Source organism: Manacus vitellinus, unplaced genomic scaffold (assembly GCF_001715985.3).
Source record: "Manacus vitellinus isolate BGI_N305 unplaced genomic scaffold, ASM171598v3 scaffold_24_pilon, whole genome shotgun sequence".
In the NCBI taxonomy this organism is placed as follows: Eukaryota; Metazoa; Chordata; class Aves; order Passeriformes; family Pipridae; genus Manacus; species Manacus vitellinus.
Genome location: NW_021939798.1, coordinates 4,905,435 through 5,045,847, shown reverse-complemented (window position 1 = coordinate 5,045,847; position 140,413 = coordinate 4,905,435). Strand labels below are relative to the sequence as shown.

General features: G+C 50.4%; 2 protein-coding genes across 3 annotated transcripts in view; both read left to right on the top strand.

Moving 5' to 3' along the window:
* MFSD11 (major facilitator superfamily domain containing 11) overlaps positions 1-10,903 on the top strand; it is a 17,710-nt gene extending 6,807 nt beyond the window's left edge. The window contains exons 8-14 of the mRNA XM_008927876.4: positions 461-602; positions 1,422-1,462; positions 2,551-2,616; positions 4,237-4,362; positions 5,320-5,494; positions 6,454-6,589; positions 7,091-10,903. Coding sequence (XP_008926124.3) covers positions 461-602; positions 1,422-1,462; positions 2,551-2,616; positions 4,237-4,362; positions 5,320-5,494; positions 6,454-6,589; positions 7,091-7,258 — 854 coding nt within the window. The 3' untranslated portion in view covers positions 7,259-10,903. The remainder of the gene's footprint in view (positions 1-460; positions 603-1,421; positions 1,463-2,550; positions 2,617-4,236; positions 4,363-5,319; positions 5,495-6,453; positions 6,590-7,090) is intronic.
* A 22,859-nt stretch (positions 10,904-33,762) lies between these two features.
* On the top strand, positions 33,763-95,795 carry MGAT5B (alpha-1,6-mannosylglycoprotein 6-beta-N-acetylglucosaminyltransferase B). Of its 2 annotated transcripts, XM_018073400.2 has the most exons (18): positions 33,763-33,875; positions 40,208-40,320; positions 55,607-55,751; positions 66,317-66,429; positions 67,398-67,471; positions 68,927-69,097; positions 69,915-70,079; positions 70,736-70,905; positions 80,005-80,136; positions 81,026-81,159; positions 81,862-81,992; positions 82,615-82,620; positions 84,228-84,383; positions 85,024-85,170; positions 86,698-86,814; positions 93,250-93,324; positions 93,768-94,042; positions 95,174-95,795. In XM_018073400.2, exons 1-18 carry the CDS (start codon positions 33,808-33,810, stop codon positions 95,370-95,372), a joined length of 2,391 nt encoding a protein of 796 aa, XP_017928889.1. In that variant the 5' UTR covers positions 33,763-33,807; the 3' UTR covers positions 95,373-95,795. The 2 variants fall into 2 exon arrangements, with proteins under 2 accessions (XP_017928889.1, XP_017928890.1); XM_018073401.2 differs by lacking the exon at positions 82,615-82,620.
* The last annotated feature ends 44,618 nt before the right edge of the window (positions 95,796-140,413 follow it).

Sequence of the window (140,413 nt, the reverse complement as noted above, 5' to 3'; positions counted from 1 at the left end):
TGCTGAGGTTTTGGTGGCTTTAAGGCCTTTGTAGTTTCAAAGCCCACCAGTTTATGATATCACGGGGCTGCTATTTCTGATGCTGGTAAAGAGCTTTTTTTGAGAGATCTGAAGGGCTTTAAGGTTGTTTATGTCCACTCTGAATGATGTAAGTCTTCAAAGACGTGCTTTCTTCTGCTAATAATTGATGCACTTCCTTTAATTGGCTCCTGCCTGGTCGTAGCCTTTGCGTGGCAGAAAATGAGGGACACTTTAATATGCTGATGCTTTATTAGCATCATAAAACTGAGACAGCAATTTGCCAGCAGCTGGGTACCTTTTGCTGCCCGTTGAAGGTGAGTTAGAAAATGGGTGTGTGTTAAACACTGTAGTATGTCTGTGTTAGTTGTTTGAAGGTAGCTGAATTGGTTTGATTTGCTTTCTGCACATCTGGTTACGACTCCTGTTTGTTTCCCCACAGAGAGCGATCGCAGAACTGTCTTCATTGCTCTGACTGTTATCAGTCTTGTGGGCACAGTTCTGTTCTTTCTGATTAGGAAACAAGAGGACACAAAAGCTCCAGGGGATGAAGATTCTACTAATGAAATCCTGGGGGAGAGCTCGTAAGTGCTTACGGCAATAACATGTTGTCACAGCTCCTTGTCTGTGCTCCTGCTCCGCAGTGGGACGCTGTGCAATGACTTCCCCCTCTGTGCTGGAGACATGAATGTTATCCACAACCTGTAGAATGTACAGATTTATTAGAAAAGTGTCTGTTCTTTAACAAGTCAGAATTATTTTTCTTTAGATGGCATATTCTCAAGGGTGGAGTGCAGTACTGCACGTTAAGTTTTTCCTTTAATAAGTAAGTGCCTTGGGAAAGATACCTTTCACTTCTCAACTGATTATTATTAAACATTTATCTGCCTTTCATAGTTTGTCTTGCCCTCATCAGCCCATTTTAAAGTCTGGAATAAACAGAAATTACTCCTTTTTTAATGGATTCTTTGACAAACTGGAACATGTTTTTCCTGTCTTCTCTAAATATATACATACCACCCTAATAAATGCATTAAAAATGACAAGTACGCAGACAGATCCTGTGGAGTTTTGCCTGAGGCATCAGCTTAAATATTTTGCTTTATTTAAAGAACAAGGCAAAAGTTAGAAAAACATCAGTAAGCATGCCCATGGAAAAAAATGTTGGAAGCTAAAAATGCTCAGAAGGAAGATTCTGTTAAGCAGGCATTCAGTAGTGCAGAAAGCAAATAAATTTTGTGGTTAGTAGTTTAGATCTCAGACACTTTTAAGGATATATTGGTGTATTCCAGTGCTGGGCTAGAAAATGTACAGAAGGTTTAAAAAAATGAAGGTGCCTTCCAGCATAGAAGTACTGTGTGGTTATTCTTTCTCCATTTTGACCAAGTCATTTGTTTACCCAGGTCTGCACAAAACAAAATGATGAGAGCAGTGGCTGCCTTCAGTAAGTACATTTCCACATAAAATACTGGCATCTACTTCCCAGCTGTCCATGGTTCTGCTGATAATGTGGTCATGGACAAATCACTTGGAACAAAAATTTGTGAACAGGTAACGTTTTGAGAGTGGATCTCAGTTATTCTTCTTTGAATATGGACTTTCAGGGATGGTCTGCTTGGAAAAAGGACTTCCAGATGGCAGTGGGTTCCAGCCCAGGGATGACAGGTCACACAGGGACACAGGACTGAGTTCTGAGCCTGACAGAAATTCAGATGTCTCTGTGAGCATCTTGGGAATTTGAACCTATCCAAAATGGAGCTTGGAAGTGGAAAAGCTTGGGAACCACTGAACTAATGTGGGGAAATTAGTGTGGATGTGGGGTTGGTGTGAACTGGCTCCCTGCACTTCAGCAAAGCCTCTTTTCAGGTGACCATGTGACAAACAAAGCAAAAAAAGTGAGGTGACTTCACATCAATCATGTACTGGTATAGTCCAGGAAAGATCTGAAGTATTCCTTTGATGTAGTTTCAGATCCAAACTGCTTTTCAACAGCTTCCTTCTATAGACAAACACAAAAAGAACAGATCACCACAGGGAAAGCCACTGTGTGAAAGATTAAAAAATAAAAACCAACAAACATAACAAGATAAAAAGTTACAGGTTGTTTTATTTTGTCACAGATTGATACCAGTTAACAATTTAGAACTAGAGCATCTGTAGTTTCCTTTGAAGTTTGATGTGTTCTGCCTGTGACTGTTAAGTTTGTTTGGAGAATGTGGGGACGTTCACTGAGGATTTATTTCAGGAGACAATTGCTGTGAGCTGGGAGAGAATACAGAAATACAATGAGCAGAAAATTGCCTGTTAATTGGAAACTGTATCTTCTCTTTAATGTTTCCCCAACTGCATTTCTTACAAAAATGACTTTTGGATGACACATTTCTTCTAGATGGCGTGTCAGAGTTGGTTTATAATGTACAGTTTATATAATTTTAACCTATCTTTGTTTTAAGCAAAGAGCAAAAGAAAGTGTAGATTATCTTAGTAGTATTATCAGAAGTTAATCTAATTTCCATTATTGTTTCTTTACAGAGAAATCTATTACACTGAGCTTCACCAAAGAGATGATGCTTCTCAGTGTCACAACAGCCTACACAGGTATGAAGCTTAGCCATTTTCAGCCATTTTTGTAATTAGTATTTGGTGTGGCAAGGGTCTTCCTTCTTCTTAGCAACTTTTAGTTAAACTTGGTCTGCTGTTATTAGACCAAGGTGTATGAGTTGTAAATGAAAAATGAAGTTATTTTTGCCATAAACTAAAGCAATTCTTCTGCAAAAATGCCATCAAATGTTCAAAAATGTTTCTGAGATCCTTGAATGGATTTTTGTGGCGTTTCTGGCTCCTTATTTGGCTTCAGGTATAGTTTTGTTCACGATCAAATTAAGTTTTTGGAGGAATAAATGTGTTTTCAGAACCTCATCTCTGAGTCACCATTATGAAAGTTGTCAGATCTTGTAGGTGAAAACAAAAACTTAGATGTGAACAAACCAAACAGTGCCCAAACATCTGCTGAAGTTTCCAGTCAGCTCCTGGAGGAGAAATAGCAACAGCAGCTCTGGAGTTGGGTTGCTCCAACCACTAATCTGAGTTACAAGTTACTTCACACAGTTGTGTTAAGCCAGATTAACCCACTGGAATTCCTCTTGGGTGTTTAGTGCAGTGGGAGTGTGGAGCAGGATGACAAAGGAAGGGAGTCAGTCAGGTTTTCCTGGAGTATTCTGCAATTCAATTCTACAGGTGGCATAAAAATAAATCACTCCAGATTGGGAAAAAATGGCTGCTGCCATCTGGTGGCTCAATATTGCCAATATTGCCACTTTTTGTAGCAAAATACAAAATCCCATGAGGCCAACAAAGGCTTTTATTCCAGAATTGATGGTTGGGTTCAGGCTGCTTCAAGCCCACCCGAATTTTGAAGCTGTGCAGTTCATCTGCTGCGTTGGGTGGCCTGGAAATGCAGACCAGGAGGTGCTGGGCCATCATTTTGCTGTAGCAAAAGGCAAAGGAGGTAAATTAGAAACAGTTTTATTTTGAGCTGTTTTGCTCTGTTTAGGCAGAACACTTTGCATTGTTTTAAATACATTTCTTTTATTAAGGAGCTGGTATTTTTATACTGATGGTTGCTTATAGTTGTGTGAGTTGGACTCTGCTGTGTCACCCTCCCTCACATTAATGGCAATAGAAAGAAGAAAGGATTTTAAAACAAATAGCAGTACTTTCTCAGTTTAAATTCATTATGTATGTGTAGAAAAGTCAATTTTAAGAATCACAGCATCTTGTTAGTTTTTAGGGATGCAGGGTCTTTCTTAGGAATATCATAACTTGGGGGGAAAAAAATCTTATACTGAAATTGTGCTTTATCTCTTCAGTTACCTGAAGTGTTATTTCACATGGCACTTCTCATTTGGATGAAATTCCAAAGTTCTTGAAAAGTAGAAATGCAAACTGTTTATAGGGATTGTGTCAACAGCACTGGCTACTGAACCTGAGTGACACCAATTAGTGCAACTGTTTTTTCTAATGTGGTTTTTGTAAACTGGCATTGGAGAATATAATAATCACATAGTTTAAAATTTCCTGTTTGCTTCTATTACACAGACTTCATTTGAGTTTATTATTTGAAAGATACCTGAGGGGAAAAGAGCCTTTAGACATAAAGAATATTTTCATGACTTTCGTAATAGTTCATCTGTCAATTCTGTTTTGTTTCCTTCACAGGTTTGGAATTAACATTCTTTTCTGGAGTGTATGGAACATGCATTGGTGCTGTGAATAGATTTGGCAGTGAACAGAAAAGCCTAATTGGTCTCTCTGGTATTTTTATCGGTGTTGGAGAAATCTTGGGTGAGTCTAAATTTGCCACCTTTTGACAAAAAAAAAAAGATTAGAGTGATGTAATTGTTCAAAATGGGTTTTTTGTATTTAACTGAATAGTGTATTTCAAGCTTCCAGCAATGATTATGTGAACAAAAAATGAAATAGGAGAAATGTAATTGGCAATGTGGTTCCTTATTGCACTGTGAATTATACCTTGCACTGTGTAAAGTGGGTGTAGAGCAGCATGTGAAATACTGCTGCCTATGAATCCTAACATTCTGCATTCTGTTTGGATTGGTGTGGAGAAATACACAAGACTCAAAATGCAAGGAACAATAGGCTGCAGTGTTATTAGGGAGCTGACACCATTTTGCTATTTAAATGTTGTTTTTAAATAGTATTATGTTTACATTTTTATTACTTGAGCGATGTAGTAACTTCTAATTTTTTTTAATAAATTGCTGCACTAAGGATTTCTTTGTTTTAAAAAAATGAACTTGTGTTTAATAAGATGTGATATTTAAATAAAATTGGATACAGGGAAGGTTCATCAAGTAAAGATTTCTCTTTTTTTCTGTAAATTCAAGAACTATGGTGTTTAACAAAAAACCCACTGCCTGTTCATCAGCAGCTTAGGTCCATAGAGTTGCAGGCTTTTGCAATTAGGAGCTGAGCACAAGGTTGTCCATTTTCACTTAGTACTGTTGCAGTACTGGAGTAAAGTACTTGTTAAAAGGTGAAGTGTTCTCATCAGCAACCATCTGATAAATCTCCTGCCCCCATTTCTCAGACACCTGTAACAACCCTGAGCTCATCTCATGTGGCAAACAGGGCTGGGAGATCCTTGGGGCCGTTTTCATGTTTGATCTTTCAGTTATCCAGTATGGGCATATTTATAATTCCAGCTGTGAGTATTTAAGGTTTTGCTCTGTTCTTTAAATCTTCAGTTCTGATTCAGTTATCCAATCTTTTCTGCCCCTGCAGGTGGAGGAATCTTTGGTTTGCTGAGCAAGAACAGTCGCTTTGGCAGGAACCCAGTGGTGATGCTGGGCATCCTTGTCCACTTCATAGCCTTTTATTTAATTTTTTTCAACACGCCAAATGATGCCCCCATTGCTCCCATGGAAGGAACAGATCAAGTTGCTTATATGATTCCAAGGTATGTGAGCTTTCTCCTTTGGCTGGTTGTATATAAACAGCTTGTTTCTCCACAGAAAATCCCTTGAAGTTGTTTTTCCGTGTGGTGACTAACTCCACAGAAGAAGCTTTCAGGAAATTGGCTTTTATTAAAGATAGGCATTCTACCAGTCTGCACCCAATTTAGGAACTTAAATAGCATAAGAATAAAAAGCCTGAGGATGATTGGCAGCAGTTCTGTCACTTGACAGCTGATGTTTGAGGTGTAGCACAATAGTGAGACCAGCAACTATTGTAGTAGGTGTTAAGAAGTCAGTCTATCTTGGGCTCAGTTCTTCTACATCAGGGAGCTCCAGCCTTGCACTGTTGCACCCATTTCCAAAGTCTTTCAATGCTTATTACCAAATTCTTATTGAACTAACTGAAGCCATCTATGCCTGTCTCTTATAATAATTGGGGAAGAATATGGGGAACTTTATTATCTCAGCTGTCTTTTGGGGGTTATTCTTGCCAATTTGTGTGAAAATACGTTTTCAGTTTGTGCAGACCCAGTGACTAACTTGGAATTCTAAGCATTTGTGCCTGTGCAGATGACTGGTCTTAACTGGGGTATTTTTCTGCAAAATGAATTGGTATTTCTCTAATATTCCTGCAGCTCAAGAATTCACCATGTGTCTCAGCTTTTAATCACTGCTCTGTGGGGTTTGTGGCTCCAAGCACCAAAATCAGTTCTTTTCCTGATTCTCATTCAGGGTGAATTGACTTTAGGTAACAGTAACAGAAGTCTTAGCATTCCAGAAAGTAAAAGCTGATGAAACTATTCTTTTTGCCAAGCCAGGCATTCCCAGTTCTTTTCCGGTGAAATTAAAAGTTTGATACCTTTCCATTCTCAAGTTCCAAAAAAATCTGCCAAAAATAGTTTATAGATGTGTGAGCTGTTTGAACAAATGGCTTTTAAACTGGATTCACTTTCTCCTTCAGCAAAGAGGTGGCCATGCTCTGCAGCTTCCTGCTGGGGCTGGGGGACAGCTGCTTCAACACCCAGCTCCTCAGTATTTTAGGATTCCTGTATTCAGAAGACAGTGCTCCTGCCTTTGCCATCTTTAAGTTTGTTCAGGTAATAATTAACAATCTTTCGAAATGTTTTGAACTGTTGGGATGTTACTGAAATTCTGGGTTGGCCTTTTTAACGAGCTGAGAAAAATGATGTTTCTGCAAATTATTTCATCCTGAATTTTGGTGTAAAGTAGTTTGTGATGCTGGAAACAGTTTCCTGGACTGTGATCTTAAAGCTTTGGCTATGTTGTTTCTAGACAAACTGGTTTGAAATACCAGAGAGCTGCACTTGCAATGCTCCAAGCACTTTTGAGTTTGGTGTTCACTTTCTACAGTGAACACTGTTTAAATAACAAGTGAAAACTAAATCTGTTGTGTATCACATCAAGACATATGTTGAGGTATAATGAAGCCTTAAGATTGCCTATCTCCTACAGCAGGCTTCTACTGAGAGCTGCATATTAAACTCCTGTCAGTTTGATAATCCTCGTGTAGTAACATCAGCCTGGAAATCTCCACTGATAATCTTTTTTACTTTGTGTTTTTTTTTTTTTTCTCTCAGTCCATCTGTGCTGCAGTTGCCTATTTCTACAGCAACTACTTCCTTCTGCAGTGGCAGCTCCTGATCATGGTGATGGTGGGATTCTTTGGAACAATTACCTTCTTCGCAGTGGAGTGGGAAGCAGCAGCAGCCCTGGCTGCCCGTGGCTCAGACTACAGCAGCATTTGATCCTGATAACCAGGGCTGGTCTGACTTAAGGAACAGCCACAGGCATGTTTTTTGGGAAGTGATGTGAAAAGGTGGAAAAGGTCAAGCTGCTGCAGAGGTTGAGATGGAGGAAGCTGCTGCTAAATCACCATCAGTCCAACTGGATGTGAAACAGGAGGGGAAAAAATGCCAAATTTGAAAGGCTTTTTTTTTTTTCTTGCTTTACTCAACCAAGCATGGTGTAAATGTTCTTAAAAACCTGATATTAGCATTGGAAGGAGATGTATAGATCTGTGTATTGAACCATTCTGCTCTGAGATGTACCTTTCAGAATGTAATTGCCTTATTTCACTCTACCATGCACTACAGGATTAGTTTTGTTTTTTGCCCCCTAAATTATTTTTCCTATACACTAGTTCTGCAGACACATGAGTTCTGGTATTGAATGAGTGATGTTTTTATAAGGTAGATTATATCACAGATTGTCTGCACAACTGAGAAATCAATTTGGCATTGACTTTTTCAACAATTAGATATGCTCAAGTATTTCCATGGGAAATGTTGCCTTTTTTTGTATCACTCAGCTTCTTGTTTCTCAACAATTTGTTTATTAATCTCTTTCATGTGCCTTAAGTTTTCAGTTCCGTGGAGGTTTTTGTTTGTTTGTTTTTTCTTTTGTTTCATGCTTTTTCGTTTTTGTTTGTTTTTTTTTTTTTTGTAAGAAAATGAATCAGGTTATAGTGTGACATGAAAGATTTTTACAAGAATTTAAAGATGTTATCTTTAGCCATCTTAAGGATGGGATCCCAAGGCCTGTGAATTATTGATAATTGAAAACAGCCTCGTGGCTCAGTATCTCAGAATTGAACTGTGTTGGGAAAGGTGCTGAAACTTCCTCAGGGCTGTGCAATATGAAGGACCACAATCCATGGCTTCCCTCACAGACTCCCAAACAGTTCTTTTGAGTTCAGTGGAGTTTTTATCATAAAATGATGAAAATCTGTGATGGGAGCATTGTCTGAGGTAACTTCAAAAAGTACAAATAGACTCAGAATGTGAATGGTCAGAATAATCTTGCAGTGTTTATTCTACTGCATAGGCTGAAAACACCTGAAATGCTTGTCCTAAGTTGCTTTATTCAGTGTATTTTGGGAAGATTGTACTGTAATCTTACTCCACCAAATATGAAAACAAGGTTACTAGCATAGTAACTAAATTTTAATCCAAATATATGTTTATAGTTAATAAAACAGGCAGTGAATGCAGCTCACCTTGACTTTGTCTGCATGGCTCTGTAGTACTTGCAGTGATGTTTCTGTCTGGTGGGCAATAAGATGCACCTGAGAGCAGGGATGGAACACTGAGAAGGTGTTTTTTAGACACTCCATGTAGCTATTTTTAGAAAAGTACCACTCACCAACCTTTTTTTATGCACAGTCAGGATGTTAATGTCTTTAAAGACAAGTTAAAGTTGACTCATTATGTGTCAGTAGCTCCCCTGTGTCATAACTAGGTAGGTGTACCCAAGGTTAAACTTGGTGAGGGAGAGTGGCATCTCCTGTGACATTTGCTGTCACTTTTGCTCTCAAAGAGCAGTGACACAACTCCTGTGAAGCACAGAGTTGTGAAGCACAGCAAAACAGCCCAGGGGCATCATTTTACAGGGCTGCACAAAGGGATTTTTAAATTCACTGCAGGTTTTTTTGCTGTGAGATCAGTAAGGTGTTAATGGGAGGACGAGAGGGCACCTGAACATCCAGCAAGCAAAAGAAATCTTTGAGGACAGGCAGGAGAGAAAGCCTTTGTGTGTTCCTGGGAGATTTAATGAATGATGTAAAAGAGAATGAGACAGGACACACATTGGAGCGAGGGGTTGCTGAAGCCATTCCAATTTGTCAGGCAAACTGAAAAGGCATTCAGGATTGAATCAATATCTGATTAATGTGACCAGCAGCACAGTGAAGCCTCTCTCTCACCCACTCCTGTTATCCTGTAACTTGAAGAGTACTATTTTTAATATACTGAGCACTATAAAGGTATAGATGATAGGATGCTGCCAGTGATTAAAACTCTCTTGTTGCTACACGTTTATATTTTCTCCAAAGTACCAAACAGGATAAATAGGGTCTTTTTCAGATAGGGAATTACTGACTTTTTTTTTCCCCTCCAAATGCTTTCTGGGACCTGTTTTTCCTTGTATATCAACGAGAGCAGAAAGACTTGAAAGTTCACAAGGGGCAGTTTTGTCTTACAGTGTATTTGGGGAAAAAATGATTCTTGGGTCTTGTGGTGATGAGTAATTAAATGCTTTTAAAATAATGTCATTTAATTGTAAGTAGGTTATGGCTCTCATGAGGTTGCTTTTTGAATTGATTCCTTTTAATTATGAACTTCTGTGATGCTCATTTGCCATATAAATTATATGGACTATTTTATTAGAAATTAAAAAATTGCTAAGTTATTGTGGTTTCAAAAACCATTTTGAAGTCAACTTAAAGGGATAGTAATGAACTAGGAATGTGGGTTTTTAGTACCTTTGTGAATCTGATGCTTTACTTTTTTTTCCCTGTTCCTTTTCTCCTTTCTGGCCTGACTCAGTATCATGCAATGTTGGAAGGCTGCTCAGAACTATTTATTGGGTCATTAAAGGGAAGTATTGTTTTGTGATAAGTTTTACAAGAAATCATGAAATTCTTAAAACTGTATCATGGATAACTATTCTTTTTTACTATTAACTTTATTGCTTTTGACATTTGATCTGAAGAGACAGGTTTCAGTTACTCAAGCTGCTGCTGATGTGACTGCTTTTCACTTATTCATGTTTCTTTGATTTGTCAAGAGGTGAAAAATCCTCTCATATACACAGTTGTTAGTTGGGTTGAAATCTTTGGTGCAGCAATATAAAGAACAGGAATGCTGACATCCATTTATGATTCCATCTCTGAATCTGCTTATCAGCATTTACCAACCATGAGGCTGCACCCCCTTCATTTCACCTCAGTGGCCTTTTAATGTTAATCTGAATTGGGAGCTTACTGTTAAATTAAGTGGGATTTGAAAATAGTTTTTTTTCTGTATCTGTGGTATTGTGGGTTTGTTTTATATTAGTGATTTTATCTTTTTAAGCAAAATGACACATTTGTTTGGGTTTACTAAAAAGACCTCTTTCCTCCCCCCCCTCCCCATTCTTTTGGGTTGTTACTAAGGTTTAATATCTTGACATGTCACAGCCACAAGTTTTACAAACAAATGCTAAAGAGGAAATGAAAACTGATATTCTTGACACTGAGTGCCAAAGAAGCTGCTAAAAAATTAGTCTTTCATGAATGTCATATAAACATATCTATATTTTTCTTTTGCCAGTTGAGTTTCATTTGTGATACATGAATGTATGGAAAAAGAATTTCTGCAACCGTAGACCTTCTGTGTGTTAATTTCATTATGCACAATCAATGTTGTCAAGTTGAGATGAGGAAGAGAATGATTTATAAAATGTCATTTATAAATAATTCTAGTCTGTAATTTTTGTGCAGATTGTGCTAAACTCAACAGGGATATAAAAAAAAACCCCAAACCTACAGAACAACCAAAACCCCTAAGCTTTACCAAGGTCCCTATCTTAGCAGAAACCCTCCTGTGGTACAGTTATTAAAAACTTTTAAAAAAGCCTTCTGTGGGTAAGTTTGTAGAATTTTTGTGAGCATTTTAAAGTATACTGGAGGGAGAACCTCCTGGTGGTGTTTGGTGTAACTTTATGAAAAATGAAGTGCAGAAACCCGTAAGTCAACTAACCAGACAGATAAAGTCCCATTAGACTTTTTTTAATTCCACAGGTTTGCTTCAGGTGGGGAATAATGTGGTTCCCTGGAGTCCAATCTAAGTGACAGAGGTGCCCTGGCAGCTGGCTCCTGAGGAGTAGGGGTGTATAAAGAGAACCCCAAGGTTTGTGTTTTAGGACAAAGATTAATTGTTTGCTGTTAGTGTAAACAGGAAACATGATGTTCCACATCGTGCTGGGAGACACAGTATCCAACTTGGACTCAATTTGTGCAAGTGTGTTAGTTAAGACAGGACTTTACAATCACAACCATTAATTTTTCTAGGAAAACATGTTCTCAGGGACTTTGTCCACAGCACTGTTTTCCTTGGAAGTCTTCCAACCCCACTAATGCAAACTGAGTGGCAGCAGCAGTTGGTACCATGTTCTCCTTGATCCCTGGCTAACGTGCAGGTAGAAATATTAAAAGATGGGAAAATTTAGATGGAGCTGAAATTGGGAAGTTTGCTGCTTAACAAGGTCCTTGCCCTTCTGATATGACCAGGCTGGTTCAGAAGTGAGGTTGAGACTCCTGTAGTTTTCATGGATGAATTCAGAAAGGTGCCTTGATAAGTTTGACTCCAGAGGTTGTACCACAGAGAAGCACTAATGGGAGAGGGGGGGGAAAATATCCTTGGAAGTGCAGTAGAGAGCAAATCTGGAAGTGAGAATTAGTCTCAGTGGGCACATGAAGAGGGTGCTTTGCTCAATTGAGTTTGGGCAGTGGCTCAATTTCTATTTAGTTCATAGTGTCTCTGATAAGTTGGTTATTTCAGCTGGTGAGTGTGTTCCCCCAAGCCCTCCTTTTGTTTACATTTTGACACTGGCCAGAACTCCAAATGATTGAAACTTTTTTACCTTAATAAAAGGTGTCTTTGGGTTCGAATTGGTGGTAATGGTGAGCGGGCTCACACAGTGATTATCCCTAATGAAAACGCTGTTTTCAACCGAGTGTACTGACTTTCTTTTCATGGTCACAGCCATGCAAATAAAAGTGAATTACAGACATTGTTTTTGTTAATAGGCTTGTTAAGCTGTCGGAATTGCTCCTGTCAGTGTTTTAAACGGTTATGCCAGAGGCTTTGGAAAAGAGAGACAGAGTCTGAACTGATGGCTCTTGTTAGTGCTTTATAAGGGCCTGCTTAGGAAAAGGGAAATGTTCGGTTTAGTGCTAAGTAGCCCTTAGGAACCGCTTAATTCTAGTCATGGTGTAGACTAATTAAGTGTCTCAGGGAAATCAGGGTGGCTGCTTCAACCTGTTTCCTTTCTCTGTTTGAAAGCCCATCTTAAGAAAACTTATTCTGCTGTTGAGAGGAGAATGTTTCTAATCTTAGTTTGGGATTTTTGGGGGGTTTCTTTTCCACTATCCTTTCCCATGATTTCAGTTATTTTTTTTTTTTCTTAACTCAAGAGTTTTTTGTCTGAAAGGCTCCACAATACGAATCAGAGCCGTGGAGTGCTTGGGTCCTGTTTCTCTAAAATTAAATGCAGATGTGGAGGGCCATTGTCCAGGCAGACACTGCGAGGCTGAAAGTCAGGATTGAGTCCAGGCTTTATCCTGTGATTGAAGGGCATGGAGGGAGCAGCAGGGAACAGCTTTGCTGCCTCTCCTTTGTCTGGATAATACATGAAAGAATGCGATTGCAGAGGTGAGAATGCTGAGGGAAGGTAACAAGGAGGCCAGCACAGACTAATTCTTCCTGCCGCACTTTTTCCCTCGAGATTGGGTAATTTGCAGATTTGTCAAATTCCACTGTGGTTCTGCTGGTGTGATCTTTGGATGGCCTTGGCATTCTGATTTCTGAGAGAAAGAATCTGTATTCAACACCTGACTGTACAGTCCTTTATGTGAACAAATAGAAAAGAACCTTGCAGGTTAACTTTTGCTGCACGCAGCCCTTTAAATCTTGGATAAAAGGACATTTAGGAGTTTGCACTTCAAAGTTAATCATGAAGGGGGAAAAAATAGAAGGTTTATGCCTTAAGTAAAAAAAAAAAAAATTAGTCATTCTGTCATATGAAAGGGAAATTGCTATTTAAGGTCACTTAGTGAAATTAGCTTCAATTAAGCATCTTTAGTAAATGTAGTGGTGACTGCTTATTGTCAGAGCCACTCATCTTGTAATGCCTGACCTGCAGAGTTTGTGATTATTAATCTGTGTAAAAAACGCAGAACACCTAAAAGTCAACAGCCAATTACACAGATAATAACCTGTTTAAAAGAGCTTCACCACCATACATCATTATTTGTTTTGTGCTCACAAAAGTGTAACTGTGGCAGAGAGCATTTGCTTCACAGCTCCAGAGCTGAGTGATGGGGCTAAGGCAGTATTTCCTCTGCAGCAGGATCTGTGCTGAGCTCCTCTGCCATGGCACTGAGTGTTGGGTGCTGAAGGCAGGGGCAGTGGAAAGAAAGAATCAGAAGCTCCTGGGGTGTCTTTGCCCTGTTCCCACAGCGTGACTGATGGAGGGAAGCACAGGTGGAGGACAGCAGTGAGTGCTCAGCCTTTTCCCTTGCTGAGATTTCTATAAATGCTCACCTAAAACTTGCAGGCCAAACTTCTAAAATTGCCTTTCTTTCCCACTGTATGTATTTCTGTAAGATAGAAAGTAAAATATCCCACCTATATAGGGGATTAAATGATCACTGTCATGTATTCCTGGGCTCAGCTTGACACAGGGCAAACCCAACACTGCTTCCCTTTTGGTGTGTTCTCTGTGTGCAGGTGACCCAGCCATGGAAATATCTCCCCTTCCTCCCCTCAGGGCTGGGATTCAACAGCCACTTGTGCTGTAATTGGAAGTTCTGGCGAAAATAGGGCATGAGTGAGCCTGAAAAATGAGTGTTCCAGCGTTCACATTCATCTGCTGCCCTTACCTCATTGCAGAGTGAAATAGAGCAGCAATCACAGGCACATCTCAATGACATTTATGAATAATTATAATCATTATACTTTGTAAGAGCTTAATTCTGTGAAGCCTCAGATGTGTTGGTAAGACATGAAGTGCTGCCCTTCTGCAGAGGGTGGCAGAGGACAGGGCTCAGTGTGGGACAGCACTTTGCCCAGGCTCTGTGCTTTCATCCCAGTGCTGCTGTGATTTGACACACACATTAAAAAAAAAAAAAAAAAGACTGTAGGGGAAGAAAAAGGGCATTATGCACACTGGCTTTCATTTCATGCAGACAGCAATTGGATTTAGAGTTTGCTAGCGGGTAAAAAAAAATATTTATGTTGTTCTGCAGCAAACAAACCACCAATTGCAGGGACTGGGAGGGAAGGAGGGTTTGAAATGCTGCTTCATGTTGACGATTTCATGCTTCTGGGATAAAACACCTTTGTGCTGGGGGAGATCCTGGCATGCTGTGTAATGCTGTTACTAAAGGTCCTTGTTTGGGTGCTGTGCCCTTGCTGGGGATGGCACTGCTTTGCCTTGCAGGGTTGTCACTTCTGCTGCTCCTGGACATTGAGCAGCTCAGTCTGCCTTGATAAACAGTGGGTCTGCTATGGATGGAGCTCCAGGCTCAGGGGTGCATTCCTGGGACTCTCACAAGGCCATGGACAACCAGACCTTGATTTTTACTCACCATGAGCATTTTCCTTTCAGCAGGCAGGAGAAGTATTGTTTGGCTTTCATGACTGGGCTGGGGAAAGGGTTCCCAGGGCATAAACTCTTCTGCTTGGGCAGCTTTAGACACCCCGCCCCAAACTCTGGGGAACAAATATATATTATACGGGTCTCACTTTGCTTTCCAACACCAGCTCATCCCCACTGTGGGTCTGAATTCCCTGCAGGATCAAAGCCAAAGATTTCAGCCTGTGAGGGAGCCAAAGGCTGTAGCAACATGTGGCCAGGTGGGAAGCAGAGGTGAGTGATTAAATATACAGAAGGAAAACAAGGGATTATTTTTCATATTCAAGCAACTGGGAGTTTCAATATGATGATGTGTTGATATGCAGCAAGGGATCAGCAAAGCTCAGGTTCTGCTTGTCTGTGAAGATGAACCTGTGAGCCAGCCTTGTGCAGAGCACAGAAAGAGCTCTCTGTGTCTCTTCACTGGCTTTTGAACTCACAGCATGTCGTGGCGTGGTTTGGTTTTGCTCTGTGTGAACATGTGTCACTTCATTTTAAGGGGAATGAAAGGTCACGTTGCTCCATTAAAAATTAAACTTCTTTTCAGATGGTGATGAAGCCTTAAGGTGGCAGGTGCTTAGGCTGGGGAATAGAGGAGTGTGAATACCCTGGTTAGTTCTAAACAGCTGAAAGTGCAGTTTCGTGGTCAATATTTTCCTGAGGGGAAATATTTAGCAAGAATGATAATGTTCCTGAGTCACTGACCAAAACCCTCAAGTGTACTTGTTTTGTTTCTGGTGGAATTAAAGGCTTAGGATATCGATAATACTTAAATGTGGAAACTGGTCAATATTTTCTACTGGGAAGTACTGCTGTAGAATATTTGATTTGTTTTTCCCTCTATTAATATATTCTTCCTCTCCAAAAAACTTCGTGCAGGAGATAAATATTGCAAAACAGGAGAATTTCGAAGCGGAAAGCCTAAGGCAACAGGCAGCCTCAGTGGAGGAGCTGAGATTAGCTGCTGGTTGCTCCCAGCTAATCCAGTTTGCAAATCCCCGGCCGGCACTGCTTTCCTGAGGGAGCCGCTTGCAGCTGTAAACAGCCCCGGGCTCTCCAACCCAAACCCTCTCCCCATCCAGGCTCTGGCTGTCCTTGATGCGGCTGCAGAGGGTGCTCTCTGCTCGCCTGGCGCCTGTTCCGTCCTCTCCTGCTCTCCACGGAGCATCCCCAAAGTGCCCTTTGGATCTTGTTCCCACCACCAGCAAACTGGCTTTCAATTAAATCCAGCTCAGGTCAGCTTTTGACAAGCAGCCTCCCTTGTAACTCGAGGAGGTCACCAGCCAGCAGATTCTTGAAACACATCTTAAAAAGACAAAGGCTTGGGCTGGGAGCCAAGACCATTTTCTTTCTTTCTTTTTCTTTCTCTGCTTTCCTTCTCTGTAGCAAGTCCTTTGGCAGAGCTGTGGCTCGGCTGGGAGGTCATGCAGACCAAGAGCATAATGTTAATTAGGTGTTGTACCTGCAGCACTTCCAGCTTGTAAAACCCTGATAGAGACCCAGTTGTCATAATTAATGACCACAGAAATAGCAGAAGGGCTCTCAGACCTTGTGCTGGTGGATTTGAGCCAATTTCTAAGTACTAGAAACCAGGAAGAGATCTGAGTGAGGGCAGGTTGTCCTGTGTGTTTGCAAAGGGTGTCTTGCATCCACCTGAAGCTGCCAGAACATGATGCTTTGTGGTTCAGGAGTTGGGAGTTTGGGAGCATAGAGCTGCTCCCAAATAAGTGCTGCTCTGATGGTGCTTCTGCAGTTACCCCCATGTCAATAATTATAACTGTTCTTCATTAAGGAGTTGTTTGATGTGCTGCAGCACAGATGGAAGATCTTTTTAGCTTATAATTGAGTCCTCTGTAGCATCTTTTGTACAGAGCAAAAGGAAAGGAATGAAGTGATGTTGTTTGCTTTGAGGCACTGAATGTGAGCAGCCCCGTTGCCCTGCTGTCACAGGACATAAAGCAGGCATTGCTGATGGGGTGGGACAGGTCCCCTCTGATGAGCAAACCAGCAAGTGTAGCTGCATCAGCACCCAGGTGTAAAGGTAAATCCTTGCTCTAGCCAAGAGTCAGCAGGAGCCACTGTCCCTGCTTGGATGGCTGCAGGGTCAGCTCCAGTGGGAAATCAAGAGAGGAAGTGGGAGAAGTGTGGAGCTGACCTCTCCACTGGGAAGGGCTGGATTTTGGAGCAAATGCTTGTAGCTGTGGAGGAGGGAGTCTTGGAAGGGGGAAGTGTAAGAAGAACACAGGAAAGGAGGGGGAGATGATGTGGTGCTGATGGGAAATTCACAGCCAGCTGGTGGACAGGATGCTGGTCTGGTCGGGCATTTGAGGGTGAGGCTCATCCTGGGAAATTCCTCTGCTCTTTGTGCTGTGGCAGCTTCATCCTGTTGGTTCAGGAAGGTAAGAGCCTCCGAGTACTATCCTCCGAGGATATTGTGTGGAATGGGAGGCACCCTGTGATGGTTTTGCAGTTAAGGGAATCATCAGAAGCCTGGCTGGGGAGGGTGTTGAGTGTGACCTCCATAGCCCCTTCACTCTCCAGAGTGATGGCACAGCCAGCCTTGGAGCAAAGGGGTTACAGGGTCTGTGCTGGGCTTGGCTGCAGGAGGTGAGATCCCACCTACCTGCCCTGTTTTGGGGATGTGTCACAGCTGGGAGGTGGGAATTAATCCTGTCCCTGTGGCTGCTGGCTGACCACGGACACGGCACCTCTGGGATCTCCTGACCTCTTTTGCAAAGCACCTGCAGCTGAGTGGGTGGGAACAAGCAGCTGCAAAGAGCCCGAGGGGAGTGGAGAAGCCTCTTCTCACTGGCTACAGCTGGCAATAAAGTCCTGAGTGTGGCACCATCTCCTCCCCAAGGCATCGTATTCCACCCACCAAGCAGGACCTGTAGCTGGGGCAGCCCTGGCTGGGGTTTAGCTGAGCACTCAGCACTCATGTCATCCCTGCTGGGCTGGCTTGTAGCAGTTCATTCCTCTGTTGGGCACATCCAGCTCCTGACCTGCATTTGGTTCCCTCTTATGTGGAGGAGAGACAATTCCAGCCTCTGTAATTAATGGCTCTGTTCTTCCAGGGTCTTGGGTGAAGCATAGACACAGGAAATTGGACAGGCTAAGTGGTGCCTGTGCTTGAATTCTGGCTGCAAAGGCAGAGCTCAGCCAGCTGAGATGAATTGTGGCTGAGTTGCTGAATTCATTTTTCATCTCTGGGTCTGAAGGCAGACACAAGAATAGCTCCTGTACAGCCTGGGCTGTAACTTAGCACAGCCCTCTGGCCGTGGCCTCATTTGTTGCAAATATCCCACGTGCTGATGGAGAGCCAAGGCTTGTTGGGCTGTATCCCTGGGGATTATCTGTGCTGGGGTGTTGCAATGGCATTCAGGGACCAGGCAGTCTGACACCACTCCCGAGGCTGACAGGGTTATGAGATAAGGGGTTAATTCTCATGGAGCAATCAGGCTGCTAAAAGGCAGCACAACTGCTCTGATCTGGCACTTGTTAATCCCACAGCTCACCCTGGACAGTGGTTCTGAGGTGCTGTCAGGCTCCCAGGCACAGTGATGGTGTGCACTGCATCCATCTTTTCAGAAAAAGGCAATTTATTTCACTTGTAGTGAAGCATAAGATGAACCATGCAGCAGGGAGACTCCTGTTCCTCCACCCCTGTGCTCACTTAGCTCCCTGCTTTCCTCTCTCTCCTTTACTTTCCCTGCTTCTTGTCTGCCTCCCCCTTTGCTGCATCTCATTTCTCCTCACTCCCCCCTTCCCCTGTAGCTCCTGCTTGGCAGGGAGCTGTGCTCACCTCTGTCTCCAGGGTTCAGCAGTGTCATCTCAGGCCACGTCCATGTGTGATACGGGTCAGGCAGTCTAGTGAGCTGAGCTTTGGGTTTCTAATCCTGGCTCCTTAGACAGGTGCCTTAGGGCAGGTCTTGGCTTCCTCACCTACTGGATGGGATTATTGCTAAAACAGCCCACATCTGGGGCAGCATGAAGTGTTCTTGGTGGATCAGGTCCAGGGGGAAGCAGGTGAAAATGAATTACTCAGACTTGCTGGCCAGCAACACGTCGCTTCTGTTCGCTCTTGCCTGGGCTGGGAGCCATCCCTGCAGGAACAGCCCTGCTTTGGGCTGTATATGGGCACACTGGGGGCCAGGTAGGGCTTCCAGATGTGACACCTGGCTTCAGGAAGCCCAAATAAGCTGCCTTGCACCCAGGAGGGCAGTGTGTGTCTATGTCCCCTCTGCCTGAAGGACAGCTGGGAGCAGGTGGTGCTGCTGGAAGCACTCAGTTCTTTTTGGAGGCTGTCAGGTAAGCTCCTTGCACCCATCTCTTCTGCAGAAGCTGAGCCAAGAGACTGGCCTGCCAGTCAGATCCAGCTCTCCAGTACTTCCCTGTGGGTGTTTAAACCAACCTTTCACCTTACCAGGACATGTTTGGAGGAGCTGCCTGTTCCCTAGCCTTGGGAAGAGCTGGGGGCTGTGTCCTGTTGTAAGAGCAGCCAAGAGGAGTTTGGCCCTGGGGAAAGGCTGTGGTGCTGCTGGGGACACACCACCTCTACCCACAGGTTCTCCTGACGTGGGTGCCTTGCTATTAAGGGGCTTACATTTACTGTTGTTGGCAAATAAGGACATTTTGGAAGTTGGATGGGCAAGGGGTGCAGCAGCTTCCCATTGCATTGGTGAAACTGCCAGCTGTGAGGGAAGGAGCAGATCTGCTGGAGTTCCCTGAGGAGAGGAGGAAGGATGCTGAGTGCTTTCAGACAAGGTGGGTTTAAACCTGTGCACATGTGAGAGGGAAAGTGTATTTTTCAGGAGTCACTTTTCCTGGCATTGCAGTTCATCTTGTTAATAAATCTCCTGTAACACCTCCCTGCAGAGCCCCTCAAGGAACTGGCTAAGCAGGAGAAAGTGGAGATCCACGAAAAGCCTCCTAATCCATTATCAGCAAATGCAATCAGACTCTCCATCTGCTATCACAGGCCCCTGCAGCCCCACAACTGGGAGCCACAGCCTCCCACTGCCTCCTGCACAGATGCTTGGTCACCACGTGCCTTCACTGCCTCTCTCTGGATTCAGCCTGGTGTCATCTCAGATTAGTGGGTTTGTGTTCAGAGTCTGTGTCTGCTCTCGAGAAGAGCCAGGTAAAGCTGACAGGATGAAGCAAGCACACACACCTTGGCTGAAAAGCAAGCACTGAGTGGTTTACAGAGCCACGTTAAATTGAGTGCTGTGTGCTCTGGTATGGAAATAAGAGCCCTGTCTTGGCCAGGATTGCTCTGGAGAGTGTCTGCAGGTGGAGGAGAGAGAGAGAAGCTCTTGTGATGAGTATTTATTAATGACATGAGTGGGAGTGCTTGGTTTCCCTCCCCCTCCCTCTGTGTGAATCATGGAATCACAGAATGGTTTGGTTTGGAAAGGACCTTAAAGATCATCTTGTTCCAACCCCCTGCCATGGGCAGGGACACCTTCCACTAGACCAGGCTGTTCAGGGCCCCATCCAACCTGGCCTTGAACATGTTGACCTCAGACCTGTTCAGAGCTGGAGCACTGTCAGTGTCTGGGAGCCCTGGGGTGTGTGGCTCCAGCATGTCAGGTCTGCAGATGATCCCTAAGGGGACAGTCCTGCCTTGGAAGAACTCACAGCCTAACTGAGGACCCTATTTTGCAGGGAGGGCACAAAGATGTGACCTGACTTCTTGGTGGCACCTGAGCATGGAGCTGAGATTTGCAGGGAGGGCTGTGGTATGGTCCTACAGGACCACCTTTTCCTACTCTCCTGCTCCTCAGATTGGTCATCAAAGAATCCCAGAGTGCCTGGGGGTGGAAGGGACCTCTGGATGTCATCTGGTCCAACCCCCTGCTCAAGCAGGACCACCAGGCTGACCAGGTCTATTCCAGTTGGCTTTTGGATATCTCCAAGGATGAAAACCCACCTCCTCCCTCCTCCTCAGGGGATGAGCCCACTCCATGAACAGCACAGCAGGCCTGCTCAGAGGGCTGACCCCCCTTTGTGCCCCAGCTGGTGACCCTCATTTGCCTTGGTGGCAGTGCTGGAGCAGCAGTGGGATGGTGGGATGGAGACCTGTCAGCACAGCACCAGGTGTGCAGCCACATGCCCACCTTCCAGTCTGTTCCAACCCTGTTGTGTTCTCCCCACCAGCCACACGTTAATATTTGGGGACCCACTAGCAGTTCCTACTTTTCTTCTTTTTTTCCCTGTTTCCCTTGAAATACTCATTATCCAGGATAAAAATCTGTCCCAGGTAATTTCAGGATTCAACTGCACAAAAAGGAGAAAAAGAGCCAAAGTAACAGCAGGTAAAGAATGGTTTAATTTAGTAACTAATTTTCTATAAAGTAATTATTTCTTTAAAAACCCAGGATTTGCTCAAGGTATCCCAATTACTTTTTTCATTATGACTACAGAATGAAGTGCTCGTTTAATTAGTAAACATTTGGCATGCCTTTAAATACGTTTTTAATTACATTAAGGGGACACTGTCAAGGTGTCTTTCATCAATTTTAATAGACCTGGATTTCTTTTTTTCCCCCTCGCAGTCGGATGCAACTCTTTGGGTTTGATTGGCTGCTCTAGACAAAAGCTGGAGAAGCCATTTCCATGGAAAAGATTAAAAAGAGAGGCTCATTTGTAGGTTTGGAGCTGAGCTGTGGTCTCCCTGCCTCCTGTTTCTCAACTTGCTGGCAGCAGGGCTTGTAGCCTCCTTTGCAGCTCTCCTGCCCCGAGGGTGACCCTGTGCTACAAACCCAGTGCCAAACCAGCAGCTTTTGCCCCAGAAATCCCCCTGTGTTGCTCCCAAGCCCTCCCTGGTGCAGCAGATTCCTGTCCTACAGCCTTACAGCTCGCAGCTGCTCCCAGGAGTAGCTCTCCTAATAAATCACTAGTGCTCTAACTGAGCCTGATGCAAACTCCTGGAGGAAATTCGGTTCTGGGTGAGTCCCCAGGTGCCTCCTTGCCTTCAGATCCACAGCATGCTCCTTCCCTGGGCTGTGGGATGTTGCTGGCAGAGGCCAGACTTGATTAACCTGCCAGTGATGGGGTGCTGCTCGTCCCCTGCCCAGCGAGCTGGACATGCCCGTGGGGTGAGTAGATGATGAATGAGGCTCAGAGCAGCAGCCCAAGCGTGGCAGAGGCTGTTTGTCTGTGTCCCCCCCTTTCTGCCTTGCAGGGGCTGGAGTTCCTGGTCCCTTTTTAGGGAAGATTCTCTAATTGAAATGGATGGATGTTGCTGCAGGCAGAGGCAGCCAGGCTTGAGCAAAAGCTTCCCCGGGTGTCCCCAAAGGGAAAGAAAACAGCAAAACCCAGAGTGTGGTGGTGGGTGACACAGGGGCCAGTCCCTTCTGTCCCCTCTGAGCCGTGTCTCTGCTCTGCTCCCCAAACCTTTTACAGGCTGAACAAGCAGACTGAGGCGCCTCTTGTTTAATTTCTGCTTGTGTTTCAGACATCCTCACTCTCCTCTGAGGAGAGGGAACTGCAGGGAATGAAAATATCCAGTGTCTTATCTTTAATATCGTTGACTTTCTGCTCTGCTGGGAGCTGGCAGGCTTCCCTGTGGCCACATCCTCCTCCAGTATGCTCTGAGCATCTCTTCTAGGTTTCCTCCAATTTTTCCCGTACTCCCATCTTTTCTCCTCCACTCTATCCACCACCTGCCCCTCCCTCCTTCTGCTCTGTTGGCTCCCCACAGGCCTTTGCCTTTCCTGCAGTGACCATCACCCCTTCCCTCTGTGGCTTTGAGTCAAGGCACTGAGTCTTCCTGACCCTAAAACAGATAGAGATGTGGAGCAAGGGGGAGGTGTGTGGGTGGCTCGTGTCCCTCCACAGCCTTGGGGAGCACCAGGAAGGAAGGATCCTGCCTGGCACACCTTGAGCTGTGCAGCAGAGGAGCCATGGTCTTTCATCCAACCCCCCTTGCTGGAAGGAATTCCTGCACAGCTTGTCCACCCACCTTCCCTAAAGGGAAGCAATGTCCCTTCCTGCATCCCACCTCTGCTCCAGTTTCCAGGGAGACAGCCACTGGGAAAGCAGTGGAAGTGCTGGAGCTGGCAGGAATGCACAGCCCACCACCAGCTAGTGGGTACCTCAAGCATCCTCTCTGCCCCAGCCTGTATCCCACCCATCAGGGGACAGAGGGACCCCTGGGACCAGCTCCTGCATTCCTGTGGGATAACTTTCTGCACAGAGGGAATGGTGCTGTGGGAGCTGAGCCTGTCCCAGGTCCCTCCCTGGGGCCATTGACCCTCTTTGCTTTGTGAGATCAAGGCCGGGGAGTGCTGTGAGGTGGTGGGTGCAGGAGCAGGGTCATGGTGGGAGTCAGTGTCCCCTGTCCCCTGGAGGTACTGGGGGATGGATGCTGGGATGGAGTAGCACAAGCCAGCCTTGGGAACGTTGCTGCCCTGATGCAGCTCCGTGCCCTGTCCCCAGGGCCATGGAGAGCTGAGGTCCCCCAGGTGTAACTTGCCCTCCAGCTTTCCACACCCCCCCACCGGTGGAGATTTCTGGAAGGGAGTGAGTTGTGAATAACCACGATCGCAGCTTTGCAAGACTTCCATAAAATATGAATGCACGAGAGCATCTGCATAAATTATTCAAGATAATCAGCACGGGGGATATTTCCCCGGCAATTTCGTGCGGGCTCCTGGAGCTTGATTGTCCCACCCGCGGGGTGTGTGCAACCCCCCTGCAGCAGAAAGGGAAGGTCCTGAGCACCCCAGGTCTCCCAGCTCCTCCCCTCGCTCTCCTCAGATTGCCCACTGCTCTCCCTCCTGCCTCGATGTGCTTTCCCCCAGCTCCCAGCGCTATTAACACCTCTAATTAGAGCTGCTTATTGATGTACTGCTGTTTATCTAAGTGCAGCTGATCAAGGCAGGGAAGCCTCCGAGCCGCAGTGAAATCGCACCTCCCTGCAGCCTGCACGCCCAGCACGGCGCTTCCCGGGTCTGAGGGAACGAGGAGAAAAGCATCCAGACAGGAAAAAACCGTGCAGAACAAGCGTGTGCTGCCTGCCTGGTCTCTGTGCGAGGGACTCCAGGTACTGGCATTTTCCTCTCTGGTCCTCACTGAGCGTGCTGTGTGTACAGCACCCCTCGGGAGAAGAGTGTGTCCTGTGGTCAGTGTTGCCCTATCAGGAATGCCTTGTGTCAGGAAAACCCCGTTGGAGCAGTGGGTGATCAAAGGAGGAGACGTTTTCTTCTTCTGAAACACCCTCCCAGTGGGGTCACCCAGAGAGGGGACCCAGCATCTGTGGAGGGAGGGATGAGTGGGTGGGGTGGGTTTGTGCTTGCTGCAGGACACCCACGAGCACAGGGAGAGTGTGGGTTTGAGCACTGGGGCAGGATCCAAACCCCTGAAATCAGCTTGACACAAGGTTTTACCCCCAAAACTGGGGTGCTGGGGGCCATGATCCTGCTCTCTCCTCCCAGTGCAGGTACTTGGAGGGGCCTGTGTGTTTGAATTCCATAATGCCACCCCCTCTTTGAAAGCAATTCCTGGTGCCAAGGCAGTGCTCCAAGGATGTTGCTGCTACTGGTGTAAGGAGAAAAAAGAAGGATTAACAGAGCACTGTGAAAACACATGCTTGGACTCTGCCTCCTGCCAGCAGCTGGGCAAGAGGCTGTGCAGTGACCTGTGTGTGCTGAGGTGGCTGTCCTGATCTCTTCACCTTGTTCTGAACCCAGCATCTCCTCCTGGACCACAAGAACTGACAGAAGGGTGACACTTGGCTGCAGGACCAAGCACCTGGGGGCTGAAGGAGTCAGGATGTTGGCTCTGCCTAAGCCCCCTGGCACCTCTAACCATCAGAGGTCCCATCCCAGGGACGAGGTAGAGAGGGTGATGTGCTCCAGAAGTGTTTCCCTTCCCCCTTGCCATTGGGTTTTATTAATTCCTCACTTGGTGAAGTCTCTATTAATAATGGCTCTAGGATATGGCTGGGAAGCTGGGTAATGAGATTCTCTACCTGCTGTTCCTGGGCTGCTGTGATTGTGTTTGGAGGACAAAATTCTAGGTGGATTAATTAAAATGGAAAACAAAAGGAAAGAAAAAAAAGAGAGTTGTTTGAATTATTTACTAGTTTCCAGGAGACAAAGCAGTAATTGCAAGTGTCTTATTGCAGGTGTTTGGAGGGGGGATGCTCCCTCCTCCAGGCAAGGAGCAAAGTCTGGTTATTTACTGGTGTTGGAAGAGATTTATCAATCCTCAGGAAGGCCAAGTGCAGCTCTGATTGCTCCTCAGTTTGCTAATTCTGATTTTCTCCTCTTCACTTTGGAAAATCAGAAGAGAAGGGCTCCAAGACAGCTTTGATGTGGGTAAATGTGGGAACAAGCTCTGCCAGCAGCGTGCTCTTCCCTCCTGAGTAAGGAAATATAGAGGTAAAAACGTAAACCCTCCTGCCCCGAGGAACTGCCTGTTCTTGTTTGACTTTCCATCCCTGCCAGGGCCCCTCTGGATCACACAAATGCCTTGTGGTGTCACTTTTTGGATGCCTATCATTCCAGGGGGATGCTGAGCCTGAGGCAAGGGCAGGACTGGGACAAGTGCCCTCTGAGGCTGGCTGAGGTCTCCTCCCTAATGGACACATCTGTGTCCCTAATCCATGGCTGGATCTGACCCCAGGGAAACCCACCGTGTGCTGTGTCACAGCTGTCCCACCTACTGGGACCCCGTGTTCCAGCCATGCTCTGGGAAGAAGGGTTGGTATAAAATCAGCTGTTAAAAATCCTGTCTTCCTTCACAGACCCTCTTAGCTGATGGATCAGCAGCATTTTAGGGAATTGCTCCGTGCTTTTACTGTTCTTTTACTCAAGTGCTTCTACCCTTGATTGCCTCCGTCTGTCTCCTTTCATCCAAGGGCCTCGGGAGTCACCTAATTGATTTCAAAGGGAACAGGACTTACTTAAAATTGAGTTTTGCATTCCTCTCTTTCTCTGTGACAGAGCACCTGGTGGCTCCATCCTCAGCTCCTGCAGCAGTTCACCTTCACTGGCTTGTCTGTGGGAGAAGACAATAGAAAAAAAAAGAAAAATGAAGGAAAAAGGTACAAAAAATTCTGTTCAGCATTATAGGGTGTGATCAATATTCCTTTGTCTCCATACTCAAATCCTATTCAGATCCTGCTGAGGAGAAACAAGCAGAGCTGTCTCATTGGAGATGAGAAATTAATCTCCAAAACAAGTAAAGATTTAGGGCAGCGTAATTGCTTTAAGGTTTGCTACTTAAGGCTATTCAGACTTTAAATTTTTAACCCAAGGACCTCAGTCCTTGGCAATGGAGATGATGCGAGATGAGGAGCAGAGACACCTTGTCATCCTGGGGAGAGCCCCTGGTGACACGGTGTGCCCTGGGATGGGGACCCTCAGGGTCCCTCATGGCCCAGTGGTGGTGGGGGACGTGAGAGGGCTGGATGCTGCCTGTCCCCAGTGAGTAGAGCAGGTGAAGAAGGGTGGGGTGGGACGAGTAGGTGCTCTCCAGGAGATGGGGACCGGCCCTAATGTCAGCAAAGCACCTTTGCAAAACCCCTTCCCCTTCCCTGCTGGATGGAGGGCAGAATTAAATCCCAATCTTTTCCACTGGTGTGGTTTTACAGTGTTTATATGGGAAGGGAGCACATTAGCGGTGAGGTAGATCATTATGTGCTTATATTATCAGCAGTAAAGCAAAGTTGCTTTGAATTCCTAATTCCACCATTGTCTGACACATTTCTTTGTGAGTTTCCTATTCATCTGTACTTTTTTTCCCTGGGTCTCCACTAATAGAAATTGCTTTGTTGTTAAACTCAATTTCACTCTTGACTGGATTGAAATATGCTTATTTCCCTTCTAAAATAATAATAATAAAAATCTAAAATTATTTCCACTCATTGTATGTGAAAAGCAAACATTTTTCTTCATCTGGCCTCTCAGGTCTGAATGTCTGAGGGTTTCAGAGGTTTATTTTTTAACAATCTAATTGCATGATCTCAACCCGTAGCTGGGAGGGTTTCCATTTGTTGTTTCATGAATTTGCATAAGTCAGGACAATATACGATTTCCTGGGTGATTTTTGAAGTCTTTTGGCGGAGGTGGGGCTGCAAAATGAGCCTACAGAGCCCTGGCTGCCAGCTGGTCTGTGCCACCTCTCAGTTATAACGAGGTGGGCTCTATACCCTCCCTGGCTCCTTCCCTGGGGACAGCCAAGGTGAGAGGAATGGGAGCTGCCATGGGGCATCCCAGCATTGCATTCCCTCAGCCAAGGCAGAGCTGGTGGAGAGCTGGAGCTTTGCTAGCCAAGGACCAAGAGAAGGAGCTGGATGGGTTTGTGGAGCGTGAGATGAAGATGTGTGGCTCCCATCGTGTGCTTGTGTGTCAGCAGGAGAAGGGCTTTGCCTGGGGTACGCCAGAGTTTGGGGGGAGCTGAGACAGCTTCTCTCCCCTCTGATGGGATGCAAGGGATGGGGTGGGGGACACAGAGACCCTCAGCTCCCTGTGTCCCTGGCTGCTGGGCTCAGGGGCACCCTGCACATGGGGCTGAGGCAGCAAACTCCTTACAGACCCCACCAGGAAGGGCTGTGAGTGCCGTGCAACAGAGGCGACTCTCCTGCAGTAATTAAAAGGCTGGAGAGTTCTCGCTCTTCTGACCCCTGACATGATTTTCTTTAATTACAGCTGAAGCTTGACATGTCTTCTCCCTCTTAATTTGGCTAATGGTGGTGCAAGCCTTCCTCCAGCATCCCACTGCTGACTGTGGTGACTCCCAGCTCTGGTGCTTCCCAGACATGTTGCAGGGGGTATAAATGCCAGGCTCACTTTGGGATGCTGATAGGAGCCCTGTGCCCCGTGTGCATGTGGGAGCCTGTCAGGGGGGTTATAACCTCTCCCTTCTTCCCAGCCCTGTGGTCCAGCACTTTTCATCTTGAGCTCAAACACGTCTCCACACCGTGCACGGTGATGCCACCAGGTCAGTGAGCTTGTTCAGCTGAGGGACATGGGGGATATAAAATCCATCCAGAGGGGTGGATGGGGGAGCACCGGGACACTCCCGGTCTGGGGAGGCAGTTGCAGGAGCTCAGAATAACGTGGTAACAAGCCTGGAAGGCTCCTCCAGCCGGATTTTCTTGCCCTTTCGATGCTAATTCAATGGCTGAGCAACGGAGTGTCCTCCTGGGACTGCGCCAGGCTGGGAACTGCTGCTCAGCTGAGTGTGACAGCGAGGCAGAGAGGGAGGTAAACCTGAACTGGCAGCTCTGAGAAGTCTGCCCGGCAAAGGGACAGATCCAGCCCTCGGGGCTGACTCCTGCCCTGATTTTTTTCCCCGCTGCCCTTCCCTGTGGGAGCTTGCTGGGGGGTTTGCCTCAAATAACCTCACGCAGTGGGAGAAAGGATGCTCTCTTCCCTTCAGGAGGAATGGCTCAGCTTCTCCCACCCTGCCCTTTACCCCGGGCTTGGTCCCTTCTTTGTTCCCTGTTCCCTGCCTGGACTGAGCTGGGCAGAGCTGCCCACGGAGGGAGCTGTTATCCCTGAGGGGGTCAGGAGTTCCCCCCCTTAATGCACTGCAGCAATACAAATGCATCTCCATTCTCTGCTGCACAGATCTTCCTCTCTCTTTAATTTTTAATTGCTGCTCTTGTTTCCTCTGAGCATCTCCCTTTGCAGCAGGGCAGCCAGGAGCCCTTTCTGACTGATAAAGCTGGTTCAGGCTCTCCTTTCACCTTTTGTGTTTTCTTCTTGGTGAAGCCAGGGTGGTCAGTGGGTTTAATTAACACGGTAAGAAAAATGCATCAGTTTCTTTAACCAAGAAGAGAAAGGGAAATTCAGCTTCCTCGCTGCTCTCACATCGTCCCATTGGGAGCTGAGGAGTATTTTCCTTTGCTCTAAGTAAATTAGCAGCTAATGGAAGCGAAGGATTCACAGTGCTGACAGGCTTGCAAGGGCAAGAGCTTCCCAAATTCCCCATGAGAGGCTGTGCTGACATGGCCCTGTGCTGATGGGAGCTGTAGAGTCCCATGTTTGACACCTGACCTGGCTGTGCACCTCCAGCAGGTACCTGAGCACTGGAACTGTGTGTCCTGTGCTGTGCTGCCAGCACCATGGGCTGCAGCATCCATGGTGATCTGAGGGCTGGAACACTCCTCCTGCTCCCCAAGTGCCACGGACAATCCGGTGAGCTCCGAGAATCCAGCCTGGCTTCTGAGGGCTGCAACCAGCCTCTAACCCTGTACCCAGGGGATGCTGCTGGCTCTGACCTTCAGGCAGTGCAGAGGTGCTGTACATCACCACTGCCCCCCCAGCTGCTGTCCCAGGGAAGGAGGGGGTAGAGATCAGTTCTGCTTGGGGTTACCTTGCACCCTGCTGACACCTCAGCCATGCAGACAGCCCTGGGGACTAGGGAACAGCCCCAGGGACCAGAAAACAGCCCCAGGGACCAGAGGAGTGCCCTGGGGATCCTCACAGTGGGTAAAACACTCCTCAGTGTAGTGCCAAGTGCCCTCTCGCCACTGCCTTTTAGCATCTTCTGGAGGCTGCCGTCGCAGGGACTCTGAGCCCATGGATGAGTCTTCACTACCTGCTGGTTCAGTGCCCTGGCAGCAGCAAGGCCATTTGTCTGCTTGCTGCTGGAGATGCCCCATCAGCCACAGTCCCTCTTGGTTTCTCTTGGTCCCTTTCTGCAGTCTTGGAGAGCTCCTGATTATCCCGTGCATGGGGTTGCAAAGGTGGCTCCAGGACACTGCCACCCCTCCCTGCCCTTTGCTCGGTGCTCTCTCCAAACCCCAACCTATGAGCAAATCTAGGGCTGTTTTTGCTGCCCCTGGGAACAGGCAGAAAGCAGGGGTGGAGCAGGGCTGCCTGTACCAGCCCTCCAGTGCCTGTGGGAGCCCCCAGCACAGCCAAAAGTGATGCTCAGCAGTGAGGGAGGTCTGTACCAGGCTTGGAGCTTTTCCGCCTCGTTGCTACAGAGATGGGCAGAGGCGTGAATGCAGTAATTGAGGGTGAGCCAGTGACGGAGAGAACTTGCTCTGTATCAATAAAGAGCTCCTTGTCCCCAGCAATGTCGCTCGAGGGGCACGGAGAAGTTGTGGTGACTAAGTGATCTTATGCCCAGAGCATTTGGGCATTGCAGCTCCTGCAATCAAATTATCTCTCTTACCTCAAGGGCAAGATTGTGTGCGAGGAGAACTTAAGGAAGTGGCTTGTCGTAGCACATTACAGTTGGTGGTTTGCTGTGATTCTTCCCCTCCAGGATCATTATTTTTCCATGAAGACCAAGTACCTTGAGGCTTGAGAGGAGGCTCCAAGAAGAAACTTGGACAGATCCATCCCCCAGGCTTTGGAAAGCACTGAAGAAGTGCTCCCCAGCTGGACTCCCAGGCTGGAGTGGGGAGTCTCTGGAGGGTCCCAGGATGACTTTGGAGCCCTGGCACATGGGCATCACTCACCAAAAGCCAACATAAATCCTGTCAGTGTGGTTTGTCTGGAGGTGCCCACAGCTGAGCAGCGATGAGTGTCTGTCTGTGCCCTTTGCAGGACTATATTTTAAGCTTTATTTCTGATGAATGCAGGTGCCCACCCTGCATTCATAACCTCTTTTCTCCAGCTGTGGTGATCTAAACCTTTGTGTTCTGCCCAGCAATGTCTCCTTGGGGAGCTCTGGGACTCATGGTAACACGGCTACTCAAGATCAGTTGAAAATTTCCCCAGGTCTTCTGCTGGGCCAGTGGTGCAGGGTGAGTCCTGGCTGCCAGCAGTGCTCTGGTGTCAGAGCTGGAACTCTTGCCTGCCCCAGTTACAGGCAGTGCTGGAGCCCGTACTGGAGATGCTCCAGGTCTACCTCTGGCTGGGCAGGGGCTCTAACTGGTGGAACACTGGTTTCTTTTGTACCAGCTGGCTGCTGAGCTGGTTCTCTCCATTCCCTGCTGCTGCTGAATTTGGAATAACAAACATGTGTGTGTGTAGTGTGTGTGTGTGTGTTGTGTTTGTGTGCGTAGTATAACTTCAGCATATTGATTTTTGGGGCCATTGCTTCTCAGATGCTGAAGAAGATAATTCACTGCTTTATTACCATCCTTGGATTTTAGATTTATCCCTCTAAACAGACAGTGAGCTGGTAGTTAATTAAGCTTTTGTTTCAAGCAGCAGCACAGGGAAAGGACTGTCTGCTGCAGCACTTCTCCTCAGGGACAAGGGCCCTGAGGGTGCAGTAAATGCCACATTCCCATCCATGGGTGAGGAATCCTGCATGGGTGATTCTGGCAGGAGTCAGGAGCAGCAGAGGTAACTCTGCCTGGCTCCCTGGCCAGCATTGCAAGTGCCATTGCTCCCTGCTGGCCCCAGCACCCTGCCAGGATGTGCCTGAAGATTGCCAAGATCCTATTTCTGTATTTTACTTTTTTTTTGTTATGTTACTTTATTTGATATTGTTTCTTGGCTGATGCTGCAGGAGGCACCTGGAGGAAGCCAAGGTAGCTGACATGCTTTCTGCTGCCCAAGAAACAGCCCTCAGGGGGCCATTTCCAGCCCAGGATCAGCCCTGGAGGGAGGAATGGGGAGACACCATTTCCTCCATGGTCCCTTCTCCCCCTCAATATCACTCACCCCTAAATCTTAAAAAAATCTGTGTGTAGTACTTGCCACAGCCCAGCCTTTTCCTGCAATTGGCCTCGGGGAAGAGCTGCTGGTTGGCACGATCCAGAACCTGTGGGATGCACAGAAGGACCTTGGCATTATCCTTAAGGAGGTGAGTGGGGGGATCTCACCCCACACAATTCATCCCACGCTGGAACTGTGGTAGCCCCCTGCTCTGCATTCCCTGGGATGGGATGATATTTTTTCCTCTCAGCCTCTTGGGAAGGTGCAGCTGGCTCCTGGTACACTGGAGGAAGCGATTTGGCTGCTCCATTGACCACTCCATGCAGTGTGTTTATGTGCATTTGGAAGGTTTCCAGCCCCATTGAGCTGAGCTGATCTCAGAATGAAGGGCTCTGCCTCCTGCTGCCAGCTGGAGCTGGGCTCTTGAGGGCAGCAAGTAAGGAAACACCAGGTTTTAGGTGATTTACAGCTCAGATGGGGACTAGCAGTGTCCTGTCAGAGCAGCAGGAGCTGGAAAGCAGGGGAGCAATCAGAAGCAAGGAGATCAGGGGTGGCAGGATCCCCACAGCCCTTCATCAGCCTGCTGCTCCTCTCCTTGCCCAATGACCAGGTGAAGAAAACCAGGTGGTTTTTGCAGAGAAGGCCAGATGCTCCCAACTGCACCTAAAATGGCAAGGACTGAACACACCAGCTGGATCTGTCCATGCAGTGGTTGCATCCATTAGGTCCACACAGGATGGGCTTCAGAGAAGGGTGTCCTTGCTAAGAGGTTGGGCTGCCCATACTGAAGCTCAGGGAGAGCTGACCCGAGGGTTTGGATTTGGCTGGCTGCTGTTCCTGAGCCACACTTCCTGCCAGTCCTCAGCCTGTCTGCCTCAGCCCACTGTTATCCTGCTCAGACCCAGTGTGGCAATGTGGGGGAACACAGAAATCCTTCTGTATTTATGAAGCCCTAAAGAATACGGTTTTGCTTCTCACTTCTGCTTGAAAAAAAATTCGCTGTTTCATGAGGAGAAAGTGCTGTTTTGTGGTACATTTCCAGCTGTGGCTGATGATGTTGAAGCATATGCTCCCCAGAGCCCTGATGACCAAAGCCTCCCCTGGTTTCCATCAGGGATAAGGAAGCAGTGTGAGTGTCTGGGATCCCTATGGAAATCAGAGCACGACGGCAGCATTTCCCCTTCATCAGCCTCATGGGAAAACACTAGGATTGTGGACAAGCAAAGGAACCCATGGTTAGTTTACATGAAGGGGATTGTTGGAGACGGGAGGGTGTTGAAATTGCTCAGCACTTGGGGGGTAGATTGCTGAGCCATTCCAGGCAGGTGGAGCTGGAGAGGAATGTTTCTTGCCCTGGGAAGAAGGGATGGAGAAGTGCTGGGAAAGACCACGGGAGGAGAGTGTCTGCAATAGGGAAGGCAAAGGGGCAGCTTTCCCTCAGTGTCAGCCTGTGCTTTGTGGTGGTGGGCAGAGAGGGACAGCCAGCCATGGGGTCAGCATGGCATGAGGGGGCCCTGTTGGCACCACAGCCCCCCCAGACCACAGCCTTCCCCCTGGTCCTGTCCTGGAGTGTGGCCAGATGAGCACACCAGGAGCCGTGTCCTCCTCCCAGCTTTCTGCAATCCTGTGCTCCCCCCAGGGTGCTGCATCCCCTCCCTCACCCCTCGTGAGGGGGACGTCTCTATAAGCTCTGGGCACATTCGGCTCCTTTAAGTCCCAAGCTTTGGGAGGCTTTTTGTGCCTGTCACCTTTCACGGGAGAGCTGGGAACACCTCTGCTGAGCTCAGCAGCTGCTCCTCCCGCCTCAGCTCTCACGGCCCCTTTGTCTTTCCCAAGGACACCACCCTGGTCCTTTTGGCAGCAACCAGGAGTGTCTGGGGACTTTGGGAAGCCACATCATGGACTGTGACTGTTGCCCCCCGGAAAGAAAAAGAGGGTGATGGGGCTGCAAAGCCGCAGGCTGATGCTGTCAGAGCCAGAGTCCAGAACCCCCATTCCTAAGAAAGGAGGTTTGCCCCGCTCCTAAAGCCTACAAAAGCAAACAGGACCCGCGGGAGTGGCATTTCTGGGTTGACTCCCCTACCCCATTTTGCCAAAAAGGGCCATCCCCACCTCCCGAGGTCCCCACGCCGGGGGTCACCCGCACCGGGATGCGGCCGAAAACCGGCCATCCTCCCCCCAGAACGCCATCCCCTCTCCTCGGGGGCTGCCGCACCCCCTCTCCGGGCACCCCCGGCCGGCACCCCCTCCGCGGGGCCGTTTGCCCCTAGATGGCACGCGGCGCCCGCGGGGCTCCGCGGGGCGGTGCGGGGCGCCGTTGCGGGGCGGAGCGGAGCCGCTGCGCGGGGCTCCGGAGCGGAGCGGCCCGCCATGGGCTCGGCCGGACCCGGCAGGGCAGGGTAGGCGGGCGAGGGAGGTGCCCCCCCACCCCCACCCCTCCCCATGCGACCCCGCGGAGCCCCGCGCTCCGCCCGACCTGAGGCCCCGTCGGAGCGTTCGGGGGTCGTGCGGGGCCGACCCTCCGCTCCCCGCAACTTTGAACGATGATCACAGTCAACGCGGATGGGAAGATAATGGTCAGAAGATGCCTCGTCACCTTGAGACCCTTTAGGTAAAGTTGGTGTGTTTCCTTCTCTCCCTTGCTCCCGCCTCGCCCGGCTCCTGCGGCTGGGAAGCGGGTGGCGGATCGTGGGGGGCTGCGGCTGGACGGGGGGTGTTTGTGTGGGTTGGGCGCAGAGGAGGATGTCAGGGATCCGGGCGGGTTTGCCCGCGGGTCAACCTGCGGGTCCTGCAGCTCTGGCAGGCTGGCGGCCCCCGGTTCACCCCTCCCGCCGGTGTCTTTGGGGTTATCACCGGGCTGTTCGCCGCTGCCTTCTTTGATACCGTCCTCAGAGGTGTTGGCGCTCGGGGGTTTTGGTTCCTCTGGTTTAAACCTGCTGGTGCCGACGAGGATTTTGAAACCCACCCTGAACAGGCAGCGATATCCAGGTCGATATCCAAACCTGAAACCCTCCGGCTCCAGCACACCCGTACCGACCCATTGCTTTTCTCCCCTTGGTGTTAACTCCTCGTGTTTGCCGTCATGCATTCGCTTCCGCTCTCCAGTCCTTGCTCTCCAGCTTTCTTGCTTCACTGTAGATGCTCTTGGGTTACTCCCAGGCTGGAGACACATGGGAGACGCTGGTAGTTGCTGGGTTTTTCTATGGAGAGAGGCACCAAAAACCCACAGAGGGGCTGGTGCCGTGGGACGAAGCTCAAGGTGGGGTCAGCCCAGCCCAGCGGTTGCCGGCGCTCCCCGCTGTGTTTGAAGGTCTGGGATCACTGGAGGGATCTGGTCGCTGCCTTTCTCCTTAGCCCAGGATACCGCCCGGAGCTTCAGGGAGGACAGGCTGTGCCTCTCTTTTGTGCTCTGGAGGTGCTGACTGCCTGTCCCCGGGAGCTGCCTGGCTCTGCAGTGCTTGCCTGGAGGGATTCCTGCTGCTGGATCCCGCGGCAGTGCCCTGGGACTGGGGAACTTGGCCAAGGGGATGTCAGAAAGTGGTGGCAGAGGCGTGAGGGTCCCCACGGCTCAGGTTTGCTCTGAGTGTGGAGTGGGGAACGATTGTGAGAGAGATGGGAAGGACACACATGCCCGGGGCTCTTCACTTGGCTATTTGCTTTCCTAACTGGGTTTGAAGTCCATAATGAAGAAGTGACTGGCCTAAGCATCCCTGTCCCCTGTCCCCTGGACATCACCCCTGGAGCAGGGGAACCCATCTTCAGCAGAGACCTGGAATCACGATGGGGGAGCACAGGGAGCGTGTCACAAGGTGATCAGAAGGTCCCACTGGAGATGAGGATGTGTGTGATGAGAGTTCTGTGGTGGCTGGAGGGTCCCTGGTGTCTGTAGCAGTGTGGAGGACCTGCACCATCCTGTCTGTGTGACCTGGGCTGGCTTCTACTCTCAAACCATTACAGACCAGTATCAGTTCCATGGGAACCAGCAGGGTTGCCTTTGTTAAAAATCAGGCTTTCTCTCTGTAAGAGGAGAAATTCTCAGGACCATCTCTTTGCTGTCCCACAATGTCCAGGACCTCTGCACCTCCTCCATGCTGCTGTCATGCTGAGTGTGACACTCCCCCCCCCATGCCACAGTCCTGTGTCACCTTGCTCCCAGCCCAGCGTGGGCAAGTGTTGGCACTACCCCACTCCAGCAGTAAACTGGCACAAATCAGCACCCCCTGCCCTAAAATCAGCACCCACATTCTCAGCTGATGTGGATCACCTACAGGAGTGGGAGTAGATTGTGACAATCAGGATGTAAATCGGTTCCTTGTTGCTGGCTGGGCAAAGCCTGGCTGCTCCAGGGAATCCCGGGGTGCGATCCCCTGCCTGGTGTAGACTCCTGGCAGCCCTGCTGTCGTCAAACAGCGAACAGGAAACCTGATCCTTTGCACCAAAACATTTCATTAACCACCCTCCAGACACGCTTAGCAAAGCAGTGCAAAGCCCTGAGCTGCGAGAGCTCCTGCAGCAGAGGGGAAGGGAAGGGAGAGCACATCTCTCCATGCATGTTTTGTGGTGCCAGATTTGGTCACGAATTCACTGTGGAGCCCTGGTCCAGCTCGCCCAGCTCTTGGTTTTGTAGAACTTGGGGAGTTCAGGCAAGTTTGCCAGCTGGAAACCAAAGTTGGGCTTTCCATGTGATATAACACTGATCAGTGAGAGAGTTCACTCTGGTCCCCTTTGTGGAAGACGATGCCCATGGCTGAGCATCAGTTCAGCAGTGCTGTGATGCTGCTGGGCTCTGAGCAAAAACAGGTTTGCAGGAGAAGGATCATCTTTTATTAACTTGACTGCTGCTGCTTGTAGGAATGGTGGCTCAGCCTCTGGGCTTAAGAGACTTGGGTGTTGAAAACTTGTTTAATAAAAGATGTTACCTGTTCTCCGTAGCCCTTGTTTTCCCCTGTGCATCTGTGTAATATTCTTCCTGTGGGTTCCAGCAGGGTGATGCAGCACTGTGGACACAGTCCCAGTGTCACAGCCCCATCCTGCTGGGTGCTGCTGGCCTTCCTCCCCCCACTGCCTCCCAACTCAGCGCTCAGACCCTCCTGGTCACGTCCAGCTTTCAGTTCCGTGGGCCAGAATCTGCCACGACTGGGCATCACTTCCAATTTTCACTAAAGGCTCAGGGAATTTGGCTTCCTTCTCTTTTGGCACCAAGCCAGAGCCCAGAACTGTGAACATTTCAGTTTGGGGAGGATGTGGAGAGGGAATTGGCACCAGAACTGTGCTGGGAGATGAATTAAACGTGACGTGGGATGACAGGCAAAGCCAGCATGCAGGATAGATGTTACTGTTCACTGGAGCTCCATAGTCTTCAGGGAGTCAGACTTGATTTTGGGGCAGAGGACCCAGTGCCTTTGGACAATTTGGAATATCTAGGGACTGGTATGTTTTACCTGCTTCATGGTATTTTTCTGCATATAGAGACTGCTCAGATAAGGCTCAGCCAAGCATCTTTAATCATCTGGAGAAGATCAACAGAAGTAAAAGAGATGGAGTCCTCAGGCTGAGAGTCCACATCTGCACCCTCCATGCTCCCTGGAGCACTGCTGCTGGGCTCAATCCACTTCTCTCCCAAACACAGCAATTCCAGTTAGGCTCTTATCCTTCTTTTTTTTTTTTTTTCTAGGGAGAAAGCATCTTGCATCTCCCCTACTCTCTGTGTAATCCAGTCAAAATGAAAAAGGTTTTGTTTCCTAGTGAGCTAATAGAGCACCTTTATACCTTTTCCCTCCCTTCCCCTTTTTGTTTTCTCCCTCTTTTGCTTCCCTTCCCCTCTTTCTTTTTGCTTGGTGTTTAACCATCACTCCTTGCCAGAGTATAATTACGAAGATTAAAAAGCGTAAACAAGGTCTTGCATAATGATGAAGATGTTGTCAGTAGGAGGGGTGAGAGCAAAGAACAAGATCAGATCAGAGCACTTAGTCAGGTGATGCTGTGTTAAAATGTCCCTTGGGGGAGGGGGCAGCTGGCAGCAGGAGGGGGCCTTGGGTGGGTTTTGTGCCACGATGTGCTCCCAGGGAGGACCCTCGGTCGCAGGGCATTGCTGGGCTTTGACCTCCTTCAGCTTGTTTCTTCTCCACTGTGCTGTTGTCCTGTCCTGCCAGGGAAGTGCCATGGCAGACAGTGGCCCCCCTCTGCTTCTCTAAGGACAAATTCAGCCCTCCAAAGCCAAGCTGGGTGTTGCAAACCCCTCCACTGTGTTCCTGAGAGCCTTTTCAAGACCCAGCACTGTGCTGTGTGGCTGGGAACAGGGTGTAATAATGGGAATGCACTAATGTCCCCAGATCACCCCCTCTCCAAGCTATTTATGGGACACCACGTTGCTTTGCAGCATCAGGGATGCTCTGCTGCCTCCACAATCACCTCCGTGCTGGAGCTGGACCACGGCTCTCTAGAAAGCCTGCTCTGAGGTCTGCTTTGGGATCAGGGCTGAGGTCCTTGGGCATCTCTGTGTGCAGATGCTGCAGCTCGATGGTTTATCAGCATCTGCTGGGGAGGGGATGGCTGTGCTCCACTAGTTACTGCTTGTAGGGCACTCCAGCCATGCCTGTAGCCAGGCCTTTAGGGATGGGAGTCTGGATTAGCAGAGACTTACATAGCTTTTTTAAACTGCTTTCCACCCTTCCAGGGCAGGCTCATTCTGAAGTGAAAGGGACCTGAGCTGCTTCACTCCTGGAGTGCTTGCACAGGGGTGTCAGGCAGTTTTAGTGATGCCCTTGAGCATCCCCTCTCCCAGGTGGGTCAGATCTCCCGGCCTGGCTGTCAGGGAGTGTTTGTACTGGTGCTGAGTGTGCTGCTGTCAGAGCTTGTTAATGCTGACGAGCCCAGGGTGTTGCTTTTCCTCCTGATTAGGTGAGAAGGGGGTGGGGAGCTGCACAGTGCTGCTCCCCCAGAGCCATGGCCAGGTGCCCCTTATCTGCTGGGGATGGGGTGGGGCTGGTCCATGGGAGCAGGGGGATGGACCAGGGTCAGGTGCCTGTCTGCTGTGAGCAAGGCTGATCCTCCTCAGAGCAGGCAGAGGAAACCCTTTGTTCTTGCACTGCAACTTGCAACTGTGTGTATTGTCTGTTCAACAGCAGCGTGGGAGCTGGTGGGATGGAGGTAGGGAGCTCCTGGGGTCCTGTGGGGATGCCATGTCCTGCCCAGGAGTCTTTCCAGGCAAGGAAAGCCTGGCAATGCTGTGCTGGGACAGTAGGGAGCTGCCCTGGGAGCTCCTCCAGTAGATCTCCCTGAGGAATCCCAGTCCTTCTTGAGCTGCTTGACCCTGTACTTCAGCTCTTCACAACATCTCCTGTCACTAACAAGGGCTTTGAAGGAGGTCAGTTTATTTGCCAGCCCTTTTCAGCAGCAGATAATTGCCATGCTTTTGCGTTGTAGCTCAGAGTTGGTGGCTGGTTCCTAACTCTCTGCCTTTTAACTGTGTAGTAATGCTTAGATGGGGGGCTCCTTTGCAAGCTGTTCTCTGGAAAAGCCTGGTTTGGGTGTTGAGTGGCTGTGCTGTGGGTCTGTGTGCACAGCTCCCGAGCCCCGTGGATAATCCTGTGAGCTTGTAAAGGAGAGTTGCTGGTTCCTGCCCTCCATGGTTTGCTTCCCTCTGGCTCAGGGATGCTGGGAGGAAGCAATGTCAAGTGACCACCCCTAAGGTCTTCCTCAGCTCCCTGTTTCACATGTGATTTATTTATCAGACGACAAACCTGTTTTTTCACAAGGCTGCCTGGCAGATATCTTTTTTCCTTCACCTTCTTAAAATTTTCCCTGGGTTTGCTGGGATCCCTGGTACACCATGGCTCTGGAAGCTGTTGTACGTGGCACTTGGCAGTGGCTCTGCCAGGGCTTTTCCCGTGTGTCCATTGGAGGATCCTGCACCTCCACGGAGTCTCGGAGATGACGGCAGCACCTCTGAGCACTGGAAGGAGGCCAGGCATCCATCCCTTGGCACAGTGTGCTCTGCTTTATGCTCCCTGGTGCACAATAACCCTCCTGCTGGCACAGAACTCTTGCCATCAGCCTTTTCACTCCCCGAAAAGTGACGTGCAGGGTGACATCCTGACTGGTGTGTCCCTGTGGGAGCTGCTTTCCTGGCAGCCTGGATGAACAAAGCAGTGATGGGATGGTCCCAGGCCATGAACAAAGCAGTAATGGGATGGTCCCAGGCCATGTGTGTGCTGCCAGTGCAGGTCCCTCCTCATCTCCCTGCTGCCAGTGCAGGTCCCTCCTCATCTGCCCGTGCTGCACAGGCTGTGCCAGACACAATGGCAAATGCCGGTGGCCTAGTTACAGGGGAACAAAAGATCTTACTTAAAAAAAAAAGGGTTTGGTTTTTTTTTTTTTTTAGATCCTGTGGGAGGAAGGGAAGGTATAAGGCCTTTCTTTACTCTGGATTCTCCCAGGAGGAACATGGGTATTGTTCATTGTGGTGGTTCCTGCGGTCGAGGTTCTTGGGCTGGATCTAGTGGAGCATCTTGGTCTGGCAGTCGTGGTCTGGCTCAGCTTTCCCACTGAAGATGCAAGTCCTCCAGTCCCCCTTCAGGGCCTGCCTGTCAGAGCAGGCTGCAGGGATTTCAGAGGGTGTTCTCAGGCAGAACCTGCCTGCTCAGTGCCAGGGTTTGGGCAGAAACCCCCTGGGGCTCTTGTGAAGCACGGGTGGGTCTGGCCGTGGTTGGGGTGAGGTGCTGCTGTGCTCTCATGGGACTGGGGCTGCAGAGATGCTCCTTGCCTGTGCTGAGTGGAGTGACCCATGGGGATGGAGCAGTTGGGAAGTTGGGATGGTCCCAAAGACCCCAAAACAAAGCGGCTCCTGCAGAGGGGGTTACCCCAGGTGTGGAGGGTGGTGGAGCTGGCCCAGGAGTGAGCTGGTTCCTCATCACACCTCCAGCTCTACTTTCTCTCCCACAGGATTTTCGTGCTGGGCATTGGATTTTTTACCCTGTGCTTCCTGATGACTTCTCTGGGAGGGCAGTTCTCTGCCAAGCGCCTGGGGGACTCGCCCTTCACCATCCGGACCGAAGGTGAGTGCAGCTCCACGTCCATCCTGTCCCGTGGGATGCTCCATGTGCTCCGTGTCTCTAACTGGCTAAGGCAAGTCCTGCTTTGTTAGAAAGCTCAAAATTTCAGTGTAAAACCAATTTTTTCCCTTTATTCTGTGGATTTGGCAAGCAAAGTATTGCTTCCAGATTAAATTGCTGCACATTTGGCTGTTGCTGTGTTTCTTATTGGGGGAGGTATGGCTCATTCATGGTCTCACACACTGTTTTTGAACACAAAGCATCCTCTCTCCTGTCTCTGGAGGAAGGATGCCAGATTGGAGGAGAGTTGTATTCTTTGTCCTCAGGACTTGGCAGGTGCAACCTGAGAGGTTTTTTTCTAGCTCTTTAACACTGGGTTCAGCCTTTCCTGTGACACTGATACATAGGGACTGGCTACCCCACAGGGTGATGTAGCTGTGCCCAGCAGGGCAAACAGCTACATGGGGTGAGCAACCCCCAGAGCAGAGTGGGACCAAGGCCTCAGGACATGCACAAGGCAGGAGCTGTCTAGTGTCAGTACAGACCCCTCTCTGTCACCTGTGAAAGGTGGCTGTTGGGGGAGGCTCTGGTGGCTGGAAAAGCCAACTATCACACCCATGGAAAAAGTCAGGAAGGATGATGTGCACTGGGCAGCCTTACTGGTGCACTGGGAAATGGGGAGTCAGAGCCCACGGGAAACTGGGGAAGCTCCATCCTTGGGGACTCTGAGAACACTTCTGGCTGACGGGAGGCTGTGGGCAGGTCTGACCCCCTCTGTTTGGAGCAGGAGGTCAGGGAAGCGACTCCAGAGGTCCCTCTTGGCTGGGGGAGTGCGGAGATCACGTGGATGAGGGTGGGAATGCACGTCGAAGTCAGGGGGATGGGAACAGAAGTGGATATGCTGCTTATTAGTGCTGTGAAGTCTCAAAAGGTCTTTTTGAATAACAAACTGGCATTTAATTAACACGTGTTGTGGATCCCAAGGAAACCCAAGAAATATTCCTGGTGGTTACTGCTGCTGTTAGATGCACAGTGCTGGGCTGAGGGTGAGCTCAGAGCAGGAGGTTAATTTTGCTGGGCTGATCAGCCCTTGGTGTGGGGAGATCAGGCTGATATTCTCACAAACATGGACAGGTTCAGGGCTGATGGCTTTGGAGGAGTTCTGGGTGTGTGGCCTCATGTTTGCCATGCCCAGGCTTAAGTATCTTTTGGGACTGGGCTCCTGGTGGGGAAGGAGCCTGATCCCTGCTGCTGTTCCCTGCTCCACCTGGACTCATCGAAGCACAGGGTTTATGGGCCCTTCTGAGCATTATTCATTAACTGCTGGATGTTGCAGGGAAGCTGGCAGCATCCTCTCCCAGGCACTCTGAGGTGGGCTGCTCTACCAGCAGAACTGGTGTCTTTAGCAGGGTAGGCTTTTGGCTAGTGAGTGTCAGGTCCTGTGGTCCTTCCTGGGGCTGATCCCAGCTTTTGTGGCTGTTTGTGCTGCTTGTTGTTTCCACATGTCCTGCCAAGCTCAGCATTGATGCTGTGCAGGGGAAGCTGACCCTGTGCTTCAGTGCCTGCAGGGCTGGGGTGGCTGCACAGTATCAGGAGGTGTCAAAAAATCACTTGCTTAAAAATCGTTTGCATCCAAGAGATCCTTTGTGTTGTGGGTAAATGCTAAAGCTCGTGGTCCAGTTTAGGCTGGGGCTGTTCCTGTTTCTCCCTGGGTGTCCTGACCAGCCCAACCCTGAACCTCAGATATTGCAATCCAAGGGGAAACATGAAAATACCCCCGCCCTGCCAAGGGCTTTCTTGGCTTCTCAGCTGTGCGAGCAGCCAGTCATAACCAAAATAAAGATAGATGTGAGGCAGGAGCATGAAAAGGAGAAATGGATAATGTCACAGTCCAAAAGTTAATCCCATTTAAAATTTGATTTTTGTATGTGAATCCCTTTCTTGGCAGTTGTCTCCAAAAGCCAAGTTTCTCGGTGTGTGCCAGAAATCATTCCTCAGATGGATTCTCTGCTTGGTGATTCGATGCAGCAGAGGCTTTGCATCTTGACAATAAATAAAAAAAAACCTTCTGAAATGCAAGTTATTTTATCCTAATCCGCTGCTGTCAAGTAAACACAGACAAAGGTTCCTTTGTTTTGAAATGGCCACCCAGAGAATTTGTTCTGCAAACAAAGATGTAGATAAAAAAGAGAACAGATAGGTCTATAAATTTTGAACGTGGGAGATGTTTCGGGAAGGGCTCTAGACTCGCGAGATTGAGTTGTTTGTGCCCTCTTCTCTCCTGCTCTTTAGAATTTAAGATGTTCGGTGTTTCTTTTTTTTTCCCAAGCATCTTTCTTGGGGTTGTTTTACTGCCAGAGTTAAGGGGCAGGGGGCTGATCCTGAAAAAGTACCAGAATCTGCAGTCCTGGTGCTGACAGTGCAGCCAGGAGGGATTTGGCAGTGGTCCCCCAGGCTGGATTTGGTAGGGATACACATCCTGGTGGTGGAGTTTGCTGCTGCAGGGGATTAGCAGAGGAAAACAGGTTATTAAGTGTTAAAACACCATTAGATGTGGCTGGAAGAGTGCCTGGAACGGCTGTAGCTTGTTCAAAAAATCAAAAGCCTCTGGATTCCTCTTGCTGTTGGTTCCTGTGTGGTTGGGTATGAGGTGCTGGAGGGATTTGCTGCAGACCCAGGGGATGTGTAGGATGGGTCCTGATATCCTGGATTGGCTGGAGTTGAGCTCTGCCCTCCTGCTGGGCTTCTGATTCTTGCCAGAGGGGTCTGGTTTGATTTCAGCTGACCTTGGTGGTGCTTTGGTACAAGGGCTTTGAGTGGTTCATATAGATGGAGGTGTTTGGGGTCTGTGAGAACTGCAGCAGCAGTTCTCATGCTGAGGTCCTTGAATCCTGATGCCTTTGGGGAGTGGTGGTTTGCTGAGCGACTGGAGTTGTGTGTTTACTGTCTTTCTAACCTGTTTTCAAGTGTTTCCTGCTTCTCAGCTTGAGAGCTCAGCACCTGGCCTTTTCCACCCCAAAACAAGCTTCCCAGCAGCATCTCCAGCTGTTTTCCTGTCAGTGACCACAGCTGGGCTCCTGCATTGTGTTTCCTCAACTACCTTGGAAAGGGATCAGTAGGGATGGGATGAAGGAAGGACAGGGGTGGTGGAGAGCTGATTTTAGAGCATAAACTGGAAAATACAAGAAAGCAGGGGTGAAACACATCCTCTGCAAGGCTGTTGCACCTTTTCCTGGGTTGCCAAGATGTCTTTTGGGGTTTGTTCTCCTCGGGGCTGCAGGATATGGACCCTGATGGGATAATAAACAGCTTGTGGACTGGGACAGGGGGTTTCCCAGTGCTACACCACTGGGACTTTCTGCAGCAGGGCAAAGGTAACTTGACCTGGAGTCTGTCTGGGGGTGGCCAGTGCAGCAGAGAACAACTGCTGAGAACAACATCTGCTGCAAAAACCTCTGAGACTTGATCATTCGTATTCCTTTTTTAGGGAATAAAAAAAAGGCATCTGGGAAAGTTGTGGAGAAAGCCTACTAGGGAAGCCCCCCTTACTGGCTTGGGGTATCTTGTCCTGCATTCAGACCGTGGAGGAAACTGAGCACTGCAGCTTCCTTGGGGTGTCAGAGTGGCTCTGGTTTGCCATGTTGGGCTATCAAGGGAGGTCCAGAGACAGCAGCCAAGGCATGTTGTGCTGGAAATGGTGTTTAACATCACCTGGCAGAAGTCCTACCCTATTCTCCCCAAACCCAGCTCCCCTCCTGTATTCCAGCTGCTGGAGTGCTCTGCCTCTCCTGCAGCTGATGCTTGCTCCAGTTCCTGGAATCTCACCTGCCTGAAGCGATTTCTTCCATCAGGGAGTGCAGAAGAGGTGAGAGGGAGATGGTTCAGGGCTGTGCAGCACAGCTGAGTGCTTTGTTGTTTGTGCCTTTTGTTTCTCTCCAGAGCAGGGATGTTGGTGGAGGGGTGGGAACTGTGCTGCAGAAGATAATGTTGGAAGTTGCTCAGGGTTTTACAGGGCATCATCACTTTTTCAGAGCTGTAGGACTGTGAAGCAACAGGATCTGGTGTTATTTCAATCCCTTGAATTGCTCCCTGAGGAGCAAAGCAAAGAGGCCAAATAGAAACACGAGAACCTACATGATCTCCTCAGAGGGGTCCTTTGCTCCTGCTCCTGTCTCTGCTGCTTTTCCTTGTGCTCCAGCAGCATCCCAACTGGGTTAGCATGCCCAGGTAACGTTGCCATTTGTTCTCACAGGAGATGCAGAAAGGTCAAGCTTGCATTTGCCAGTGCTTGGAGTGAGCTTGAAAAACTCCCTGTCCTCCCTCACAGTCAGCTGTGCTGGGAGAGGAGGAGGAGGAGGAGGAGGTCTGTGTCCATGATCCTGACCTGCTGTGTATCCTCTCATCATGAGGGATGACAGCAGAGGAGGGGACAGCTTGGTTGGGCTCTGTCCTGGCTGCAGTGAGATGCTGCTCAGCCTGAAGGAGGTTTAAAGCAAAACACAGATGTGTTCACCCTCCCATCCCAGTTCCCTCTCTCTTGGGAGAGATAATTTCAGGACCCATTTGCAAACTTGGGTCACTGCCATCTGTGACAGATCCCAGTCTGCTTCTCTCCAGAGCACATACTTCTTCTGGCAGGAGCTTGAGTGGGGCAAAATACCCAAAAGTTGCTTTGTGGCTTTGAGAATCCCTTTTCTTACCTGACCTGGCTGGAGAGAGCACCCAGGAGCGAGGGCTCCGACTGCTCCTTCCTCGAGACATGGTGCACAGATGTGTAATTCCAGGGATGCTCGTGTTCCCTTTGCTTTCAAAAAGCCATGTGAGTTATAAATTTATCTTGCTGCCTTTAATGCACAGCGAAGATGACAGGAGAACCAGTTGTGAAGACTCCTGTGAGCCAGTGACAGTGACGGGGGGCGCAGGCAGAGGAGGGAGGGAGCTGGGCAGACTCTACTCAGCAAATCCGGTGCTAATTATTCCCAGTTTCTCCCTGAGTGAGTTATAACCCTCTCCCGGGCTGCTTGTGTCGTGTTTTGACGTTGTCTGCTGATCAGCCCTGGGTAACTGCAGCGCTTGTGAGCAGCTTGTCAGGATCAGTGGAAGCTGGAGCGTGTCTCTCCGGATGGCGCTGGATGCTGGTCCAGGCAGGGGGATGAGGCTTCTCTCAGGATCTGAATCCAGAATTTGCTTGTGCAAAACTCTCTCTGAAGGCAGCAGGGGTTTTCCCTCTCTGATCACCTCTTGCTGCAGTGCCTGTGGGGCTGTTATCCAGGTCCCTGTGGAGAGGGTGTGGGTCAGTGGGTGTGTGTCACCTCCTTGGCACCAACTGGGACATTCAGATCTTGCATGTCCCCAATGCTTTATTTTTCTCCTGCTGTATCCAGAGCTGGATTAGAGTCTCCTGTGGGTGCCAGCCAGGGGGAACCCATGGGGAGGAGTGTGCTGGGCAGCTCTTCAGTGCCTGGGGCTCATTTCCAACCTTGCTGCATCCATCCCTTCCAAAGCTGCTCCAAGGTGCCTTGGAGGCTGGAGCAGCCAGCTGATGCCATGAGAAGTTGGCTGGTTGGTGCAAGTGGAGCGGTTGGTTCTGGGAGGATCTCCTTGGTGAGAAGCTGTGCTGGGGGCTGATGGGCTTTTGATTTTTCCTGGGGAAGTGGGGGTAACTCTGGCAGCTCCCGCTGCTCGGGACTGTTCTCCCCCTTCCTTATTGTCCAAGTACTGCTGGGGAGAAGGGGGTTAATGGAGAACCCAGATGCAGGGTGAGGGCTTTCTGCCTCAGGCATTGCCTTTTGCCAGCTCCTGCTGGATGCTTGGTTGCTCCAAGAGCCCTTGTAAGTGGGTAACACAGCACCCGTGAGTGCCATTGGCTCCACTGTGCTGGGGTTGCACCCCCATGGCCAACACCAGGATGTCCTTAACCTGCAATTTTTTGGGAGCAGACCATTGTTTTGTTTGGGTGGAGAAAGTGGGGGTTGATAAAAAGTGTGTGTCCTCTCCTGCTTCTGCTGGTGCCCCCCATCAGAACGTGCACTGTGCTCCCATCCCCTGCCCACACTTGGAAAGGGACTTACAGGTGGAAGTGCAGAACTTTACTGCTCTTATTAAATTGCTGTTGCAGGCAGGGAAATGAGTGCTGTTAAAATAAGGAAAGTAAAGGCATCTACAGGGTTCCACATCACACTGGGGGTTACTGCCCGCTTCTGTGGGAATATGCTGGGGGAGGAAAGTGCATATTGAGGGGGGTAAAAAGAAGTGTCAGGGCTGCTGTTTCAGTGGTTAAGACTGAATCCACTCTGTGAACATTTCTCTTACTGAAGAAGTGGCTATTTGGTAGAATTGCTGCTCAGAATTTGATGCCTGCAGGCTTAAAGAGAAGAAAAAAATTATGCCACCAAACCTATGGGGAGATGGGAGTGTAAATTCCTGAGTCTGGGGGAGCAGAGGTGAAGACGTCGGTGCAGGGATGTGCACTGACCCCTTCCCTACTGTCCCCACACTGGAGGAGGCAGGAACAGCATCCTGCTGCCCTGGCACTCTGTTATCTCTGTAAGCAACGACTCCCAGGGAATGATTAAATCAATTAATTGATTTTCTATAGCTCATAAGGAAGTCAAATGGCATTTTCATCAATGCATGATGAGCCAACACCCCACCATGGCCAGGAGGAATGTTAATGGCTCTTTATGCTTTTATTACCCCTTTTCACTCCTAAATCAAAATTCATCTGGAGCCTGGGAGGCAGCAGGTACTTCAGAAAATAAAACTAGCACAGTGGGAACCATAGCAGCCTCTGCAAAAGCTGGGTTTTCCCATTGATTTATTTGTTTCTCTGGCTTAAATGGGAGTCCAGGGCCTGGTTCAGCTCGAGCAGAGATTAGCTGAGGCTCATCCTGCAGGGTCTGCTTGGGGCTGCTGCCCCACTCTGCTGCTACCAGAAGGATCCAGCCACTGGGCTCTGTGGAGGTTGATGGGTTTGGAGGAAGGGGATGATTTATTAGCCCCTGGAAGCAGGGTGGCAGGATGCCCAGCACTGGATGGCCCAGGATGGCCAATATTTTTGGCTGAAGGAGAAATGGTAATCATTTTGGAAATGTTAAATGAGTGAGTTCTGCTGTTTCTGAAACAGAAGGTTTTTGGGACAGCTGTAAATGTGGCTGTGGGCTCGAGTGCTGGATGTGCAGAGCTGGAGGAGCGATGCTGGTGCTGAACTTCCTGAAACCTTCCTCTGGCTGCTTTTGGGGTGTGCAAATGCTGGTTCAGATCCTTCCTTTTGTGCAATTCTTGAGGCACTGGCTCCTGATAGTACAGTTTTCTCTGGATCAGCAACGAGGGCTGTTAGGAGGAGAACCAGTTGACTTAGTGCTGATGCCCTTGTAGAGAAGCCTCTCTCATAAAGACCAAGAACCCAAATGAAAGTTGGTCCCTGTCCTGTGGGACCAGTGTGTGCTGCTCCTCACCTGGAATTGGGGGTCCCAGCTGCAAAACCGGGGTCTGGTTTTGCCTCTGCTGTGCCAACAGCATCCAGTGTGGGGTCCAGCTGTGCCCAGGAGCTCCTGTGTCCCCTGGGATCTGCTCCAGCAGCTGCCCTTGATCCATCCCTGCTCTGGAGCCCTTGTGTTTTAGGAAGCAATTTAAAATCGATGTTAATCTTGTAATTTGGAAGCCTCTCCTGCAGTGTGAGGTGTTTGAAGCGCTGCAGAAAAGCTTAAAATGCAATTTAAAATAGTGCTGGCTGGCAATAGAGAAGAAACTAAAAATTCCCTGCTGCTACTTTTTAAAAAGAGAAAGTTAGAGGGGGATGAAAAGGGAGAAAAAAATGGGCTAAAAAACCCCAACCATTAAATAAAAGCTGAACTGCAGCTTGTGCTGGGGTTGTGTGTATTCATCTCCTCTTCCTCAACTCCTCTAGCTCATCTCCTGGGGCTGCTGGGGAGAGGAGGAAATGGTCCTGTGGACTGTCCCCATGTCCCAGAGGGAACACCAGGTCTACTGATGTGTGTGGGGAGGTAAGAAGTAGTAAAAGCTGGGGGAAACAGCCCTGTGCTCTCCTTTGCAGCAATGAAACACTCCTGGGTGGGAGTGTAAGTGTCTGTTTGTATTGCTCAGCTTTGTGCCTTTTCTTATTTGTATGGAAATAGGGAGAGAAAGTGTTTGGGTGGAGATAGAGCTGCAGGCTTCTCCTGCGGGTGTTTCCTTTCAGGTGTGGGAACAATGGGAGCTAGTTGGGGTAGAGAAGCATCAGGAACCCCTTTTGCAGGCTCAGCTTGGGGTCCCACAACTGAAGGGCTGCCCCGAGGGAGGAACAAGACCCCTCGGCTGCCCCGAGGGAGGAACACTGGGCTGGCACCCCTCTCCACACTCTGTGCAGGCTTGAAGAAGGCTGGTAGGACCTTGGATGGAGGCTGAGGTGTGTTCAGGACCTCTCTGTGGTTTCCTCTAACCAACCTCCTCCATGAGACCTTGTGGGGTATCGTCCTCCTGGGCAGCATCACCCTGTGGGGAGAACCTGCAGCATCCTGGGGTGGGAGAGGCTGAGGCTTTCAAAAGGAGCTAAAACCCCTCAGGAGCATAAAAACAGCACTCTGGGGGCATGTTCCCTTTAGCCACTTGGACTGATTCAAACCTGCTTGCCCTGTGGGAGGAGGAAGGGAGGTACAGCTCACTGCTCATGAAGCTGTTGGCAATGCAGGATAACGGAGCACAAGGATGTGACAGTCCCCAGGCGAGGTGGGCAGAGCAGTGCCAGGCTGTAGGGGTGACAGGATGCCTCCAGGAGAGATTTATGGGACCAAACAGGGTCATTAACCACCTGCTGGTGCTGCTTTGGGCACCATGTGTGCCACAGCACGGCTGGGTCTCACTTTCAGCTGGGGAACTTCTGTGGCACATTGGTCACTGCTCTGGGGACCCCAGGCACTGCTGGTGTGTGTGGGGGCTGTAGGAAAGCTGGGGGGTCAGCAGCAGGTCAGTGGTGCAGCTGGAGCTGTGCCAAAGTGTCTGCTTCAGTGGTAGCCCCCAAACTGCTTTGTGCCTCCAGGTATGTGGCAACTCCTGGTGTTTTTTTCTGTTGGGGCACTGGCTAAGCAGGTCTGTATTTTCTCTGTATAAATTAATAAATCCACAGCAGTTTAATGGCAGATGTGGGTGGATTTGCTGGTGGCAGTAACTGGCTGGGAGCCCCTTGAGGGGTACAGTCACCCAGTGGGACCTTGCCCATCCCTGGAGCAGCTTCCCCTAAGGGATGGAAATGGAAAGTGGCCATCACTGCCAGCCTGAGCCTGGCCTTGGGCTTTTGTGCTTCCAGTTAGTACTGGGTCTCTGGGCTGTGATTGTAATGGATTATGTGTCAGGGTTAGCCCTTGGCTAGTTGGCTGTTTGGTCTTTTAATCTGCCTGAATTGAAATCAATAGTGAAAGTAAATAAGGGAACATGAGAGGGGCAGAGAATTGAAAGGCTGGGGCTTTGCTCCCTGGGAATGTGCTGGGGTGGGTGCCCTCATGGGAGGATGGGCTGGGAACAGCCCTGGGTGCCACCACCTGAGGAGCTGGGCAGTGAGGTCTGGGCCTGGCTGCACCATGTTGGGGATCCTCCAGTTTCTTCTCCAATAAATCCTGCAAGATAACATTGTCCTTTTGAGGCGTTTAAGTAACCTGGAGTTGTTTTTTAAAGGAGGAAACCAGAGCCAAGCAAACGATGCTTTAGATGGAAATTAATTCAGCCGCTATTTTCAATGGATGTGAGTAACATCTGACCCACCTCTGAGCAAATTCCCTTCTTGGACCAGAGCATTTGGAGATGGCCAGGCAGGGATGTGCCTGATTGTCTGAGAAGGGAGGGAACCAACAGCAAACCAGCCATGATATGGACAGTGGGAATACAGCGTGGAATTGCGTTTTAAATGTCAGGGAGATGCTTTGGGTGCTGTTCACGTGCATCTGTGGAGATGTGGGTCAAGGCTGTGCCTTGATCTCCCTGCAGTACATTGGTGATGGTTAAGGGAGGCTTTTGCTGTCTTTGAAATGGCTTGGATTTGGGTGGAAATGTTGTTCTTTCCCATCTTCTCAGCGTGAATGCTGAGCATTGGGAGCCTCCCTGGAGCAGGATGGGGCTGAGTGACCCAGGGACAGGGAGCTGCCAACAAGGTCCAGCAGCTCTGCAGGGTGAGGAGGTGTGAATCAGTCCAAGTGGCTAAAGGGAACATGCCCCCAAAGTGCCATTTTTGTTCTCCTGAGGGGTTTTAACTCCTTTTGAAAACCTCAGCCCAAGCATCCAAGAGCCCCACACAGGTGTGACAGGGTGACATCCTACACTCTCCATCCCTGCCTGTGGAGATGGCTTCCCAGTGTGAGCAGTGGGGGGGATGGTGTGGGGAGGATGCTCAGGATCCCAAATCACACTGTCTCAGACAGGAAACTCCTTCCCATTTGTTCCTTCCTCTGTAGCACAACCTGGACTTTGCCAGCATCGCTTCACATCATCCCCACTGGTCCCAGCCCTGCGCTGGGCTGTCCAGCAGGGAGTCCCTGTGCCAGAGATGCTCCATGAAATGGTGCTTTCTCAGCTGCTCCCTGTTCCTGCAGTCACAGAATCACTGTGTGATTCTGTAAGTTGGAAGGGACCCACAAGGGTCATTGAATCCTTGAGGCATCTGGCACTGAACTTCTCCCTCGCATTCAGGTCGGCACATGCAGCAAAACTCCCCCGCACACTCACCCTGGCTCCCGTTCCTTGAGGTTCCAGTGGCAGGGGGGTAACGCTTGCCCACGGCTGTGTTCACTCCAAGAAGGTATTTTAAAGAGAAGTGTATCATTAGTGAATTCCCTTGGGTTTCAACCCATCCAAATTTGAGCATATTGGCTGTTGACTATTCCGCTGGTTTCACAAAGATAGTATTCGTTTTTCCAGGAGACATCACCCTTAGGGGATGCTTCCCTTTTTTCCCCTGATTTCATCCAATTACTTAGCTGTATGCTCTTCTGAAGCACCATAAATAATTCTCCTCCCTCTGCTGTGTTTACCAGCATGTCTCATGAAATCCGGTAAGATATGATTGATTGCAATCATTATTTCCTAGTGCTGCTATGAAAACCTCTGTCAGTTCAGTGATTGCCTTGAAAGCGTGGCTGCCACTCAGAAAACTGTCAAAACCCTGTCACACTTTAGCAAACTCCAATTAATCTGTCGATCGGGTTTACTTGTATTTTCTTTCCCATCACTGCTGATTATCAAGGGAAATCAGAATATTTTTTCCTTAGTAATTAGCAGCTTGGTTGAAGGAAGTGGTTTGCAGGACTATTTTTCTGGGGTTTCATGCTGTTGAGTCAGGTTTGGGTTCGTCCTGGCTGCCTGCAGTGCTGTTTGTAACTCTCTTTTGGGCATCTTCATCACTGGCTTCAGGGAGAAGCTGGGGGTCCTGGCTGGGCTTGCTTCCATCCTCTGAATCCCCATCGATGGCTCAGGCAGCTGAGCAGCCCTTTGGCAGATGTCTGGCTCTCTGCTTCAGGTTAACAAATTAATCCTGGCTCTTGCATTTTTAAAAGGGTCGCTTCAGCACTTTTCCTCCTTTCTTTAGCTTTTAATGAGACACACTTTCCAAGAGATGTAATAATCATTGCCAAAAATGTCAGGTCGTTGTTAGCCTCCTTAAGCTGCTGGAACAACAACAACAACAACAAAAACCAGGAACAGAAAGGGAGAGGTGTTGATGAGGAAAAGGTTCGACTTCATCTCTGAGTGCCGGGGGAGGGCTGGGGGAGCTGTGCCCTGTCACAGCTCTGCTGTTCTGGCAGGGTGCCCTGAAAGATAACGCAGGGAAGGCTGGGAATTTTTTTTTTTTTTAATTACTATTTTTACTTAGTATTCGTTGGGTTTTTTTTTATTTATTGGAGAAGGAATATCTCGTCTCAGTGTTGACAGCAAAGCTCAGAGCTTTGCTGTTGAGAAGCATCCTGGAATCGCTCGAAACCAGCTGGGAAACTGGAGGGTGGCAGTGACATGAGGGGAGATCTCAGGGAAATCTCAGGGAAGGCAGTGGGAGCGCTGGGGGGGCCAGGTTGGTGGCGGGGGCTCAGCTGTGGGGCTGGAGCTTGTGGCTCCACTTGCTGCTGGCTTCTCGGGGATCCGAGGGGAAATGGTTTCCTTTCCCAGTGGGAATATCCTTGTTCCTTGTTAGTGATTTGGGAGCAGAACTGTCTTCTTAGCTGTGCTTCTGTGGTGAGGACTCGGAGCAGGCATCCTTGCCTGGATTGCCTGGAGTGTGACCTGAGCAGAAGGAAATCTCCATCCCCTGGTGATCCCTGGGGAGCTTAGTCTGGGCAGTGGGGACTTGGCACTGAGCACCCTGGGGTGCCTGGCACAAACATCAGTTCCCTGCTGCCTGCTAGAAACATGAGCTCTGTGCCTCAGTTTCCCTGTCCCCCTGCCCAGGCCAGCACTGGGCTCCCTTGGTGGGGCTGGAGAGGCTCCTGGGACCCATCCCAAACCCCTCAGGACCCCCCAGGTCTCTTCCTGCAGGGACCAGCTCTGCCCAGGCTTTTAGAGCAGCCCTTTAAAATTCAAATGAGCTGCACCACTAAACGAGCCTCTGTAATTCACCAAATGCAGCCTGGCTACTGACTGGGGCGACAGCTCAGTGTGAGCTGCAAAAGCAGCTCTTGGTCATCTCCGTTGCCTTCCCAGGCATGATCCTTGTGTCCTTCAGCAAACCATCACAGCCTGACCCCCCCAAACAAGCTGGGATCCAAATCCTTGTGCCAGGGGTACTGCTCTGTCCATGGAAACCCGATGTTGTGGTTTCAACCTTTCTGGCCAGCTGTAGGGGCTGTGTCAGGTCCCTTTCCTGACCTCCAGCTTCACCCACTGGCACAGGAGAATCCAGGAAGGATGAGCAATCTCCGTCCCACTCAAAAACTGAATTCAGGGTCTCAGCTCTGGCCTGCTGGCCATGCTGGCATGTCAGAGCAGGAGCAAATTCCGAGTGGAAATCCCCATCTGGGGGGTGGTCAGTCCTGGGGTGGGCAGAGGGTGCTGAACAGAGCCTGGCTGTGGGAGGGATGTCACTGGAGTAGGTTCAGTCTGTGGGCAAATAAGTAATGTGTATTTTCTGACCTGAGCCCATCTTGGAGCTTTTCTGTTTTCCTTGGCTGTGCCTTTGCCTGATTTGCTCAGCTGTGTTTGGGGTGGCTTCTGTCAAAATGGAGCTCCGAGGTCTCCAAGTTTCCACATTTTTCCCCCCATAGCATCTTTTAATTGCAAGTTCATTACTGCTGCTGCTCTTCAGTGGGACAGGCTGTGACTTGTATCTCACCCAGGGGACTGGGAGACCTTCCTGGTGGGATGGACCAAGGTGGCTCCTGTATTCCCAGACCCACCCAGGGAGGTCTGGGCACCCACCAGTTCAAGTAGAAGCCACAGGACTGCAGGGATGTTTGGGGAAGAGCCCAGTTTCGATCTCCATGAATGGTAGTGGTGTGGTTTTTTTTGTTTTGTTTTGTTTTTTCTTTTTTGAGGAATTGCTTTTGCTCTCAATGTTTCTTCCATTTTGTTAGATAGCGTCAGGAAAAATAATGTGTTGCTGATAATCTCAGCCAAGCGTGGGAGACAGCCCTTGGCGAGGTCTGGCTGGCCCGGTGGCAGCTTCTTGGAGGGGTTAAGGGTTGGCTCCTAACCCTGTGTTCAGGTGCTGTGTGTCTGACAGCGGCACAGCCGCGGTGATCCGACGCTTTCCCGGCGCCTCCCGGGGTGAGAACCGGGGTGTGCTGGTGCTGGAGCCCCCAGTTAGCTGCAGTGCCAGTGCAGCCTTCTTCCATCAGAGCTGGAAACCAACCCCTGCCTCCAGCACCACAACATCTGGAGCTGGAGTCAGTGGGTGAATTACTGGGGGAGTGGGGATGGAGCCAGGGCTGTGGCTCTGCAGCAGCTCCGTCCCAAAACAGCCATACACCGCTCTTGTCCCAAACCCAAACCATCCAGGCCTTGCATTCAAGCCTTTGTGCTATTTGACGTGCTCAGCAGCTTGAGTCAGCTCCTGTGGTGAGGAGAAAACCGTGCCAGGGCACACAGTGCCACTGGGATGCCCATCCCACCACCTGAGCTGGGTGCAGGGGGCTGTGCCAGGGTGGGGGATCCCGGGGATGCACCAGGCACAGCCACGCTCTGGCTTTGCAAGGCTGGTTGTGCCTCTGTTTGGGGATGCAGGAGGTGTTCCCAAGTGCCAGTAGTCACCCGATAGCCACCCAGGGTGTCCGGCAGGCGCTCGCCTTCCCCGCGCTGCCCGCCCGGCTCCTGCTGCTCCCTAAATTAAATATGTGCTGCCTCTTGAAAAGCACATGTGAGTGGCAAAGTGGAGATAAGCTAAACGGGAGAGGTTCAGGGGATTATGCACTGATTAAGTTATTACCAACGTGAAATGAGCCGCTCTGAGATGAAACAGGAGCTTTATTTTCTGTTCCCTGGCTCCAGGCTCAGGCTGCCTGTCACTAGATGGCAAAATCAAACTGGGAGCCAGGGGCTCCTGTGTATCCCCAGTGCTTTCAATGCAGCAGCAGGTCAGTGCAGTACAAACCCATAGGACCCAGAGTGTGAAATAGGGCTGGGAATTGGGGGCCTGCCCTGCTAGGGGGGGTTTGCTGAGATGCAGCATTTGAGACAGAGCTATTTCCAGTGCTGGACCACCCACCCCACAGCAGATTTGGGTAGGAAATAAATTCTTCTCTGTAACAGGAAAATCCGGTGCTGCTGCGAGGATGTGTTGGGGGATGACCACCTGTTTGCTCAGTTTGCCATGTTTTTCCTTAAGCATCCCCTGCAGGCTGCTGTCAAAGGCAGGATGCTGGGCTGGGTGAGTCTTGGAGAGTGAAAAATAGAAGTGAAAAATTAAGGGCTGTTTGGTTAGTGCTTGGGAATAAAGTTAGTTTCTCATAACCCCTCGGGACAGGCTGGATAATTGAGTTCATACCTGGAGAGGCAGGTGAGGAGGCTGGATCCAGGGCTGGTGTAACTGCTGGCTCTCAGGAGCTGGAGCAGCCCAGCTGGATTTGGGCAGAGACAGGGATTCACCCTGCTTGGGCAGGATGATGGACTGTGGGTCTGTTGGCAGAGCTGGGGGGGGAATACTGGGGACAGCAGAGCACTGGTGTGGTTCATACACCACCGAGCCCACCTGTGGGGCTGGAGAGCACAAGACCACGGGCAGCTCTGGGGCTGAAGCTGTGGGGAGGGGGGTTTTCTGGGTGGGACAAAGCAGAGCTCAGTTGTCACCATGTCTCACTTGCTCTTTGTGTGCCTGCAGTGATGGGCACGCTGGAGTCCCGGGGGGTGCTGCGGAGGATGAGCGACATGCTGGAGATGCTGATGAAGAGGATGGACATCCTGGCCAGGCTGGAGAACAGCACTGACTTCCACAAAGGGGATGAAGCACGATTCCCTCTGGACAGGTCAGTTGGCTGATGCCCCGTGCAGACCCTGTGGAGCAAAACACCCTGGTGTGCTGAGCTGTTGTGTGGGGAGGGTGGAGCCCGCCAGGACAAGGGGCTTGGACAGATCTTGTGTAGTCTTGTTGTTTGCCACTTCTGGAACCCTTTTCCTTTGGGATTTCTGAATTTACTGTGAATTTTTTTGAGATTTCTAGAAGCATCTGTCCTGACTGCTGGTGTTGCAGTGTGGGAGGGTGCTATGCTGTGGTGGAGCTGAAGGTGGGACTCGCTGAGGGCTGGAGCAGCAGCTGGTACATGGGCTGTGTTCCCTCTGTCATTAAATCCGGAGCGAGCTCGGGACACTTTCTTTGTGCCCATACTCCTCAGGCAGCTGTGGAACTGATTGTTACTTGAAATCCAGGGCTGAGATGTTTAGCTTTGGAGTTGAGCCAGGCTTAAAATGTGCAAAAGGGCATATAATGGTGCTCTGGCTCCCCGTGATGCACATCTCGGCCGGTAGCTTGAGAGATGTGCATCAGACCTTCCCGTCGTGACATGCTGGTTTGCTAAAGAGTCACTTCCCTGTGCTTTGGGAGCCTTTAAACATTTATTGATACTAATTTGAGCGTCATGCCGAGACCTGCAAAGATGGTGACTGGAAGGGCAGTGGAGCAGAAATGAAAAAGCTGAGGTGGGCAGCACTGGGGACAAACTGCAGTGTGGAAAAGACGCCAGCGTGGGTTTTGTTCAGGTGGAGTCACGGGTGGCACATGAGAGGTGGATGGCAGGGGTGTGACGTGCAGTGGTCACTGCTGCCCCCTGTTACGTGCAGGAGCTGTGGTGCATCCCGATGGCTCCCACCTGGCATTCCCACCTCCACCTCCTGCTGTCTCTGTGCTCCGCAGTCCGCGGGGCTTCCCGTGCCTCCCTTTCCCCGTCACCATTTCCCTTCCTCTCCCTCGCTTTCCTAACGAGTCTCTTTTGCGCCTGTAGTGGAAAATAGAGTAAGTGAGCCTGTAATTAGGGGCTGAGCTCTGCCATACTGCCTGCACACCTGAGTTAGAGCTGCACAGGCAGCCGTGCAGCGCCTGGTCTTGCCTTTTATGTAGCGTCATTTCAGCCACTGAAAAAAACATGATTTACCTTGGTAATGGCAGGCGCTGGGGATTTTGTCGTTACGAGTCTGGCTGGTACCCAAGTGTACAAAATCACCAGTAATCCTGGACAGGAACAGCCAGGGCTATTACAGCCAGCCACTGCGAGGTGCCTGCTCACATTTAATGTTTTTCTTGGCCGATCTTGTGTTAAAAGAAGCAGTAACTTCAGGTGGTGGTAATTTCTGTACGTCAGCAGCCAAAAGATAAACTTGAAAGCGTTTCTGTGGACTGGCAACAGTTGGTGGCAACGGGGATTTGGTGTTTCAGATCTGCCATGTGGCTGGTGACTCCAAGGCCATCACTTGGGGAGACTAGAGAGGGTGGGAGCTTATGGACCCACTTCAAAACAGCCTCAAGTTTTGTGTGTGCTCAGATGGGCCTGAGTGGTTGAGATTAACACGTCTTAGTTTTCAGGAATAAAAAATCAGAGATCGGTTTATCACCTTTTGCTCTTTATAAATCACCATTTGCTTTTTATAAATCAATTGAATTCAAGTCCCTTCACTTGATCCTGCATCTGAACAGATCTGTCACCTCTCCTTTTTCTCCTGTGGCCTCTGAGGATCAGGTTCTGGGGTCATGGGGCAGAGCATCTCCAGGTGAAGCAACAACTGAGGTGGGGTTTCTTGTGGGTGGGTTCTTGCTGTGACAGTCTGTAAAGCACTGGCAGCATTTGCAAACACTTGTGAAGCCTTTTCCAAGCACTTCCCTCCTTCCCTGCAGCCCTGGGTTGGTCTGTGCTCGGAGGAGGTGTGTTGGAAGTGTTGCAGCTTTGCTGGGTTTGAGCGGTTCCATCTCTGCTGCTGCTCGTGCTCCCTCAGCCTTAGTGTCCTTTCTTAGCTTGTCCCAGTCCCTGCTACCCTTTGCAGGGTACATGAGGCAGCTGAAAGGGTGTAGAGCCAATACACCCTGTCTGCCACCCTGCTCTGAGCAGAGCCTGGCTCCATGCTGACCCTGCTGGATGCTCTCCAGAGCTGAGTGGAGCATCCCAGGGGGAATCAAATAGCATCTGGTGCGAAACCTGGGCTGAGACCCTGTGGAATGGTGATGCTGAGGTCCCTGTTCCTTTGGGGGTAACCTGGAAACCCCCTGTGCTGAGGAGGAATGGGCACCTCCAACCACCCTGGGCACCAGCAGTGCCTCCTGGGCCCAGACCAGCCCCGCGGGGGTGCCCGGGTGCTGTTCCTCATTAGGACCCCGGGATTCCACCCAGGGCTTCTCTCCCTCCCTCCCTCCCTCTCTCTGTCTCTTTGATCACCAGTGACCGACTTGAAGCTGTCAGCAAAAGATAATACAATTAAAGGGTGCTAATTTCATAGGGATTTTAGTCTTCAAAGCGCCTCTGGTTTGCGCGGGGGCTGCCTTGGTGTCCTTCCCGCTCAGCAAAGCCGCGAGCGGGGGCTTTGTGGTTCCACTTGCCCAAAAGTGGATTAATTCTTGTTTTTACAAAGCGCTCTCCTGCTTAGTGCTGGATCTCCAGCAAAATCAGAAGGGCTTGGTTTTGCAGAGCCCCGGCTGAGAGGAAGGAGGTGAAGGCTTTGGTGGGCTTTGTGGAGTAGTCTGTGAGTGCTGTACCACTCCAGTGGGGGGCTGGGGTGGCTTTACCCCCTGGAAAGTGCAAGGAGGAATTTAAATATACAGGGTGGAATTAATGACCTGCCTTGGAAAGCCTGCCAGCTGCCAGGGCAGGCAGCTTCATGTGGCTGAACGTCTCTCCAAGAGCTTTTTTGCTCCGTGGGGGCTGTCTGATTGAATACCACACAGGTGCCCGCCAGCCTCTTGAAATGCTTCAGATAAAACTCTTGGAAAACCCCAAATGTCCAACATCCTCCTTAGAAGAGCTGCCCTGGGGTTTTGTGGGATGTCACGCTGGGATAAGGACATGGGCTGCACTTGTGAACCCCAGGTGTTGGCTGGATCCCTTCTCCAGCCCTGCCTGTGCTTCCTGCTGCCTGCACCCTGCCTTCACCCTGCCCGTGTTGGGAAGGGAAGCGATGGATTCCCTAATGAGGGTGAGCAGCCTGCCAGTCAGCTGCAGAAAAATCAATACTGCTGTTAATTGAATACAACAGTTGTAAATCATCAGAGGGGAAGGAAATTAGGAGTACTTATGGAAGCCTCCTGGAGAGCTGTTTACTGGGCAGGGGAGATATTAGTTTGCAGTGGAAGTGTTGATCTCTCGATGGAAGGTGCTTGGGAAGGGAGGAAGGTGAGCAGGGGGTCTGAACTGGCTGAGCCAAGCTGGAACCATAACCTGACAGTTTTGGGGCTCAGAGAAGCCCTTTTCCAAGAGTTAGGCTGTGTCTGCCCACCTCATCCCACAAGGATATGGCAGAGGGAGAGGCTGAGATCTGCAGTGTTGCCATCCCTGGTCATCCCTCTTCCCCATGTACTGGTTAGCCTGCAAAGGGTGTTATTTGCTAACGACTGATTAATCTTCAAGCTTAATTACTGCCAAGGCTCAGTTAATTTCCACACACTTTAAGTATTTGTTCTTGTAATCATTACATGACTCCATATTCCCCCAGTAATTAAAAGTCTTGCAATATGACACTAAATGGATGATGTTCCTGCATCCTGCCAGCCTGGCTCTATTAATTCCTGAATTGTTGCCATTGGTAAGCTGGCTGGAGTGAAATCACTGCCAAATGCCATGATCCCTGCCTACCCAGGTGAGCCTGGAGTGGTCTGAGACCCCTCTGTGCATCTTCTCCCCATCTTCTCAGCACACTGTGGGGCTCAGTGAGGGCATTGGCAAGGGGAGATGGTGCTGCAGGGTGTGAAAGCTGTTTGGAGCAGCCCATGGGGAAAGTAAGACCTGTCCTGTGATGAAAGTCCAGCTTTGCTGGGTGTTTGTTCTGCTGAGCAGAGCTTAGCTACTGGGGCAGCATCCCTACAAGGAAAACCAGATCCCATTAACCCTCCACCAGGTGTCCCTGATTTCAGAGCAGCTGGGAGCAAGCAGCCCTCTCCAGAGGGATGGGCTTGGGGGTGTCCCAGCTAGGGGGCATGGACAGGATGGAGAGGGGTGTCTGGGGAGGCTGCAGTGCTGACAGTGGAAACACAGCCTGCCAAAATAACCCTGCTAAAATTAAACAGAGCGTGACCATGAAGCAGCTGGCGAAGGAGATGTGAGGCTGAGGGCTGTGTCTTGCCCAGGGGATCTCCTGCCCCAGGGATAGTGATCAAAACTGGTGGGTTTGGTCTAACTTTTGGGCAGATCTCTTTTAGTCAAGACTGTGAGACTGGCAATGTCTTCCCAGCTCACTGGAGGTAGTTTCTCACAGCCTACATCAGGCTACTCAAGCCTGTAGATAAATACGTCTGATTTATGTCCCAACAAAGTGACAATCCCGTAACCCTCCTTTTCATGATCCCTTGTATTCCCATCAATAAACCTGCTGCTGTCCAGGCATGTGGCTCAGTTTGGTTTTGCTCTGGGAGTCAGGAGGAAAACGAAGATTTGGGCTTGTGGCTTCAGCTTTGTGTTCTGCTTGGGAAGGATCTGTGATCACTTTGTGACATTCATAAAATATTTTAGCTAATTATGTTGGTTATACTTTGCTGGCAATTTCTCCCTGTGTTGGTGAGCTACAGGGTTTGCTTGGAAAGTTGGATTTCATCGTTTTTTTTTTCATGGAATTTATTGCCAGCTCGCTAAAATGTCAGTGTCCTCCCCTGGGGTGTGCAGCTGTGGGCTTTGGGTTAGCTCTGGTCTGCTTCTCTATGGAAGTATTTGTGTGAGAAACATCACCCACCACAATCAACTGAAATGAAAATAAATGGAAGTACTTCAGTGAGTTAAACGCTCTGGTATTTATTAAGTGATTTATTATGGAACTTGGTGTTGGAGCAGTTCAGGCAGGGCTCTGCCTATGCATCATCTGGTATTTGCTTTAAATGAGTTTCCAAGGAACTCTCCCATCCCAAATCACATTCTCTGGGATATTTTCCCTGTGAGCACAAACATGGCCAGAGCGAACTCAGGTCCTTTTTCAGGTGTTTGTAGAGGGGAAATTGAGCTGTTTAACTCAACCTTGAGCTGGAAAACATTGCATTATACAGAGAGCCCAGAAATTACTCTGGAAGCAAACTCTGTTCTCTGACTTTTTACAGATATTTTAATTTCACTTTTAATTTTTCATCCAGTTGACTGGCTGGAGCTGCCTGTGAAGACTAAACCCAGTTCTCAGTGATACAGACATGTGGCTCTTGGGGAGGTTGCAAAGCCAGGGTCTGCATCCCTGTCCTCGTTTGATGTCAGGAAAGGCACTGAGGATCTGAGCAACCTGGCAGAGCCCACCCCAGTGAGGGGGGAAAACAGTGAGTCCTGTGCCTCAGCCCCACCACTTTTCTTCCCCTAATGTTACCATAAATTTCTGCCAGGCTGATGGCAACCATGGCTTTGGGCTTTTGCTCTGCTCCCTGGGGGTCTGAGCCTGGGGGTCTGAGCCTGGGGGTCTGAGCCTGGGGGTCTGAGCCTTTCCCAAGTGGAGTAGGGAAAGCAGGTGCTGCCCTCCCCACCAGCTCAAACCAAGGCAGGGCTGTTTATCCAAGCTTAGGGAAATAGCTTCAACACTGGAGTGATGAGGATTAAAACCAGGATTACGAGTCCAAAAGACACAGACCACGCAGCAGAGCCTCCTGAGCAGGGCACCTGCCCAGCCACTGCTGCCTCTCTCACCCCACCCTTCCTTGGGTCCTTGGTGTCAGGGGACTGTGACCCAAATTTTCAGGCATCAGCCACCCAGTAACCCCCGTGTCTGTGTCCTGCTCTCTCCCACGTGGGCAGCCCTGGCCCCTGGACTTTTGGATGCAAACCACCTCAGAGAAGATGTGGAGATGTACACAAGGGCATGGATCTGCCCAAAAAGTTTTACTTCCTGCATTGATGAGATTTACTTGGATTCTCTTAGTTCAGGGGAACAAAGCTCTTAATTTCTCCATCTTCTTGGAGATTTAAATCACTTTTTTTTAGTTATCCAGCACTTGTGTGAGGCCTTTTCCCCACATCCCTGTGACCTTTCCTTGGCTTGTCCCCCACAGGCTGTTGGATGAGTCTGAGCTCATCCCATCTGCATGGATGAATGGATGGGCAGAGGAGCCTGAGCCCTCAGGGCTGGAGATGCCCTTGGGGTTCATTTTTCTGGGAGGTATCCCAGCTGTTTTAATGAGCAATGCCTGAAAAGCTAAAGGAACCAGGAAGATGGGAAAGGCCCTTTTTCCACAGCTGGGAGGGGTTTTCCATCAGTGCTGCCTCTGAGATTTCAGCTCTCTGTCCTGGACAGTGGGGTTGGATATCAGTGGGTGATTTGTGTCCTCAGAGCAGGGAAGCAGTGAGAACTCAGCACCAGCCCTGGGCACCCTCCCCTGCCACTTTCTGCTCTGCTTTGGGTCTCTGGGCAAAAAACTTTAACACATTTAGGGAGGCAAATGGCAGTGCAGGCCTTGTAATGAGCAAGTTGAAATCCTTTGGTAAACTGCTCTGTGTGAATGGTGAATTTGTCGATGTATTATCTTCAGAACATCTGCTTTTCTCCATCTGTATTGGTCTTCCCAAAGCCGTGGTTTTCACCAGTTAATAGCAAGAAATATCGGATGAGCAAGCAAATATGTTTAGGGCTTGTATTATGAAGACAACACACAAATAGAAAGAGATTCATCTTTTCATAATGCCACTTTTATAAAAGGCAATAAAAATACAGTGGCTTGTAAGGGGATAAACAGGCTCAATCCGAGCTGGTGCTGTGGGGTTGGGGACAAGAGACAAAGTGAAGGCAACCAAATTAATGCATAAAAAAGTGGAGGAAAACTCAACCTCCGGCTATATTATATGGCAAATGATCTGCCAGTGGGGAAAGATACATCTTAATAGCAGTTTTTGAAACGAGATGAATACTGTATACAGAGCATTATAAGGCGCAGTGTGATCTGAATCTTAATCAACACGGGGAAATATAAATCCGAAAATAATAAAGACGAAATCAATATTGATGGTTAGGAGTAAAAGTGCTGTATTTGCTGTGGTAAATGGTTTTAAGGTCCCAGGTTAAAAATTGTTCTAGAAAAACCGTGGTAATTTAGTGTAGTTTCAGCAGCTGGCACGGCGCCAGCGCGTTTCGGTGGCATTTAAAGTGTCGCTGTGGAAAAATTTGAAGAGCAGGAGGGGGGGGAAAAAAGCAAAAAAATCTGCTCCCTGGGCAGTGGTGGTGCTGGAAGTGAGGAGTTCTTTCCGCTGGCCATTGTTGGATGGAACCACCTGCTGGGATATTCCCCCTCTGCTTAGCTATGACTGAACAGAACAAACCACTTTTCTTGTCCTTTCCAGTGTCTCCAGTTACTAAGAACAAGGCATCACATTCCTAAGAGGCACAGGAAAACTTTTTTATGTTTGAGATTTTGCTTTAAATGTCTCGTTTCCTTGTCCTTGTGACAGATCCCTGTGCTCATGGGTGATGTAACTTATGCTTAACCTGCTTGTCACCTCCTTACTACGTTACACGAAATTTGTTGCTCGAGTGATGGCCTTGTTACCCAGCAGGTACAAACACGAGGCCTGTCAGTGCTCCTGATGTGGGAGCTCTTCACCCCAACCATGAAATCCCTCGCTCAAAGTCATGGGGATTTGGAGAAAGCAAGTTTGGCAAGTAAGGGTGATGAGCGTGCAAGTGCTGGGAGATTTTGAAGGGACATTTTTTGCCTTCTGCCTTTTTCCATCTTCTTTAATTACATGCCAGGAGCCATGGTGGACTTTTTTAGAGTCACTGTGCAGTAACCCTCCGTGTTTTTTGGGGAAAGCCCTGCAGAGCCCATGCAAAGCAACCGTCTTGTCTGGGAGAACTGGAGGTGCCAACTGTGATGCTCAGACATACATTTTACATCTAAGGGCTCTGAGGTGAAACCTTTGTGTTTGGGCAGCAGCTGTAGCTTTACAAGAGCTGGGCAAGCTGTCGTAGCTGCTGGGCCAGAACTACCACCCGGTGGAAACCAGCACCAGAGCTGTCTGGCTGTGAGGCTGGGCCTGGAAGGAAGCCTTTTATTTAGGATAACGATCCTGATTTTTGTTTGAGCGTGTTTGTGGGTGCTGGAGGTCATCAGAGAGGAGGTAAGGACCGAGGTTGCTGTTGACTTTTGAGATTCACCTAATTACTTGGGTGTTGGGGAGCAGGTTTGGACACAAGTTAGAATTGGGATAGCTTCTGGGAAGAGGCAGAAGCTGAATTGTGGGCTAATCTGGGTGCTCTGAAGTGTGGGAGCAGCGCTGCTGTGCCCGTGGTCATACCCTCTTGTTACCATGAGTGTTGGAGAAACCTGGGGAGCATCTTCTTCACCAAGCCAACACCCCTCTCCTGTTGGAAGCAGGAGTTTGGGCTCACTGGCTCTAAATTCACTGCATCCATACAACATTTGCTCCTAAATTGCCCCCCCCCAGCTGTTTACCGAGTGCCTTTGCATCACTTGCAGGGTCTGACAGCAGCTTGCTGGTGGGAAAAGGGTTGCAGAAATGGGGGTTTGCAAGCTTTCAGGCCTGCCTGAACCACACTGCCCTCAGAGCCGGATAATTTTGTCTCCTCAGAGCCGTGCTGACAAGCACAACTTATCACAGGTTATTTTTGTGCCCATATTTTCCCAGGGCCTCAGGAGCAACCTCCCTGCTGCAGTGGTTACAGCGGGATACCTGGGGTTTATTCTCTGCAAAGGTTGGAAGTGACTCGGGGGCAATGGTGTCCTCTGCATTTAATTATTATTTCTTAAAAGCCCAGGATGGGTGGCTCCCAGTGGAGTTGTGCAGCCTGAATATTGATGGTCGTAAACCATGCCAGAAGGAAAAATGTGGGCTGCTCACTGCTGGCAAATGGACTTTAAATCAACAACCGAAGCAGTGTCGGTTCATAAAACCAGGATTTTTTTAGCCTTGAGGACAGAGGTACTTTAAATCCCAGCCTTCGGGTTCACTGATCTGCTGGAGAACAAACATAAAACTCCGCCACGGAGGACCTGACATCAGCACATATTTTTTTGTGCCACGAGAGCATTCAAGGTAGCCCTTTTGGTTTTTGCTCACTGCATATGACATTTCCTTGTATTATAATGATCTCGGCGGCAGCAGGAGGGAAAACTTATGACCCAAATGCTGCAGGAGGGGAAATTATTTACTGTGATAACCACGCTTGTCGAGACGTGGTGGCTGTTTGTGATGGAAGTGGCAGGAGAGCTCACTCCTTGTCAAGCCTGGCAGGACACCACTGCTGATGGATTGAGTTCTCTTTGCCCTTTTACATGTTGCACCAGGTTTTAATTGACACCCAGCCTCTTTACAGAGCTCTGTCAGTTCAGTCTACACGGTGTGTTATGTAGATGAGTTTAATGGGGCTGTTTACCCAGGACAGTATTGACTGCCAGGTTTAATTCCATAGAGGCACGTGCAGCTGTTCAGACTGGTGGAATCTGATCACAAGCCTTGGTGGGAAGGTGTCTGTGGGCTTTGCTTGGGCTGTGATCCCCAGCTCAGCCCCAGCTCCTGCAGTGCTGCCCTGGCACCCTGTCCCTGCCCTTGCCATTGCTCCTTGATGGGCTCCTGGAAATCCACTCACCTGAATCATGGAATCATTAAGGTTGGAAAAGACCTCTAATACTATCAAGTTCAACCATTAATCCGGCGCTACCAAGCTCACTGTTAAACTATGTCCCTAAGAATGTCTGCATGTTTTTGGGACACTTGCATGGATGGTGATTCCACCACTTCCCTCGGCAGCCTGTTCCAATGCCTGACCATGGTTTAAGTGAAGAGATTTTTCCTGATATCCATTCTAAACCTCCCCTGGTGCAACTTGAGGCTGCTTCCTCCTGTCCTAGTTCTTGTTACGTGGGAGAAAAAACTGACTCCCACCTTTGGTGGATGGGCTGACTCAGGACATCCATGTGTCCCCTGTGTTTTTGCATCAGTCTGCTCCAGGCCCACGAGCTTCCTCAGCCCTCCTCGGTTTTACCTTCTCTTCTCTGTACTTTCATTCTTTTCCTCCTTTCTTTTTTTTCCCAGCTCGGCTTCCTACGTGCTCTGCAAAGCCAATAATCTCAGCAGAGGGTTTTCAAACACAGCGCATCCGAAATATGAAAAACAATTTTTTTTTTTTTCCCCCCAACCTGTTTAATATTTCCCCACATAAAATGCACGGGCACATCTGTGTTTATCAACACGCTGTGAAGAACGGCACAATTTATATATAAATGCTGATTTACATACATTTTAAATCAAACCTCTTGGAAGGCAGAGTGACTTCTCTGCCTGTTATACGCTGGACCAGCAGTTCCCATGTTGCATCCTGGAGCTGAGTTCAACCTGCTGGCGGCTTCCCAGGGCTTGAATTTTGCTCTGTGTCACCACCGTGAGACCTTAAGTTTTCAGGGTCAGTTTGGTTTCCTCCCCAGGTTCCAGCCAGCAGCGGGGTTGATGGAGAGGATCCAGGCTATAGCTCAGAACGTCTCGGACATCGCAATAAAAGTCGATCAGATTCTCCGGAACAGCCTCCTCAACGGGAAAGGTGAGTGTCCCTGGGGCTCCCCGTGCTCCAAACCTCTTATGTGTTTTGCTGCTGCAACAGGAAGATCCAGCCAAGCCTACTATGAAAAATTTGGTAAAAGTACCAGGAATGGATGCGGATATCTGAGGTTTACCTTCCTTGGGAAACTCGTGCCTGCAGGGGAGAGGAGCGGTGACAAATCTGAATGGCTGTCAGGTAGAAATGCCAGGGAATTAAATGCAAAATTAAAGGTGAGGAGCGGTGCCAGCACAAACACCTGGGCAGAAAAATGTGGTGGTTTGAATCCAAACTCCCAGGGACTGATGGGATTCGGCACCAGAAGAGACATTCCCATCCCACTCTGGCACTGCTGGGAGGGCAGCTGGGTTATCCAGATGTTTCTCCACGTGGCTGCATGGTTCCTGGGCTTTAGGTGGAAGATCTTTCCATTGCCTCTTCCACCTCAAGCCTTTTCAGTTATGGGCAAAGGAGGGGCTTGTAGGAGGAGTGGGGGCTTTTATTAACCCAACCACAGAGGGAGGAAAGATCCTATTACCTTTTTAGGCACTTTATGCCTTTTTCTAGAGCTGACTCTGGGATCTGAGTCTTCTTTCAGCAGCTCAGTGGGACAATTTTTGTTGCAAGTTTACAGTATAAAGGCTGTTGAATGCATCCTTAGATCCTGCTCACAGGATAGGTGGGACTTGGGGTCTGGACCAGGCTGAGGGCAGCAGGGAGGTGCTGTAAATGGACCTGCTGAGATTTAGGAAAGGGGAACACTCTCTCAGCATGGAAGCAGGGTGGATTTCCTCTGTTTCCTCCCTGTATCTTGGTGTCCTGCTCCACTCAGTGGGATGGGGCTGGCAGCTGGGTGCTGATTACCATGCTTGGGGGCTGCCAGACCCATCCCCTCCCCTCCCCTCACAGCATTTCTGTCTGCCCCACTGGCACATCCTGGCTCTCCCCATGCCCAGTTTTTCTCTCTGCAGTGATGGAAGGCAGGAGGGACCAGTGTGAGGTGCCCAGGGACCCCAAGTACCCTGACTGTGCTGGGAAGGTGGAGGTGAGTCGGGGATCTGTGTCTGGGAGAGGGTCTTGACCTGCAATGGAAACTGCTGGGAGGGGCACAAAGCAACAACCCCTGGGGTTAAACTGGGAAGGACAGTGGGAAGGGGTTAGGGTTTCTAGAATAAAACTGGTTACTTTAATGTGGGAAAGGTGCAGGAGGAGGAGCAGAGCCAAAGATGTGGAAAGCAAAGCAGGGCTTTGGTATAAAGGAGAAGACACAAGGAAGGTGTCCAATCTTCTCTGGGAGCCTTTGATAGAGAAATGTAACTCTTTCTCCCCCCAAAATAAAGCTTGTTCCTTTAGTTTGAGTCATGCAAACCACTGAGGTCACAGTACCCAGAGGTGTTCAGGCAGCAGCAGAATCAGCTCTGTGAGACCACCTCTGCCTGCAGCCCTCCCTGCCTGGAGTTTCTGTGTTTAAGGCCAGAAGCACAGTGAGGAGGAAGCACTGTCACATTGTCTCTAAATACCTGGAATGTTCCCTGGTGTCTGGGGAATAACCTCAGCACTGCACAGAGCAGCATCTCGTTCAGGTGGCCAGGACCTCCATCTCAAGTAGGATGTCCTGCCTGACCCAACCTGCTCTTTACAACCTGAATGCAGCCTGGCATTTGGCCCAGACCTTGATGGCTTTGTCAGAGAGCATATTTACATGAACTAATTAAAAGCATCTCCCTTTTCCCTCCCCTTCCCAACCTCCTGCTTCAAGCTCAGCCTTCTGCAGGGCTGAGTCTCGCTGAAAAGATGTTGAAGGGTATATGAAAATGACATGGGAGGGGGCTGTATTTTTCTCTTCCCCTGGTGCTAGGCATCCTCTCCTTCCACAATTTCAGTAAATTCAGAATGTAATGTAGTTGTGGAAGGCTGTAATCCCATCTCCTCTCCTGATGATTGCTGTGCTTTACATATTGGGCGCAGCGACCTGTCTGAGTAGATTTGTTTTTGTAGTTGAATTAGGAAAGGGCTGGCAAGAGCTGTTGTGGGAGATGATAAATCGCTGCTCTGGTCTCTGGTTCTTCTCCTCCATGTGAAATCATCCTTGGGGACTGCAGCAGATCTGTCTCTATGCCCCGCTGTGCCCAGGGCAATGAAATCAGCAGCTCCCTTTGCTCCTCAGCCAAGCTAGCAGGAAGAAATCCCTGTGGTATATCATTTCTTGGGGATTAATGGCTGTGCCCCCAGGGAAGGCGTGTGTTGGTGCTGGAATCAGTGCTAGAAATCCACGGAGCCCCCAGCAAACCTTTCTGGCTGTTCCTCTGCCCTGTGTGCCTTGGAGGCACCGGGGGGGGGGGTGTCAACACTGACACTGAGACACAGGTGCGGGGTTTGCAGCCCTTTGTCCACCCTCTGCCCTTCATTTCCATCTCCCAGGTAAAGGGGATGGAGAACAGAGGTTTCCCACAGCAGGGGCAGCTGGCAGGGCCCCATGTGTTTCTTTGCTCCCTTGCAGTGGATGAGGGCCAGGTGGACCTCTGACCCCTGCTATGCGTTTTTTGGCGTGGACGGCACCGAGTGCTCGTTCCTCATCTACCTCAGCGAGGTCGAGTGGTTCTGCCCTCCCCTGCCCTGGAGAAACCGGACGGCGGCTGCGCCTTCGCCCCCACCGCGGCCCCCGGTGCAGGTAAGGTGGGGACAGCCTGTGTTCTGCCACTCTGGGAGGGTCTGGGGGGAGACATCAGCTGGAAATAGATGTTCCCAGAGCAGCAGTGTTAGCAGGGCTGTGATACCTCTTGTGGGTTTTCACAGGATGGTTTGGGTTGGATGGGACCTTTAAAGGTCATCTAGTCCAACCCCCTGCCATGGGCAGGGACACTTTCCACTAGGCCAGGTTGCTCCAAGCCCTGTCCAACTTGGCCTTGAATGTTTCCAGGGATGGGACATCTACTACCTCTCTGGGAAACTCATGCCAGTGTTTTATCACCTTCATTGTAAAAAATTTCTTCCTTAAATCTAGTCTGAATTGACCCTCATTTAGTTTAAAGCCACCACCCCTTGTCCTGTCACAATAGGCCCTGCTAAAAAGTCTGTCCCCATCTTTCTTATAAGCCCCCTTTAAGTATTGAAAAGGCTCAAGAAGGTCTTCCTGGACCCTTCTCTTCTCCAGGCTGAACAACTCCAACTCTCTCAGCTTGTCCTCACAGCAGAGATGCTTCATCCCTCTGATCATTTTTGTGTCCTCTACACCCACCCCAACATGTCCATGTCTTTACTGAGGAATCTGGGATATTATGAGGTGCTCTGGGTGCAATGAGACCTTTGGGTTTTGCTGCATGAAGCGGAGGAGCTGTGGTGGCTCTGGGGAGTGCTGTCCATGCAGGAAGGACCCACAGCACCTGAGCTGCGATGGACAAACCTCCCGCAGCCCCTGGGGCAGCCCGGGGGCTCCTCTCGTGGCCGCTTTCCCTACACTCACAGTGCAGAGCGTGTTCCTTCCCTAGGCAGCTTTCCGGAGCGACCTGGCTCACCTCCTGGAGCTGATTGGCACGGGCAAGGAGTCCCTGAGCTTCATGAAGAAGAGGATCCGGCACTTGGCCCAGCAGTGGCTGCGGGCGGCCCGGCGCCTCGAGCAGAAGCTGAAGGGGCGGCAAAGGGACCAGAAACACGTACGAGCAAATTGCACGGCGGGGGCTCGTGGTGTGGGGATGGGAAAGCTGGGCCCTTGGGAGCACAGAGAAGTGGAGGCAGCTGGGCTGTGAATGAACTGGAAGGAAAATTCATTTATGGAAGCACGTGGGCCTGTGGGGTCGGTCTGTTGCCCGTGGATGTGGCTCCACGTGAATTTGGGATGTGGCAGGACTGGTGTTGCTGAACAAGGGGGTGGATTTCGGAGTTGGGTCCTGGTGGATGGGAGAAAATGTCCAGCTGGCAGCCAGCCATCAGCAGGGGGCAAGAGTCTGGCACGTCTCCTCTGAGGACATGCTGAGGTTGCTGGCCCTGCCGTTGGTGTATTTGTGGTGCCCTTCCCTTCGGTCCCTGTGTGCTGGGAGATCTCCCTCTGCTCTGTGGTTCAGACTGTGATGTAATCAGGAATGTGAGCATGGTCCCAGGACACAGAGCACTAGACAAGGGGAGCTGGCAAACTGACCATTTGGTCTTTGCTAATTGGACACACTTCACTTACCTTCATCCCTCTCTGATTTCCCTGCATAATTACAGTGTGTGAAGGACCTGGAGGGACTCAGGGACCATAAGTTGTTTTGGACTGGAAAACCCAAATTGGCCCTTTCCCTGGTACTGACCCCTCTCCTTGTCTCTCCAGATCTTGATCCATATTGGCTTCCTGACGGAGGAGTCGGGGGATGTTTTCAGCCCACGGGTGCTGAAGGGGGGCCCGCTGGGTGAGATGGTGCAGTGGGCTGACATCCTGGCTGCCCTCTTCCTCCTGGGACACAGCCTGAGAGTCACAGTCTCCCTGAAGGAGCTGCAGAGGTGGGTGCTGGGTTCTGTGGGTGCTTGGGCCATCCCTAAGAGGGTCTGCCCCCTGCATGTGTGTGAGTTGCATCGAGGTCTGATGTGAAAGCACAAGGTCAGAACAGGTTGCATGTGGCTTTTCCCTGACCTGCATCTCAGGCCAGGCTGGTGCTGTACTGGTGCAGGCGTTGGGTGGGTGCAGATCACCAGCATCATGGAATAGATTTCATCCATTCTGCATCCCAAGAAAGTGGGAAGGACTGGTGTGAAGTGATGCTTTGCATGGGACTGCTGTGGGCATGCCTCGGGCAGGCACTGTGGTCCTGGCACTGGATCTGAGTGGAATGATCCCCTGCTGCCATCATGCAGCATCCTGTGTGCTGCCTTCCTGGCATCCTGTCCCCTGACACCTGCCTGGAGCTGGGCATGGGAAAGGCTCCCTCTCGCCCATCATTCCCCAGGGATGCTCTCTGTGGGGCTGGTGGCCCTGTGGCTGCAGGATGCAGGTGTCCTGCAGTCACTGGCTCTTCCCGCTGTACATGGCTGCACTCGACCCCCATGGCTTTGCTGGTGTTGTTTGAGCAGTGACTGTGCTCTCTTCCTTCCTTCCTTTCTTTCTTTCTTTTTTTCCCTCCCTCCCTTCCTGCTCTGCCACAAGGCAAGCAGCTGGTGTGGCTGCCAAATAGAACCTGCATCCCTTGCAGGTGGGTGGCAGCGCCCGGGGAGTCCCTCCTCAGGAGGTGCTGGGGGTGGTTTGGAGACCTGCAGGGGAATTTGCTGCTTCTGGAGGCACTTCCCACAGAGGGATGGGCTTTTTGTAACGTGGGATATGGGGTGATGCAGGGTGGGAGTCTCCAAGAGGGACCAATATTAGATGGAAAAAGTAAGAGGGGGAAGCCAACCACGTGCCACGTTCCTCTCTGCTGATGCAGTTTTGTTATTACCAGGCTGACACTGCTGCCTCTTGTAGCCTCACAAGGTTTCCTTGCCATCCTGAGTGGAGGGCAAGTGCCAGGGAAAATACAAATTAGATGGGTTATAAATCAAAAAGAGCCTGAAGCTGCCTCAGGGACTGGCCAGGCTCTGGGACACGCTAAGCCAGCATCGGCCACGTAATGAGCCGTGCTGAAAAGGGAGTGAAAAAACCCAACAATCCTGGAGAAAAAAACAGCACAAAAAAAAACCCCAACCCAGCCCCTGTGGCATTCAGAATTAATGAACGGAATTAGCTCCTGACTAATTAACTCAAAAAATAATCCTGGTCCTAATGCAAGAGGCAGCAGCTCCTCAAAGAGGCGTGCACGTGTCACAGCGATCCGCGAGGTGTGCTGAGCTCAGCTGATGTGCTAAATAACACCCGGGCACTCAGGGATGAAAGAAGTGAGTGGCTGGGAGGGTTGTGTTGTTGTTGTGTGGTTCTTGCTTGTGTTTTTTAATGAAGAGCCTCATGGTTTTTGTTGAAGGAGGGGAAGGAGCTGGTGAGTCTTACAGGGGGTTTTGCAGCGTCCGTTTCCCTCCGTGAGTGCCTGGAGAGCTGCGTTGCTGCCTGTAGTATTTTGCCTTTCTCAGAAGCGTGGGAGCTTCAACGTCAGTTGGCAGTGATGAGATCTCTTCTGACGTGGATTTGGATGTGTCCCCTGGGATGCCTGGGAACGGCAGCTCTGTCTCTTCCCCTTTGTAGCTGAGATGGGAAGTGAGTGAGCTGGGCTGGGACTGCACATTTTGTCCTCTGTGTCCCAGTGACAGATGCTGTCCCCACCTCCCCAAGAGCGTGTCCTGTGCCTGGCTTTGATGACATTTTAAATGCTGGACACTCATGTCAAGTGCCCACTTTCATATTGATGGGGCTGGGGCCAGTAGAGGCAGGATCTGGGGCTGTAGCCAGGTCCCCTCTGTCCCAGACTGGCCCCAGCACTCACTGGGACCCTCCTGCAGCCCAGCAGGAGATGGGTTAATATGGGTGTCAGAAGGGGGGCAGAGGTTCTGCCCAAGGGGGGACTGAGTGGTGCCAGCAATCCTGCTCAGTGCCTGCAGATCTCTCAGCAATGTCCCTGCTCTTGGGCTGGTGGCTCTAAGGAGTGTTGGGAAAAGCTTTTGCCTGACCAGGAGCAAGTGGGAGGCTTAGCAGAACAAGTGTAATTAATCCTGAGTCATGCTAATAGTTAATCTTGGGCTCTTTGTTAAAACCTGGAGGGGACTTTACCTGTAGCCACAGCTTTTGGCAGGGGTTGTTTGATGCTCAAGTGGCTGGAGTTTTGCCTTGCTGTAGACTGGGGCTGAATTTGTCCTCTCCCATCCCAAGTGTCTCTTGCTGAGTTTGTAGCAGCACAGGCACCAGTGTTGGGATGGGTTCAGGGATATTTTGCTCCAGAAATGTGCAGTGTTGAATCCACTTTCTGTGTATTTTTTCTTTGGCAACTCCTGCTCCTTTCATGCCTGGGAGCTGTAGCTGCTCTGGCCCAGCACAGCCTTTGCTGGCACTCATAAATTATTCAGCATGGATTAACCTCTCTGCTGGTTTGTTTTTTCGTCTGTTCAAATTTCTGAGCTGATTTTTCTGTGAGTATTGATCATTGGCAAGGGATCGCTGGAAGGTTTTGCCTGCATACACTTCAGTGGTTATCTGAGAGCTGTTCATTATTAGCATCTGTATTGATTGCAATGCAGCAGTGCCTGGAGGGGGTGGTCAGGATTGGGTCTGGAATGCTCGGGATTGGGCAAACGAGGAGGAAAAATAAGGCCCTGGTCAAAAAAGGTGGTGATGGAGGACTGGGGATGAAAACAGGTTGTGAGTGTGACTGGGCCTTAAGATCTGTGAATTCTGCTACTGTGTCCTACCAGGGGCTAATTTTTCTCCTGTAGTTGAACTAAGTTCAGGTGTATTTGTCCTCTTTTGCATTTCTCAGTGAATTTATGAGATGCTTCTGATGCATCTTGAGAGGCAAGGGGTGAAACACAGGCTTATCTGGTCCCTTCCAACCCAAACCACTCTGTGACTCCACGTGCAGCTCCCTGGGAGGAAGGCAAACCGTTGAGCTGGAACAGGGAGCCAGGAGCTGTTTTCCATCTGAGATTTGTGCTGGGTTGGGAGCCAGCAGCATTTTGAGCCCTGTCTCGAAGCAGGGCGGGAAGAAACATCCGAAATCTGAATGCAGACACTTTATTCTTGCTGAAGACACCTTGTCTTGTGTTGGTAGCTCAGAAGTGCTTTCAGGGAGGTGAGAATCCAGGCCGGCGTTCGTGTGTGCTGCTTGGTAGGGGAGGAGTGGGAAGTGCCTGAAAGCCCTGAGCTGGGTTGATAATGAGGCAGCTCATGAGTAGATGTTGGAAAATTACAAGCAGCACTTTGGAGCAATGGCTGTGCCGGCACAAAAGCTGCAATAAGCCAAGGCTTTTCCTCTGGAGCACCCGTGCCAGGGGGTCAGGCATGAAGGATGTGCTCAGCCTTTGCCCCCAGGAGAGGGGGCACTACGGGCAGTGCTGGGACCTCCAGCTCCTACCCCCATCCTCATGTCATGGCAATGGACATCTTGGCATCTCCAGCTGCTTTTGCAGGGCTAAAGGAGAGGCTTGGGCAGACAGGGCTGTGGTACTGCTGGAACCACAGGAGTACTGATCTCAATGACACTGAAAGGTGCTTTTTGCAATGGTCCCCTTGAAATTAACTGCTCATAAGGCAGGACAGAAAGTCGAAGAAAATGGGATTTGATGCCTCGTGGGGTCAGGGCTTTACAAAGTGTTCCCGGAGCTTAATTGCTCCTGTCTCTAGTTCTGAACTCCTAATACCTTCCCTGGCAAGACACTTGGTTTTCAGCACGTGCTTGTATCCTGTGCTGGCAGCCTTTTCCCTGCCCAGCAGTAGCTGTGGCTTGGGTGACAAGCCACACACCCTCCCTGTGCTGGGGTGGTGTGTATGGGCTGCATTAGGACTGGCACCATGGTGGTACAAGGCTCAGCTCCTGCTGCCACCACTCCGCCTGGCACACAGTTAGAGCTCCCATTTTCCTGTGCTCTCCACGCTCACCGAGGTGTGTTCACGCTGCGGAAAGAGCCATTCAGATGGAAACCCGATGTCCAGACAAATACATTTCTAATTATTTCCTGGCAGATAAAAGCCATCTTTCTGTCTTGCATCTGTTCACATGAAAACCTGCGCCGTGCCCGGGCTCCTGGCCTCACCTCCCCTCGCCAGCTGGCAAACGCAGTCCTGCCGTTGTGTGGGAGAGACAGGAATTGCTTGTGAAGACAGCCAGAAGTGACCAGTTGCATGTGATCCTGATGGAACTGCATGGCATGGCTGTGGGATTCATCAGCTCTGCACCAGTGGGCAGGAACCTTCAGCCTTTAGTGGAGCATCAGGTGCTCCTGGTACTTGAGAGTGAGTGTTTCTGGAAGCTGATGGGGCTACTGGGTTGTTCTTTTTCTGGCCAGGCATTGATGTTCTTGCTGGGACATGGCTGTATAAGGGCTGTTGTGGGCTTTGGAAAGGCTGGATTTTTGGTTACAGGGCTCAGGGGGAGCTGAAATGATGCTCATGATTGTGGGTACTCGACAGCTGCAACCCCTTGCAAAGACAGAGATGATGAAGACTGAACTGAGAGGTTACACAGGCGCTGGACACAACACTGTGTGTTTGAGCTTCCTTGGCTTCTCCAGTCTGTAATTTAATCAGGACATGTTTCCAGCAGATATATCTGGTGGGCTGGAAGGGACCTTGAAGCTCATCTTGCTCCACCCTCCTGCCATGGGCAGGGACACCTTCCTCTAGACCAGGTTGCCCCCAGCCCAATCCAACCTGTCCTTGTCACTTCCAGGGATGGGGCAGCCACAGCTTCTCTGGGAAACTTGTGCCAGTGCCTCACCACCCTCACAGGGAAGAATTTCTTCCTTTTTTTTAGCTCTGGAGCAGCTGGGACAGCAGGAGACAGCCTGTCTGTCACAGGGTCTGCCCAGGCACCACGAGCATCTGTGTTCGGTTTCTGCTTCTCTCTGAAGGAACCCAAGTATTTATTTCTCCTTTCCTGGGAAGTTACTTCATTATTTGCTGAATCTCTGACCAGAAAAAAAAAAAAAGTTTGCTCTGGCACCCTCCTGTGCATCTCCAGGCCTTGGAAATAAAGCAATGGATTGCTGAACTTCCCCCCTGGGATGAGTAGGGCTGTGTCATACAAGATCAATGATGGACCAGAGAAACAGTCCAGACACACCTTGCAAAAGTGAAACCATTGCAGGTGCCTTAAAAATCATGCTGAAATTGCTTGAAAAATCCTTGCTTCTAGCAAGTGTTTATTCTAGCAGGGGGAAGAGCTGGGAGCAGAGGGCAGGCAGTAGGATGTTCATCTTGTGGGCTTAGGTTTGCGCTTTAAATTGGTTGTGATGGGATTGTCACAGACCCCCATGAGCTGCACAGACTCAGCTCTGGCACCTTTCACCCCTGGATAACAGCCCTGTGCTTGCTGGGCTCTTGCAGACATGGAGAAGGTGAGTGAGCAGCGAGGACAGGAGCTCTCCTCCGTTCCCCCCCTGTCTTGCTGATGGCAGCAGATGTGGGCAGAGGAGATGCAATTAAATATAATACAGGATATTGGCCCAGGCTGCCAGGAGATGCCCATGAGATCCATTTAGTGCTGGACTTTGCAGCACCAGGAGTGATAAAGCGTGAAAGAAACGTTGGGTTAATTTGAAAATAGGTCAATGGGATGTAAAGATAACCCCGCAGTCATCTGATTTCTGAGCGCCCGCACCGCGCCCGGGGAGGGAACGGTCCCCTGGTTTGATTAAAGTACCTATAAGAGGAAAATAGCAGGACAAGAAGCTGCTGTAGATTTATTCTGGAGTAGGCACAGCTGGTGGAGGCAGCTGGCGGAGAGGCGAGCTCGGCTCTTGCATCCACTGGATTGAAGCAGCTTCGGCTGCGCCCTCCCAAAGAGGAGCGATGCACTAATCCGGGATGTCGGGATGGGACTGGATCACCATCTGGGGCTCTGGAGGTGCTGAGCCCAGGCATGAGCTGGTCAGCACCCTTGGCTGCTCTGGGAGGGGAGGTTTCTCCAGGAGCTGGGATCAAGTGACTTCCAAAAACAGGTCTCTGGGCTGCGCCGGCTGAGGAAGCGGCATTTGCGCTCATCAATTTTATTTGCGTAATTTCAAGCGCCATTAATAGTACATGGCACGAGGAAAAATCAGGGAAATTGCACTCCAACCATGAGTGAAATTGGGTTTAGTAGAAAATTAGTTGACTTAACTGGCAAATGATGAAAGCTTGAATAAAAAATGTTTAAATAAGGAGGAAGGAGAAAAAAAAATCCCCCCCCCCGCCGCCATCTCAGAGGTGCAGCCTGGATTTGCATGACTGGAATATTAAAATCAGTGGTTATAAAGTGTTCGGGGAGGATAAGGGGCGTAAATGGAGAGATGCTCTGCTCAAAGACACAGGTCCTGCTTTTAGAGCTATTCCTGCCACGCAGTCAAGGCACTGGGAGTATAGATGGATGTGGCAAGTCCCAAGCACCTGGAGATGGGATGTGTGGCAGATTGCAGTGAGGAAAGGAGCTGGGGGAGCCAGACCTGCTCCACCTAATTGGTGGAAAGTTTTTTGGAGGCTTCAGAATTAATTATGCTAATTGCTGTCTCCCACAGCCCCTCATGAAGCTTGGTTAGGGCTTTCTTAAATTAGAGATTATTTTGTAATGCAGTGGCTCGTGTGACACGTACCAGCTGGAGGATGGGGTGTGCTGCAAGGAAAATGTAATGGTTTGGGGATTTTCACTTAAATACAAGATTTAGAGATTGGCTGAGTTGCTTCACCACAGTTGCCATGTTGGTGTAAATCACTGTTTGGCTGATGACTGAGGAAAAAGCAGCATGTGTGTGAGCAAATCTGATGTTTAGAATTGCATCTCTGTAAAACCTTGGGGTTTTTTACTGGCTTAAAAATTCCCCTTCAGCCTCCCCAGGAGGGTGTCTCCTTGTTGCCCTATTTATCGTAGCGAGGTGGCTGTGGGAGGTGAGAGCCTTTCTATTCCTGCCTTCTTCCCAATCGGTCCTGTCGTGTAAAATTGTGCATAAAAGTGACAAAACTGTGACCTGTTCCCCCTGCGGCCGCCCCGGCTGGGCTGCCCTGAGCTGACGCTGATATTCCTTGTGACAAGAGCAATGAAGCAGCTGCAAAAGCAGCTCTTCGCCTTAAATTGAAATGCTGGGTTTTTCCTGGCTTCGTTATTCCACATTTACACACCTTCTGGGTGTCATGGTCAGAAGTTTGGGATGACCCTTCATCGATCTAAGGTTGGGATGGGGCTGGAAGAAGGATCTTGGTGCTCAGCGCTCAAGGGCTTGCAAGCCATGTAGAATCATGGAATAGTTTGAATTGGAAGGGGCTTTTTAAAGGTCTTCTGGTCCAATCCTCTGCAATGAACAGGGGCATCTTCCACTAGATCAGGTTCAGAAGAAGAGGGAGATACAGCCAGGAGCAGACCAAGAGCCCTTCATTAGTATCTCTTCTGGCCAACCCACTTCTGGCTCCCTGTGGCACCTTCTGATATTGGTGAAGAGTATGAGAGACTGGAGAGCAAATGCTTGTGATAACTGTATGCCTTGGCTGTTCCCCAGGTGGAAGAGCCATTGATTTCCTCTGGAAGCAGCGATGAGCTTTATAGATTAAATGCTGAAGGACTAGGGAAGGATGAGGACTTTATGGAAGTGCTCATCAGAGGATGGACCCTTGGGCTGTGGGTTCATTTGAGCTTCAGCTGAGCAAGAAATAAAACCCAGGTAGGACTGGAAAGAGGATTCTCATGTTCAGAAGGGAAGATGCAGAGAAATTACAAGAAACAGTAACAGAGCTCACGTAAGAGGGAAAGATTCAAAGCCTGGGAGTTTAAGACCTGGCCAGAACTTTTATTCCTAAAAGAAGTAAAAATACTTACAGGCACGGTTGGGATAAATTCCCATCTCCAAATAGGTGCTAGGAGTAAATGAAGAGCCCAGAAGAAAACAAAGACAGACGTCTTGGCAGGCAGGAGTGAAGGGTGAGATTTCACAGTGTCTGAGCTCAGACTTGCAAAATAAAACAGGAATTCCTCAACCCTGCTGGAAGGACTGAGAACGAAATGGGACAACTGCGTGGTGAGAGTGAGACAGCCTGGGTGGACCAGACCAGCTCAGCGGTTTGGTTTTCCATGAGGGTGTTGCTGTTGCTTTTTGGGTGTTTGTGGGGTTATGAGGGTGAGGAATTATTATCTTTAGGAGGAAAAAAATTATAGAGCTTTAAAACTGAGGAGCGAAGTATTTGTATTTCTGAACAAACTGGCACTTGGAAATCACAAGTACATGTAACTAGGATTTTTGAGAAACCTGCTGAAGCTGGAAGGTGTCACAGGTTTTTTTCTGAGAAGGAGGAAATGTGGTCCAGACAAGCAGATGGGCTGCCAGTCTGACATCAGTGGTAGACTTAGAGGAACAGCTTTGGAGAGAGGGATTCATTGGTTCAGAGAGGTAATTGAAAATGGAAGGAGACACACCACAGGTTTACCAGCCTTGTATCTTGCTGGATTAATCACATCTCACCCTGGCAGCGAGGTAACTGATGGTCTTGATAAAGAGATTGGAGTCGAGTTTATCTGGGTTTTCATCCACTGGAGGAGGGAAGAGGGGCTGAGCATGGCTGTTGTAAGGAACTGTTAGGGAATTTTAGGCTAAGGTGGGAGCCTCACAGGCAGAGAGGAGAGGAAAGATGTGGTTTTACAAGTCTGTCACTGATGTGATTGCAATGAAACCAAATGAAATCTGGTGTCTTCAACAAGAGACATCCAAGGGAGTGTGTGTGGTGACTGAGATGGTGGTGAGCCCTGTCTGGGATTGCTGTGCAGAAGCCTCACAGTCCATGTGGGAGGAGAAGGAACTCAGCTGGAGCAGGTGCAAAGATGATGAGGGACCAGGACTCCCCAGATCTTTGGCCCAGGAAATAAAAACTGGGGAGAGGAGAACCATCTGCATCCCCCTCCATCAAAGAGGGAGCTGGTTGGTGGCTCCTGTTCAATGCCTGGCAGGGAAATGAGTGTTTGTGTTTCAGGGCTTTCATGGTGCTGGGCCCTGATCCCTCCTGCTTCTCCCCAGTCACTTAGGGGTGCCTCCAGGACGGGGAAACTGCCCCTTGACCAGTCCTTTACCTTTCGACCTGATTTACACCGACTACCATGGGCTCCAACAGATGAAGCAGCACATGGGGCTCTCCTTTAAGAAATACAGGTAAGCAAAGCCTCTGCCTGCTCTTATTCTCCATTTCATTAATTAGCAAGCACAGACTGATGGTAGTGACCTCGAGGGATAGCCCTCCCCATCCAAGGAGCCAGACCCTTTGATTTTACCTTTGATTTTTGCCTGGCTGGTGCCTTGCTGTGTCCCCTGCTGCCGTGGCACGAGGCATTCTGCTCACTCTGGATGGAGCCTCACGTGTTCAATATAAAACCTCGTTAAAAGAGACTGAACTGGGAAGAGACCAGCTCCTGCATGTGCCTGGGGGGTGTGTGTGCTTCCAGTTCCATGCCTGCAGCCAGGGGTGGGCACACCTCGGAGGGAAGTGTAAGCCTTGTGGATTTGTAAGGAGCCCTGTCCATGGCTCCTTCAGCATCAAGACAAATGTCATCATCCCCTGGTACATCACCAGCCAGGAAAATATGCGATTTAATTTAGTGCTGATAGTCCTGCTATTTATTATGGTTTTTTCCCATCTCTTCCACTATCCTACACAATTTTATTAGAGAGAAAAATGACAAGCTGCGTTATTGCTTTTATTATAAATGCATTTGCTCTCACATTCAGCTTGTTTTGCTCTCCCCTTGCTTGTTGTTCCCCTTCTCTCCTCAGTCTTGTGCTGGTAGTGCCTGCCTCAGCATTCCCAGGATATTGGGAAAAGCATTAATAAGTCTTCAGGAGATTCATCGTTCTCACAACTGCCGGGGGGTGGAGAGTCCTGCCAGGCGAAATTGCTCCTCGCAGGAAGGAGCAGTGGGCTGGGGAGGGCTCTTCGTGATGCCCTGGGGTGCAGACAAGGGACGAGCTGCCTGGGGACACCAGGTGTCCCTGGAAGCTGGGACTCTCTCACGGTGAGGTCCCGGGGTCCTGTTTGCTCTCCCAGGTGCCGCGTCCGGGTCATCGACACCTTTGGGACGGAGCCGGCCTACAACCACGAGGAGTACGCGACGCTGCGCGGCTACCGCACCAACTGGGGCTACTGGAACCTCCAGCCCACCCAGTTCATGACCATGTTCCGTGAGTGGGGCACAGGGGCACGGCGGGGTGGTTTGGGGGTCTCACAGGTACCACAGAGGCAGGTCTGACCTCCTCCAGCAGGTGATGCACGGGCAGTGCCGTCCCCCCCCGGCTCTGCTCCTGCTTCCTCCTGTCTGCAAGGAGCTCCCAAGTCTGCTTGGCCACCTCTTGGGCTACAGAAATGATTCGAGGAGAGAGACCAGGCTCCTTCCACCATGATGGCTTGCTGGCTCCAGCACAGTCAGGGCACAGCCAGCAGCTTCCAGCTCCAGGGAAGGGAAGCATGAGGTGGTTTTGGTTGCAAAGCCTGGTTTGATTTCAGCTGGGATGGTAAAGGTGAGAGGCAGCTCAGTGATCTAGATTTGCCTGTGGCATAGTCAGGAGATGTGCTTGTCTGAAAGGAGCCCAGTGACCCATTGGCTGCTGGATGAATCAAGTGTTGCTTTTTCCTGGCTGGATAAAGCCCCTTTGGCAGCCTTAAAAATGCCTCACTTTGTAAAGAGCCACTTGAGTGGCTTCTAAAGCCTGGATTTCATGAGCTGCTTGGATGGGAATTCATGCCATTTTTCCTCCAAGCTCCAGCAAGGCTCTGGAGCTGGGCTCATCCCAGTCCCTGTGCTGCAGTGTGGCTGCATCCTCAACCCTGGGAGGTGCCAAAAAGCATCTGTCCAGCCATGTGTCTTCTCCCCTTGGTGCCCACAGCTCACACCCCCGACAACTCCTTCATGGGCTTCGTGTCAGAGGAGCTCAACCAGACAGAGAAGCAGCTCATCAAGTCCAACAAAGTGAGCAGCATGGCAGTGGTGTACGGGAAGGAGGCCAGCATCTGGAAGGTGGGTGTCCTTGGGATGGTGGGGAGAGCCCAGGCAGGCAGGGGTGGCTGCAGGCACAGCTCAGAGGCAGCAACAGCAGCAGCCTCTGGCTTTTCTCAGTGTGTTTGTAGAGGACCATCCTTGTCCCGTTCCTACAGGAGTGATGTGACACATCCAATGCCTCTGAGCAAACAGGGAGAGGCTGGTGAGACGCCATTCCCTGCTCTCTGCTCTGGGTGATGCTTGCTCCCAGCAGGCTGCTGAGGCTGAGGATTTCAAATCAATGATTTTATGTAATTAATTACAATGATTGCCGTTAATTAATTGCAATGATTGCTGTGCTATGATGGGGATGGTTTGTCTCTGCTTTCAAGTACCCCATGAAAAGGGATTGTGCTCCCTCCATCTGCCTGTGCCTGTAACACCTGGGGGAGAGGGTGGGTGACTGTATGGAGACAGCACCCACAACAACCCCCAAAACATCCCTCCTGCATCTCCTGCAGGGGCTGTGTGTGCTCCCCCCTGTCTTACCCAGAGCTACCAAGCTTCTTTTCCTTCCAAGGCTTTAAAAAGGAGCTAATTCTCACTGTCTCTTGATTTATTTCTGTTTTTCCCCTTCATGCACTGCCTGGGGCTGCTGCAGTTGCAGGTACTGTACCTCACCAGCTGCTGCTGGGCTTTACCTCTGCGCGTCTTCTCGGGAGAGAAAAGGTTTTGCTGGAGTCGACTTTGCCTTGACGTGGGCTTGGTCCTCTGGAGCTGCCAGGACTGATGTGGGTTGATGCAGTGGGGGCTGTATCTCCTCCCTTTCCCCATCTTTCCTGATCAGCAGCCGCTAATTAGCAGGGATGCCTGCGGTGGGCCAGGATCCAGCCACACCGTCTCCTCTTTGCTGTCTCCCCAAAAGACCTGCTGAAACCCACTAAATCTCATTTTAGGGAAACTGTAATATCTTATCTTATTTTTCTACCATTCCCCCGCATTTTCCTATCCAGAAGTCGCATTTGAGCTCAGTTAGGTTAATTTAGGAAGGCACTAAAGAGAGTTAAAACCTCAGAACGGACATTTCCCTCCACCCTGGGTGCTACAAGCATTTGCTCCTTTTAGTCAGAATTCACAAACAACATCAGTTTCCACAAAACTGCATATTTGGAGTCATTTATTACTGTGTGAAGGAGCTGAGGCTGGTCCTTGCTGGTGGCTGTTCCTTGAGGCCAGGCTGCCTTTGCTTTGCTTCACATCTTGTGCCGCCCCATGGAAAAAAATAAGGGGTTGGAGGGATTTTTCCTTAGTTTGAGTGATTTTGTGGTCTAGAAAGGCAAAGAACACCTCCATCTTCTGGAGTCATTTACCAGCCTTGGACCAAACGCTGTCTTCCAGAGCAGGATGTTTTTGACATTTAGAAACATTTCATTAAACTGCCTTTCCTATATTTCTCATTTCCTACCCCTCTGAACTTCTTGCCTCCGGCTTGCAATAGGAGCTGAAGTTTTAATAAGGTGAGAAAGGCTTGGTTTTAGCCTTGGAGAAGTCCAGGGATACATGGCTGAGGGCAGAAATACGGCGTTCAGGGAGGATTTGAGGCAACATACCCAGTTTTCCCCAATTCCCCATTTATAACTCCTTATTCCCTCCTGGTCTCTGCTCTTTTGGGGCCCATTGCAGCACTGGAACAAGCTGAAAATGCAGTGTCCAAAGGCTGGTCCCTCTGTGGTTTTTTTCAACCAGAAAAAGTTCTGCAATAGAGAAATTGCTAAAAGGAAAGGTTGCTTTGCAGAGCAAAAGCAGGGAAGCCTCCAAAAGAAGAGAATTGATGACCCCCTTCATTTTCCAGGTAGTGAAACAGGATTAAACCTGAGCAAGAAAATCCTGGGGACTTGTTACTTGGAATAAGAGGCTATTAGCAAGGTCTGGTCGTTGCAAAGTTTCCTCTGAATCTGCTGAAGTCTTTAATTCAGCAGCTCCAGAGTGGAAGTTGCCCTGGGAGGCGGCAGGGAAGGCAGGAGCTCGAGGTGCTGATGGTCGGGGTGATGGATCCTGCAGTCGTCTTGGCTCTCTGGGAGCGTAGGGGGGGCCAGCATGTGTTTACAAAGAATGAAGAGGGGAGGGTGTGGATTTTGCACTGCTGTGGGTTTACCTGAAGCATTGCAGGTGCTCTGGAACAGCAGTGTGAGAGCTAAATCTCCCCCCACAACTCCGGTGGAATAGGTCAGGCCCATCTTCTGGTGCAGTTCACAGCTCTGCCTTCCTCCCCAGGGCAAGGAGAAGTTCCTGGCCATTCTCAACAAGTACATGGAGATCCATGGCACCGTTTATTACGAGACACAGCGGCCGCCCGAGGTCCCGGCGTTTGTGAAGAACCACGGGCTGCTCCCACAGCACGAGTTCCAGCAGCTGCTGAGGAAGGCCAAGGTGGGGGAGAGTCATCCCAGGACCCTGCCCCTCATTACCTGCCTTCCAGCCTTGTAGCTGGGATAATTAGCTGTGAGCCTCTCAGCCAGGATAATTAGCCAGGAACCGAGCAGAACACATCCTTCCAGATCAAGATGTGTCTGATGAGTTTCTCCTTGCAGACTTGTCCGCAGGCGGAGCACAAAGTTTCCCCATTAATTCATTTATTGCTAAATGGGGCGTTGGGTTTTTTTTTTCCCCCCACCATATAGCTGTGATAAAAATAAACGGGATTCTCAGAGGGAACGTGTGGGTGCAGGCTCATCCCGGTCGCCTTCAGCTGGTGCCTGGGGGAAATATTCTTGGTTCACCAGCCCAAGCAGCTTTGGCAAAGGAATATTGCTCCATACAGAGGCAGTGTGGTGGTTGTGACCACCATGGGGGAACTTGCAGCCCCTGGACACCCCATGGCCCGTGTACAGCTAAGCTGTAGAGCAGGGGGAGTTTTAAGCACCTCTGAGCTGTGGGATGTTGAACTCCCTTAGAGGTTTGGTGTGCCAGGAGCAGGGCAGCAGAGAGGGATGCTGGTGGGTTATTTGGGAGACTTCCCTATGGGGCTGGCCACGTCCGCTCACCAGCACGTGGTTTTTCTCCCTTGCAGCTCTTCATTGGCTTTGGGTTCCCCTACGAGGGTCCTGCCCCGCTGGAGGCCATCGCCAACGGCTGCGTTTTCCTGCAGGCGCGGTTCAACCCCCCGCACAGCTCCCTCAACCACGAGTTCTTCCGCGGGAAACCGACGTCCAGAGAGGCAAGTGTGGCAGCAGGAGAGTGGATGGGATGGGATGGGATGGATGGATGGATGGAGCCAGCCTGGGGAAGAGCAGTTGCTAAACTGAGATTTTTCTTTTTTTTTGGGTTTTTTTTTGATGAGATTTCCTCCACGCGCACACGTGTGGATACCTGCAGGTTGGGTCCCCTCTCCTGTCGCCACATCATCTCCATCTAGAGCTCTTGGATGCAAGGGGCTGTGCTCTGGGTTTGGGGTTTCCAAGGAGAAGGTGGTGCAGGAGCCTTCTGCAGACCACAAACCCCAGTTCCTTCCCCACCAGCCCAGATCCACACACCCCCCACACACTGCTCCCAAACCAGGGTGATGCTCCCCTGTTCATCCCTTTGTCCACATGGAGGGACAGCAAGACCTCCATGTTTTTGCAGGGGTATGAAATCCCTCCCAGGCTTGCTCGTCCCTGGGAATTCAATCTAAGTAGAGCAGGAACTCTTTAAAAGTTAAAGGCTTGAGAAAATTGCCTCTTTTATTATTAATAAAGTGGATAAAGCAGTGCAGTGCTCAGGGAGCGAGCTGGGGGACCAGGCAGCTCAGCCCTGCCACAACCCTGCTTGGCAGTACCATCATGGGGTCGGGGGCACTGGGCTGTCCTGGCCCCCCACATCTGCCCTGTGAACCCCCTGAATTAGCTGCTGGTGCTATCACCCATCCCAGTGGGTGCTGTGGTTGTGCTTCAGCCTGGAGCTGGGATGGCAGGCGGGGGTGAGGGCTGTGAAATGCCTCGGGGTGTTTGTGTGCCAGAGGGGAAGGAGGAGATCAGTCTGTTGGGAATGAAATGAGAAAGGACAGAAAGCTGGAGAATAAAACACAGAGCATGCCCTGCTCTCCTCCTCCAGCTGCCAGGGGTTCAGGCCCCTCTGCCATATTTCGTGGTGCCCCCAAAATACCTCCTCTGATCAGCAACTTCTCTCTTCCCTTCCCAGAGGAGATCAGGGCTCTGGCTTCCTCGCAACTATGTGGGGCTGAAACAAAAGAGGTAGATCCCCAAAAGCGCCTGGGTGGCTGGCTGTGGGGTACCAGTGTGAGAGCTGCCTGTGGCATCAGGGCAATGCAGTTTCCAGCACTGCTTTCTCCCAGTGCCAGACTTTCCCAGCCTTCAGTGGCAATGGATTTTCTCTCTGCCTTGTTTCTGGAGCTGGCAAACCTGGGAGACATGGTGCCTTCACACACCTTTCCTGCTTTGGTCTGTTTTTGCCATCTAGACCCACAAATGGCTCAGGTCAAATTTAAATTGTGCTTGTATTATGGAGATACTCAGGGCTGTGGAGGGATTTCAGTGTTGTTGGGAATTTTAGCACATCAGCCTGAGCACAGGGGGCAGCTAGGTTCAGAGGAAACCTTTTTCCAGCACCTCCCTGTGTACAAGGAATTAAAACTCGTTGTGTCCATGCCTGAGCCTGCTGCTCCTCTGCCATCACGGCTGTGAATGGGACAGAGCAGCTGTTCAGGTAGGGATTGCAAAATCCTGCTGACACTGCTGTGTTTTAGGTGTCCTCCCAACACCCATACGCTGAAGACTTCATTGGGAAGCCACATGTGTGGACTGTTGACTACAATAACTCTGAGGAGTTTGAAGCTGCTGTCAAGACCATCATGAGGACCCAGGTACGGCTCAGGGTGGGTGTTGGGGTGATCTCCCTGCTGCTGGGTTTGGACAGCAGCAGCAGTTGCTGCTGCCTGGCTCTCCCTCTCAGGCATTAATTGCTTTTCCTTCCTTGCTTCTCCTTTGGAATTATTTGCACGTGCAAGGCAGAAATCCTCCTCTCCTGCAGCCCCGGGGGGACACGTGCTCCCACTTTGCTTTGGTAGTGAGTATTGTAGGCAATTCCCTGGGGCAGAGCTGTGCCTTTGAGGGATCCTCTGGGCAGAGCTGGAGCAAGGGGAAGCTGAAATAAGGCAGATGAGGTTTGGGAGCAGGAGGCTGAGATTGCTGGAGATGTGCAGCGGTGCTGGGATCTGGTGTGATTCAAAGAAAAACCCAGACAGCATCTCCCTGCAAGCATCCAGAGATCTGCAGACCCCTGTGCCTGCCAGTCCCCCATTTCACTGTTGATCATTAGTGTTCAGATGGAGCAAATCAGTAGGAATAACTTCATGAGTTGCCTCTGTGAAGGATGAAGGGATGTAGGGAAGGGGGGGACATGAGGACCCTCGGGGAAGGCAGCACTCCCGCTGCGCCCGCTCTGGAAACGCTCCCTCATGAATATTTACCTCCTGCCCTGTGGCAGGAGCCTTTCAAGTTGTCCAAATTATTAAAGTCAATTTTCCTGCAGGGGAGAAAAGTGCTGATAGCCATTTTGCTTGCAATTTGCTTCGCCTGGGATGAGCCCTCCCCTCGTGAGGGCATAATGTGCTGTGAAACCAGGGCTCTGCATGGGGCTGTGGGGGCTCAGGATTCACAGTGCCGGGTGGGCTGTGGGGGGGACAGGGGTGATGCTGGTCAGAGAGGTGACACCCAAGCTTTTCCCTGCGTTAGAGGCTGCAGAAGTGGGTGTCTGTGACAGTTTGGGGGCTACATTCAGCTGCTGTGGCCATGCCATCAGCCTGGGTCTCTCACCTTGTCGCAGGCGGTCGCCGCAGCTCTTCACCTCGCGCTCGTTTTCTCTGTGGATTTGCAAAGACAGAACTAACCTAACTTAGGAAAAACAGTTGTTGTTTTGCGCATTCATCCCCGTATCTCGATTAGAATTAAATTAAAAATAATTACATCCCTGCTGCTGTGCTGCTGGGCCAGCTGTCAGCGCTTGACCCTCCACCATCTGGGCTGGAGACAGCCCCGAAGCAAAGGCAGCGCTGTGGGCGGGCGGCCGAGAGCTGGTTTGGGGAGAGGGAAGGAGATTTTCAGCCTTTCCAGAAAAGAAGAAAGAAAACAGTGAAGCCTGGTGCTGCCATGCTATTAAAATAATTAAAGAATGATTGGAGAATTAAGGAGACTGGGGGGAAAAGGGCTGTGCTGGCTCCTGAGCAGCTGCGCCGCGATGTCGACTGGATGTGCGCCAGGTCATTTAGGTGCCTAATGATAATGTCTGGTTAAAAATAAAGGAAGTAGGAAGGATTTTAGGGAAGGATTTGGTGGTGTGATGGGAAGAGCTGGTGTGGGGACCCACTGGGTCCATCACCTGGCACTTGCCAGAACGTGCCATGCCCATCCCTCTTTAGCCCAAGACAAGCTCCTGTCTCAGCTCTTCTCCCCATTCCCACTCTGGGACCAAGGACCCCCACCTCTCAGTCCCTTCCCACAAAGCATCCCAGATCCTGGAATTACCATCAACAGCTGAAAGTTGAAGTCCTAAATTTACCTCAAATGAATAAATCCAGTTGCTGACATCCCCCTTGCACTGTGACACACAGTCACTCTGGAGGGGAGTGATTCCTTCCCTCCAAGAAATTAATCCCACAACTCACCTCTTTGGGGTTTTTAAAGACGTTGTATAAATCCTCCCAAAGCAGAGCAGGGAGTGAGTGTGAATAACTTACAGGAACCTCTTCCCCCCCCTTCCTTTTTATCTCTTAAATAGAAAGGTCTGCTTTATTAGAGATGCTGTCAAGGCAATTAAGCCTAAAAATTGACCTACCTTACGGGTTTAAAAGCCTTATTATGGGCTTTGGCTCCAGGAATCCCTGGGTATCTTGTTTTTAAAATACTGTTTGTTACAGCAGGAATTGAAAACAAGGGCATTAGCAGGAGGAACAGCAGAAAGCTGGTGGCTGGACAGTTTAGTGTTATTGTTTTTCCCAACCAGGTACTGGAACTTGGAGAAATTATTATTCCTTATTCCCCCCCCTGAAGGTTTTGTTCCTCTGGGGTTTTGTTATTGGAATATCTAACAAATTTGTCTGTGTTTCCGAATAACCACCATCAATTTATTTTTTTTTCTGTCAAAACATTTCATTTCAAAATTACTGGAATGAAATACTATGGTTTTGTTTCCCATCTGCCTGCCTTTGTTTGGAAATACCCTGCCAATTTATTGAAAGGAATGCTCGTATCCAAAATGATGCATTTCCCTTTGCTTCACCAACTCAGACAGATTGAACCTGAAACACAACATTTTTTCCCCTCCTTGACGGGTGGAAACATTGGAAACTGAAAACTGACCTGAAATTGATTTTATTTAGTATTTTTTTTGTTGTTGCATGACTGAAAAATCACTTATCCCACAGCTGTGGTTTTGCATCTTCCAGGCCAAAACTCAGCAAAACATTTTTGGGGGTTATGGGATGTTGTGGGAAGCTGTGAGATGCTCTGCCATCAGCTTTTCCTGGTGGCACTCGTGCTGGGTGCTGGGAACCAGAGTGCCAGGGACTGGGAACCAGGATGCTGAGTGCTGGGAACCACTTTGGGAGCTGATTTCATGAACCTGGTGGTAATTCTGATACAGCCAAGCTGACAGCAAGCTCCTGGTTTGGTTCTGGGGGGGATTTGCTGATGCTCAGCAATATTTTAGTGTTACCTGAGGCTGCCTCAGGCTGCCTGTGGCTCTGCAGCCAGGTCACTGCTGGCAGGGCTGTACAGCACCCCACTTTATACTGCTGACACCCAGGGCTGCAGCTCGGGGTGGGATGTGCCATCCCACAGCTCCAGCCCTGCCCCAGCTCCTTCCAGGCTGACAGAGCTTCCTGTGGTGTGTTTGTGCAAACAGAGCAGTTGGGATGCAGCTGGAATCCTTCACCAACCTAGTTTTGCCTGAAAAAAACTTCTTCCTTCTGGAGAGGGAGCTGAATCACAGCTCGGACGTGGCTTGGGTTTGCAATATGTGGTTTTTTCCCCCCAGAAAAGCCCTTGTGTGCCCCTCTCTTGTCCTTTTGGAGGTGGCACCTGCTCAGGGTCACCCTGCAACTGCTGGGGAAGGCTTTTGGCAAGCTGTGCCTCTGCCTTTCATCCCACTTGGAGCAGTTCTGGGTTTCCCTGGCGGCTTGCATCCCTGACCTATTTATAAGGAAAACTGAAACCGTGGAAGCACCAAACCCCTCTGTGTCAGAGATCAAATCCTGGCACAGTGACACGGGGCAAAGAGACAAGTTGTGTCCCCCTGGGAAAGGTGATGCTGGGAGGTTTTCCCAGTGATGGATCATGGCCATTATCCAGGGGTTACAGGCTGGAGAAGGAGAGAGGTTTGCAAGCACCACCATTTTCTGGGCCTTCAGCTTTTTCCATTGTCAAAAACAGTCCTCGCACAAGCAATTTAATAGACCCAATATTCTGGTGTAGTGAAGGGAGAAGGCTTCATTATATTAAAGTCAAACATACAGGACTATAATGGAAAATTATACATTTCAGACTATGCCTGAAAGAGCGGTGCATTAAACATCACAGTGAAAATAGCTGGTTAAAATGTTCCAGCCTGCTGTTACGTGCCAGCAGAGAATTGCATTATTTTTCTACTTATTTGTCTGATGACGTTTGGATTTTTTTTCCCCCCTTTCCCTTTTGAGTGAGGGAGACTTACTGCTCTCTTCCTGCTGGGAACTAGAAAACCAGGGCTCTCGTGGTGGTATCCCCATGGGACACCAGTAACTCCCTGTTTGGCTCATGGAGAGTGCTGGGGCTGGAAAGTTCTGGCTCTGTGTTCCTCACCTGGGGGAAAGGGTGGCAAAGTCCATCTTCACCAACCCCTCCACCCTCTCCCGTGGCGTCCTGTGCATCGTTCTGCCAGGCAGTGGTCTCCACCTCAGAATCCCTCTCTTCCCAGGGCTCTGGGGACATCCTGAGCTCGCAACACAGGGAATGCCATTAAGGATGTGGCTGTCAAGAGGAGGCCAAGCCCGTCAGATTTTAATTAAACAATTATCTTCTCAAAATTGGCATTTTCTATCAGCCCTGGATGCACGAGCTGAATCCTAATGAGACCAGGAGAGGGGAGTAGGGGGGAGTGAGAGGCTTTGGGGGACCCCCTGAGGGGGAGAGAAGCTGGAGGAGCAGGGGCTGCAGAGGGCTCTGCCCACAGCCTCCTGATGCCCTTGTACCCCACAGGGCCATGGGAGTCTGTGGGCAGATGGGATTGCACGTGGAGCATCACCTCTGCAGGCGCAAGGAGGTTTTCTGCCTCCATCCTGCAGTCATGTTCTGCATCCCACTGGGTACCACAGTGGAGTTTTGGGGGAATTAGGCTGATTTTTGGAGTTGTGTCTACTCTATGCCTGGCAAAACGGAGTCCTGGGAAAAGCCCCCCGGTATTGCAGCCATGAAGGCAGTGCTGAGATGAGACTGAGCACTGGTGATGCTGAGCAAGGGGTGGTTTGTCTCTCCCAAATTGGTGCCAGGCAGCATCGAGCCCCCAGCCTGGTTCTGTGCAACTGAGATGGGCGGTTCTGCTTTGGTTGTTTCTTTTTTTTTGAGGACTCTGCCCCAGTTAACTGAGAGCCCATCAGGAATTCAGAGGCAGGATTGGTGCCTGTCACTGTGTCAGCTCTGATTAGCATGCACATCTGTAATTAGGCAGAGCAGCTGTGATTTCCAGCATGGCTGAGATCTCAGGTGGGATATTTATGGCAGGGAGATGCTTAGAGGGTTCTCAGCAGACTGAGCCTTTGAGCTTGGGTTTGACAGGTACTTCAAAAGGAAATAGCTATTTTGGAGGTGCAGAGCTCAGAAAATAGAAGCAGCAGTGTTTTCTGGATTAATTATCTTTGGGGTGGTTTTGCTTATAATCCTTTTGCATGAATCCTTTTGCAGAGATAGCAGAGGAAAGGGGGTCACAGGACCAGCTCCTTCCATGCCCCAACATCCTTCTGCTCATGTAACACCTCTGGGAAAATAAGGGAGCGTGGCAAAATACGTCTTCCCAGGGCAGAAAGTTTCTTAAAAATTAATTTGTTCCAGAGGGAAGTGGGGCATCAGTGACAAACAGCCCTTGTGGAAATGCTCTTCCCATGGGGAAAATCACTCTGGACCTTGGGACAATGGACATGTACCAGCCCTACTGAGGGCAGCGAGCACGGCTGCCTGCTCCTGCCTGCTCCTGCCTGCTCCTACTTGCTCCCCCTGGAGCCTGTGCCACTGCAGTGCCAGGGACATGCTCGTTTGGGGGATGAGAAGGGTGTTTGCCATGCCAGGATCCAAGGGTGACTCTCAGGACAGGGAGATGTCGGGAGGTGCGTGCGGGCAGAGTCTCCCGAAGACCAGCAGTGTTTCGTAACCCACACTAAAAATACTCCGTGGTTTAAGCACTGGTGACTCTGTAAATAGCATTTATCAACGTGGAGGTGCAGTGACAGCACTGACATCCACGTGGGCATCAATGTTTGCTCCATCCCAGTGTGCAGCCTGCTGCTGCCTCCCTGCCCCATCCCAACCTGTGCCAGCAGGGACTGGCAGAGATGTGGCTTCCCCCCCATCACAGCCACTGGTGCTGGGCAGCAAACCCTCAGCAGCGTGGCGCTGGGAAAAGAGAGATGTTTTTCCAGGTATTGTTCACAGCCAGTCCCAGCCCTGGGCTTTTCCCTGGCCAGTTTTGTGAGTTGGAGTGCCAGGGCAGTGAAGCCTGGGCTTTTCTCTCTGAGCAGGCCAAGCCGTATTGAGGTCAGAGGAACAGAGGATGCTAAACCAGACCTGAGGCATCACTGGGATCACTGTTGCTCTGGATTAACTTGGCATCTTTACCAGTCCTGCCTACTCCCCAGTATTTTAAAATTCCTCCCCCCTTGCCCCCAGCGCTGAGTGTTTCTTGGGCTGAAACAGTTCATACTTAAGTTCAACGTGACCCATAGCATGGAAACTAATTTGATTTGATATGATTTTGTAACTTACCTAAAGTGGAGAAAAGGGAGACTAAAATGGAACAGAGTGATTTCACTTTCACCACTACATAGGCTGAACCCAAAGTACTCCTTCTCCCTCTTTCTCTAGCGCTTTGTGGCTTGTGAGGTTTTTCCAGCCCTAGGATTCTTCCCTGCTTGCTTTGGTGGACAGACATGAGCCGTGGGTTTCAGTGGGTGGGAGAGCCATGCCCAGAGCACTGCTATGCTGGGCCACTGGGCTCAGGGGCAGGACAAGGCTGTCCCTGCTTGCTGCCTGTGCTCTGCTCTTCCCCTTCACAGGTGGACCCTTACCTGCCTTACGAGTACACCTGCGAGGGGATGCTGGAGCGGATCCACGCCTACATTCAGCACCAGGTTGGGGGAGGATCCCTGTCCTTACTGGGGAACCATCTCTGTTCTCCTGGCCAACCTTCCCTCTTCTCCCTGGGGAACATCGCTGCCCTCCCATGGGCATTGTGCAGCCAGTGCCCTAATTGCAGAAAGCACCCAGGAGATGGGGCTGGGGGAAGTTTGTTGTGAACCAAAGATGCTGGGGGTTGGTGGAGGATACCTGGGGGTGCTAGGGCTGGGTCAAGGCCTTTCTGCTGCAGAGAATAAGGCAGCACTGGGAGAAGAGGTGACCAATGTGTTTATCCCCCACAGCAGGAGATGCCATCTATGCACGCAGGTGACCTCAACCTGATGAGCAAACTCATCATCCCAAGTGTCCTCCTGTCCTGCCAGCAGGCTCCCTTCCCCTTCCTTGACATCTCTCCCTGTCCCTCAGCTTGCTGACCCGTTATCTTCTCTCCCACCAGGATTTCTGCACCACGTCATCTCCTCCTCTGCCTCCCAAGACCAAGAGTCCTGCTATGCAAAGCCCTCCGAGCCCGCTGGTGCTGTCCCCCAACGCCACTCACCTGGTGTGGTCGCCCAGGGCCAGCCGGGACCCCCAGGCCTGGCCCCCCGTGGGCTCCCTGCAGGTGTGGGTGTCAGAGCCCCGGCACACGTGCACCGAGACGTGCCGGCGGCACGGGCTGGTCTGCGAGCCCACCTTCTTCAGGTTCCTCAACAAGGAGGAGGTGTTTCTCCAGTGAGTTGTGACCTTCTCAGTGAATTTGGGGAAGGGGCCAACAGCCAGACAATGTTCCCTTTGCTCCCTCCCATTTTCCTCATGTGCCCCCTGATGAAATCCCATTGAGGTGCCTTTGTGCCCAAGGCAGTGCAGGCAGGGAATTGCCTGTCCAGCTTCATGCAGTGACAGCCTTTCCAGGCACGGTTCCGCCTCTCTCCCACCCTGTTCCTCTCCCCCTCCTCTGTGCTCTCTGCCGTGCTCTGTGCCTTTCTCTCATTTTTAATGTGTCTCTCTGTAAAACTGCATTTTGAACACACAGCAGTAAAGTTTTAATAGAGTATAAATCTGCCACCAGGCTCCGTGCTGCTCTGTGGGCAATTAAAATGCGAGCCTTGCCCGTGCTGTCACACTGGTCAGGCAGGCACTGCGTGTCCCACTGACAGTTTGATATGATAAATTAGAGCTGGGGCTTGGGTTTCACTCTCTCCCCTCCTTGTCCTCCTCCAGAACTTAAAATGAGCTGGCTCAGGGACTGATCAGTTGAGAGGGGTTGGTGGGAGGGCGATGCCAGTGCTGCTGCTCCATCTGCATCTGGGAGGGGGGGGGGATGTTGAGGTCTGCACTGGGAATTTTTGCTGCTCCTCGGGGCATTTGCTGATGCCCAGCCCAGTTTTCTGGCTAATCCCAGCTAGCAGGGCACATGTGGGCATCCACTGAGCTCATGTCCATTCCAGGGAATGTTAGCTGCTGTAGGAGGTGTCCATGGAGAGTGGACTGACCTGCTGGTCAGCGAGGGGCTATAAAAGAATTGTAGAATATCCCGAGTTGGAGGGGACCCACAAAGATCAGTGAGTCCAACTCCTAAGATTTCTGTGGGTTTTTATGGGTGATCCTGAGCCACCCATTGCCCATGCAAGGGTTGGGGTGATGTCTGGGCTGCAGGGTTGAGCTGCAGGGTTCATTCCCTTCCTGTGTGGTGTGTTGGGCTGGTGACAAGCACTCAGTTTAGCCAAGGGGTGCCAAGCATAGATCAGCAAAGATCTGCCCCCATGCTTCACCAAGGAACCTCCCTGGGAAGGACAAAACCCCTTCAGTGAACCCCCAGGCAGGCTCCTCACTGAACTGACCCTCCTTTGTCCTCGCTCCCAGGCTCAGCATCACCTGCGACAGCACCGAGTACGAGATGAACCATCTGTACCCCGCGGTGGCCGAGAACGTCCACGAGTGCTACCTCCAGAAGGAGCCTCTGCTCTTCAGCTGTGCCGGCTACAACACCAAGTACCGGCGCCTCTGCCCCTGCCGTGACTTCCAGCAAGGACAAGTGGCTCTGTGCAGGGACTGTTTGTGATGGGGGGTGTCCCCTCCGCGTTTGTGACGCGCGACGTGCACCGAGTGGCTTTTTCTCAAAGCTCTGCAGCGGCCGAGGAGGTGGGACAGGTCCCTCCCGGGGCTCTCTGACTCTGGGCGTTGTTTCATCCACCAGCCAACTGTGAATGACCATGTCCTGAACTTTGGTTTCATTTTTCTCCCTGAGGAGCATCGTCCGACCGCATCCGAACCCACCTGGACCTGGTGGCGCTGGGATGGAGTGGTAGGGAGAGAGAGGGGCTGGGGACACCCTTCCCTTCCCTCTGGCAATGGGACAAGCCACCAGCAGACTGCAGTTTCAGGGTTTTCATCCTCTTCAAGCATCCTGAGTTGTTTTATTTATTGATTTTTTTTTTTAACCCTCCCCCTGACAAGTGGTAAATTAAAGGGGAAGCAACACCCAGCCCTTCTGTGGGAGTTCTTGGGCAGAGGTGTGTTGGGGGGGCACAGGGGGGCTGCTGGTGCCTGGCATGAATGTGGAGCTGGGGAAGGACAAAGCCCGAGGAGAGCAGCTGGGTTGGATGGACATGGTGCCCTCAGGAGGAACCAGGAGGGACTGGGTGGCTCCCAGGCTTTCCCTGGGGAGTGAGGGGTGGGATGGGCTCCTGGGAAGGATGCTGATTGCTGGGGTGGTGTTCCCAGCAGGGCAGAGGTGCCTAAAGTGAGTCCCCCAGCCCCTCAGGCTGCTCTTCACCCATGCACAGAGCTGTACATCCCTCCAAGGATGACTGGAGGTGGTGGAGGGGGCATAGGGGCTGCTCGGGGTTTGAATGAGCAGGCAGGGAGGAGGATGTGCTGCAGCAGCCAAAAGGAATTACCAGTGGGCAGCAGCCAAGGGGAGAGGGAGCAGCTCAGCAGCTGCAAAAGCAACATCATGACTCTGTGCTCCAGATGTTGCCACCACAGGAAACTCCAAGTGATCATCTTCCATGAGTTGTCTTCACTTCTTCAGCTTTCCTTACTGCCATTCATCTCACTTTGGGGGAGTTTTCCCTGCTGCCAACGTTTCCCCTCCCAGCACATCCTCTGCCTGGGGTTGGCACTGGTTGGGGTGACCTGATTTGTTTTTGTAGGGTTGCTCAACAGAGCAGGGTGTTGCTGTTAAGGTTGGTGCTCAGCCCTCCTGTTTTGTGGAATTGTTCCATGGTGAGACTTCTGCATCCTGTAAAACATGTGGCACGAAAGTTATGGGCTGGAAACTCCCTCCCATCCCCTCCCTGCATGGGAGAGCTCCTGACCCAGCTGGGGAGGGAGGCTGGTGGGGTGGCATCGTGTCCTGGCACTGTCACTGCAGGGTCCCAGGCCCTGGCAGGCTTGTCCCCCATGGCTCGTGGTGGCTGATGGAGAGCAGTGGCACAGATGAGTGCACAAGGTCTTCCCCTGTGATCCAGATGCTCTCTGGAGCTGGGCCAGGCAGCCCTGGCACCTCCAGCATGTCCTCTGCGTGGCAGGTTTTGGGAGAAAGTCCCATTCCTTCAGCTGTGCTACAGCATCAGGCAGAGCCCCACTCCCCTCACCATCTCCCTGCTCTGTCCCCGGGAAGGGTGACACCACAGAGTGCTCAGGTCCTCTGGGCATCCCGACATCTGAGCCTGCAAGCCTGGCCCAAATCCTGTGCTGGGTGAGGCAGGAGGTGGAGACACTGCCATTATCCCAGAGCAGTTTATCATCCTCAGCTCCAAACTGCGTGGGCAGCCTCCATCCTGCCTGTGACGCCAGCCAGGGGGAAGGATTGATTAAGTAATTTCTGTGTCTTGCAGCCAGCGTGTGTCTAAATAAAAGCAGCACAAACCTCTCTTAGCAGAGCTGAGCAACAGCACCTTTCTAGGCACCTTTCATCCTCAAAGCATCCCCTGGCACAGAGTCCTGCAGCACCCACCCCTCCTGCTGCGAGTGCTGGGTGGGCAGGAGCCAGCCTGGGGGGCTTTGCCAGCAGGAGCCACCAACAATTCACCTCCCAGGGTTGTAAAGGCCAATAAAACCTGGTTTTATAGGGGATCTGAGCAAGTTTTAGAGACCAAGAGGCTCGGGATGCCTCTGGAGGCAGCGCCTGCTACACTTGAGCTCCCCTGGCAGATTTTTCCACCGTTTCTGCTCAGCTGCCTTTAAAATAGCCTTCACCTTTTGGCAGCCCAGCACTGCCTCCCACTGCAGAGAGTCCCAATTATCCCCTGGCAGGAGCATTTTTCTCCAAGCTGAAATAAAAGGCGGCTGGTTCACCTTCGCTGCTGCCGTGGGGAATAATGATCTGTCTGGAACCTTGTTGGATCTCAAGTCAGCCTGTAAATTTGGGTGATGGGGCTCAGTAAAGCTTTGGGATTGAGTGTCATGTCTCTGCCCCATCAGTGGGCACCCAGTCCTGGGCACCTTTTCCTGGGGAAAAGCCTCTCTTGTTGGTCTGTCAGTGATGGCTCGTGGATTCTGGATGTCACAGGGACTGGAGTGTGGGTGCTGGGGGCAGCCCCTCCTGCCTCATCCCACGTGGAGCCCCAGCTGGGAGCAGGGGGATGCCTTGGTCTGTAAAATCCCATGTAGGGGCAACGTGGAGGCTGGGCTGTTTTGGTAATGCCAGTGCTGGGTGATAACATCAGCTTTGGGTGCAGAATTGCCACCAAAATGTTACATGGGGGTAGGTGTGTCAGGGCTGTGGGGCATTATTGGGTAATTATTGTTGTAAAAGAGAAGGGACTTTGTCACCTGGAAATACTTTTCTCTGCCTGTTTCTGGCCCTGGCTGTGCCTGAGCAATCACTGGAGCATCCCACTGCCTTCCCAAGCTCTTGCCCAGCAGGTCTCCAGCACTTGCCCTGGTCTCTGTGGCCAGGACACATTTCCATTTGGAAGGGAGGCCTGAGGATACAAACATTAAATTCACAATTTATTAAGTAGGAGCATGAAAGAAACTTAAAGGGAAGCAGAGTAACTGCTATTTGAAAGCAATTCTAATTCCCACAGCTAATTGCAAGGAATAAATCCCCAGCTGGGAGGGGAGGAAAAAGAGGGAAACAGTGTCAAAGCTACAAATAAACCCAAACAATTAAAAATCAAATGAGGGTCTGTCAGCTGCACCCTCCAGTGCTGGTGGATGGGACAGTTTGTTGAACAGCCAGTGTGTGGGGAGCCCCTGGGGTCTCCTTGGGGTGTGGGTTGGACCTTTTGATGGCATCTCTGGTGGCATCCAGGCAGCAGAGCCTTCTAAAGATTTGCAGGGGTTTTTTTCCTAACCTGTTTTCTGGCAGCTGTGAAACCAGGACAAGCGTGTCAAAAGAATGATATTGTTCTGGAAATCCATTTTCCTTACCTAGAAATGGAGCCAGGGGCAATTTTTGTTTCTGAGCCTCGCTCTTCTTAGTAATTCCACTCAGAACTTTCTTTCTGGAGTTGGTTGGGTTTTTTTTTTCCCTCCTGTTTTTTAGTGTTGATGGCATCAAAACCTTCCCTTGCCAGTGGAGCAGGGGAGTCTGGTGGGAGGGCGGGTGTCCCCTCCCAGCATCCTGCTGCCAGTTGAGCACCTCTCCCTGCACCGGCATCCTCCCCTGTGGAGCCAGCCCGGAGCAGCAATCTGGGCTGTAAATCGCAGCCGGGGGAGGTAATAGCGCTGCTCGGCTCTTATCTGGGGCTTTATTAGGAAATCGTTAAAGTGGCTTTTCCCTCCTGATCCTCTGCTTATCAGCAGCCGGGTGAAATGGCGAATCGCATCCCCGGTGTGGACAGTCCAGGCAGGAGAAACCCATTTATTTCCCCTAACGGGTTTATCGGTAGATCAAGGAGCTGCTGAAGATGTAAGCACCGGCGGTTATTTCCCCAGGTGATGGATCTAGCTGCCACACAGCCTCCCGGAGCCAAAGCCTGCTGCCTGACAGGAAAGTCTGATGGACCCGTGCTCGGGACTGCTGGCTCATGTATTTCAAGGTCTTGCTTTAATTGAGTCCTGTCTCCCTGGTGTCACACTTTTTTCCTTTTTTTTTTTTTTAATATTATTTTTTCCCCCCTTTAGAAAGACTTCCCAAAATAAACTAATGCATTTAATCTCCTGTCCCTTTCCCTCATCTCTTCCTCCCTTTGGCGAAGCCAGAATTGAAAAATCTATCCTCAGACTTATTGAGTGAAAAGAGCAGTAAAATCTTTTGCCTTTTTTCTTTCTTTTTCTTTTCACTTCTTTTTTGTTTGTTTGTTTGTTTGTTTTGTCTGATAGCAGAGACTTGGATTGGGGGTGAAACTGCCTTTCAGAGCTGTGGGGCTGAGCATTCCCTTTTTTATCAGTGGTGCCCAGTGACACTCATTGTGGCTCGTTAGTGGAAAACCATTAAAACTCCGGATCGATATTTTCTCGGGAGAGATAAGGCCCATTCAATGTTATACCTCGGGCAGGCAGGGAAATACCAACGAGCCATCCACAAACCCCAGCAGAACTGCTGAGGGTGCAGCTTCTCCCACCAGTGCCTGGGGTGGGGGGACAGGATGGGACATCCCCCAGGCCAGGGATTGTGGAAGCTGAACCAGGACCCAGCCCTCAGCATCCAGGTCTTCTGGAAAGGGGGGAGAAATTAAAGCTTGGGAGGATGGGGAGAGGGCACAGTGTTCTGGGGGGTTAGGTGCCTCTGTGGGGCTTGGCCTCTACCCAGGACCCCTCGGCACAGGTGCCACTTGCAAAGGACCTCAGGAGGGCAAAAATAGATGAATAAAGTGCCCATTCCCAGCACCTGGGTGCTGGCTATGGAATGCTGGAGGAAAGGGTCTGGTGGGGTGTTCAGCCCACCTCCTCACCATCTCTCACAGGGCTTCTACCACTTCTCCCCCTCTGGAACTCGGATCCCTGTAGAGAGACCAGTTAGAAGCAGGACAGAGGTTTGATTTCAGTGTTAGAACGAGCTGCCAGAGGTATCAGCTTTTCCTCTAAATATAAACCAGAAAACAGGAAATAATGATCTGTCCTAATTTAGTTCCTTTCATCTAAGGATTCAAAGCATCTCACAGCATCACTAAGAAACAAGGGAAGGCTTCGCAACCTGCATGGAAATGCAGCCACTTCAGAGGTTTGTGTGCAGCTTTTTGCTGAAGGTTGCATTGCAACCCCTCCCTCACCAGCCCCAATTCCTTCCCAAAGTCCCCCAATTTCCTGTCACTGAGACCAGGACCTGGAAAGTCAGCCTGGGAATGGGTGATGTTCTTGCAGCCTGACACCGTGCACAGCTGGCTCAGCGCCGCCGAGCGTGGAGGAGTGTTTATTTAATCAATTAATTGAATTAATTAATTTTCAGGAGAGTGTTGAGAAAAATAATAGGAAGTGCCAGCAGCTCTGCCAGCTGCCTGGCTGTGCAGCAGTGGGAGCAGGGGTATGTATGATCCATACACGTGGCTCAGGGGAACACAGCGAGCCTGGCCATGCAGTGCTGAGGCTAATGTGAATCAGAGAATCATGGAATGGTTTGGATTGGAAGGGATCTTTAAAGCTCATCTAGTCATGGGCAGGGATACCTTCCACTAGACCAGGTTGCTCCAAGCCCTGTCCAACCTGGCCTTGAATGTTTCCAGGGATGGGGCAGCCACAGCTGCTCTCCATCACCAGCCCCTTGGTGCATCAGCTCCAGTGCAGCTGCAAGGAAGATGTTCTTTGGCTGTCCCCAGGCTCTTGCAACATTTCTGTTCCTCTTGCAAAGACTCATTCAGGTTTGGCCATGAGGTCTAAGCCCCCTTGGTTCCTGTCCCCACACTTTGCCATCTCTGCATCTGGGTCAAACCAGGAGTGGTGACTGGGTGCTGAAGTGGAGCCCAGCTGGCTGTCACTGGCACTGGCAGTGCCATTGCAATCTGTGTCATCACACAGCAGTGACAGTCCTCTGCCCTTCCAGCTGTGCCCAGGTGTGGCCAGGCAGGAACTGGGCTTGGGAGCAAGAAGTTCATAAAAGAAATGTGGGAGGCAACGGATTTCCACACTTGATTAACTCAACAAATTAATCCCAATTAGAAGCTGTAATTGGGATTATAATGGTTAATCATCTTTCCCTCCAAGCCATAACTGCACTATCTGTCTTAACTGTGTTATAGAAGGGGAGGACGTGGAGTGACGTGTCCCTGACACTGGAGCTGCCACCCGGACACAGCCTGGGGGGGATTGGAGTGGGTCTGGTCCCCCAGCATGCTGCTCCCCAGGATGGGGGACAGGTGAGGGGACACCACTCTGTGACCCAGTGACCCCCTGTGCCTGGGCTGCATCATCACCACTTTTCCAAGAACACTGTGAATTCGGCTGCTTGTGCTCCTGTTTGAGGGGTCTCCTACCAGAAAACTGAACTGCAGGGAAATTTCGTGGACTTCTCCACTGCTGTTTTATGCTAAAAAGAGCCTGACTGAAAACATCTGCTTGTTCTTCTTTTCCTGAGCACATTAACTAAGCAGCATCCTCCTGTGACAGGTTGGTGTCAGCAGGAATGTGGAGCAGTTCTTTCCTCCTGCTCCACTCTTGATCACATTTGTTGTCCTACTGGTGCCACTGGGCTCTGAACCCCATGGGTTCCAGTGGCAGTTTAGGACTCTGTCCAGCCCTGGCTCCAAATTGTCCCTGCTTCCTCTCCTGCTCCCTAAAGCCCACCCAGCAAAGCCCCAACACCTCTTTCCTGCACCCCTCTTCAGCTCCTGGAAGCTTCCATCCGGGCTGTTACCTTGGGGAATTTGCTTCTGGAGCCATGGGATGAGAATCATACCCAGAAGCTGTGACACACACCCCCCCTCGTCCCAGGCACTGGGAAAGGTGCTGCCAGTGCAATTTGGCTGTGGGTCCTTTCCTGCCCTACTGGCCAGGGGGCTGAAAGATGAACTCTTGGACAGGCTTTGCCCCAAGAGCTGGCTCCCAGCATGGCCCCAGAGGAAATACTGGATTCCCAGTGTCCAGGATGCATCAAAGCAGTCGGGCAAAGCTCTATTAAACACCCCAGAGAGGACAAACTCCCTGGCAAAATCACTACTGCCAATATTTAGCAGCGCAGAAAATACGGGATTATGCTTCTTACATTTGGCTCAGCATTATCCAAAGCCACAGAGCAGTTGTGCTCCACAGATCCCGGGGTTATCTTCCATGAAAGCCTGTTCTGCTGCAGAGGGAGGGCCATGCTGTTGGCATCCTCCTCCTCCGGCCGCCCCGGCACAGCCGGTGCCTTCACACCTGCCCACCTCCCGCTTCTCCACCTCCCACCAGGGGCCCCATGGGCTTTGTGGCTGCTATTTCCGTTGGGTGTTTTTGTTGTGAGCGTTGTCGAACACGAGAAATAAAAAATCCCCAGGCCCCCGGTGGTATTTTTAGTCCCGTATCGGTGACGAGCTCAGAACCGTCAGCAGGACGGTAAATTAAAATAAATCTGCATCTGCCCTGCGTCGTTTTTTTTTTACAAAGCTTGTCTCCCTCTGCTACCAGGGGGGTGGTTTTACAGCCCTCGGTTTGGGAGAGCGCCAAGTACCTGCCAGGCAGCCCCAGTACAGCAGTGGGAAACTGGCAGGGGTGGGGTGAGGGGGGGCAGAGGGAAGAAAGTGGGATTGTGGTTGAGTTTGCAGAGAGCTGGTGCCTCATCTGGCTGCTCACCCACGGGTGCTGTGCTGTCTGTGCAGGGGGAGCGAGCTGCACTGGTTGTACTGGTTTGCTTGGCAGAACTGATTGGGGAAATTGGGTAAGCTGCTGGGACTGGGGGGATGCCCTCAAACAGGGGGGAGCTGCTGTGGAACCCCTGAGCAGCACCCCACCACCCTGGATGGGGAGGGAGAAGACTTATTGCCATGGAGACTGATGAGAGAGTTGGAAACTGGCTGCCATAGAAACCAGTTTGGGAGTCTATGGGGGCATCCCACCAGGCTGGTACCCGGGTTGTGGGGTTGATGATCCATGTGGCATGGGATGGCTGGGACAGTTGGATGTTCCAGAGCAGGGTTGAGCCCCACTGCATCCCCCAAATGGGCTATCAGGGGCCAAACTGGAGTAACACACCCCCAAACCGAGCAGCCCAAGCTGGAGTAGTGTGGGCAGGTGGGGGAAGAGCCGATGGATGTTTCTGGCTCTCGGCCACACAACCTGCCAACACTCAGGGCTGTGAATTGAGCAGAAACACGAACACTAAAGCAGCTGAGGGTGGAATTGCAGCACGAGACACATTTCCCGAGAGATATACAGAGGCAGACAGGGAAAAGCAGGAGTGGGATGAGGGGCCAGCAGGAGCAGCAGGAGGGATGGGGGATGCTCTTGGCTTGGCAGCAGTGAGGTGATGTGAACAGCACTGATCAGTTCTTCCTCCCCACCCAGTAAAGCATCTTCTGTTTGGGTTTTGTGTTTGTTTTGCTTCCTAAATCACAACTTTGGGAAAACAGGAGAGGCCTCATCACCTCTGGGCTGAGCCTCTCCTTTGCAAGAGGGAGGTGTCCTCAGTGGGGACTGAGGTGGCTTTTGTCACCCTTCCCATGGGCCATGTGCACTGTGCCTCACAGCAGTTTTAAACACCCCAGGATGCTTCTGGCCCTTCCACCTTTGGCACGGGCCTGACTAGCATACATGGGCTGGCAGGGTCTGAGGGTCACCTGCCCAACACCCACAGCACAGAAGAAGCAGCTCTGTGTCCCCACCACACCTTTCCCCCACATTCAGCAGCATCTCCCCACCAGCAGCTGGCAGAGGGATCCTCCATGTGCAGGTGATGAGCACCTCGAACGAGCTGGTAATTCTCCAGCCGCCCACCTGCCTATTTTATGAGCACAAAACCACTCACTGACATTTCCAGTCATTATTTTCTGCTCTGAAGCTGCCAGAGCTGCTGAAGCCAGGTCAGATGTGACACTGGCTGTGTCCCCTTGCTCCAGGGAAGGAAAAGCTGCCCCAAAGTAGGACATCCTCCCACCTCAGACATGGTCTGCTGGGCCAGAGAATGCTCTGGCTGTGAATTCCAACACTGACCACCTCCACCTGTGATGGGATCAATTCATGGCAAAGGGATGGGAGCACCTGAGACCTGGGAGAGAAGATGAAGGTTCCTCACAGCTGTGGTCTTAAAAGCATTTTCTGCCCTTGTTCCCTATTCCCAGCAGTCTGGACACAGTAGCCTGGGGCCAACCTGGTCTCTGGTGAGCCCACCCCATGGAGCAGGGAGGGTGGGAGCACTTGAAGCCTACGAAGGGTTGTCAGAGGTTGGATTTGGGCTGTGCTGCTGCAGGGGGGGGTGTGTCTGGGATGTCCTGGAGCTTGGCTGCAGGAGGAGGGACTGTCGGGAGTCCTGAGGCTCCTCAGTGAGTTGATATCCCCACCCCTGTGCCCTGTGGGGAGGGGTGGGGTGGTGTTGGCAGTAACATGGGTGATGGTGTGGGGGCTCTCAGGGGTCTCCTGGGTCTCAGGAGCCAGGCTGAGCTGGGCAGGGCTTGTGGCCAGGACCCAAAGGTTTGGGGGGTAGTTCCTTCTGTAGATTGAAGAGCTGTGCCCCCCCAAGTGCTGGGCTGGTGCCCAAGAGCTCAGTTTCCCCTTGCTGGGGCTGAACTCAGCTCTCATGCTAACTGCAACCTCAGGATGCCCTTTAATTTTTAATGCTTCAATAAAACAGTAATTACAAACACTGGAATTGGTGTTTTTTAAGCAGAAAGTATTAACTTCATGGGGTTTAATTATTCAACAGAAATTAATGGAAGTGGGGCTGGATCCTGCTGGCTGTCTTGGCTTTTCCTAGCAGGGCTGGTACCCATCTGCTTTGCAGGGAGGAGGGCTGGGGGTAGGATGAAGCCCATCACTGGTGCCTCAGGGCTATCCAGGGATGACTGGGTGCTTTAGAAGCCAGGGCAAAGGTGTGTGTGTGTGGGACCAATAAACTAGGCTGAGTCAGGGAGAGGAGAGGTCTGGGGGGCAGAAGGACTGCCTGCCTAAATGGCTTTTTCTCTGATCCCTGCAGGATTTCCAGCCTGGACAGTGCAGGATCCCAGCTGTGGAACAGCTCTCTGGGAGGTCAGTGACTGCTGGGGTCTGAGTGATGCCACTGGAGTCTGTGCACTAACCACAGTGGGGAAGCTGAGACAGGAGGTGACTCAGGAAGTGGTGTGACCCTGTGGTTGCCCCCTTGTGCCCCCCACCCAGCACCTGTACCCATCCCCTGGCTGGGAGGGAACTCCAGAGCTCCAAGTCTGTGTTTTCTGCAGTTCTCTGCAGCCTGAATTGTGTTCCCTGGGAAGGTTTCAGGCTTTTAATTACTCTGCTCAGGCACAGTGTAGTTCTGAAGCACCTTTGCTGGGGAATGGTCTGCTGAGACCCAGGGAGCTCCCAGGGCTGCTTAAATAGAGCAAAACTGTTGGTGTTTTGGAAAAGCTTGTGGATTTGGGCTGGCTGATGTTGGACCCCCTCCCTGCACAGGGTAGCAGTGGGGCTGGGAAAACCTTGATGGAGGAGAGCAAGGGATGGGGAAACAGGGGGATAAAATACTCCTTGCGAGGAGGGAATTGAGGCTCAGTGGACTGTCATGCTGAGATGGAACCTGTTGGGGTTCTCCAGTTCTTTGCATCCACATATGAGACCTAAGTTCTTTTCCCACATCCACAAATCCCCTTCTCCTCATAGGCACCAGCCTGTCCCCTCATCCTGTCCTGAGCAGCATATCTGTATGGTGATGGACTTCAGGGGCTGGCATCAGATGAGGTCTCAGGGAACCATGTTTGCTAGAAAAGCAGGTCATTCTTGTTAATATTAGTAGTCAACTGTCATAGCTTCATCAGTAAATAAACCTGTGGGATGGTAAGAAAACAGTGAGAGTGAGGGCTCCTGGCGAGATGGAAGTGAAATGGCTGTTTGTCAGGGCTGGGGGAATGAGCTGAAGGGAGTGGAGGAGGTGAGGGCTGGTGGGGGGAGTAAGGTGGGGATGATGGCTCTGCTGATGAGGTGCTGGGGGTGGGGAAGGAACGTGGAGTCATTTGCAAGGGAAATGAAATTATCATCTGCTGTCCTCGCACCGCGGAGCCTGATGAGCTGTGCGGGGAGGGGGCCGGGGTGGGTGGCCCTGGGAGTCCCCCAGCACCCTGGTGTGGGAGCAGGTCCTGTACCCCTGTAGCCCTCGAGGGGTCTGGGGTGATCTGCTGCCCATGGGATGGGCTTCTTATCTCCTTTGCCACCGCTCTCCTCATTGGAGTCTCGTCTTGCTCCGTTCAGGCTGTATTTGGGGAAGGTCACAGCAGGGAAGGTTGGTCAGTGACTCCTGGAATAGGAGTGGTGGGAGAAGGGGAGGAGATGATACTGAACAAGATGAGATTTCTACTGAAGCAGGTGAATCCTGGTGTGGTGATGCCCAGGGCACTTGTGCTGTGATGTTGCTGTCACACAGACTCATGTCCCCAAATGGGTCTCCCCTGCATGTGCTGGTAATGTGGGGGACTTTAGCCTATGGGGGGGCAGCAGGAACATCCCTTGGGGCACAGAGCAGTGCCCCCAGCCTGTGCTAAGGGCAGGGTATAACCAGCTTCAGCCCCGTGCTGGGGGTGCCCCTCTTCTGTAATGCAAATGTTTTCTCATTCCCATCCCATAAATAGGGCATCAGTGGTTCATGGATAGGAACACAACTCCCTGGTCTCTGTTTCTCAGGGTGATGTCTGCTGGACTGGGAATAGAAGGGAATTTGGCTTAAAGGGGCATTGGTGAGGGAAGGGGTGATTTAACTGCCTCAGTTAATAAGTTGTGGCAGGGCTGGTCTGGGTGAGAGACCCGCCGGCTCCACAGAGAGAGTTCACAGCTCTGTCACCAATCATCTGGGGCGTTTTATTTAGGTCTAACTTTGATTTAACTCCAGTAGATTATAAAGGCAAAAAGTCATTCCAAGGCACTTTACTCAGAGGGGGAAAAAAAAAAAGGCCAAAACAGAGTAGTTTGATGTTGTCAAAATGATTTTCCACTCCTTCAAAATAATCTCACAAAACTAACGCAGATTTTACAAGGCACTGAGGCTTTCAAAGAGCTGCCTGTCGGTGCAGGAGATGGGTCTGTAAAATATATATTATTTTTTTCCCCTTAGTAGTTTCACAGAACCTGTGCCTTGCCTCGTTTCTGTGGGATCTGTATGGGCGTGATGCTTTGTGGGAAAACAGGATCCAGCCTCACAGCTCATCCCAGAGCTGTAAAGCTGCTGTGATGCTCCCAGGAATGAAGTGAGATACTCTGAGGAGAGGCTGCAGCATGTCCTCATGTGCATGAGGAATGGAAACCCCCAGGTCTGACAGCAGCACCCTGTCCCAGACACCTTGCAGAACAGCCTGTCCTTTGTTTTTTGGGAAGCTCAGGGTGACGTGGGGTGCGGGTGGAAGAGAGTAGAGGGTGAAAAATCGTTGGTGATCTTGTGCCCTGGAGCTGCCTGGAGTGGCAGGGAGAGCTGTAAGCTTTCATTTAAGAGAGGATTGTTAGCAGGGTGATGGAGAGGCCAGTGACAGGGTAATTGCTGCTTCCTTGTTTATTTAGTTAATTAGTTGGGTTCTAGAGAAGAAGGAAAAGGCAACCCTGTGCTGTGTTTCCAGAGAACAAGCAGGGCTGGCTGGCACTGTGCTCCCAGCTGATGGACCTATGCTGGCCACTTGCTTGGCTCACCACAGTTGTCCCTGTTTTCAAGAGCTAATGATGATTGTGAATTAATCTGGCTGCTCATCCCAGAGTCCTACAGCTGCACAGGCTGGATGGAGGTGGGGAGAGCTATGGGAGCAATTCCTACAGCTCCCAGCTAAACAGCCCAGCTTGAACAGGAGACATGAAGTCTGTAGGTGCATGGGAAAAAAGCACAGCTGTAGGAACAAGTAAAACAAAGGTGGTGATGACTTTGTGTGCACCCCAGCCTGCCAGGGCTCTGTGTGTTGCTCGTCCACCTTGGCCATGCCCTGCTCATGAGGATCTGAGTTTCTTGGCAGGAGATGGAGCCCAGAAGCACCAAGGGGACTTCTGACAAGAGCATGGAGTGGCAGGACAAGAGGTGATGGCTTCACACTAACAGAGCACAGGGTTAGATGGAATATTAGGAACGAATTCTCAGTGAGGATGGTGAGCCACTGGCACAGGTTGCTCAGAGAAGCTGTGGCTGCCTCATCCCTGGAAGTGTTCAAGGCCGGGCTGGATGGGGCTTGGAGCAACCTGGGATAGTGAAGGGTGTCCCTGCCCATGGCAGGGAACAAGATGATCTCTAAGGTCCCTTCCAACCCAAACCATTCTGTGATTCTATGATATGATTCTGCCTTTAGCAAATGAAGATGCATGGATGTTTCCAAAGGAGGCTGCTGTAGGCAGGTGCAAAGTGGGCAGTTACCTTCCAAAAATGGGGAGGTGAGGAGAGAGAAAGGGAAAAATAAGGCAGATGAAAGCAGGGACTTTGCTGAAAGTGCCTTCTATTTATGATCGCACAAGGTCAACAATAATCCCCACAGCTACGAGCACATAAAAATTGATTCTTTCCTGAAGAGATTGATGGATTCGTGGTCAAGGCATATTCCCTGATCTTGCTGCCTTTGACATGGCTGGCTGGAATTTATGGAAACAGTGTTGTTCCTCTGTGGAGGACTAAATAGCTTCTCAAAAAGCGACCGCTTTCATTTCAGACCTGAGGTCCTGGGAAGTTGCTGTAAATAAGGGAAATGCTTCCTCCAGCTGCTGGGCTGTATTTCCAGAGGTGAGGAGCTGCCTGCTGTGGGTCAAGGCTCTTCATCCTGCCCCAAAACTTGGTGTGAGGTGAGCAGGGTGATGCTCACCCCACAGTATACACACCTCTGCTCCTGCACAACATGTCCCCTCATCACCTCGGAGAGGTGAGGTTTATGGAGGTCATGTCCCACCCAAGCCCAGTGCAGGGGTGTGAGAGCAGACCCCGTGAGGATAAAGGCTCTTTCAGTTTGTCACAATGGCAGAGAAGAAGGGACAAGCATTTCTAAAGCCTCCGGCTCCTTCCCCAACAGTTCCCAAACAAGCTCATCTCACCACTCAGATGTCAGGTGGAAATCTCCTTCGCTTTTTCATTTTAAAAATACCCAGCTTCAAAGCCTCAGTGTTTGAAACCACTTTGTTTTCCACAAGTGGCAGGAAGCTCCCAAACAAAGCCCATTTATTTTTCACGGCTTCATCCCCTCAGCTATTAAATCCTGGGCACTACTGAATTCCTGAGGAGTTTGCTGGGGCCTGTGCACACACAGCACACACAGCTGTAACATCCCCGTGAGTAGTTTGTGTTCTGCACCTCTTGTGTGGTGAACAAGCAGCTTTAGGTGTGCTCAGAAGGCGTTTCTGTGAGTCCTTCTGCACAACTTCATTGTGTTGAGTGCATTACATAAACTGCTGCCACACAAAGGGATCCAGGCACTGGAGAAGCAGCAGGTTTGGGAGGTCAGGCAGGGATGGGCTGGTGGGGATGTGCAAGGGGAATCGATGCCAGGCTTTTTAACAACCACGTGTGTATTGAACAAAGCTTTTTTAAAAGCTTTTCAGGCAGAAGTGGGCACACCCTGTGTAATGTGATGGGGTTTGTCATGCCCAAAATAGGGATACGTGGAAGTGCTGGCTGCCATGCTCAGAGAGTGCTTGGTGTGTGGGTGGGGGTTCTCCAAACTGAGGTGTGAGGTTGGATTGTGGCTCCTGGCTCAGGCCACACAGCCCGTGGTCCTGCACTGCCTCCCCTGCTGAGGGCTCTGCCATGGCCATGGAGGCAGGAGGGTCCCAGTGGGATTCCTTCCTCTCTGGTGTCCAAACTGCCTCTGGACACCCCCTTGTGTGGCTGAAGAGAGATGTATCCCACTGCTCTGCCACCACAGGCAGCAAATAGGGTCAGCTGGAAAGGAGCAGAGGAGCTCACGACCAGGAGAGGTGAAAATGAAGCAGCCCGAGCACAGGCAGGAAAGTTGTGTTCAGAAGTGTTGCTGGGGAATGTCCTGTTGCTTTGTGTCGCTGACAGTGCTGGAGCAGTGCCACTCACCTGCCAGCTCAGGGTGGGATCCCTGGCTCTGTGCATCTGGAGCTCCACGTGCTGGGTGGGAGCAGTCTCCGTGATGTCCCCCAAGCTGCCCTGGAGCAAGGGTCCCTCCCCGTGCCCAAGGACCCTGCAAACACGTTTTCAGGTGGAGAGAAAGACAGGCAGTTGTCTTGATCCCCTCCTTGACCCAAATTTCAGCCTCTTTGGAGCACTGCTGAGCTTCCTCTGCGAGGGCTGTGCAGACACTTGCTCTCCACTCGCACGCAAACACTTGCTTGGAGGCTGTTGCCTTTTTGCAAGCTTTCCCAGCTGGAACACTCTGCTGTGGGGTTTGTTGTTGCTTCCTCCTTGCAGTGGTGCTGAGCAGTCCCTGTAGAACATCCCTCACAGAGGGATCACCTCCTCCACACAGCCACCTGCCCGTTGGCTTCGTACTCTTGGGACCCGCTGGGAGGGTGGGAAGCACAAACCAGGATCACAAAGCAGCACTGAGAGGGAAATGCCAGGGAGCCCTGGCCAGCCTTGGGCATTAAAATGCCATGGTTTTTCATCCCCTGGTATCCCCCCGCAGCGCCTCAGCTCATAACAAACCCTTCTGCTGCTGAGCAGCAATCCCACACAAATCCTTTGGTATAAAGCTGCTTCCCAGAGGGGTTTTAATAAACATTGGATGAAGTCTGGTGATGTCTGCTCTAGTTCCCTGTGCAGACCAGCACCAAAGAACCCTGTATTTTCACCTGCCCTCAGGGAGCAGCTCTGGCAGCGGTGAGCAGAGGTCCCCAGCGTGGTTCTGTGCCCCCTGCCAGGCTGACAAACCAGCACGTGCTCCCAATTTAACCTCATCCTCCTTCCTACAGGCGAGTAAACAGGAAAACTGCCTTCCTCTTCACCTCCAGCCCCGGCTCCCTGGGCTCCTGCTGCCAGATGGCAGCGAGCAAAGGCTTCTCTGCCCGTCCCTCCTGCTGGCGTGTCACGGCCGCACCGCCCCGACGAGGAGAAGCTGCTTCCCAACCATCTCTCCAGTGCTTTGCACCATCTGCAGCAGGAGCCCACGGGGTTCCAGGCACTGCCTGAACGAGCAGCATCCTTCCCAAGTGTAAAACTGGAAGCAAGGGGAGCTGGATCAGAGGCGACGGCTGCGTTTGAACTTTGCTGCCTTCCCTGCGTGCAGCCAGGGTGGATCTCCACAGTATCTCTTCTTTTCTCCATCTCCCTTTGCTTTTTTCCAGTGTCTTTTGGCGGGTGTTAAAAGCAGCCTGGCCTTGGAAGGCACGCTGCACGTAGCTTTTATAGGTGGCTGTAAGTTACCTGCTGGAGGAGCCCCAACATGGATGTTTGCTGCCTGCAAATGCTCTTTTGCTCATTTTTTTTTTTGTGGCTGTTGCAGCTCCACGGTGTTTTGATCGACCAGGGAAAGCTCAGCCTTGGCCAAAGAGCAGCCATGAGCCCTTTTGGGGAAGGGAAGGGGGCACAGGAGGGTCCTGCTCATCCCTTTCCCCTCAGGGCTGAGCCCCACAACCATTCCCAGCTCTGGGAATGCTCGTGTGCACTGTCACCCTGAGCCACATCAGGCTGGGAACACCCAGGCTGGGGGAATCTGTATCCCCCTTGGCTTATTTCCAGAAGGAAATAATCCAATTTCCCCCCTGTTTTTTTTCTATTTGCTTTAGTTTTGAACAGGTTTTTTTTTCCAACTGGGAAATGGGGGAAAGCATCCTGCTGTGTGAGGGGCCAACTAATGGACTGCAGAGTAGGGAATGCTCAGGAAATACACTGTATAATGTGTGACAACTCAGGGCTTCCATTTCTGGAGCTCAGCTCTTGCTCTGTGAGCAGCAATGGGACCAGTCCCTGCGCTGCAGAGAGGATGGGGGGCTCTTCCCTGCTGTTCTCCCAGTTTTAAATGAAAGCTGGGATGCTACAGGAGGCAGTGATGGTGCCCATGGCTCTGTGCAAAGTGCTGGTTAGGCAGCTCCCACAGGATCCCCAGCTTGAGGGCTGGGACACATCACAGGAAGAAAAACAAAATCGTGCCTGTGTCAAAAGCAAGAGCTGAATCTGCTCCCCTGATTTCCCAGGTGAGATCCCTGCCAGTGTTTAAAAAGGATAAATGAGACGACCTGGATAATTACAGGCTTGTCAGCTCCACTTCGATCCCGGGCAAACTGATGGACTGGCTGATGTGGGGATTGATTAATAAAGAATTAGAAGAGAATAACACCAGTAAATGAAAGGGAAGGCACGAGTGTCTATCAACAGGTTAAAGGCAGGAAGTTTTGCAGAAGAAGATTTTTGGGGCAAAGCTGACTGGTTTGGAGAGTGGGTTTGTGTGAGGTGTTTCACTTGGAAGAAAAACAGAGCTGAAACCAGAGTGACCAGCCCAGTAGGACACAGGATTTTGTGCCACCCAGCTGGATGTCACCGTGGGGGACTAGTTTCCTGTGCCTGTTGTCCCTGTCCCAATTCAGCTTCAAACTGTGCCCCTCTGGACAAACAAAGTCCCATCCAGCATCCCACTGGAGTCACATTCTCCTGGCCATGCATGGACCAAGCACAGAGCTGCTGTGAGGTAACCAGAGGACAGAAAACACCAGGAAAACGTGTTCCTGCCCTGCTCATTCCAGCACTGCGTATCCCCCCACGTTCTTTTGGCCTCCTTGCTGCCAGGAAGGGATGTCAGCATCCGTGCAGGATCCATCCCAGTGCTGGCTGCAGTGCTTGCCTCCTTTTCCAGTTGCCATAGCAACAGACAAAGGCCTCTAAAGCATCGCAGTGGGGTGCGTGTCTAGGTCATGCTGGGGAGCAGGCAACCATTTTATAGTGATAATAAATTCAGGGAATTGGGAATTTGGCCGAAGTAGCACGCAAGGAAAGGACTTGAAAAGGCAGAATGGAGATAAATGAATGAAAATAATTTTATGACAAATGGCCATACGCTGTGCCTGACCTAACTGAAATCCTTCTCCGGAGTTCAGGCAAAAGGGTCCGGGAACACAGATTGTAAGGAGTTATTTGTCCCCGAAGCCTGGAGACAGAAAGGCAAAGGCAGCACCTGAAAGTGCTTAGGGACTATTGGATTTCAAAAAAACCTTCATTATCTCCAGTCCCTGCGCTGTCTGGCTGTGAATTACTGCTGGCCAAAGATTTGCCATCTCCGCATTTGCATGACAGGAACCGGAGAGGCACCAAATCATCGGAGAGGAGAGCTGGCCAAGCAGAGCCAGCCCTCTGAAGGTCATTGAGCATCTGCTGGCAGTGTCTGCACGAGGCATGGAGGTGGATGGCTCAGTGGAACTCTACAGATCCCTTAAGGTCTCCCAAAGCAGCACAGGGCTGGGGGGTCTGAGAGGTCCCCCGGGATCTTGGGGAGCTCCTGGGTCAGCTGGTGTTGGCAGAAGGTTGATTTCTGGAGCTCTCACCCACGTGTTCATACTTGGCTGATCCTCCTGTGCATTGTGGGGTGGAGATGCTCTCCTGCTCCAACCCGAGATGCTGCTTGGGTTCTCCCCACCACCCTGGCACACCCATGTGCTATGCAGCATCTTTCTTGCTTGTTTTCCCCTGCCTGGTGAAGCAAAAGCAAAGTCTTTGCCAAGTTGCTCTTTGCTAACAGAGCCCATCCCCTCGGTGTTCACACCAGCTTTAACACATCCAGCTCCTACAGCAAGAGTGTGGCAGCAGGAAATGTGGGCAGTTGGTGTGGGAGATGGTGGCAGGTCACTGACTAGAGCTGGCACTCAGGACAGCAGTCCTAGCATGCTCCAGTGAGGATGAGGGGGCTGAAAAATGGGAGGAATCAGGTATATTAGGCAATCTCTGTGTTTTCCCAGCCCTCAGAGCACTAAGGAGGGAGGCTGCTGGGTGATGCAGCCCTCTGTTCTCCCCCAGCCCCGCACTGCTGGCATGGCACAGCAAGCTCCATGAAGCCCAAGCAGGCATCCCCCTCCTCAAACCCTTCTCCATCCTTCCCCTAAATGAGATTTGAAATGCATTTTATCTCACCGTGTCCTCTTGGCTTCAAGAAGCAGAATTTCTCATGCTGATTTAATCACCTTGTTATGTCAAACAAGTTCAAGTTATTATGAGGATGGCTAATAGGTGCCAATTTATACCTCCTGGCAGCACAAGGTCTGTGCTTTGCCTTAGCACTTCTTTTTTGGCAAGACAAAGAAAGATTTGAGCTTGTGCTTCGTACTGCAAACAAGGTTCAGCTGGGACCTGGGATATCTGGTGCTGGTGTTTTTGCTGTCAGCTGCTGCCCAGTTTGGTTTAGCAAGGCAATGGTAAGAACTGGGAAATTACTGAGCTGGGATGTGGCCAGAGCTCGTCAGGCAGGCACCAAAATCTGCAGCAGCTCTTCCCTGCTGCCACCTCCTCAAACAGGGAAGCAGCTGTGGGGTGGGGGCTGCTCCCTCCTGGGACTGAGCCCTTTCCAAGGCTCTCACCACTCCCAGAAACCAGATTTCCACTTGTGTGTTCCAGTGGAAGGGATTAGACTTTCCCTGGCCTTCTGTAGTCCCATCCACAGCCCAGGCTACAGGGCACCTTTCCCTGTGCTGGCTTGAGGCATCTCCTCTCTTTTCTGGGGGCAGGAGGATGATGGGGAGAAGGGTTGGAAAAGACCTCTAAGATCATTGAGTCCAACTGTTAACCCAGCAGATGCTCAGCTCCTGGAGCCAACGTGGCTGTTGGCATGTGGGTGCTTCTCCCAGGGGAGGCAGCAGCATATTTAGCATCTCTTTCTCTGGGAGGGCTCAGAGGGAGCCCTGGGTGACAAGCTCACTCTGCCAATGCTCTTCTTGGGTGGAACAATTGATGCCAAGACACAAGGATGGGTAAGATATGTGTAGGAGAGCTGGAGGGACCCCAGCTTCTGAAGCAGATGTGACCAGAGAGGCCCAGCCCTGGGGTCTCACTGCTGGCTGATGGTTGTAGATGCCCCTCTGAAGCCTCCTACCTCTTCCAAGCAGATGGTGGTAGCTATTCCCAACCAAGCCAGAACATAGGGCATCTCACACTGCTCACACCCAAGCCCTTTCCTTGGAATGGGATTAGGGAAGGGGAATGTTTGCTCTATTTCAGGTTATGCTTTGTTCCGGAAAGCTTCTCCAACTGCACAGAGTGCCTGACACTATTTTGAGGTCCCTTTCCTTCCCTGCCATCCCCAGAGGCTCCTTGCTGAGCACTGGAATAGAAAAAAACAGATTATTGCTACATCTTGCTGAGCATCTCTCTTTCATACGAAAGAAAGATGCTCTGGCTTGCTCAGGAGTGGGGGTGTGCTTTGGAAGAGAGTCAAAGCCAGACATGCCAGGAAGGAATTGGATTTTTTCCTCAGTGTCTTCCCAGGATGCTGCCATAGCCAGTGGGAAGGTGTCCCACCATGTCCCTGCGTGCCCTCTGGGCTGCCCCAGCTCCTGCTAAAATCCCAAAGCCTCTCTTCAGACATCTCTCCATCTGCTCCCAAAGGACGACGCGTCCCCAGGAGCAGCGGGAAGGACCATGGGAGCCTGGCATGGAGGAGTGGGGAGCCCTCGCTGCTCCACAGTAGTGGGGAACCCACAGGTGGTGAGTTCCTATGAAACTTGCATGTCCTATCCATAAAAAACTTGGGAAGGGGTGGATTTGCTGGCTGCAGGGAGTCAGGATCCCATGTCTCCACTCTGTGGCTCTGCGTCATCCATCGTTTCCTGAATGTTGTGGGTTGTGTATCAAAATGGAGCATCAACCATCACCCTGCTTCTTTCCTAGTACCCCTGACTCTCCTCAAATCCCAGTTTTCTTTCTTTGACGTGTACAGTCAGGAACAACTGTGGGATAAGTGTCTTTCCAAGCATGTGGCATTGGATGGAGCCAGGACTGGGAAGGATCGAATGACCCTGGGCAGCTCTTGGCACTTGTAATTTAGGGTTTTTAATCCATGGGAACTCAGCACCATCCTGAGAGCCACAGGATGGGTAAGACCTGGCAGGTCCCCTACCACTGTCCCACCATGTCCCACCACCTCCCACTGCATCCCTTGGAGTGCCAGAGCTGCCTCCCACCCTTCCCTGACCCTTCCCAAGGGAGGGAAGGAGTTTAAAGCTGAAGACTTCAGAGACGATTTATTTCAGCCAGTTATTTCAATGATAATTTAAATTAGCAGAGCAGAAAGCTTGGTTTGAATGATCCACTTTAATCTTGTTTCTCATCTGTAGGTTTTATTTACCTTCTTAACTTGATTCTTCTTTGTTGGTAACCTGCAACCTGCAGGTTTTATTCTTCTACAGCTCTTCTATTTTGCTAAACAGAAGAAAACACTTTATGTGTGTGAGGTTACTTAGGCAATTATGTAGCTTAATGCACATTTATAGCAATTCTTTGTGTTTGCATTTTATTATGTTATAATATAGGGAATGATGCATTTCTTTTTTATGAGATGATTATTAATTTTGGACTCACAATGTGTGCCATGGTCTATTTGGATGGAAATTGGTTTTCAATTTAAGATGCCCAAAAACAGCATCAAAAATGGGTTTTATTAGTTAAATAGAACTATTTAAAATGTGCTAGCTACAGATGAAAAAATTAGCTTATCTGAGCATGCATTTAAAACTGATTTCCTAAAAAGATAAGCACTATCTGCTAGGAGGGAGCTGAGTGCTTTGGTCCCAATTTTAATTTTCTTTATGGGCTTAAAATTAATATATTACTTTGGTTTTATTCACAGGCAGGAAAGGGCAAATGAGCTTTTCCATTTTTCCTCATCCCAAGTTCCTTGGGTTTGCAATGACTAAATTAGTGGGCAATGTTGATGCAGGAGGTATTTATTTTGCAGAGAGGCTTTTATTTTGCCTGCAGTTTCGGAGGGTGATAATGCTGGTTGGTGCTGAATCCATGCCTTGATCCACTAAAACTTCAGTGGTTTTAGAGCTTCTTTATAGAGCTGACAGCAACCATGTGCTGCTTCGTGTTTTTATACAAGTTACTAAAATTACTGTAGGTTACATCTCAACGATAAACTTGATTTTTAATAAAGAAGTGTACTTAAGGTAAAGAGAAACTGCTCTAAAACTAGAAACACTCCAAAAATAAAGGTGGAAGCCCAACGTGGCAGAGCAGGCAGGGAGCACTTCAGCCCCTAATCTTTCCAGACACAGAAATTATTACTATTATTTGCCTTGCCACAGCACAGAGTCCAGTCCATAACTTCTCTTTCTCCTTCCCAGGAAGGGGAATTTTTCCCCATTTGCAGGTCAGAGCCGACAGTAATTGCCCACCACTGCCTGGCTGGGGTTTTCACTTTAACAATCCCACACAAAATAAATGGCCTCGTGTTGTTATCAGCAGTTTTCTGCACACCAGGTCTGGTGGGTTATATTATCTCATAGAAAAGAATTCAGTGTGTTGAACACAAAGAGAGGCAGGGCCACCTTAATAAAGATAATGGATTATTTGAATCATGCTAATAAAAATCCCCCCTGTGTGGGTGAAATCTCTCCTTTTTGGAGAGGCTGGAACTGTTTTCAGGGCACATCCTGTAGCTTTGCCCCTAAAGACAGCGATGCTGGAAGGAAGCTCCCAGGGCTGTGGCTCCTTCTGGCCCCCTGGGTGTGGGGGAATTATTTGGCATTTCCAGGGATGTGACTCCTGTGAACTCAGGGGTGCCAGAGGACCAGCCCCCGTCCCCATCACAACCTGGGGATGTTTTGGGACCTCCTTGTGGGTCTGGCTGCAGATGCACCATCTGCCTCCATCCCTGGGCATCGCTCCCACTGCAAAAAAAATTAATAATGAAAAAAAAAGGCAGAAGAAGGAAAACAGGAAAACAAGGCACTTCTGTGCTCTCAGTTCTGCGGCGACTGGCAGCAGTTTAATGTGTATATATCAGTAGTGCTGTTTTATGAGCTCCAGTCCTACTGGCATAATTTTTTTAAAATCCCTTTTCCAGTGTAATTGCTGTTTGTTTTGTCATTTCTCAGTGGACAATTACAGTTCAAAAACAAGAGTGCCTTTGAAGATTGCAGGCGGCGTGCGCGGGCTTCATTAACACACTATTAATACTCCATCGAAGCACACTTGAACTCCACCTGCCTGGGGCCTGGGACACGAAAATCTGGCTTTGCAAAGCGATGATTATTTGATCTATTTAAAATACTCCCAGTATTACTCTGGTCTCCTGGATACATCTCAACGTCAGCAGTTGGGGAGGCTGAAATATCTCCCGCAGGTTTGTTCCGTTACTCGATCATTCAGAAAAACTCACTGCAAAGGATAAGCCTTATTTATTTCTTTTTCTGCAGAAGAGAAAGGGAGAGGCAAAACCTGACTCGGGCTTGACACAGGATGGGGTGCTTTACCTGTGCCAATATTGGGATTAAAGTAATAGGAAGAATAGAGAGAGATTTTGGTTCAAACAAGCATTTCTCCAGCCAAAAGCAGCTGGGGTCACCCCACTGAGCCTGTCAGACAATGCCTTTAGGAGTGTATTGGAAGACTTTCCAAGCCCTGAAGCTGCAGTGATGTCAAGAGTGGGAAGATTTGTTAAAAATACCCCAAAATAAACATGGAGAGAAAATAAGAAAGTTTCCTGGCTAGCTCAGTTTTAAATTCTTACTGTAAGGGAACGTTTGCCCTGGCAAATCAGGTTAATTGCTCATTGGGAATGTTCTTCCTTAATTAATATTATTTCTTGTTCATGAATAAGCCTGTTTGCTGGGAACTGGTGCTCGGGGCTGTTGCCAGATCCATGCCCTGCCCCTGATGCAGCTCCCAGCAGGGCTAGGGAAGCATCCACCACACCGAGCTCTGGCCTCAACTGGGAGCTTGGAGCTCAACAATCAATTGGCAAAAAGATGCAAATGTGGCTCTGGACTTGTGTCCCAGGACAAAGAGCTTTTCCCAAAGGGAAGGAAGGGCTTTTCTTGCTGCTGTGCAAACAGGGTAAGTGTCCCTGGAGCAGGAAGGTGTCTGCTCGAGGCTGTTGGAGCAGTGGTGGAGGGACCAAGCCCTGCAGTGGGAGCAGGGTAGTGATGGGCTGTGTTCCTGGGAGATGCTGGGCTGGGATGGTCTGGCTGTGCCAGACCTCCAGGAGAGCTTGGGCATAATGGAGTGGTTCAGTGCACGTGTAGGTACAAGATTCTGGCCACTTTTCTGCGATTTCCAACACGCTCCTATTGCAAAGTGCAACCCTGGAGCCCCAGCACTGCCCTCCTTCACCGCTCAGCATCGCTGGGCAGGGCGAGGAGGTTGCAGTGGGTGATAAAGAGGCTGGATGGAAAAGGAGAAGGGAAAAGGGAGCTGCTTGAAACAGCTGCCATTAAGCCATTCTTTAAAACCTAAAAAAGCTTCCTCCAGTCAACCTGACGAGGCTTAAGAGACTGTGTCTAGCAGGGAGGCGAGCAGCCCTGGAATTACGGCGCAGTAATTGCTTGGTACTTACAGTCCAGGTCTAGAAGATCTCCAAGTAATAACTCATTGGAAGGATATTGAGCTCGCATCACAAAGAGGAAATATGGTCTCCAAACAGGCAGCTAATGGCATGCAATTTATCCTGTGGCAAATCACCCACGTTCATTACTCTCTGCAGCACAGCCAGAAAGGGAAATACAAAATTAGCTGAAGGAGAGAGAGAAGGAGGGAAGGACACATTTCCTTCCAGCATTTCTGCAAGGTGGCTCCTGAAATCTGTGTAGCAGCTATTTGCACCCAGGGCTGCTGCCAACACAACCCAGCCAGGAAAAATCACTTTATGTGCATCTTCCTCCCTGGAGACAAGAAAAATATTTTCCGCTATGTTTTCACACTATTCAGAGTTCTTGTTGAGAAAAGCCTTAGCATTCATCAAGGAAAACCTAGGACTGGTGGAAGTTGTATTGTTCTTGCTCATCTTTGCCAGTGCCACAGCTCCAGGGGTGAACAAAGACCAGATACTCTTTTATGCCCTTCCAGCTCCTGAGTGTCACCATGCTGAGGCTGGGAATGCCTTACAGCTTCCTCTGCTTTATAGTTTCCTTCCTCCCTGCTTCTTTTGCTCTTTTCCAGGTATTTCTGGTTGAGGAAATGTCTTGCTGGCTGCCCCTGGCTTTTCCTGAGGGATGAGTAATGTTTTCCAACCAGTGATGTGGGTGCCTGGCAGGGGGACTGGCCAGTAGGAGATGCAGGGTGAGCCCAGGCAAGGAACACCCCAACTGAGCACCCCCAGAAAATCTCTCTATCCATCATCCTTGGGAGAAGAGACCAACTCCCACCTGGCTACAACCTCCTTTCACGTAGTTGGAGAGAGCTTTGAGATTAAATGTAGCAAAACTCACTGGCTGGTGCCAAAAAATCCTCCTTTGTGCCACCAGCTGTTGTTGAAACTCCTGAAGGACTGACCCCTGCCCAACACTTGCAGAGGATCCATCCCCCAGCAGCAGCCCCTGGGCACTGCTGAGCATTGTCAGGTTGCACACACTGAAAGAAAAAAAGTGCTAATTTTAGTTTCCTTGCAAAGCAGAGCAAGTGCTTTCACCAATTAATTACCCTTCATCTTAGAGTTACACAGGAAGATTGGGGAAAAAAACTATAGAGCTTCTTAACACCTAATTTGCCTTCTCTAGGTGATCAGAGGGACAAAGTGAGTTGGGGTATGTTTGACTGAGGCTGCTGTGAATTTTGCCTCCTGTTTTCTGATGGCTAGGAGGAAGTTATAAAACTCTGACATAACTTTGATTTCTTGGGAGGGGATGCTTTGTTTCAAAAAGAACCTTTTCCTTCCCACATGACTGTGAGAATGATCTAGAAACAATGTGAAATCTTATTTCCAGTTAGTCATAGACAAAACACATCCAAGTCATCATTTCATGCTTGGAAATTTGTCACTTTAATGTGACTGGAGATCCCGATGCAGTTCTGAGCTGTCGCCAACTGGTGCCAGGGCCAAACCACTGCTGGGACTTTCCTGCTGCAGTGGCTCAGCCCTCTATTCCATCTAACTGTGTGCCTGGAAAAGAAATCAACAGCTCAGAGCACAGAGGGGAGACACCTTTTTCTTCCCTTGCTTGCCCACCATCTATTTTGGAAGGTGCTCTGCTCCTCTCCAGTGAGGTGGCTCAGCAGCACTGCTGCTATTTTCTGCTTCTCATCCTGTTTTCTCAGATTCCCAAACAACTGCCATTGCCTTCCCCTTGGACTGGTGCATTTTGGTGATGGATAGATGTCCTTGGAGTCCAGAGATGGGAATTAATTTGAGATGCATTTCGGTGATGGACAGATACATTTTGGTGATGGACAGATGTCCTCAGAGTCCAGAGATGGGAATTAATTTAAGATGCACTTTGGTGATGGACAGATACATTTTGATAATGGACAGATGTCCTCAGAGTCCAGAATTAATAAATTAGGGTAAATTTGGGGGCAATTTCAACAGTCTGTTCCTGGAGACCTTCCTAGCAAGGCTGGCTGCTGGCAGGAGTCCTGCCTGGCTCAAGCCACCACCAGCTGTGGGTGTGAAGCACGAGCCACGTTGCCCCAAAGGCTTCACCACCCCACAGCAGAGACCTTCAAATTTCATTCCAATTCAAAGATTCCTGCGACAACTTTTAATTCTCTAGGGATCAGCAAGGGGTGATGTCTCAGCCTTGGTGGGGGGGCAGTGGGACAGCCCAGCCCCTGGGGACTGCCAGGGAAGGCAGAAGGATGCTGGTACCTGTGGTGGCTGTGTCTCCCCATCCCAGGAGAGCCAGGCTGGATTCACAACGGGAGCAGTAATTTGCAGAGTGTGTGCCAAGCCAGGAACATTAAGGATAAATCACTCATAACTGGGAAGACGATAATAACAGAAGCCTCTGGGGAAATCTGTACCGCTGAACAGCAGCTTTTATTAGTTTTTTTCTTTTTCACTTGAAGTCACTTAACGAACCCTCATGTTGAAATCTTCAGAAAGGCTCACCTTAGGGGGTATTGGGAAATATTGATAAATAGTGCTTGGCACTTCTGAGGCTCTCAGAGAGTGGCACTGACATTGTCAGAGCAGATGGACTGGATGCCTCCGTGTTCTCCCACCCTCCATGGCTCTTCCTACCTGCCAGGTGCAGGCATGGTCCAGCAAGAGGTCAGCATCCCCCAGCCCAGCACTCACACCCCTTGCTGGAGCCTGATCCTCAGGGAAGGGGCTGTTAGCTCAGCAGGAAGATGCATTTAATCCCAAACTTTCCCAAGTAGCTATATATTAGCTGTAAAACAGCTTCCACACTTTATTTGCTGGTAATTTACAGCCCACACTGTGAGACAGTGTAATATTTGCAAGCAATTAAACAGAGGATGACTCAACAACAGCCACCTCGGGTCAGATTTTCGAGTGTTCATCGTTCATAATTAAGAAGGGATTTGGGAAGCAGTGGCTGCTGCCCCACTTCCCAGCACTGCTCTGTCCCTGGCAGCTCCTGCCAGCAGGCCTTGGGGGCTCTGGGCAGATTTGCTGATGGAGGGAGAGAAGGTATTTATTAAAGATGGGAGAAATGGTCCCAAGGAGCTCTAAGCAAAGATACCTGACAGTCAGAACAAGGGAGGTTTTTGGATGGGGTCTGGGGTGGTCCCAGCCAAGCCTTGCTGGCTGCAGCCCCTCACCTAGTGCACGAGGGGGACTAATGCAGAGGGAGGATTCCGTGACATCCCTCAGGCTGCTGCCCTATTCCAGCAGCCTGGCACCTCCAACCCTTCCACTCCGTGCCTCCCATCCCAGACTCCCCAGCCAGCTCGGCTGCAGGCGGTGCAGAAAAGCAAGGAGGATTTCTTAAGCTTGGCTAAACCCCCAGCAGAGACCGTGTGTGCAGACTCCTGGATTTTCCAAGCCTTTCATGGGTGAAATCGGGATGCTCCGGCACGAGGCAGGACCGGGAGCTGGCTCTGCCCTCCTGCCAGCTGGGGCTCTGCTGCCAGAGCTCATCACTGTCTGCTCTTCCCAGGAGATACAAAGAGGAAGTGTTTGACTTGGCTTTCACATCTCTGAGCAGAGATCCTCGCTGTGCTTTGGGCGTGTGACGTGTCACTGCCGGGGCTGTGACAGCAGAGCCGGGGGGTACGAGCTGGGAAACTGAGGCACAGCACTGGAGGGGTACCTTGGCTGAGCCAGCAGGGCCAGTGGCTGTGCCAGCAGCATTCCTGGATGTCACCAGGCTGGGGACAGCCCAAACCTCCCAGCACAAGGCAGTTTGCCTGTTGGGTTTCCTGCTGGTTGGGTAGGGTGACCCTGGACTGCTCTCCTCTCCCACCCAAGGGATATTGCACCTTCCCCTCCTTTTCACCACGTCCCCCTGACTCCTTGTTCCTTCAAATAGCTCCATTTGCTCCTCTGCTGCTCATTCTCTGTGTTAACCTTGCTCCAGAAAATGACTCTATTTACCATCTGCTTTTTCTCATCACCTCTGGCAGCAGCCAAGCAACACCCTGGGAAGAGATGGGGGGCTGGAAAGGGAAGAAATGGGAGGGCACTGATATGGAAGTGGCAGCCCAGGGGGGCACCTGGCCTACAGGGAAGGGTCTCTGGGCAGATAAGGGTTAATGGCCCTTCCTGACTCGGAGGGAAAGGGAGAAAGGTGGTTGGCATCTCCTTTCTTTTTTTAGGGAGAGAGAGGCCAAAGTCAGGTGGTGCATGTGGGCAGTGCAGGGCTGAGGGCAGCCCCAGCTGGGCAAGGCTTGCTGCCCCATGGATTTCCTCCTTTGGCCCATGGCTTTTCCACCTGCCCCAAGTTTCAGAGGAGTTTTGATGCTGCTGAAGGCATCCTGGTGCCTTTAATCCAGAGCTACTTCTGACCCCAGAGCTCTGAGGCTGTGGCACAGGTCTGTCTCTGGAAAAAGATTGGAGAGTCAGGGGTTACATCCACTTCTTGTCTCAGGTGGGAGCTGCCTTCCCTCTTCTTGGCAGCTGAAATTGCCCTCTAGTGTGTGCTGGCTCCAAGCCAGGCTGCCAGGGGCTAAAACTGGAGCTGGGTTGGGAGCAGGGATGGGATGGTGAGAGCAGCCACCTCATCTCTGCCACAGGATGGGCAGGGGGACTTGAATCCAGCAGGACCCTGGAACTGGCTGTAGCTGATGGAGAAAGGAGGGGCAGCCTTTGGAAATGGGGTTAATAACTAAAGAAACAGCCTTGTTGAATCTTTGGAAGGGGGAAATCTTTTCTCACTCTCCAGGGACAGCTAGCAGGGGTGGGATCCTCATCCCTTGGCTGGCAGGGGCCTGGGTACCCCAAGGAACAAGATCCCCTGGACCTGGTGGGCACACAGCAGTGCTGGGTGAGACAAGGCTCCTACTCATGACTCAGGTACACAGGAGAAAGCAAATATGGACAGAAGTAAACCTGCCCTGCTCTGCCTCGTGGCCCCTGCTGTAAATAAACAGCATTTCACAGCCAGGGATAAAATGCTGGAATAAATCACAACAGCCACGAGAGCAGGTACAGCTCCCTGGCCACAGTGGGTGGGCAGGGACATCATTGCTGGCAGGGCTCAGCTGATTTGTCACCCCTCGAGGTGACCTTGTGCCCTTCCCCTCCTGGGCATCCCTGCTTTCCAGACAGCCCCTGATCCTTGGCACCTTGCCCAGCAACTTCCAATGATTAAAGGAAACCTCAGTGCTGGTCTATATAAGAGATGCTGATTTAACAGTTTTGCCATAAACCATTGTTCATTGTCTGGGTTTCACTGGATAACCTGGGCCCTGTTGAAGAAGTGCTATTTCTTCAGCAGTCAGCTGTATTTTAATAAGTTACATTACTGGTAAAACACCCCCAGAGAAAATCCAAGCATTGTTCTATTCATCAGCCACGGCAAGTTCAGAGTAAAAATATTCCAAGGTGAGGTAATGTGCTGTGACACTGTGCAAGTTAATTTATAAAAGAATTAACTGCGTTTAGAAGAGAGGATGAAACTCCATTCTCCAGCCAGCCAGGATAGGAGTGGCCCTAAAATGAAATGTACTGGTAGAAATAACAATTCTTCCTTAAAAGATGGGTTGTTTTGGGGGTGGGTTTTTTGTTGTTGTTGGGGGGCTTTTTTGTTGTTTTATTTGGTTTGGTTTGGTGGTTTTTTTTGGTTTTTTGTTTGTTTGTTTTTAAAGTTCAGGTGCTAAAAGTGCAATGAGTAGAACCAGAGTTTAAGTGGAAGGGCAGTTCCTTGGGCTGGTCAAGCCAGGGAGCTTTTGGTTTTGGGTAATTCCCATCAGCTGGAGCACTGCTACACGTCTGGCTGTTAATTAAGTAATGTTAATGAGAGCTCTGGGATGGCAGAGGACACCAAAGGCTTTCCTGGGCTATGGCTTCCCTGCAGAGCTGCCCCAGGAGCTCAGCAGCACCAGGTCTCTGGAGCTTCAGACCTCTCCCAGCCACAGTTCACAGGTATTTGGCCACCACGGGCACCCCGTGTGCTGTGAGTTCCCAGTGGGGAGGGGGCAGAAGCACTACTGTGTGTCCTCTGCCAGCAAAGGGTGCTGCAAGCTGGGGGTGCCAGCTGTAAAAGGCCTGGCATGCAGTTATCCTGAGATTTCCATGCTGGTTTCTGTGGCTGTGCTTCCCTGGGTGCCTTCAGGACGTGGGATCTCTTATGGGAAAGTCCTGGCACCTCCCTGGGCTCCTCTCCCCTCCTCAGTGCAGGTCCTACTCAGTGCAGCCAGAGGTCTGGACACATCCCATGGTGAATCCGTGATGCCTGGGTGGGGGCACACAAGTGATGCTCCCCCTGGCCTGGGTCTGGCTGCAGGGATGCCCTGGGTCTGGCTGCAGGGATGCCCTGGTCCTGCACACCTGAGCTCCCCCTGGCAATGACTGATGGAGCCAGGGATGACCCTCCAGAGCTTTTATTCCAGTGAATGTTTGCAAATCAGTCCCCCTTATCTGGCAGCTTTTGCCTCTGCTTTGCAAAAGCAGTGAGGACTCTCTATTCTGGAGCTATTTTTCAACATAATGATTTATAATAGATGAAGAAAATGAAACTGCTGGAGGAAGAGAGGCCCAGGCTGGGCGCTCGGATGGCCTAATGAAGTCCCATCCAAGTTCCCATTTGTTGTCAGCTATTAATTCTCCCTCTGATTCAGTCCCCAAATTACTTTCCCTAGAACTGAATCTAAATATGAAAATCAATTAAGAAGGGAACAAGTAGCTACATCTGGGAGAGGAGGCAAATATAATGACAAATCACCTGGTTCCTTTCGAGCATGCAAATTAACATTTAGAGTGTATTTTGAGGAAGGGGAGCTGGGAAATGCTGCTTCACAGAAACTGCTAGATCAATTTTCCGAGCCCGAGTGCTAGAGATTCTTCAAAGTTACTGAGGGCTCTGTCTTGGGATAAAAATATAAAAAAGACAAGAAATCAATGCTGATAATTAATTTAGCAGAATCTATTCGTTCTTTCTCCTTCCAGTCAATGCAAAGAGAAAATCATACAGGAGCTGAATTTTACATTTCCACAGAGATTGTGCCGGGACAAAATGAATAAACGCTCATAAATTAGTTCAAAAGCTCTGCAACATTGTTGGAGTGGGGCTTTTTAATTAACTGGAGGAATTTGTCATCACTTTCCCCCCTGCCCTTGTGAGGGAGAGCGACTGCCATCCAACGTGCTTGGGCAGCCCAGCCCAGCCCAGCCCTCCCGAGGTGATGCAGCTACAGACCAGAATGTGGAAGAGCTTTAAGCTGGAAAACATCAGTTCCCCAGCCTCTTTTTTAAGGGAGTGTTTTTTGTTTTAGGTCACCTGGTGCTCAGTTTGATGTGCAGCCAATGCATTGCAAAGTCCAGCCTCCACATTGGGAGCTCGTGTCCCAACCAGGATCCTTCATGTGTCCTGCAAACAGGAGCTGATTGGGAGTTTGTGGGATTAATCTCCTGGGAACAGACTTCTTAGTAGGGCTTGTTGTGACAGGATAAGGGAGGATGTTTTTAAATTAAGAGGGTCGATTCAGACTAGATAGAAAAATTTTTTATTAAGAGGATGATGATGAGGCTTTGGCATGGGTTCCCTCAGAGAGGTGGTAGATGCCTCATCCCTGGAAACACTCAAGGCCAGGTTGGATGGGGCTGTGAGCAACCTAGTTCAGAGGAACATGTCCCTGCCCATGGCTGGGGGGTTGGACTAGAGGAACTTTGAGGTCTCTTCCAGCCCAAAACATTCTGTGATTCTATAGATACCTTGAGGTTTTGTAGGGTTCCTAAATAGTTTAGGGGGTTTGCAGGGTTAGTAAATAGTTTAGGGGGGTTGCAGGGTTAGTAAATAGTTTAGGGGGGTTGCAGGGTTAGTAAATAGTTTAGGGGGATTGCAGGGTTTCCCCCAGGTGCTGGGCTGGGATCCTGGAGCAGGGTTGAGGGCAGAGCAGCAGCATACCCTTTGCTCCGTCTATCACAGCCAGAGAGGAGCTGGCTCTTAATTATTCAAAACTCATCTTCCCTCCCATTAGCAACAAATAGGAAGAGGATGGATTTTGGTAATGAATCCCCAGTAGAGTACTTCAGTTTAAAGCAAAACGTGTCCAGTTAAATGTATCCTGCGGAAATGGATTTGATTGCTCTAATCCTCCAACTTCAGTTTGGTGGGAGCTGTGGCATATTGCCAGACAGAAGGGCTGTGCAAAAATGTGAAAGATGGAAAATAAGAGGGGGGAAATGGTCCTGGGCAGGTTTTGCCTTTGTTCTCAGCTTCACCAGTGATGGGCAGGCTGTGGGATGAGGGGATTTGGGGACACACGGCTGCAGCATCTGCTGGGGTCTGCCTGGCTCCCTCCTCCTGCCAAGCAGGGTTTGCCTGCAGAGCTGCCTGTGCTCTGGGAAAGGGAAAGGTCTGGTTTGATTTTTCAAACCTGTTTAGTGTGCTGTGGCCCAAACCATGCCTGGCTGAGAGGAGGGACGTGTTGGTGCAATGCCGACGTGGACGAGCCCAAGGTGCTCGTGGAAAAGGGGCTGTGTAAAAACCAGGGCTGGTGAGAGGGGTTTGCTGCTGGTTTTGTGGGCATTTGGCCCTTGCTCCATCCGCAAATTGTTCATGAACTGATTGATTTCCATGAAAATATCCTATATTTCTTGATTAATGTATGTGAGACTCAGCCAAGGGTGGGGGGTTGCTGTCTTGGGGGGTTTTGTGGCCCATCCCAGGCAGCAACTTCCCCAGGAACCCCAAGAGCTGGACCCATACCTCTAATAAATCCAGGTTTTGCCCAATATCCAGGGACAGAAACATGGGATTTTTCTCATGTACATACAAAACTTGTTGTTTTCATAACAGTTTGTGTATGAGCTGGGGGGGAAAAAAAATCAACCCTGCTGTGCCAGGCAGCTGAATCTGCTCAGTATTGGGCAGGAGAAAACGTGCACCTGGTGCTTTAGAGTAAGGGATGGCTTCTGGGACAGGAAGGGCAGCCGAGGAAAGGTTCATTTATTATCCTTGTCATGGCTTTCATCAGCAAAGCTCTATTATAGGCATTTTTCTCTTTCTTCTTGCTCATTGTCTTTCCTTAGGAGTGGCCAGGCTGTTCCTCATTACCTGGTCGGGTAATGAGGGTGCAGGGTGCAAACCCTGCTAGTCAGAGCTGGAGGATGGGCTCTGGGGCATGTCCCAACCCTCATCCCAGAACAAACCCCATCCCCAGTTCGGCAGGAGCCAAATGAGCCTCCCAGGACCAGTCCAGGTGCCCTCTGGTCCCAGTTCACTCGGTGCAAACCCACACGAGCTCCAGGGCTGTGTTTGGCAGCAGAGCTGAGCTGTTATTTTCCCTCCCTCTCTCATTAACAAATAAATCTCTCGGTGGAGGAGGTTTGTGTGATGGATATTGGCCATGATCCGAGTAGGGCAGGCGATCATGTTCAATTACTTTATTAGCAGGACGAGGCTCATCCCGGTGACGCTGGGCCCGGCAGGTCGGAGCTCCAGCAGGATCAGATGCTGCTTCCTCTGGTGGAGTGGCTGGTCCAGCCCTGTCCCCCATCCTCAGGGCTTCTGAGCAGCATCTACCCTTGTCACAGGCCTGGACCACACGGCAGCTGCTTGAAATGAAGGAATTTCTGTCTTCTTTGTCTTAAAAATACATAAATGATCTATTGGAACAGAGGACGATCAAGGGTTAAGCTTTTTATTGGATGGTTGGGTTGCTGTGTCTGTGTTTGGAGGTTTTGTGAGTTCCTGCCCCCAGTTTGATTAGCATCAAACCCCAGCACGTTTGTCATGGGGAAGGAGAACATCAACTGACATTTTTAGGCCAGGGCCAAATTCATCACTTGTCAGGCAGCTCTGCAGCAGTGTCTGTGCATTCGCAGGGGAAGATGGAAGGGATGCTCCCAGCCCAGGTCTAGCAGGGAAACAAACCAGTCCCATACCACCTACTGTGTTCCCTGTCCCGTCTGCCACTGTCCCTTGGTCTGCTTTGTGTTCCAGCACATCTGGCCCGAGCCCAGCTGCTTTTTGGGCTGTCTGTCCTGCCTTCTGCTTGAGTTTAACTCGGCAAATGGAGCTCCAGGCTGGAATGCTGTGACCACTTCTATGTGTGTCTGCAGGGAGGGGGTTGTCCTGCATCTCACCCAGAAATTCCCCTTTCTCCCACTATAAATAATGTGTGACTGTGTGTGTGTGTATAGATATGTATAGACATATAGACAGATTTGCAAGTTGATATCCAATCATGCAGCGCTGGGTTAACACCTGGTCTCAATGATCTTCAAGATCTTTTCCAACCTTGATGATTCTGTGCTTCCATGATTACATATATATATATTCATATAAATAAAATAGGCAGATTTGCAAGTTGATATGCAATCATACAGTGCTGGGTTAATGGTTGCACTCGATGACCTTAAAGGTCTTTTCCAACCTAAAGGATTCTGTTCTTCCATGCACTGTGAGAAGGAGAAGTGTGATTTTTGCAGCTGGGGAAACTGAGGCACGAGCTACCTGGCTTGTACCTGGAGCCAGTGGGTGAAAAAATTAATGTTCCTCACATTTATTCAGTTATCCCAGTGAAGGAAAGGCCTCCCCTGGAGTTCAGCTCTGCACGGCAAACTGCACACAGGTGGGCACAGAGCATCACTTTATTTCCCAGGTACGCTGCTTTGTCCAATATTATATGAAAAATGAGATCTGAATTGGAATCTTGTGGGGGTAAAAGGTACCAGTGTGCATTGGGATTAGGGTTTTAGTTTCGTTGGTTTTGCTTCTCCCTTTATTTCCACGAGGAGTGACAGCAATAGCATCTTGGCTGCAAAGGCAGAGCTTGCTTGGAGAAAATCCAGGCTGGTTTGACACTCTGTTGCCCTGAATGACAAGAATAAAATTAAAAAGGGAAAAAAAAAAAAAAAAAAAAAAAGGAAAAAAATGGAAGGGAAGAAATTCCAGCAGCCACTGCTCCTGCTCTGGCATTGCTAATCCAACAGCTGAAGGTTTATTTGTACTGACTAAGCTGGAGTGAGCAACTTAATTCCCTTTTAATTCTCCTCAGAAGGCTTCAAAAAGCCTAATAGCTGTTTTCCCACATGCTGTTAACTCCGAGGCAGCCCCCGGCCTTCCCAGGCTCCTTGGATTTTGTGGTGGTGGCTGGATTTTTGTCAGCCCTTCCCAATAACGGGTGGGATTGGAGCCTGGAGCAGGACTGATGGAGGTGCTGAAGATGGAGGTGTTATTTCCTGGTGCTTTATGCATTATTCAGGCAGTGACAGCAGGGCTGCCCCGACGGCTCTGGCAGGGGTGACCTGGCTCTGTGCCATGGGGTCACCCTGAAATTTGTCAGCCAGGGCTTGGCCAAATGTGTCTTTTAGAACCCCCCCTGGCCCCTGTGGCTCCAAAAGTGTCTCGGGGGGTTAATACACTGCAAATCCCACTTAGGATTTACAGTGTTTCTGTGAGCATCTCCAGGCCTGCTGTGGATGTGGCAAAGCTGCTCAGTGCTGGTTTTCCCCGGCAGACTGAGCCCTGCACCAACACCTCCCATCCCTGCACATGCTGCCTAAAATCTTGGGAAATATGGCAGAGCATCCCCCCTCCCTCTGCCCTGAGCTGCATTAGGTTATTCCAGACCAGCAAACCAGCCTCCATCCGACCCCCGTGGGTGCAAGGCAACCTTTTTCTGTAAGAACACCTTCACCAAATAGACCATTGAAAAATAAATATCAAACCAAAAAATTAAAATCAAACCGAACCCAAAGAAAAAAAAATAACCCTCCAAAACCTGAAATCTTTTAATCAGTGTGGACTTTCAAGGACATTTCTGGATATAGCAGAGCAGAGAAGAGGCTGCTCCTTTGTAGCCTCCTGAGTCCTGTAAGATATTTGGAAGGACAGAAATGGAATTGGGAATTGCACTTTCTGTGTTTGAGGGATGGGGTGTGTAGCAGCTGAGTGTCAGGACTGGGAACAGCGAGGACAGAGGGAGACCCCCACATATGCACTGAGGAAGGTTGGCAGGAGAATGGGAGTTTTACCCTCCTGTAGTATTTCATACCTGTGAACCTCCAGCCCACAACTAGAGACAGTTGAGATTTTGATGCAAAGCACTTTTTTTTTTTCACTAGAAAATGGTAATTTCAGGTGATATTTGCTGGGTTGGTCTTGATGGATTTTGCTGGAGGGAATTATTTCAAACTCTGCCTGAGTCCTCCACTGGTGTTGGGAAACTGCATCTTGTCAGGAGGTTGCAGCTGATGTGTCATAATTCAATGAGCACAAAATCAAATTGCTCTGCTTGGTAACATCCTTATTCCTCATTTTCCATGAAAATGAGACATATTTGTTATGTGTCAGTGCTGTAAGTGAGCCCAGCTTGCTGGAGAGGGGAGCTGGTCCCATGTGGACAGTGCAGTTGGGGGGCAGCAGGAAAGCTCCTGGTCTGGATCTCTGGAGAGGGAGGATATGGATTCAGCTCAGAGGAGCCAGGTCAGGGGCTGCCCTCTGCCCTGAGAGCATCCCATTCTGGCTTGGTGCTGTGATGTGGCTCATCCCCAGTGAGGAAGCCAAAACAATCCTTCGTGCAAAGGGCAAAATCTGTTGCAACAGGAAAGCAAAGGAACTGTCAAGTCTTGGCTGCTTTTGGGAGGATGTCAAACAGTTGAGGTGGGAAGGAGTGGATGCTTTTAGGGGGATGTTAAACAGCTGATGCATTATTGCTGGTGACAGGGTTTTGGGGACAGTGTAGAGCCCAGGCTTGGGGGACAGCTGATCCCACAGCTCCCTCCGTGCCAGCCTGCAGGATGGTCCTTGGAAAAGCTGCCTCCTGCCCCTCCTTGCACACCAACAAGGTGTTTGTAGCACATCCTTCAAAGAAGCTGCCCGATTTCTTTCCCTTGCTCTTTTCACATGCTGTTTATCACCTAAAGAGGAGCAGTTCCCTGCTGGATGGAGGATGCTGCCTGCTTAGGGCCAGGAATGGGGAATTGGCACTCCTGAACCCTTGGCCACAAGGTTCAAAGGTCTCCCCCGCACCTCCCGAGGAGCCAGTGATGAAGGGGAGACCTCTGAACCAATGCCTGGCGGTGGCAGGTCACACTAAGTGTCTCCAAACCTCGCAGAAAGGGGTACCGTGGGGTGCCCACATCCAAGCATCCTTCTTTTCTTTCCCAGCTCTGCTGCCGGGATCAGCCCTTCCCAAGCAAAGCCCCAGCTCCAGTCTTCACTGACATCTAGTGGCAGTGCTGACGCTTAGAGCTGGCAGGGGTTGCTGCTCGGAGCCAAAATGAGCCTTCTTGCAGGTTCCCATCCTGGGTGGGATCCCACTTCCCCTGGGAAAAGCACACACCGTGTAAGGGACCTTGGAAACAGCGTCCCTGCCACCACTTCGGCTCTGCAGGTGAGGACACTGATGTGGGAAGGGGGTGAGTGGCTTTGACCCTTGTAGCTGCCTTATTCAGTCCTCTTATCTTAAGATTAGGGGAAAAGGATGGGGGGAGGATCCTCATCCTCCCTTGTGCTAAGGGGAAAAGGAGCGATGTGCTTGCTAATCTGAGGCACTCAGCAGGAGCCATAAATGCTCCAGGGTGAAAAGGCTGTTTATGTATAAGGTCCAGGGTTAAAAGACTTGCTCCAGGGGTTTTTAAATATAACAGCAAACCTTTGCTGGCTGCAGTTTACCCGATCTGTCACCCTTCTCCACACTGCTCAGCAGCAGGGAGCACGGCTGCCCTCCTGAGCAAGGGAGGGTTTGGAACATGCTGCTGGAGGCATCAGTCATGAGGGCTTCTCCCATCTTTCCCACCTTAAGGAATGGAAAGATTTGGCAGGATGGGTCAGCTTTGATCTGCTCAAATTGAGTTAGAAACTGTAAAATGGGGGAGGGTGGGAAGAAGTAGCAGGAGAGGCACCTGTGAAGAGTTGAGGGTGCTGAGGCAAAGGGGCTGGGATGTGCCCAGCTCCACAGATTCCCCTCAGTGGAGGTGGGTGACACCCCACCAGGTCTTGTAACTCCACCAAGGACAATGGATGGTGTTGCTCTGCACCCACAAACCCAGTTTGTAAAACCTCAGCTGGTGCAGCCACCCAGTGCCACCCACCCTCAGAACTCCCACGGGTGGAGGGGCTGGAGCTGGCCCTTGCTGCCCGGACTAATTTATCTTCTCCGCCAAAAAAAATGACAATTGATTAACTTTGTTGCCATGCAAACACAGTTTTATGGGTTTCTTATAATCTACACTATTCTGGATTTCCCTCCCAAAGTGCCACAGAGCTCAGCACAGCCTCCACACTGCTGGGAATCGCTTATACAGGAACACATTATTTGATAAGAATCTCCCTGGGTTTTTTTTCTTCCCCCTGAACATCCTTATCACTGCCCTGGTGTTGTGTGTGCAGGCAGGAAAGCGGCTCCTTCCCATTCATCTGCTGGAGATTGGGTCGATTCACTGCCCTCTGAGGACCATCAGAGCACAATGGTCCAGCCATCCCTTTTCTGCAGAACCAGAGAGAAAATCAGCAGCTCAAAAGCCCCATTCCCAGCTCCACAGAGGGGGGAGCAGAGCAAGGGCAGCCTGACCCAGCTCCAAGGGGGAAAGTGGAGCTCCTGAAGAGCTGGACCCTTCTTCAGGCCCAGGCCCCTGATCTACACGTGGTACCTAATTTTAATCGAATTTGTTGATTTTCAAGTAAATTAACTCCTGGGCAGATTTTGAAGCCAAGAGGCTCTGCTAAAAAATTTCTGCACCAAGAGGAAAAGGTTTACCAAGGAGGCAGGAGCCAACAGCAGCTGGCAGGCGTGGATCCCCACTGCTCAGCACAGCCAGAGCCTGGCATCGTGCAGCCCAAGGTGTTCAAGGCTCGGAGCTAAATGCTTTTTTAATGGGATAACATAGCCATGATATTTATTTGAGGATCATGTTTTGCATGCAGGATGGGGTTTTTTCCACTATTACTCTTTTTTTTTTTTCCCTTACCACCAGGAAGAGGAAAATAAAAGCCTGTAATCTCCAGCTGGCAGACACTGAGGAGATAAGCTTCAGGTGCCTCCTGATGCTCACCGAGGAGTTTTGTTCTCCCACCTTATCTCCACCTCTAGGTCACATCATCCTGGGGCTCAGCACAGTTCCTGGGGGGAGTGCAGAGCGCTGCTGTCCCATCCCTGCTCCAGACAGGGTGTCTGAGGGTGGGCTGTGATCCCAAACCATGCAGACAGCAGCGTGTTTCTCGATGATAACCCTTCTCCCAGCTGGTGCAGCTCAGCCGCCACACGCAGACGCTGCTCCTGGACCACAAACCCATCCTGGCACAAGCATCCCTGGAAGGCCTTGATAATCAGGAAGAAACCAATTTTCCCCACCTCCTCAGGTATTGTAGCTTCCAGTGCTAATTATTGTGTGTTTTAATTCATCCATAACTGATACGATCTTCAAAGCTTAAACGTCTTGCTCTAACGCTTCCAAATTTTTATTCTTTTTTTCCTTTGAACTCCTGCAAAGGAGCCTCTGGGACCCTGCAGCTCTTGCTTTATGTTTGCTTTTAATCAGCTTGCTTTCCTTCCCAGAAACAAAGACAAATAATGCTGCCACGGTTTCTCCTTGGAAATTTCTTCACATTGACAAGAAGAGGGGGGGAAAGCATGACTTGTTAACAGCTGAATTTCCTGATGTCTTTCCTCCTTTTTGCCTGGTTTGCTGCCAGACAAACGACTCTCTTAATTTAGTTGAGAAGTTGAAGGGCACCCATATAATTCAGGAGTGGTCCAGCCAGCTGCAGGCCTGGGGAACCACGGTGAGCAAGTGTGATGGGGTGTCACATCCCACCTGACACTGTGGCATCACCAGGCCAGGGAATCTGGTCCTTGTGGCAGAACACCACACCAGGAGCATGGCAAGAGTGGCACTGGTCCTGTGTGATGAAACCTGGGTCACTGGGGCAGTGAAATAACTCTGGAAGGTGGCAGGAGGTTGGTTTGTGCTGCTCCAACACAGAGATGACAATGTGGGTTGAGGTGGTTCTTGGAGAGGGGGGAAGCATTTGTAGTGGCCATGGGTGCCATTCCTTTTTATTCCTTTATTCCTTCAAACTCCTGCAAGGGAGTGTCTCAGACCCCACAGCTCTCGCTTTATGTTTGCTTTTAATCAGCTTGCTTTCCTTCCCCAAAACAAAGACAAATAATGCTTCCATGGTTTACCCTTGGAAATTTCTCCACATTGAGAAGAAGAGAGAGGGAAAGCAGCATCTCAGGAAATGCTGAGTTTCCTGGGCATTATTCCAGAAGATGGATTTGTTGGCCAAAAGCTCGAGTCCTGCCCCTGTAGAGGACCCTGACGTGAGGACTGTGCTGTGCAGATGCAGACACAGGGAGATGTTGGAGGTGGCTGTCCTGGCAGTGGTGACAGGGCTCAGAAACCACAGCACAGCCCCCGTGCCTGTACAGGATGGCCAGGACACAACCCATGCCAGGAGGTCATTTGCAGGGCCCCTTCTCTCTCTCCTTCCAAAGAAGCCAAGTAGAACATTTTGGGTCATTTTTCTGCTTTTCTCATACTTGCTCCCTGCTGGAGCTGATTTATCCCTGCAGCTTGCAGAGCTACATCCAAGAGGGACATGTTTTGCCTTCGTAGTACATGAGATTGCTATAAATTATTGTCTGCTTTGTGTCAGCCAGAGCCTGACACGGCCCATAAAACCTTCTGGCCGTGTTACTGCACTTGAACCTGGCACCAGGCTGCTGCTGGTGAGCTGGCCCAGACCCAAAGGAAGGGGTTGCCAGCTTCAAGGATGTATTGTTCTCCACAGTGACACCCCCAGCCTTGTTCCTGAAGTCACACATGGACTTTATGAGTCCATGGAGCCCTCAGAAGAAAGAGCTCTGCCCTTGCTGTCACTTGTGTCTCTGGATAGCCACTGCTTGCTCCAGGTTTACAGGGGAAGGTGCAGAGGATGGTGCCAGGCTCTTTGCAGTGGTGTCCAACAACACGACAAGGAGAAATGGCCACAAACTAAAACACAGGTTCCACCTCAACACGAGGAAGAACTTTCCATGGAAGTGGCAGAGCACTGGAACAGCTGCCCAGGGGATGGTGTGGAGTCTCCCTATCTAGAGACATTCCAAAGCCACCTGGACACTTTCCTGTGTCACCTGCTTGGGGTGACCCTGCCTTGGCAGGGGGTGGGGGGGTCTGGATGATCTCCAGAGGTCCCTTCCAACCCTGACTACTCTGGGATTCTGATTCTGCACCATGGCCACCCCTCCCCTGAGAACAGGTAGGCAAAGCACCTCACAGCATGTGTTAGTGAGATTTGCAGATGGAGTAATAATAATAATAATAGTAGTAGTGGTCATAATAACACTAATAGTAGTAGTAATATCATATTCCTTAAGCATAGAACCAGTGAGGTTAAAACTCAGCATTCTCAAGGCAAGATTGCTGCATGTTCACAATATTATCTGTAAGTGATATGCATGGGAGGGCAGTGGGAAGCAAAGGGGGCCTCGTGAGAGCCACAAAAGCTGGACTTTTAATTTAAAACTACCTTTTCCTGTTTGAGTGTCTCTCCTGACAGTCCATCTTTTGTTTCCCCTATACAGCAGTGATCAGCAGGTAGCAAGGGAGAAAGGAAACCGATGGTCTCTGCCTGATTTCAGTGCTGTAAATTACAGATATATATGGAACAAAAGAGTGCTGCGATATTAATTTCTGTGGTTGAAAATCACAGACCCTCTACTTTAATTTACTGCTAAATAATAAATGACTTTGTGAGATACTCGGCAAAGATAAAGATGCCTCGGTAAATCAAACAGCTCATAAGCACTTATGGATCAGTCTGTCTTGTATGTGTACTTAAGTGGTTTATATTGTTCTCAGAAAGCAGAAATAAGCAGGCGTTTAACTGATGCTATCTGCCAAAATAAAGGATGAACTCGTGAATCAAATGGCTTCCTGCAAATCCTCATTTGCATTTGCAGAATAGAATGAAAAGTGGTGCTTTAGGGATCCTGAAACGTTTAGAATACAAGCTTAAAATGTGTCCCGCAGGGGGCCGTCATGGAGAGCAGCAGGTAGGTTTGTATAGGGTTTGTATAAGGTTTGTATAGGGTTTATCCACAGCTCAGCAGGAGGAGGAACGGAGTGTATGGATAAGCCTGGAAGATGACAGGTCTCTCCTCATCCTGCCTCTGCAAAAACACCCCGAGAGCATCCATTCTCATGGCACTTCACAATAAATTGTGCAAAGGTGAGACAAGGATGACACTGGGAACCCAGATCTGCAGCGTGGATCTGCCATGGAGAGCCAGACCCCTGGCTGGTCCTGCCTCAGTTTCCCTCTTGGCATGCCCAAGAGGGAAACTGCCTTCCCAGGCTGCCATACAGGTCTGTCTCCTGGCTCTACATGTGATTTTTCTCTCCTCCCTAGGTCCTCTTGTGCTGGACAGCAGTAAAAAAGCCACTAATTCCATCTGCAGGGGAGTCAGGAGCTCTTGGGTGGCCGTAAGTAAGGTGGGTGTTGGGCTCTGGGAGCACAGCTCCGGTTCCAGGAAGGTGACTTCCTCAGCGTGCCAGGCTCCAGCTATTTGCAAAGGCAAGTTAGAGTCCAAAGGACGCAATTAGAGTCTGAAGTGAAAATAAGATATGGATGTGGCCGATTTTGACATTTATAGCACATGTTTGTTATGCAAATTGGCCAGACTCTATAGGAATGCAACAGAAGGAGATTGCAAAGGGCACCAACTCATCCGAGGCACCGCTGCTGGAAGCGTCTCCTGCATGACTGTGGCCGTGTTAAACAGTTTGTCGGGGTGGTGGGGAGGCTGCCAGGGGCACAGGGGCTCTGTGAGTGGTGGCAGTGCCTGGCTGGGGATGGGGGACATTTAGGGATGTGGGTTTGACGGAGTAAGAGGGTGTCAGAGCAAGCAGATGTCAGTGTTGGTCCCCAGGGTGCAAATACAGAGGCATTTCCTTGGGATAATTTCAGCAGCCAGAGCTCCTGGCCTCACTTTCAAGGGTACAGGGAGCTCCTGTGTGGAAAAACAAGTGCTTTGGGGTATTTCAGAGTGTGGCTGCCTGAGCACAGAATACAAGGGACTGCCACAGTCTTTTAAGGGTTGACATCTGTCTCTGCACTGCCCAGCCTTCCTCCTGCTTACACATGGCTCCGCTCTTAAAGATGCTTATTTACCCCCAAAGTGCAGGCACACTAAACTGGGCAGTTTGGGGAGGACTCTCCAACCCACTTTGGGATGTGTTTTTGCTCTGTGGAGAGGTCTGAGGATGCTGTTGTGCAGCACAGAGGAGCTCAGGGCTGGGCACAGTTAGTCTGTGCCTCAGAAGGCAGTCCAGCTCCATGACACAGTGCCGGCTGCTGTCTGCTGGAGAGGACAAACAACACCTGGTATAGCTGGAATGAGGGAAGCACAGCCCTATGGAACTGGGTCTGGCAGAAATTCTGCCACAGCGAGTTATTCTTCCAAAAAAAGCCCCCGGTAGGTGGGAGGCAGCAGAGTGGATGTGCTGCAATCAGCAGATGTCTGGCCACCACAGTGCTCCTCTGCAGGCCACTGGCTCTCAGATTTATCATCTTCGGAGTGGAGGACACCAGCCCAGCTGGCTCCATCTGAATCATGCACACCAACTGCCCAGCTGGCAGGCTGATAGGACAGAAACCTCCAGCTGGGGACAGTGATGAGTGCCTGAGAGAGAAAACATCTTTCCCCAGCACAGCTGGATTTGGTCGAGGATATTTCTCTACAAGCAAGTGGGTTTGAATAACAATCCATTAGATACACAAACCTCTGCAACCTCTGCTGACAGCGGGGGACTGGGGGCAGAGGAGACGCTGATGGGAGTAATTCTAGATACAACTGAGCTCTGTGGAGTAAGAAATTTTCACTTTGGTTTTTTAGGCTAAGCCAGAGATCCCTGACCTTTCAGCTCAGACACTCCACGGCACCGCGGTGGGAGGGACGTGTGCTCTGCCAGTGCCTTGGGCTCAGGTGTGCAGGTGACATGACCAGCCATGGCACTCTCCACCCAACGTGGGACATTTGCATTTTGATCTCTGGTGGATGTGTTTTCCAAGTGTGACATGGGCCGGGGTAGTATCACTCAGTCCTCCAAGGCAGCAGGAACTGGAGCACATCGATGGTCCCATTCTCTACAAGAAGGACAATGAAGTGCTGGAGTGTGTCCAGAGAAGGGCAACAGAGCTGGGGAAGGGTCTGGAGCACATGTCTGATGAGGAGCAGCTGAGGGCCCATCAGGACTCACAGCGCCGTGTCCTGCCACGTTCCACCCCACAGCAGCGACTCCAAACACGGGTGGATCCAACCCCAGCACGACCAGGCTCCCAGAGCCACAAGCTATTGAGTTCTGCTAATGCTGTTGAAAGATGGGGCAGCTCCAATTTGCCCAGAGCTGCTTGGTCGTAACGTGGCACGGCGGGGACGGGCTGTTCCCGAAACCACTTGTGACAGTGAAAGCATTTTGCCGGAGCGCAGCGAGAGAAAAACAAATTACTGTGGCATAAACGAGAAAATCCATCATCGGCGGGAAGAGGAGAAGAATTGGTTTAAGGATCCACGTAGGAGACTGTGACAGTAATCACACAACAGCCCTTTAAATGTCAAGGGGGGCGAGCATGGTTTAATAGCAACCGAAACGCTGCCGAGCCGGGCGACGTGTAACAAAGCAGACGGATGGATAGATCCACCTATTA

What these genes read in the sequence shown, in the direction of transcription:
- MGAT5B (XM_018073400.2), top strand. Translation starts at nt 33,808, where the DNA reads ATGATCACAGTCAACGCGGATGGGAAGATAATGGTCAGAAGATGCCTC. An exon ending in CTTCACCATCCGGACCGAAG is followed by an intron (nt 40,321 to 55,606) that starts GTGAGTGCAGCT and finishes GTGTGCCTGCAG; the next exon opens with TGATGGGCACGCTGGAGTCC. An exon ending in ACGCCTACATTCAGCACCAG is followed by an intron (nt 93,325 to 93,767) that starts GTTGGGGGAGGA and finishes CTCTCCCACCAG; the next exon opens with GATTTCTGCACCACGTCATC.